Source organism: Ylistrum balloti, unplaced genomic scaffold, assembly GCF_031769215.1.
Source record: "Ylistrum balloti isolate Yb309-2 unplaced genomic scaffold, AGI_CSIRO_Ybal_v1 Utg369772, whole genome shotgun sequence".
In the NCBI taxonomy this organism is placed as follows: domain Eukaryota; kingdom Metazoa; phylum Mollusca; class Bivalvia; order Pectinida; family Pectinidae; genus Ylistrum; species Ylistrum balloti.
The window spans coordinates 1,317,399-1,461,577 of NW_026781965.1; the positions used below are offsets into that span (position 1 = coordinate 1,317,399).

General features: G+C 33.8%; 11 protein-coding genes and 1 pseudogene across 11 annotated transcripts in view; 5 read left to right on the top strand and 7 right to left on the bottom strand.

Annotated features, from left to right (window-relative positions):
* Positions 1–1,400: 1,400 nt before the first annotated feature.
* Positions 1,401–5,654, bottom strand: LOC132543963 (neurogenic locus notch homolog protein 1-like). Its single transcript, XM_060207521.1, has 7 exons — positions 5,640–5,654; positions 4,707–4,968; positions 3,469–3,645; positions 2,955–3,068; positions 2,390–2,635; positions 1,806–2,003; positions 1,401–1,585 (listed from the first exon to the last, which is right to left on the bottom strand). Exons 1-7 carry the CDS (start codon positions 5,652–5,654, stop codon positions 1,401–1,403), a joined length of 1,197 nt encoding a protein of 398 aa, XP_060063504.1.
* An 849-nt stretch (positions 5,655–6,503) lies between these two features.
* LOC132543964 (uncharacterized) lies at positions 6,504–26,343 on the top strand. Its single transcript, XM_060207522.1, has 23 exons — positions 6,504–6,711; positions 7,294–7,476; positions 7,786–7,930; positions 8,792–8,916; positions 9,007–9,189; positions 9,987–10,241; positions 11,124–11,330; positions 11,577–11,789; positions 12,123–12,623; positions 12,972–13,133; positions 13,338–13,499; positions 14,591–14,786; positions 14,915–15,120; positions 15,353–15,520; positions 16,509–16,739; positions 16,867–17,037; positions 17,369–17,554; positions 18,111–18,275; positions 18,996–19,115; positions 23,416–23,601; positions 24,522–24,680; positions 25,477–25,579; positions 26,253–26,343. Exons 1-23 carry the CDS (start codon positions 6,504–6,506, stop codon positions 26,341–26,343), a joined length of 4,326 nt encoding a protein of 1,441 aa, XP_060063505.1.
* A 3,337-nt stretch (positions 26,344–29,680) lies between these two features.
* Positions 29,681–42,895, top strand: LOC132543965 (prolyl 4-hydroxylase subunit alpha-1-like; annotated as a pseudogene).
* A 1,722-nt stretch (positions 42,896–44,617) lies between these two features.
* LOC132543869 (nucleolin-like) lies at positions 44,618–54,142 on the bottom strand. Its single transcript, XM_060207387.1, has 15 exons — positions 54,052–54,142; positions 53,043–53,159; positions 52,717–52,840; positions 51,896–52,012; positions 51,637–51,657; positions 50,944–50,994; positions 50,469–50,639; positions 49,928–50,039; positions 49,280–49,401; positions 48,663–48,792; positions 48,107–48,264; positions 46,993–47,125; positions 46,572–46,678; positions 46,179–46,334; positions 44,618–45,790 (listed from the first exon to the last, which is right to left on the bottom strand). The coding sequence occupies exons 1-15, from the start codon at positions 54,079–54,081 to the stop codon at positions 45,735–45,737; spliced, it is 1,605 nt and encodes a 534-aa protein (XP_060063370.1). The 5' UTR covers positions 54,082–54,142; the 3' UTR covers positions 44,618–45,734.
* Positions 54,143–55,160: 1,018 nt separating this feature from the next.
* LOC132543966 (nucleolin-like) lies at positions 55,161–70,006 on the top strand. Its single transcript, XM_060207523.1, has 14 exons — positions 55,161–55,229; positions 57,039–57,143; positions 57,380–57,421; positions 58,085–58,115; positions 59,063–59,728; positions 60,519–60,569; positions 61,186–61,341; positions 61,741–61,785; positions 62,184–62,228; positions 62,481–62,616; positions 65,469–65,611; positions 66,006–66,159; positions 67,852–68,015; positions 69,296–70,006. The coding sequence occupies exons 1-14, from the start codon at positions 55,200–55,202 to the stop codon at positions 69,592–69,594; spliced, it is 2,067 nt and encodes a 688-aa protein (XP_060063506.1). The 5' UTR covers positions 55,161–55,199; the 3' UTR covers positions 69,595–70,006.
* Positions 70,007–78,045: 8,039 nt separating this feature from the next.
* LOC132543944 (UPF0193 protein EVG1 homolog) lies at positions 78,046–82,620 on the top strand. The gene is made up of 7 exons (XM_060207499.1): positions 78,046–78,169; positions 78,494–78,556; positions 79,192–79,291; positions 80,908–80,993; positions 81,269–81,403; positions 82,037–82,137; positions 82,395–82,620. The coding sequence occupies exons 1-7, from the start codon at positions 78,076–78,078 to the stop codon at positions 82,491–82,493; spliced, it is 678 nt and encodes a 225-aa protein (XP_060063482.1). The 5' UTR covers positions 78,046–78,075; the 3' UTR covers positions 82,494–82,620.
* A 3,661-nt stretch (positions 82,621–86,281) lies between these two features.
* Positions 86,282–89,861, bottom strand: LOC132543967 (major facilitator superfamily domain-containing protein 1-like). The gene is made up of 8 exons (XM_060207524.1): positions 89,857–89,861; positions 89,658–89,751; positions 89,003–89,103; positions 88,663–88,771; positions 87,760–87,900; positions 87,464–87,603; positions 86,770–86,884; positions 86,282–86,446 (listed from the first exon to the last, which is right to left on the bottom strand). Exons 1-8 carry the CDS (start codon positions 89,859–89,861, stop codon positions 86,282–86,284), a joined length of 870 nt encoding a protein of 289 aa, XP_060063507.1.
* Positions 89,862–90,053: 192 nt separating this feature from the next.
* LOC132543972 (major facilitator superfamily domain-containing protein 1-like) lies at positions 90,054–91,824 on the bottom strand. Its single transcript, XM_060207527.1, has 6 exons — positions 91,809–91,824; positions 91,267–91,373; positions 90,902–91,005; positions 90,703–90,758; positions 90,464–90,613; positions 90,054–90,298 (listed from the first exon to the last, which is right to left on the bottom strand). Exons 1-6 carry the CDS (start codon positions 91,822–91,824, stop codon positions 90,054–90,056), a joined length of 678 nt encoding a protein of 225 aa, XP_060063510.1.
* A 4,042-nt stretch (positions 91,825–95,866) lies between these two features.
* Positions 95,867–104,252, bottom strand: LOC132543846 (major facilitator superfamily domain-containing protein 1-like). The gene is made up of 13 exons (XM_060207362.1): positions 104,237–104,252; positions 103,561–103,667; positions 102,638–102,738; positions 102,128–102,183; positions 101,566–101,715; positions 101,254–101,409; positions 100,859–100,974; positions 100,573–100,673; positions 98,970–99,078; positions 97,732–97,872; positions 97,239–97,378; positions 96,260–96,374; positions 95,867–96,022 (listed from the first exon to the last, which is right to left on the bottom strand). The coding sequence occupies exons 1-13, from the start codon at positions 104,250–104,252 to the stop codon at positions 95,867–95,869; spliced, it is 1,464 nt and encodes a 487-aa protein (XP_060063345.1).
* A 7,041-nt stretch (positions 104,253–111,293) lies between these two features.
* Positions 111,294–122,049, bottom strand: LOC132543913 (GTP-binding protein SAR1-like). Its single transcript, XM_060207464.1, has 7 exons — positions 121,945–122,049; positions 121,198–121,252; positions 118,531–118,650; positions 115,730–115,795; positions 115,070–115,173; positions 114,603–114,734; positions 111,294–113,731 (listed from the first exon to the last, which is right to left on the bottom strand). The coding sequence occupies exons 2-7, from the start codon at positions 121,238–121,240 to the stop codon at positions 113,615–113,617; spliced, it is 582 nt and encodes a 193-aa protein (XP_060063447.1). The 5' UTR covers positions 121,241–121,252; positions 121,945–122,049; the 3' UTR covers positions 111,294–113,614.
* A 105-nt stretch (positions 122,050–122,154) lies between these two features.
* LOC132543886 (small ribosomal subunit protein uS3m-like) lies at positions 122,155–130,296 on the top strand. Its single transcript, XM_060207423.1, has 3 exons — positions 122,155–122,217; positions 124,749–124,935; positions 129,964–130,296. Exons 1-3 carry the CDS (start codon positions 122,194–122,196, stop codon positions 130,251–130,253), a joined length of 501 nt encoding a protein of 166 aa, XP_060063406.1. The 5' UTR covers positions 122,155–122,193; the 3' UTR covers positions 130,254–130,296.
* Positions 130,297–137,507: 7,211 nt separating this feature from the next.
* The window catches only part of LOC132543854 (four-domain proteases inhibitor-like), a 7,035-nt gene continuing 363 nt past the window's right edge, over positions 137,508–144,179 (bottom strand). Inside the window, exons 3-7 of the mRNA XM_060207369.1 lie at positions 143,619–143,807; positions 142,297–142,461; positions 140,967–141,088; positions 137,913–138,084; positions 137,508–137,584 (exon numbers count right to left, since the gene is read on the bottom strand). Coding sequence (XP_060063352.1) covers positions 137,508–137,584; positions 137,913–138,084; positions 140,967–141,088; positions 142,297–142,461; positions 143,619–143,807 — 725 coding nt within the window. The remainder of the gene's footprint in view (positions 137,585–137,912; positions 138,085–140,966; positions 141,089–142,296; positions 142,462–143,618; positions 143,808–144,179) is intronic.

A 144,179-nucleotide genomic window follows, 5' to 3' on the forward strand; every position in this document is an offset into this window, starting at 1 on the left:
CTATGGACTACTATGATTGACAGCATTGCAGTCCTGTAGCTTATTTAATGCTCCATCTTTTTGTTAAAATTAAAATTTTGCTTATGTTGTAAATATGTTTGTCCTTATTATTCGTCAATAAATAAATGGCATTACCGGATATATTGCTTTCTTTGTCGTTATTGATATATTATATATCCTAAAACATAGCTCAAGTCGTGACTCAATTATCGAGATGGAAATTATAATATAAGTCATGGTGTATCAACTGATTTCAAGCAAGAAGCGCGGAACAATCCCAAGTTGTTATGATGTGATGTATTACTTTTGTTCTATCAGCGAACCAAAATGACGCAAAATATCAACTTGTTTATATATATATGTTTGTCTTTCTAAACTATCAGATTGTTTGGAAGGTAAGATCGACATCAAATGTAGTTTTTGGAGCCAAAACATATCTTTCATATTTTCATAATGGTAAAATTAAAATGGTCTATTATTTGAATGAACTTTAAAAATCTGAAAGTGTTTACAGCTTATTGAGGAAATGAACCAAACTTCTTTAGAATTTCTTGAAGCTGGAAAAGTAGACTTGCTGTTATCTAGTGAACTTTGTTGAAGTCGAATGGCGTAAAAACTCGTGACCTTCCTTTATGCTCACAAAAGTTACCAAAATTATAGATAAGCGGCAAGAATTTTGAGTGATGAACCAATGTTAACTTGAGTCTGTTTCACGCCAATCTTTTTCCTCCGTATCGGGTTACCTAACAATATTTCATTTTGTCATTAAGAATAGTGATCCGCTATTAGTAGCATCATTACAGGTTTTGTATTAAAACAAATCAAAACTGATTGCTCTTGCTTAAACTCTGTATAGGTTTCACCTCCCAATGTATTTGGAAGACTGTTTAGCCTGTTGTCCGTGTAATGTAATCATCAGTGATTGAATCTTCGAAATATTCAGTTTGATGTGTGCAAGATTAATCCTTTCATTCAGAAGAGAATGTTTATTTTCTCGTATGCTTGTGTACTTCAGATTATTATCTTGAATATTTTCAACATTTGACAGTTATTCAGTCAAGATATATTCCTCTAAAGCTAAAAAAAAAACGTTCCATATAAGCATGGCTTCATCGTTCGAAATCTGTTTGTGTTCCTGGTTTGAAAACTTATGTCAAAAAGGAAAAAACAACAAAACGTACTTGAAAACTCATTTATTAATCTTCCCGGCTTGGGTTGCCATCGATGTCCGCAGTTTACATTTTGAACATATGTATCATTTTGAAAAATAAAAACTGATGCTACAGTATAAAACTTGAAATGAATAAGCCATGCAGATGATATTTACTCAGCAATTGTAAATCATAGCCACTTTTATTAGTATCACATCAGTTTCCTGATCTTCCAAATCCATTGTATATTCATGAACAAATGACATCGACGTTTTGACCTGTACACAAGTCTTTGTAAACATTGCAGAAGTACGAATAATGCGAGTTCTTCAGTCTTTCAATGAATTTGTCCTGTAGTAAACCTATATCACTAGCACTACTACATGACCCGAAGTGAACGTTGGTGTCAGGTGGTCCGGACAGGGAAACTGAAGCTGTGAACAAACCATTCATTGCATGTAATACACGATATTTGTCAAAATTCTGAGCATTTAAATGTAACGCATACCATTCTAGTCGTATTTCAAAATTGAATTCACGAATTTATGACTGAAATGGTCTTGTTTTTAGGAATATTTAATATATTTCCCGTTTTATGTCATATATTTCAGTTATCACAAGACAAACCGATGTTGAGATTACTTTACATCTTACCTCCACAGCCTGGAAGTTTAGCACTCGGTTTCCATTCACCGCTTGCTCCGCAGACATACCATTGATTGGCATCAATACCTGGATAGACGTCATGGTTGATATCACAAAATACCATGCAGTATTGCCCAAAGTCGCTCTTCCAACCGTTACAAACCTTTGCACCACCAGATGGAACGTTCAGGGTCGGACATGGATGTGCTACAAAGTTAACATCGAGTGTATTTGTAAGATTAGGTCATTATACATGATAATTACATTTGCATTTTTCTATTGTTTCCTCTTCGTGTTTGTGTTGTGTGTGTGTGTAAGGGTGTGTGTGTGTGTGTGTGTGTGTGTGTGTGTGTGTGTGTGTGTGTGTGTGTGTGTGTGTGAGTGTGTGTGTGTGTGTATGTGTGTGTGTGTGTGTGTGTGTGTGTGTGTTTGTGTGTGTGTGTGTGTGTGAGGGTGTGTGTGTGTGTGTGTTAAATTCAAATTACTATTGTAAGTTGTTGATTATAAAAAAAAATGTATTGATTTTCATATCATTTACGAAACTTGTTATTCATATATTTGAGTGAAAAATGTTTTGTAACTAATTTACTTACGTCGGATTGTAATATTAAATATGCATTCTGTGCTCAGACCATTCGTTCTTTTGAGTGCTGAGTACTGCACCGTAAAGTCTCCCCAATGGAAACTCCAGTGGTTAATTGGGTAGTTATTCGTCACCTTTAGGTCTGTTCCCATGGGATCCGTAAATATTGGAATAGACCAGTTAATGCTGACAGTGGGTTTAGACACAAAAAGGTTCATGTTGGTAGGGCAGTCCGTCATGACTGGTGGTTGTATGTCTGAGGAAGGTACAAAAGTAAATTATTATCTACATCTACAACATAAAATACTAAAATGACATTAACAATCAAATTGTATACAGATTTGGAAATATGTAAATGAGGATCGAAATGGAGATTCCGTATGTACTATCTATGCTACTGAAGTGACAAATATATAGATGAAATAAATAACATACAGGAATTCCAATTTCAGAATGCAGTTAAAGGTAATTTGTATAATGAGATACGCATCGCTACGCACAGCACAAACGATATGCTTTGTCATATCCTTAGTAATTGAATATAGGATATAGATGTTTATTAGTTTGTTTTGTACCTTGTTCACAATTGATTCCGCTCCAGCCTGGTAAACACTGGCAGACATAGCTATCCAAACCATCCACACATGTTCCTCCATTTTGACAGGGGTTACTAAGACAGGTGTGAGCGTCTGTAAAATAGCTTGTGATATTATCCTATTATATATGTTCATCGAACAATAGACTTTTTCGTGGTATTTGGTATAACTTTGACAAATATCTAAAACCCAAAAAGGAATCATATCACCTGTACCTAAACTACCTTAACTATTCCAAATCGGTGATAATTCATACCGAAAATTGGCGAAATCTACCAAGGGTTCCTGGAGTCACTTGCCACACTCACACTCCATGGTCAAACTTGACTTTATTATATCTTGAAGTTACACCGCTTTTTTATACGTTGCCCATAGTCATCTGCCTAAGTGTGCAATTCAGAAGTAAAGTAATTAACATTATATTTTGTGATACTCGAATATTTTCGTAAACATTGTAAACAAATCAGTATCACTTTTCAACCTGTATACTTACAAATGCAGCGTGGCATGTACCCTGTCCATCTACCATACTTGTTGCATGTCCTCACGCTCGTCCCTTGTGTCATGTTGTACAAAGGTGAGCACGTGTAGGTAACAGTATCACTGTAGTCAAACGAGTCGCCGTGCCTTTGTCCATTTGTTAGACGTCCAGGGTCTCCACAAGTAACCTCTAGTATAGTAAAAAGTGTACACTTTACGGTTTGAATAGATACATGGACCGATGGTGAAAATGATTAAAAATAAAAATAATTAGGAAGGTGACAGAGTACCGCAAATGTATGAATCCTGAACAAACATACATGTATACGTGTTCGACCGTTATATGAACAGAAATGAAAATATATGATTTTTTTTAAAAAGTCACAAAAGACTTATTCATTTAATACATTGTACATTTTTAAACAAGTGAACCCCTTACCAACAGTGAAGTCAAGGATTGATAATCACTTGGGTGTAAAATGTACCACCTTCTTTTGTCAGTTTACCTATTTTAATTTCGTTAATATCAACTCGTTTACTCTTTGAACAGGTAGACACGCCAAACCATTAAAACCCTCGAGTCAGTTAAATGCTGATCAAACGCAAACTTTTCCGTCAATTATCAAACATTTTTATAGGAAGCCATGTTTCAATTTTGCATTGCCATATCCAAGACATGTCTTCCGTTTTTTAATGTCGTTGTAATAGTTCAATAAGTGAGACCGTTGACATATGCATAAAATGTAAGGTCGATGCTCACTTCCTGTTTTGGTTTATGTTTCTTATGAAGCTAATAAACTGGCCGGTATGTGCTGTTGTGGTTTTATTTGTGGTCACCCTGTATTTTTAGCTCCCACAAAGAAGGCAAGATCACCACGGCTATTTACGGCGCGATAAACCAAGCAAAAGGACTTTAAAATATATATATATATATCTTCAGGTGATACATTACATGTACACTGTACGTTACGAAAAATGAGTGTAATTGAAGATATATATATATATTGTTTGTCATGTTAAGTGATTAATTTTCTCTGTATATACGATACACAAAGTTTTTATCGTTTTAAATATATTTTAACAAAAAATGCATCACATCTGTGTTGAGAAATTTACTTTTTTGTCTACCTGCTTGTATCATGGGGTGCAGTCATGAATGAAGGCTTACTATTGTACTTATTAAAACGAACTACTTGCTTTCGCCACAGCATCTTCCTCTCCATCCATTCGGACACCTGCATGACCATGTACCCATCGTACCGCCGTTATAACAAATTGTGTTACAGTCTCGATAGTCGAACCCCATATCATTCGAAGCGCAATCTTCGAAGGTTTGACATTGCAGTGTTGTATGAAGGTACACCATTCGTTCCCGCCTTTGAGATCCGCCTCCACATTTTGCAGTACACTGACTCCAACTCTGCCAGGAATTAAAGCTACAATGACATAGACTCCACGTGGATGATCTTCCTCCTAGCACCAGCTCTATTGTCAAACATGACAGGATTAATATCTGTAAACAATCATAATGATTTTAATTTCATCCCACGTAAAAATGCCCTGTAAATTGATACTGTCATGTCTTCCTTCCAATCCTTCCAACAACGGGGCCGTGACTATTTATCACTGGTTAAGTTTACATGAGGTATGTTAACTTCTTTTAAATTATTTGTAAACAGTAATCTGTTCGAAAAGATATTTTTGTGTGTCGATGAAGAAGCACGACAAATGGACCGTCTGAGAATTGATTAAAAAAAAACAACAAAAAGCGAAATTCCAGCATGTGTTATCAATGAAGGATTTAATTGTTTATGCTGTTCATTTATCCTTTTCTAAATCTATTGAAGTGTTGATATGTTAAAGGGTTCATGAGATATATTGTACACAACTTGTTTAATTAAAAAAAGTGGTCAACAGTTAGTGACCTTTGACCTTTACTAATGACAACCGAAATTTAATTAGTCATAGGCCTTGATTGTTTTTTTTTTTTTTTTTTTGTATGGAAATGAAATCTTTTCATAGGTCAATGAGATAAAAATCCTTTCCGAAGCGGGGACATATGACAGATTAAGCCAGAAATCGGAGCGTAAATACTTTCTTGTTAATCTGTTTTACCAAACGTACCTACAATTTTGATATCACAATCTAACATTTTCCATTTCGTTACGATGAAATATGCCTTACCTGTGTGATCTTCATAGTACAAACATGTATACTCTTATTCGGAACTTGCTGACAACGAGTCTATTCACCTCTTATCGGTAACACTATTTTATTCCATACCGTCAACCAATGAAATTTACGGCTGATAATGAAGGCGTGGTTGTTTCGTGACTGAAAACATAAATAGGAACTTGTACAACGATTTTAACACACAGGACAGAGGTTGATACAGGTGAGTAGGATATATTCTTTACAAGAATACAATACATTTTATTTTTTCTTCTTATCGATTAACTAATAATTTCTTTGTTGAAAGAAAACCGATAAGATATTAAAATCAGACGCATGTTATTAAGAACAGGATTAAATATATGCCCCAAATCATATGTACGTGGTAAATAGTTTTCAAACATTTTCTTTCTTCATGCTTTTAAATTACAGACTAATTGTAAAGTACTGGAAAAGGAGGATGAAAGACAACGCACTACTTTGTGTTGTCCTTGCATTGATGTTGCCGGACCAGAGTATATGTTGGGGATCATCAAAAAAAACATCAAGTGAGACTCTGGTAAAGTTTAATCCTACTTTCTCTTTCACATCGTTCAATACATATAATTTGTTTATATTCTCCTCGTATTCATACTGTAACATATAATATTTACTTTTGAAGTATTACCTTAAAAACAAGCAGGAAATATAAATGTTTGTTGAAACAATTCAAACTTACAGTTAACATTTATCATTGCCTAGGAATATCAGTTTTTTCATAGACTGACGTATTTTGTGATGTACCAATGCGATATGAATATTACATATTACGTATGTTTGACAAAATTCAAATTCAATTGTATTTTTACTTTTCATATCTGATATACGCGAACAATTATGTCTATTTTTATGAAGAGCTTGAGAGATCTTCCTTCGCTGTCAAAACCCTGTAATACAGCTGATGTTACAGTCAGTAGGACAGACTGTTTGAATAGAGGACAGGCAGTAGTGAACCATGGTTACAACTGCAACTTGGTTGGTGAATATGGAAATGTGACTGGTGTTATTACATGTAGGAATGGCGCCTGGATTGCTCTTCCAAGTGGTACATTTTCATCTGTTGTATACCCTAGAATATGTATTTGTTTGTTAATTTATTGTATGTAATTATATGTTTATAATTACTAAAAGTGGAAATGAATTTTCGGTATAACATAATGTATCCCCTATACAACAAATGTGTTACTAAATTTCCTTGACCAAGGAGATAATCTTAAAAGTGTCTAATTCAAATATGAGAAATGAAAAATAAAGCAAATACGATGAGCTAAAATTTTACATTTTTAATGGTGTAAATGTAATTCATATACATTAAAAAAATTATTCAACAACTAACATTTCCATGACTGAAATACATGCAAATGCTATTTTAACTATCCACTCATATTTTTACAATTAAAATGTTAAACATTTAAGAGGCAAGCATTCTGAACTCCCAAATCTTTGGTTCTAGCATCTCCAATGAAGCTCAGAATAACGAAACAATTGTATGATGTATTTATTATTGGTCATATGCTACTAAATAGAATTACAAAATGCCTTTCCTATGAATGTCGTTTGTTAAACAAGGAAATGAAGTGAAATTGTCAAATAAATGTTAGGAAAATACATCTATTGACTTTTAAAGGATCTTTACGGTTAAAAAGACAAGCGGCAAATCCAAAAGGTCCTCGACAACCTGGTGACCTAATGTTACAAACAGCAGGTGTAGGTGCTTCAATCGGTGCTACATTCGGACCCGTTGGCATGGCTGTAGGGGCGGTGGTAGGGGCAGTAGGTGGATTAATTTGTGAGATATTCTGTCATCATTGTAAGTACTGATTATTTCTTGACTTTCAAAGAAACGGTTTAAGTTTGGTATCTACATGCATGGATTTTTTTCGCATTGAAATGTTTTTGATATTTCATATGAAGTGCCTGCTTTTGCATCAGCAAAATATCTATATGTTATTTTTAAAGGATTACGTATATCGCCTGAAATGGATTACAGCTTTGTTGCTAGTAGTATATATGCTACCAGATAATTTAGTTTTTATCTTGTTAAAATGAGTTAGTTAACAGTAATCAGAGGTTCAAAAATTCATTTTCTTAACTTCTTATTTTCTTGTTATCAATATAGCTGACCCACCGCCTCCGAACCAACCACCTACCATACATTGGGCAATTCCAAACAAAAAAATCTACCATGCGGAGTCAGGACATGTGTATGCTGTTGCCATATGGCCCAAACCTAGTGCTACAGATCCCGAGGATGGCACAGTGAGGTAAGATTACAAGACAGTATTTTTTTAAGAAAATGTTTCATGCTATAGAGAATCTAACTGATATGATTTCAATTTCGTGTGATTGAAATTGAATCACTGATTAAATAACAGGGAATAGATCGCAACGAGCTTCATGATTCTTGTATGAAATGAAAAGGTATGATACAGTTTATGTCTCACTGTTCAGTTGAACATAGGCACAGAATAGGATTAACATCCAAGAACGTATTCGTAAATATAATATGAAAAAATATACAAATGCCAAGGTTGTTATTTTCTCCAGATATTCTATTTTTATTCAGGCATAATTATCAAAACATGAAAAATAGCTGTCCTTTATCTGCGTTTTTTTCACTTTTGTCAGATTGATAAACTGATAAAGAATAATAAAGCTTTCCAATTTTTCCAAACAATTTATCGTAATTGATTGTAAAGCATAGTAATCAAAAGGATGATAATTAATACAGAAGTGCATTAAAAAAATCTAACCTCCCTTGATACAATTCAAGTGGACTATTATTTATTTAATACGAGTCTATCATTCAAAAGAAAATACGCATACTGAGAGTGAAGACAGTACCGTATTGTTCTCATTTGAGAACGTATCATTACTCACTTGAATTGACCGAGATATGCATGAAAAGTGTCTTTGATAAAGCAAGAGATATTAACTTTCTGGAACCTGCTCATCTTGCAAACCTTTCTTTTCTTCACGTTTTTGCCTTCGTTTCACAGAATGAGATCGGATCCTTATTTCTTATTTGTCGGTATTTGTATGTTTGGGTTTTTAAATATATCGCGCTTGTTTGTGTTAAATTAGATTTAATATATATAATTTATAAGATATGTTGGATTTCTTAGGGTTGAACTGGTGTTGGGCAGTGAATCTGGCAGTAGGTTTAGTCGTGGAAGTAATACCATCATATACCAAGCAAAAGATAGCGGAGGACTGATTGATTCCAAATACTACACTTTCAAAGTTGAAGGTATTACCAATTTATCCCCACAATTGAATATTCTTTTACTAGTTTCACCCATTACTCTAATAAACATTAAAATAATACGTATTATTTCAGTGACCACATGTAAAGCACCATTGGCAAGGCCAAGCCATGGTCTTGTGCAATGTGAAAATCCTGAGAGAATAGCAGGATCTAACTGCTCATATAGTTGTTTTGAGGGATTTCGATTGAATGGTGATGCAATAAGAAGATGTGAGGAAAATGGTTCTTTCTCTGGACACGATGCACAGTGCAAAGGTAAAGCCGTTGGATGGAATGATACCGTTTGACAATAATCTCACCATGCCAATATATCTCATAAATGAAATTACATGAATCAGTGCGTTTCTTTCTCTTTTTTCATTTCCTACATAGTATACCTAGTGTGTTTTATAAATGACCACATGTTTTCTGTAATTAATTAGCCGTAACCTGTTCAAGAACAGCTCCAAACATACACCCAGGTCATGGAAATGTCACATGTACAGACACAGTGTTTGAGTATAATACTGTTTGTGCCACCCGTTGTGACAAGGGATACAGTCTACCGTCCGACAGATTCCAAATGACAAAGTGTAATAGCCACGGCACTTGGTCAGCCGCATTACCATCTTGTCAAGGCAAGTATCCGTAACGTTTTAACCTTTCAGCTTCAGAAATTACGCCGTTATGGCACATCGTTTAAGAACATTTCATGTAAGAGCTATATTAATAATACGTCTATTTAAAGTCCAGATTATGTACAAAGCCACTGACAAGACGATTTAATTTTCTGTAAACAAACCATAAAAATGACTGCGGGAATGGAACAGTGCTCGCATTACTTTCTTTATATCATATACAAACATGTTTACATGTAATTGAATACTATCTATATATATAAAATTAAAAGACTGGAAAACACGATGAACTGTAAAACATAAGCGCTTTGATTTCTTCTTCAGATGTTTTACATATATGTATATATATATGTGTGTGTGTAGTTATGAATTGGTGGATATGGTGGTGCAACTATAACTGCTATCCTCTTAACTTTTAACACATTTCCATTATAGATGCCGAGCCCCCGGAAATAAAAGACTGTCCAACTAGTATCAATACCTATGCAGAAAGAGGACAAAGTTTTGCCATTGTAACGTGGAACACTCCAACTGGCATTGACAATTCTGGTGGAAACGTAACTATACAACAAACGGTCGGGGAGGTCGCCGGAAGTCGATTCGATGTCGGCTTTCACGAAATTCGATATCTAGCGACAGATTTGACGGGAAATAAATCTCCGGACTGTATATTTTTTGTCATCGTCGAAAGTACGTTATGTAAACAAATACGTTTTCTTAAATATAATTCCTAAAACCACTACTTTTCGATATTGTAGATGGGATGGTGCGACCTTCCTGGACTGACTCTATTTCACTGTGGTTATCAATGTCTCAAAGCCGAAATTAAGCTTAACACAAATTCATTTTACCTTAACTTTACATAGAATATTCTTTGATTCCCATCAAGATGTAATACGAAATATTCATCAATGAACAATTAACTTTATTTTTCTTACTTTCCATTAAGACTATTTTGAATCAGCTGTTGCGGCGATATATCATTACATTAAGACCCACATAAAAGAATACATTACATGTAATACTCACAACATCAGATCAGCATGGATCAATAAAATAAAGTAAACCCCTCTCCCCAGTCTGTTGAGCTTTATTTCACAATCTTTCCACACAGCTGTTGTTCTTCAAGGGAAGCGGAATAAATGCAAATAATGTTTTAAAAACTACGTAAGAAGATCAACGAAATCGACATATTTGTAACAATAGACGATATATGTTTCGTATCACCTTAAATATTAATTTGGTGAATTTAATCGATAAGCATATTTCACGACAAACTGTGTAAATTGGTTCCAAAGCTACTGCTACTTTATTTGGAAGACATAGCTCAATTACATTTTTATTCAAGTATATATATTATATTAGTTTTCTATATTAATAATATTTAACCAAACACGGCGTTCAGGAATCTGCCAAGAACTGTCAACAATCTTTTGTTTGACTTGTAGAGCAAAATATGTCATGTTGATAATAATACATTAAAAGACTATATGTTGTTTATGTGCATGTTTAAGTATGATACTGCTTTAAAAAACATTAAACATGAACTATAAAACGACTGGTGTATTACAGAGCTGCTTTGTGACCCCCCTGCCATAGTGGATCCATTCATGAAACTAACGTGTCCAGATGGATTTATATACGGGTCAAGCTGTAGCCTGTCATGTAAGGGGAGCTACCCTCTAATAGGAAATGACAAGATGTACTGTGACAGGAATTCTACCAACTCGAAGTTCACGTACTGGAACTGGGGAAGCGGCCCAAAACCTTACTGTAAACGTATGTTGGATCGAAAAATCTCTTTGCATATAATTGTTATATACTTGCGTAGCATTAAATGTAGTTGATATTGATACAAAATAAAGCCATTTTACTTTGAAACAAAAATGCGTTTGTAAAGAAAAGCCTGTGATATGCATGTACTAACATGTAAATTGTATTAAACTTTATTTACATTGCATATTTTTTTCTCTTCATTTATGTTATCAGAGACATTTTTAGATTTTGTTGCCTATGTGATTTTAGAAAACAATTGTCCATCGCTGGTCCCTCCCGTCCATGGAGCTCTAACCTGTGACAAGTGGGCTTACGGAACACAATGCATGCTCCACTGTAACGAGCATTACGATATTCCGGCGGCAGCAGGCGGAGGAAGTGTCGCTAGATTTACTGGGCAATTCACTTGCTCCACCAGTTCTGGAAAATGGAGTCCTGTGGAATCCGTTCCTGGGTGCTCAGGTATTTTCGTTTATCATTACATATTGTAGATAAAACTTCAATTGCAAATTTGTTTTGTTATGAGAAATAACAAGCACAACCGACATGTCATCATAAGCACAATCCAAACTCAAATCCAATAAACCTAGGGCAAAAGAAGGATTTACAAGAGGACTCCTGAAAAGTTACAATGAGAAGAAAATAAAAATAGCAATACATGTATTTTGGGTTTTAATTTTTCAACATAAAATCCACTTTAAGTTTTAATGTGAATGGACAAAGTAGTTTAATGGCGTAATTTTGAACAAATGGCCATTGTCATTAACATTCCTATGTATTTCATTAATTTTCTAGTGAAGCGGGATCCGGTGAATTTCGTCTTACCGTCTGAAATGTATTATTATTCTGGCACTTGTGATAACAAAACAACACAGGACACTATCAAGGCACACTTCATTAAAGAGATACAAGCATTACAATTAGATCCAGGATGGCAAGGAATTTGTCCTAATACGCAAGACTGTAATGTCCAGAATGTGGATATAAGTTGTGGTACCGTTCGCAGGCGGCGTGGTAGTCTATACATCAGACGAAGACGTCAGACCCAACAGGCGTCCATTCTTCTAACATTTGATATCAATCTTCAGTGGAGAGCACTCGGGAATTCGAGTTTGGACAACTATCAACGCTTTGACAATCTTTCAAAAATCCTTGGGTCTTTCATCGAGGAAAAAGCCAGACTTGGAAAATTGGATGTTCAAAATGTCTCCTTAGATACAGCATCCCTACAGTTCGGCCAACTCGGAATACAATGCGAGCCCGGAAGGTATCCACGTATTTCAACAGTTTCATGTGGTAAGCATTTATTAAAAGCCGCATCAGGAATATTTTTATTCTGAAATGTCACGATAAAATTAAGTTCTAATGATATTTCTCAACCGTTTCATCACAGTACTGGTGTGGAAAATTGTATGATATTTTGTTTATTCACATAAAAAACGTTCTCAGTGTACCAGTCGACGCATGGACAAAACGAAAGCTGGTCAAAATAATTTAGAAAGCAGGTATTGTATTATTGGAGTTTCATCTTCTAACTTGTATGAAGTGACACATATGATTAAACTGGTGGCAGTATCGGTCTAACGAAAGTACAGAACTGTCCTCATTTATATGTAAGACGTGTAAGTGTCTTATCTGTCGTAGCATCCTGTCCATTGGGATCCACATATGTCCCTGCAGCTAGAAAGTGTTCCCTCTGTCCTAAAGGCATGTACCGCGAAGACGACGCAGATGTGACTTGTTTGCCGTGCCCTACCGGAATGTCGACTCACGCAAACGGAACAGTCAACTCCACCGATTGTCGCCGTAAGTAACATCATCTTTATCTTTCATTTTTTGGACTATCCAGTCTATTTAATCCCCTTCATATCCGATCCATAATTAACTTATTAATCAAAATCTTTGATTTAACCGCGAACAATATTATCACTAACCGTATCTTTTGGTTACAACACAAATAGTTTGTTCTACCATGTAAGTAACTGGTGTTGTGTATGTTTTTAATTACAGCAATTTGCAAGAAAGGGCATTATTCTCTTGACGGAGTAGAACCATGTACCCCATGTTCTCGAATGGAATATGGGCCCATCACTATGGCAACTAAATGTGTAAAATGTGGAAAGGCCATGATGACAAATTCCTCTGCAAGTACGGAAGCTTCAGACTGCTTAGGTTTGTTTGACATTTCTTTGGTACAATTTAGGCAATCAATTTACATTCGACAAGGATAGATTCGGTGAAGCATGTCAATTTTTTTTATGAATTTGCATTTGTTATGTAAAAATAACATTTATTGGACTATGAAAACTATATGAATAAATATTACCTACAATAATGATACATAGAATGTATTTATCCTAGAAATTAAATATTGATTTAAATCAACTCAGTATGATGTTCATATAATTCTACAAATGTTAAAAGAGCAATTTTACCAGGAAAGGGCATTGGTAAGAATTATCAAATGATGATGACATCAAGAACCGAATGTGTATATTTGAAGTTGACAAATATTACATCTGAATATAATCGGGTCACATAATTGTAATACCATTGATTGATAAATATGTCATTAACTGGTGACAGAGCAGTTGATGCTGTGACAGAATTAAAACATAATCGTTGTTTGTTTATTGATGACGTATAAACTACCTACCAACCTGGTATGTGATCAATTGTATATCTGTACTGTAATTATGTCTCAAATTATCTACGGTTTAAAAGAGACGTTTTACCTTCCTAACTCATCTATTGCATCTTCCTTATTTCACTTCTGTTCAATCCTTTGTCCAAATAAAACATCGAGACATAAACTTTTGTAAATACTATGTTCGATATCATGACGGAACATTAATCAGTAGAAAGCTTCACACTATTAGCAATGTGGTAGCAAACTGAAATGCAGTTTTACTCCAGTATACAAAAATGCAATGAGATTATCACAAGGTGCTTGTATCACATAGATGAAACTAAATATCAAACTTCCGCTCCTGCATGGATATTTCTTTTAAACAATTCCTTTTGAAATCGTTCCAGTAATATCATATCAAACAAACTAATATAAGGTTCTATACTATTCATCACAATCGAAACTCTAGTTTGAACTAGAAATTGTTTATCAAATGTCATGGGCTAGGGACATTAATTTTTACTTTTTATAATAACAATCAAATGACTTCATAATGTCTGAAGTCTGTTATCGATGTGTATTTAGAAAACATAATTTGATTAATTTTAACAGAATTATTCTTTTTTTCTTTTAGCTTTTGATGTTGCTATCCATGGTGGAACTTCCTTAACAACAGTGGGTAGAGTTTCAAACAATATTGTGAGTTTCACATTAACATCATGGGTTAAAATATCAAAATTCGACGACACCATCTTACAGCTATCTGTGAAAAAAGGAGCACAAGAAATACTTATTGAAATTGGGCAACGAATCAACGTGTCCTTACACAGGTGACTTGAAATTTCATTATTTAATTTGAGGCGTTAGATAACACATTCGTTAATAGGATTTCTCTTTTACTCCACCGCCGTCAAAACTGGAATATCAAAACGTTAATACCTTTTTTTTCCAATGATAGTTCTCTACAATCCAGTGGTGATCTGTTAGAAAAGGGAACATGGCAGCATGTAGCTGTTGTATGGGATGCCACATCAACTACATTGAAGTTTTATGTTCAGGGTACTGAACAGTTCTCTGCACATGTAACGTCAGTAGCTACAGGGATGACAACAACACCGGCAGGATCAGATTTGTCTCTATCGTGTAAAGGTCCTTCGTCCTCAGGTTAGTTTTATAGTTCGTGTACATCTACTTACAGATAATTTCCTTTTCCGTTCTACTTTAACTGGGTTTTATTCTGACTCGTTTACGTGGACGATTAAGTATTAACATAATTAGATTAAACAATTGTTATCGAGTTATTTCAGTTTTAGATTTTGTGATGATGCATCATGAAGGAGGTTCTTCAGGAGAATTGACACTTTAAGTATATAAAAGATTAAACATTCCTTTACAGTTGCACACTTTTCCGGCCTTCTGCTGAAAGCGTCAGTTTTATCAAATACCAACATAAAGACACTAGCAACAACCTGCTACACCAATGAAAGTGGTGATTTCGACATGGCAAATGTCTTAGAGACACGGGTTGACGGACTGGACCTCGTTACACCGAGTACCTGTGACGGTAGGTATACTCATAGTTGGTATTCTGCATTTATGTACATACATTTGTAAATAGCAAGCGACCTTTATTGTCACTCAAACCAAAGTTACATAATTTATTGTGACAACGCAGGACTCCGTTTTTGCTGTAATCTCGTTTGCTGTTTAAACTTACATAGCGCACAAAATATAATTATCCTGTATAAAACTCCGTTTTACAGCATTTTCGTCAACGATATAGTTTCTTTAGTTAATTAAGAATCGTTCATTGTTTTACCAATTCTTTTGACAATGGTAGGTAATATCTTGTAATGTTTCTTTTATCTATAAGGGACAATTAATATATTCCACACTAACATACAGTTAATTTCTTTTTTTAAATATACAAAACCGCAAAACTTTGGGTATTAAATGAATATATTGAGTTGTTTCCCTAGATCGGTGACTTTCTTCGATTACCCAACACATTGCCTTGTCTTGGTGACGCATATTAGTTTAAAACAAAAAGGTGAACACAAATCGTGAGGAGTTGTTTTATATATGGGGTGATGTAGGTGTATTTTATATACAACCTCACTGTTTTCTGACATGATCAATTCGTTCTGTTCCACATTCAGAAGATGTATCTATTTAACAACTTTAAGGGAAATTTAAAGTGAAGGAGTTTTGTCTGCTGCTCCTTTTGATCTTCGTGAGCCTTTGATTATACCAGTAACTTTCTTTTGTTCCACAGGTTTAGGGCGTGACCCCTGTAACCTGATCTTTGCACAAGGTCTATTTATGACTGCGTATGACCAAGTGTTTATTTACGTTTATTATAAATGTTTTATTTCTTAACATGGTGATTGAATTTCTTCCTCTTTAACGTCACTCATCTACTTTTACGCATTAAGAGACCCCCTCCTGCGTTAATTTCCATGTTTAAAGAACTATCGTTATATTTATGTGCATAGGCTGTAATGTGTAATTTCAAATACTATATAATATTTTAAATCAATATCATTTTTCAGCAAAAGACAATTGCCGTCCAGATCCTTGCAATGGTCATAAGTGTGTCGATGGATCAAACACTTTCATCTGTCATTGTACCGGTGGATATACTGGAAGTACATGTCAAATTCCCCCAGACTTTTGTAAGAACCACAAGTGTGAACATGGCGCCACTTGCAACAACATGCAGACCAATTACACCTGTTCATGTATGACTGGGTTCAAGGGACAGTTCTGCGAATCAAAAATAGGTATTCACAATACGGTAATGATTAGTTGTACTTCAAAGCGACTTTGTTCCGACAGCTTGCATATTTTTGAAATGAAAAATAATTTTATTCCCTGTAATTAATAAGGTTAACAAATCAAATTTTCCAGTCGATGGCAGATTTGGTCATTGGGGAGAATGGTCGACATGTTCAAAGTCATGCGCAGGAGGTATGATGGTAAGAAAGCGTGAGTGTGATAGTCCTGCCCCGGATCCCGAAGGGAAACCATGCTCAGGCCAGGCAACGGAGACGGGATCATGTAAGCCAAATCCATGCCCAGGTAAGAATTAATTTAACCTTCTTCACAGTGATTCGAAAGTAAGGGCAATGCGTGTAAAGACGATTTTTAAAAAACAATTTCCATCACCATAAAGTAATATTCATTTGGTGTGTCCAAGATGGTATGTATTACTAAATTTAAGACGGAAAATAATTACTTAATGAAGTACCAAAAATCCATACACTATATGCAAAAATCTTGAATGATTATAAACACGACCACTTCAATGTTTTTATCATAATATGAATAGTACCATAAGGGGTAAATCAAAGGACAAATTAACTCAGCTGGGTGAAAATTGGTCAGAAATCATGAAAATGTACTTCCACAGTGTGTCCACACACGCCGCGCTCCTATGGAACTAAGATGTCATGCAATAGGTCAAGCGACATGATAACTTGTAGTGCGAGTTGTCGAGACGGTATGTGGTTTACTCCTGGATTTACACCCCTTGATGTGTACAAATGTGGAAAAGAGACAGCGTACCAGTGGAATGGCAAACCTCCTTCCTGTTCACGCAAGTAACAATAGTTTAATTCAAAAGACTGAGCGTTTCTTATCTAAGATATAGCCTATAGAAAATCGCACTATAATAAGATATTTACGTCTTTCAATAATGACATCGATATGTTGAAAACCCTAATTCGCATATTTCTTTTATGAGAATACATTATACAATTAAGTAATGTCCCCATCTGCTTTTTAGATTATTTCGGAAAGTACCATATCTTAAGTGTGATGCTATGGAATTTAGTCGTTTTTCATGTTTTTTTTTTTTTTTTTTTTAATTAAATGACCTTCATGACGGCGTAATAAAAATACTAATACAATGACACTAGATAAGAAAGAGTTCGGACTTTGAAATTGTATAAACGGAGATTTACATAACATCACATTACATTTAAGTACACAATTAGATTACTTATAGCGAGTTGAAGAAACAACACTTCCGGCAATTTTAATTTGTTTCTCGATATCACTTTTTCGGACAGCTGGCATCCATTCGTGAATAGAGAATATCCCTTTATATTCTATCAATTCAGTACAAGTAAATGTTGAATTGCTGTACATAGGTGTGTACAGTCCAGAGTTGTTGGAAACTTCCACTACAATACAATACAGTTCGTCTACGCCATGTCGGGAGCCAGAGAAGATCAAAGACGCACTTATACAGAAGACAAAGAGTAATCTTCAATGTTCTCAAAACCAGACATGTGAGATAAGTGTTAATATTGAAGGTAATTTTTGTGTTTTATATTAAGGTTTTAAGCCATACCTGCTTATTTAGTAATGAATTAAAAAATAAATTTCTTTGAGTAAGCCTCAATCTCTATATAAAATCGACACTTTTTGTCTTTTCGTACCATTAGGAGGAAATTCAATTGAATATTCCAGCAATCTTATTCATCATGAAATCGTAATTAGGAAAATTTGTTTTGATGTTTTTCTATAATATATCATTTTCATATGTCAGCACATTTGATTTATTCTTGTCATTTATTTGAAAGTACATGAAAATGGTCATTCCTATTCACAAAGAGCCGTTGTCATAGTGATCTCATTGAGAAATATTCTATTTCGTTTTGTGATATGAAGTTGGGCGTGTTTTGTACCACTCAGTCTGCTTGTTGGTTCAAATTTGTTGTATACATTGCTCACTTGAATCGATTAAGGTCTCTAGTAGTGTCGTCAATGAAGAAGAAGACGCTTATTCTTCCGGAACACATACTCTAATTCTCCTTGCAGTGTTTCATCAGTCTCCGTGCAAATACTTTTTGTTCATGTTTGTCCTAATTTATTTAATATTAGTTTGGATTATGATTATGATGACATGTTGGTATTTCCTTGTTCTTGTTGTTTTTTAATACATGTATATAATTCGAAAAAATAGCATTTGGATAATGTTTTATGACAGAAAAGATTAATAAAATGCGAGTTTTCTTTTTATAATTCATTAGGTTGTTCCGGTGATCGAACTAAGCGTTCTCTTAGTGGTGTGAAAGCAATCATTACCCTCCAGGTACCACTTGTAAAGGGAGATAATCTGAATATGGAAAACTTTGTACAGACAAATGCAGGTGAATTTTTATACAAATATGTATAACAGCAGTTGACATTCGAGTAATAACCTGCATGAATATCGGAGAGGTACAATCAAAGTGCAAATATGTGGAAATATTTTAAAAATATTTCTTAACTTACCCATAATATCGGCTTTAAGTTAGTTTAGTTATACTTAATCATAATTAAAACTACTTTAGACATATCTTTCGTCCTTCACAAACCCTTACATGTACTTAACTCGACCTTCGAACGAAATTTATGATTGGGAAGTCAGAAACAAAACAGTGTCCTCTTGTGAAGGGACACATCAGTATATTGGAGAATTTTATTGCATTGAATCTATAAACAACACTACATATCACTCTTATATTTATAAACTAGTACTGCTTCTTTGTAATGATACACAACTTAATCCAGGTCGTAATCTTGACATTGTAATATCTCACCTCAATGTCAGATCTCTTAGAAATAAACTTGATATTATTGAGGCTGAATTACATGATAGTGACATATTATGCCTAACAGAAACACATCTTACCCCTAATATTCTTGATTCAGAGATCACACTTAATTCATTCTCCCACAGTATACATAGACTTGATAGAAGTACAATACCAGGAGGAGGAGTCATTATTTACTGTAAAAATACTATACATAGTAAGAGAAGGTTAGATCTTGAAAGCAATGATGTAGAAATGATTTGGAATGAAATTTCATCTAATAACAAAAGAGTATTGTTAGGTTATAACTATAGGCCAGAATCTACTGTAGATTATTGGGATAAGTTAGACCACATTCTGGAATATACTTGTAATACAGGTCTTGATATTATAATTACAGGTGATATTAATGTAAATATGCTAAATATACCCGAGAATCACCACTTAAATAGACTCTTAGTAAAGTATAATTTTGTAAGTTTAATTAATGAACCAACACGGATTACTGAGACAACTGCCACTGCTATTGATATATTGTTCACTAACAACATCAGTCTAATTAGAAATACTTCGATGAATACTCCAATATGCAGTGATCATTGTATTGTTAACTTCTCTTGTTGTATTTCTGTATTCAAAAAGAAATCATATATGAAGAAAATACTAGTTTATGATAGAGCAGATTTTGATAAGATGAATAGAGCGATTGATAGTGTTGATTGAGTATTACTGATAGAAAATCATAATTGTGAGGAATTTAATAGTATTTTAACAGAAACCATTATCAAACAAACAAAAATTATGTGTACCATGTAAACTTATAACGGTCCGACCTAATGATAAACCCTGGATGAGAAATAATATCAAACTCGAGAAATAGAATACATGCAAAAGCTAAATCTAGTAATTTTGCTACAGACTGGGCTAACTTTAGACAAATTAGAAATGAGGTAGAGGATCTTGGTAGGGAAGCTAAAAATTTTTTTTATCAAATTAGATGAATCTCTTCAAGACAATTCTATTTCTGCTAACAAGTCGTGGAAAATTGCTAAGTCAATAATGAACTCTAATAATGTTTCTACCTCTTTACCACCTCTATATGTAAATGATCAGTATGTCCATCATCCATTTGATAAGGCCGAGAGTCTAAATAATTATTTCATTTCGATTTCAACAACATCTGAAAATCTGGATCCTCTACCTCAACCTGATAATAACTCCCCTTTTAAACTAGAAAATATTACCATTTCTGAGCAGGGCATCAAAGATCAACTTCTCTTACTTAACGACAAAAGAACTCCTGGTCCTGACAATATGATACCTAAAATAATAAAAAGATTAACCCCCTCATTAGTACGCCCTCTTACTCTTCTATGTAATAAAACTTTTGAAACAGGCACTATACCAGCATCTTGGAAATCAGCTGATGTTAATGCTACTTATAAAGGGAAAGGCTCTGAAAATGATGTATCTAATTATAGGCCCATATCTATCACATCTTGTTTTAGTAAAATTATTGAAAAAGTAGTTTTTAAATATATGTTTAATTACCTAAAAGATTGTGAAGTAATTACTAAGCATCAATCAGGCTTTTTACCAAAAGACTCTACTGTAAATCAAGTATTGGAAATATATATGGAACTATTATAAGTAATTTGGATAAAAATAATGAAATTAGATTTGTATTTTGTGATGTTAGCAAAGCGTTCGATAGAGTTTGGCATGAACGCCTAATTTTAAAATTAGAATCATATGGTATAAGTGGTAATGTTTTGAATTGGTTTAAAAACTATTTGTCTGATAGGAAGCAAAGGGTACTAACTGAGGGTTTTCATTCAACATTTAAACATGTTAAAGCTGGTGTCCCTCAAGGCTCAGTTCTCGGTCCATTTTTATTTTTGGTTTATATTAATGACATAACTGACTGCATCACAAGCAAGTTTAAGCTGTTTGCTGATGATACATCAATTTTTGAAGTGATTGAAAATAATTCTGGTGAAATTGCACAGAAATTAACCTATGACTTAAGCAATCTAAATAGTTTAATCCTCAGAAAACAGAATCTTTACTTTTCTCAAGAAAAAGGGAACAAATTAATCCTGATATACTGTTTGCAAGTGATTCAGTCAGCTCTGTCAAGATTCATAAACATTTAGGTTTAACTTTTAGTAGTGATGGTAAATGGTCTCACCATATCACTAATATATACAATAAAGTCCACAAGAGGATAAATATTCTTAGAATGCTTAAACACAAAGTAGACAGGAAAAGCCTAACAACTATATACACTGCCTTTATTAGACCAATTTTAGAGTATGGGGATGTCATCTGGGATAATTGTACAAATCAGGAAAAAAACTTATTAGAATCAGTTCAGTTAGAAGCACTTAGGATAATTACTGGGTTAAGAAGGGGGACATCTCATTATAAACTCTATGCAGAAACTGGAATTGAAACTCTTAGTAATAGGCGAAGCCAACATAAACTTCTTCTTATTTATGAAATTCTGGGAAATGAAACTCCAAGCTACTTACGTAATATTATTTACCCTTTTGTTTATACGGATGAGAATGTAAGATATCCTCTAAGAAATACTCGTTTATTCAATCATCCTGTTTGTAGAACAGAAAGTTACAGAAATAGTTATTTCCCATCAACTCTAAGTGATTTTAATATGCTCCAACCTGACTTAGTAAACATTAATTCAATACAGAAATTTAAGAAAGTTATAAAGCCCAATGTAAATAATCAAACAGATGCCATCAAAACTTTTAAATACACAGGACCTAGAAAATATAATATGTTATAATGCCAGCTTAGAAACAATGCTAGTAACTTAAACTCTGATTTATTTAATGACCATTTGCTTGACACTTCAACATGTATATGTAGTCATGAAACTGAAAATGCTCAGCACTACCTACTTGAATGCCCATTATACACTGACTATAGAAACCGGTTAATTCAAAATATAGCTGAAATAGACATACACCTAGATCATGACCACTTAAACATTGAAACTCTTTTGAATGGTTGTAAGGTATGTAATGCTGACATCAATTTAGCCTTACTTCATATAGTATTTGAGTATTTCCATCTTACTAATAGATTTAACGTATAATTTCTCCATTTAATCTTTCTCCATTTAATTTGTATCTACGGATTACTGAAATAATACCTGATGTATGTAAATCAGCAATATCAAGTGTTTTAATAGCATTTCTGGCTGAAATTAATGAGCATTTGAAAGTATTTTTTGAATATATTCTTTAAATTCATGATTACTACTTATACTTATGTAGCAGTAACTAATTTGTTAACTTATTATATACTTAACTATGTTAAGAGGACCAACTCCAATATAGATGAAAAAAACTGAAATACCATTTTATAAACCTCTCAAACTTAACCATGATCTTACCTATCAACATAGTAAATGCAGAATTGTTGATAAGTTATTATGCATATCCTTGGGTGGATGGTCGAGGTGTTTATACACATGGACTTTATGACCTGAATCCCTGGATTCTTGCATGGTAAATTATCAGTAAACCTGTATTATTTCAACTTATTTATAATCCTATGAAATATAATCTGACATAATGTACTACTTCACGTTCCACAATAAATTGGAGTTTCCTCCCTTTACCGGTTATATCCTAATTTAATATATACAATATTTTACTCACTGGATTTGCTTGCAGATAAATGTAATGTATTTACTTATTAATTCTGGAAAGGACTGATATAGGCTCAGCCTGTTGTCCAATCCGTTTAACATATGGAATGTTAATAAAATTTTGTTGAAATTGAAAAACAAAACAGTGTACCGTTATATTGATTCATTTGACGAACGTATTTTAATGGATTGTAGTGAGTCCCGCCATGTTAAAGTTACTGAAGTCCGTTGCCGACCTGGAGACCTCGGTCCAGCAGCTGAACACCACTAGTGATATTCTGAAGTTTAATGTTGATGGCAATGTGTATGATGTTCTTGCGGTTAGGTCCACAAGCAGTGTCACATGTGAAAAGGGCAAAGTCAGATTGGAGGCATTATGCGGTATGTAATTATAAATTAAGTAGGTCAGATTGGAGGCATTGTTTGGTATGTTATTATAAATTAAGTAGGTCAGATTGAAGGTATTATGTTGCATGTAATTATAAATTAAGTAGGCTAAATTTCAAGGAATATTCCACCTTATATGCAAGCAATACAGTTATGGTAAATATCATGGTAAATGTGGCCACAACACAATATTGTCGTTCATGTATGTGTTCATCAACTGCCGTGGGTAACTACACCATATCATTTCCCAATATAAAAATCTACTTACTTGTGTATATTGTTTAAATATCATACCTACAGTTATGTCATCTTTAATTCAAGCACTTTGCACATTGTATCTTTTGGTTTGGTTGACAGTATATCTAATCAACTTCTATTAGTGCTAAGATGCTCCGATAGGTGTTCTGCTTTTATCGTTTTGTGTCATCAATTATATCTTATGTTGGATATAACGAAACTGCTTTTTTATGTACTCAATTCATTTTGTTACAGATAGAAAACACTCAAAATAGTTTTGCATACGAGTTTCACATAGTCTATTGAGATAATTCATCATATTTGGGTGCCCAATTCCTATTGTAGAATACTGTACAATAAAATTATTCTGAAATGAAATAATTCATCATTTCCATATAATGTCTTAATTCATCGTTAAACATGTCAGTAGTGTAATACCAAACTTGAAATAAAATACCTCCTTTATCTACTTTAAGATACATACTTTTATGTAAGATGTGTACAGATAACCTTCTCTATCACATAGATTTTATCCAGAAACTTCAGTTTCGTCCCGTTTTAATACTCCTTTTATAAATGCATCCGTCAAACGAGTGTCACTTACAGAAACGTTTTTTTCCGAAAAGGTGTGAAATAGCATTTACACATTTTTATCTTAAGTTACGTATCGTTTGCAGTTGACTGCCCGCAGGGCACATACAGCGCAGGCCGAGAAAGTTGTCTCCCCTGTGCGTACGGTACATACCAGGATGAAACGGGTGCCCAATCATGCAAGAAATGTCCCAATGGGATATCAACGGCCTTCATAGGGTCGGTGGCGGAAGCTGATTGTTCAGGTTGCTACCTTGTTATTTTTGTATATGATTCAATAATATATTACTTATAGATATGCAAAGCACATGTTGATATTTACAAGAGAAACATATCATTTGATTATAACACAACTGAATTTACGAACCTACATTACAAGTAAGACATCCCAACAACCTCTTCATTCAGCTATGTATTAACGTAATAGATATTTTGTTGAATGCAGTGTGATCGTGTCTCCGTTACGTTTACACGTAACTCCAATAAAATTGGCAGTATTCAGTACATTCGTGTTAATAACCGGCGATGTGTGATTTGAAAACAACAAATTTGTATTTTAGTCACCGTTCCGATTGAAGACGAGGCAACTACCAACGGTATGTCACATTTAAGTGTTTATTTCATATCAATTATTTAATCAATTTTTAATCAATTTTGATGACGTCAGCTTTGTATACATAATACATTAGCACGGACATAGATTATACTTATATCAAAGCAGTAACATTTTTTCCCAAAAATACTTGTTGATGTATAGGAACACATTATAAAGCTGTACTTTGGAACGATATACAGACATATTTCGTCCAATACAAATGATATTGAATAGAAAATAATAGAACATTAACTAACATATTAGTTTCATACTATTTTATATAACAATGTACTCCAAAATTGGCAAAAATTAACTATTACGATAACAGATAGTTTACAACGCTGAAATGTATTTAATAGTATTCTATCCATGTCTCTTGTATATTGATGAGGATTGTTTTACCTACTTAGATGTTAACTAGAATGTAATGATTCTGTGTTCACCAGATGATGATGGTGATAACAGTTTAGGGATCATCATCGGCTGTTCAGTCGCCGCTGTTGTGCTTTGTGGAATTATTTTAGGAATCGGTATCCGTTATCACCTCAGGTAGGTTTTTCTGAGCGAAAATTACTATAAGCACGAGAGGAGGTTTATACATCTCTCATCGCGTCATATACACATTCAAAGATTGTGAATTAAAATATCAGCGTGTAATGAATTCTAATGTGACCTATTAATGTTTAGTCGTAATAATGACAAAAATGAAAATTAAAGCATGTAAATATTCATATAAAAAAGGAAAACCAATACAAAATTTCCTATAAATATACTATTAGAATACTATTACCACTAAACAAAAGCTTGAGGTTAGGTTCCAAGACTCCGCCACCAAAACGCAGATCTGAAATTTCGGTTTCATTCTTGCAACTGATTAAGTGTAATTAAACACAGGTAATTATACAATTAAATATATTTTTTTATACCCTGGATAAGTGTTGACAGCCTTCATATATGTGCCTCTAAAGATTTTTTTTAAATTAATAAACTTACAATTACATGTCTTAATGCATAAACGAAAACGTAAAACAGCCAAAGAATTTAATTCACTACTAAAACGTTATTAACAAAATTACGTCACTAGTACAACTGAGTGCTGGGGTTTTATTTTCTGACTATTTAATTATTGAAATCATTCTTCAGGTTATGATACTGAATATGAAATTTAATGCATTTAGTACCACATTTATATGCAATCATTTAACTTCCATTTAATTTACAGATCGAAGGCAAGGAATTCAAAAATGGGAAGCTTCGCCAGTATGAATATGGTGCAAAGTGCGAGGCCACCTCAAAATACGTTTCTGACCTGATGAAAAACCTGGAAGTTGAAATTACCGATAGACTGTTGATTGTGATATTTGTTTACAATACAGCTGTGATATCTAGTTTTGTTTGTACTTCTCTAGCATGTTATGTTGATTGAAAAATGCGAGAATTTAATGTGTGAGTAGAACCAATTTAAAAAATAATACGTTGTGTTTAATACTATGTGATTTATATATGTTTATGTATATATGATTGTGATTGTAGTGTATTTTGTTTAAATTTATGTATTGTTTGTATTTGTAGTTTACATACTACGCTTCTACATATTTCTTTTCTGCTGTGTCTGACGTGAAATGCTTGTAGACACATATCAATTTCTTAAATAGTGATTCATATTATGTAAATAATGTGTATTTCCGTCCAAGCGTTCTTCCTTAAATGTTTATAGATGTTGATCGAAGGTTTTACAATAAAAAATCGAAAGTAAACATATTAAACGTGAATTATTATATGGCATACTACACCGTGTCTCTACAGGATAATTACATTGGCTTGCTAGCCCGTTCTCTGCCTTTCCCTGTTTGGAAATGGGTTCCCAACAAGTTAATTAAGATACGTCACTATTCATACTTTTGACACATTGAAAGAAGTACTTATGTATATTTTATGGTAAACAGTAACGTGATAAACAGTAATATATGAAGTGGTAAACAGTCTAACTATCTAACTTTTTTTCGGTTACATTTAACATGGCAAACACTGATATCTAACTTGGTAAGCACTGATACATTACATGTTAAAGATACGTCAACATTGAAAACAAACATGATGAAATATTGATCACATTCATTGGAAGGAATATTGAATTCGATCGGTTTTCTTTTCAGTGTCAAGTTTAATACCAATGCACATGTATAAAAAAAATCTTTAAATATAATTAATATTTGATGTGGACCGCAAAAATGTTTGAATAAATATTGATGTTTGATTGTTTTCTCTTCTTTACTTTTAGTTTTTTACTGATAGGCTCATCAGAATTTTTTGATTTCATAGCTTTATTTGACCGTAGGATTAGCAGATAGTCATAGTGAAAAGGTTTTTTTTTTCATTTTCACATACCAATATCGACAAATGTAATTAATCAAATTAATATCTAAAGCTATAAACATTATTTGCTGATAACAACACCACGTCCAATGGGGAAATCAAATTCTAGGCGCCAAGACGAAAGACGAATGCGTTATCATTGCACCATCCAACCTCCCGATATAAAAGTTGAATACAAGCCACCCACAATATTCATTAAATACATGCATGTTACCTAATTGATATACATAAATTAATTGTATTCAATCATAGTATTTTTTCTTGCTATTTTCAAATTAAAGTTTATTGGTATTTTCTTGATAAAAGGTTATCATGTCTGAATCATTGCTTGTAAGGTGATTGCAACACAGTTGAGCGCCTCGGGGAACAGGAAGACATAACGATAAATAATGTCATAAATAGTATTGATGAATATCTGTCATACGAGGACTGCTGATATCGTTAGTGTACACAACAGCCTCGAAATTATTTCAGATATACTAAATGAAGAAAAGCTTTTATTGATAAATTCACATATAAGCAAAATTGATACAGATAAGTCGAACAGGGGTGCTTCTTGCTATATGAGTTTATATTACCATTCATCTGACGACTGTGTGTTATACGAGTTTGAATTATCCTTCAACAGGCGAATGTGACAGGTTGCTATATATATAGGAGTCTGCATTATCATTCAACTGATGAATGTGTGCTATATGGATTTGTTTGTTCTTTAAAAGAACGGCTGCTATACGTTGTTTGTATAATTACAACCAACTGCCGAGCAGTGCGAGTTTGTCTTATCCTTCAACAGATGCCTGGGTGTTTTATGAGTTTACATTTTCTCGCATCTCAGACCGGGATATCCCACGTAATACCACTTCCTAGATTTTTCTCTCTCGCACAATCTGTCTAGTACCCTTACTTGCGTTTCCGCGGATTTTTTTGCGCATCGGTGTATTCATCCACTTGTAGGAGTATATATATAGAATATCGGTTCAAAATTTACTACCTGCTTTATATTATCTGTTTTGGGTATTCTATAAATGTTGGTAATATATAGATAAAAAAAAAACTCACATTTTACAGTAAAGAACGTATTTTATCTAAAATTATCATCCCTATCAACAACTGATGACTAGGTGAAACATCTTTAAAATTGACAGCTGGATGTTATAACAGTTGACACAGTTACCATAAACTGACTGATTGACGATATAAGTGTTGCTGTCAACCTTTGATTGCCCGGCAATAAAACAAATGAGATACATTTATGTAACTATACTGCCAACACTGGGATTATTAAAAAGATACACAATGACTACGATAGCAGAGATTAATCCGAAAAACAACTGAGGTGAAAATTGAAATCGTCAGTGGATGTTTATATTGGCGGGCGCACTTTGAAGTTCGCCCAATAAAGGAATGATGACTTCAATATCTGCTGTTAAATATCACCTCACAACATTTTCATTTCAACCGTGATTGACAAAACGAGACTTAAAAACTTCATTTCAAAGATGCTTGATAGAAGTTTCGACTAGATTTTGAGTTTATTTTACTATATACTCCTATTTTGATTTGCATATGTTAAAGCTACTTTAATTCACTAATTCTTAAGAATTAGATAAATTTTAGATCCTTTCCAAATTAATCCAGTTTGTGATATCTTTATTCTGATTTACATACATAAAATGTTATCTCAATTGTCATAAATGCTGAAATGCGAATTTAAATTAAAAACTCACACGAAGAAGATATTAAATCAATTAATTTAATGGAATGATAAAAGGATTCATAAAAAACTAATAGATAAGTCATTTTATTATGATTGTTCCTTAACCTAATACCATGTAAAAAAAAGGATGCGACACGTGGAGGTATCATTTACATATTAATGTTATGTTGATTGGCATGTTCCGGATTAATATTTAACTCAGTCTATCCTATTTAGTTAACTTAAGTCTGATCTGACACTTGACGTTTTGCTTATCCGATAGTTTGAAAAATCAGATGTTGAAATATCATATGACTGTAGTTAATGTAAGTCTTACGTAAGAATAATAAATCAATATTTCTTATGGACAACACAGAGTGTATAATAAGACAGTATATGACGACAAGAGCCTCAGGGATTTTATATACACAAATAACACATGTCAATGATGCTTCATTGTCAGTTACCTGTACGCCACCTTTTTACCTGTAAGAATCGTCTTGATTGATGACAATGACTGTTCTTGCTCACAATCAACCGACCGTGGCAGTTTACTTTCACGTGGCTAGAGACACGGTATGGTCAGCTAAGACAATATGATTACTAGAGTATCATTATGTCTGTTTTGTACTCTAATACAAGTTACCTACTCGGAACTATTTACATCAATGGATTACATATATTCCGCTATTAGAGATGCTAGTCAAATTTCATTGAGACTGGATGATTATATTCAGAACGAAGAAAACAGATTGGCCGCACTGAAACAGTAAGTAAATATTAGATTCAATGGACTTTAACACATTTCTGGTTATAACTAATTAATATGTATTCGTGAATACCTTAAATTATTTCTAAAAGGTAATCTTTCCACAAAGCTCACTTGTGTGATAATTATTATAAATGCACGTGGTGCTGTTCGTTAATATCAAGATATCAAATAGATAAACCACGACAGGTACACCTAGCCCCGAAGCACCGATCTAATAGACATACTTATTGTCTATGTCACGTAATCAAGGTAGTTAACCAAATGCTTCAATATTGTCGACCAATCCATTGTTAATGTTAATGTTTCCTGCCTTCTCTCGTACACTCTCACCTACAACCACACTAGTGCATGTTTTAGATGTCAGAAACCTTTAAAGGATAATATTTTAGCTATGCATTAAAATTTCAATGTAAAATTATTACATCAAAACACGGAAAACTTTAAAATACTAGGGAATTACCATGTATATTTTAATAATATTAACGATGCAAAATTCCTTAAAGACACATGTCCTATTTCTTATAAATCTGAAAGCCTCCTAACTATGATAACTATTATAGAGGGTATGATACTATATTTTGATACCGTGACAAGTTATTCTACATTACCTCACAATGATAATTTTATAGAGAGTATGTTCTGTAACGTTATTACTTTTATAAAACACTCATTATTTAAATTTACTACGGTAACATTAATAAAGAGTTGGCTACTTCCCCACAGTATTGTATCATTAAGATACGATACTTTACGTAACTATGGTAACGTTTAGGTATGATTTATCACCTAAGTTTAGTATCAAATAGGTATGATCTTTCATTTAACTACAGGAACATTTACGTATGATACTTCACTTTAATATGGTAAAATTTACCTATGGTACTTCACCTTGATATAGTAACATTTACATATGATACTTCACCTTACTATGGTAACATTTCTGTATGATACTTAATCTTACTATGGCGATATCTGTATATGATACTTCACCTTACTATGATGCCATTTATGATACTTCACATGACTATGGTAATATCTATTTATGATACTTTACCCTTTAATGGTTACATTTGTGTAGATACTTCACATGACTGTTGTAACATTTATGTTTGATACTTCACCTTTTTATGGTAATGTCTATTTATGATACTTCACCCTTTAATGGTTACAGAATATGCTACCTCATCTCACTTTAATAACTTACATTACTATAGTAATGTTGCAAATTGGGTATTTTCTGGTAACGTTTATAGACAATATTCTATCTTATCATTGTAGCTTTTAAGCAAGTACGTTGATGTCAGGTATACTAGTATTACATCACCTTACCATTTCCCCATTACTACGGTATAATGAGAACAGAAAAAAATCATATTGCGAGAAGTGTTTTCTTTAAAGTAATAATGACTCAGTTTTATCAATCAGTAAACATGTATCTGAAAACAAAATCATCCTGCTACTATAAAATCCGACACCATGTCCAAATATTTGTTCCTTATATAGTGAAAGTGATTATACTGATATACCATTGCCTTTGGTTTTAAAACTTCGCACATATCGTTTGCTGTAGGCTTTTTTTTCTCGGAATATAAATTATACTGTATACAAAGTACATTTGTATCAAAATACTCCCTTGTGGAGCACGTAGTCCACTGTGGCTTCCAACAAGTAAGGGATCTTTCATATTTTATATACACCTCAACATATTTGTTAACCTTACGGGAACTTCAACAAAAACATTTAATGGTATTTTTTTCTTGGCAGGTAATTTACTATTTTCACTTAGGTTTCATATGAGTTAACTTTTATTTGTGTTAAATCTTGTTTGTTCTTTTTTCAAAACAGAACAGGTAAGCGGCCACCATTCAGTCAAATTTATTTTTAAAAACTACAGATGGGACGAAAGACACAGACACATCACCTCTTTATCTGATCAATCAAGTAATAACGGTAGTACGAACAAGCGAATTGTCAAATGTACGAGGCAACCTTCCCCTTTATCAAGACACAAATTACATATATTACATCACTTCATAGAACATGCCGAAGACCCCTTATAACGGACAAAAACACATCCCAAGTTGTTGGATGGAAGACATATAACTATATATATATATACTTATCATGTGTCTTGTAAAAATTCTTTAAACGGAAAAATAGCCATTAGAAATTATGCAGAATACTGAGACTATTAAGATATTCCGGGTTCCTGATAACAAAGTGTGTTCTGTACAAAATGTGTGATTTGCCATCATCTCTTCTATCCCAATAGATATCTGAAGGTATGCTGGTCGTCAGCTACATCATCCATCAATGCACAAGTCTTTATTTAAAATGATATATAAACACAATAAATTTTAGTCTTTTGCCAAATGTATGGTAGCTATCGAATGAAGGTATAGAACTCACCCTAAATAATACATAAGTTCTTAGCTTAAATGATAGGTACATTGTATACACGAAATGAAGGTCGCAAATAAATTACATCACAACTGTGGTTCGTTAATTTGTAGGGTAACACTAAATGTAGGCTCTTTGACTAGGATAGATACAGAGGAACTAATAGAATAGATATCAAAGTGATGTATGTTTACGTTCAAAGCTGACTGAAACAATTTTGGCAGATACCTTTTTACGCGACAAATCCTCCAGCCACCATCAATTTCAGAAATAACGAATAAATGATGGAAATACTACACATATCAGTGTAATAACACTCATTACATGTTTTTGGTCACATCTGACAGAGTTATAATTCACTGACAGATATCAATCGTGATCACATTGCTTCATTTACAAGATGGCGTCAACAAAGACATATGGAGTGATTATGACGGCAATTGAGGTTTTGTATCAATCTAATAAAATTATGCTTTCTTGAAAGTTTGCAAAAGTTATGTGATAAATAGAAACTAACATTCGTTTCCAATTCATATGAGATTTCTGGTGGTCGTCACGAATTTTTCATTTTACCCCGCTGGAGGCTCCGTAAAATGGATTTTTTGAAAGATTTTTCTATACAGTTGCTATGATATGGAAACTGATTTAATATCCTCTATGTGTCGCACGTCGTGTCAGTAACAGTCACGTTTCGTAATAAATTTCCAAAGGGACGTTGATTTCAAGACTGAATTTTCATTGACTGTATTTGCATGTCCCTTGACTGAATCTGAGATAGAAAACCAATGACACCCAGCAAAATTTACTGGTGCAGTTATCTATCACATTAATTAATACATTTATCTTCAGCAGTCTTTACTATTGATCATCTGCAGTGTTATGGTAATTGTAAAAATACACGTTTAAAGTATTTCTGCGATGTTTTTCTTTTTGTTTTTATTTAGTAAATTGTAGAATATATTTTCTTCACTTAATGTGCAGACTAGTGACTTATTTGTTACTTTACACGCAAATAATTGGCATTCATTTCGTGTTCCTTATAAAGGTTCAAACAAGACTGGATGCATTATGGTTGGACATTAGATTACCATATGCTACAAATTATACAAGCGTTTTAAAGAAAATTTGAATAACTTAAAATACATAAATGTATATTTGGCCACGCACGCCGTTTAGTAGGTCCAAACAAATTTACATCGAGTGTGTAAAAATGACACCAGTTGTCAACAAGTTATAAAATTTTAACAATATGTCAAATCTATTGTGTGAACAAAATGTGAATAAAGTAAATATAATTATATGATTAAACGATAAAGAAATGAGTAAATAAAATGTGATGAAGTTTTCTTTGAAGTACGAAGCTACATCGTATTGTGTTTAACCAGAATTGCTGAATTAAGAAATTGTGGAGACCAAGAACCAATTCGAAAGAAATATAAGGGGAAATCGGACGTGGCTTTGAATAATCATATCAGTTTGTAGGGTTTCACACAAAATATCATCATTTTTTGTAATCAAAACTTTTATATTTTTCCCATCGGTAAAAGTATGTTTTGTGATGGATGTGACATCTCTGTTAGCAAATTGACCTCAAATTTAATTTATTCGTGCCTTTGTGGTTTTTAAAAATTATAATTCATCTTCAAAATGAATCACTAAGTGAGATTGTCTTTCTTTTTAAATCTTAAAATAAGGTACAAACAATGAATCAAATTGTAACGCTGTTAAACGGCACTCTAGGAATCGTTCGTGATGCTAGGAGCCCGAAATGTTGGAAGGCGACAGAGAAAAATCAAATTAAACTGAAACCAATATCAAGATATAGATATATGAAGAACAACTGTTTTAAATGAGAGCAAGAATGGGCTCAGTAATTAATATAGCTAACTACTACTTTAATTAAATGTCACATTGTAAATAGGTGATACGGTTCCATTTAAACTTTTTTTTACACACAAACGACATCTTCTAATGTAACAGCATCAACTGACAATATTGTCTTGTATTTCAGTTGATATACATAATGGTTAATTCTACATTTCATGCTGTATGTGTTTGTTAGAATAATGGATAACAGGCAAAATGATCAATTATAATATTTTTGAAACGTTTAGGTAGGAACGACTGGGACAAAACAGTTGGAATGATATTGTCATGTCACACTTGAAAGATATTGCCATGTCGGTGATTTTTGATGTTCAAGCTTGTCTGTTTAATTAATGATAAACTAAATTCAAAGCAACAATACATTGATATACAGGGTAACAATGTCAATTCGGTAAAGTTAGATTTTCATTGACCTTATTTTCTTATCGTTCTCCTATTAAAATTATTTCTATAAAGAATATTCTTCCTTGTTTTATTATTCATCATGATAGACATCACCAAACTACATCCGAAGCAGTGGCTCGTCATTGATTCAAATCGGAACATCGGCCACATTCCACTAGCAAAGCAATACACAAAGTAACGCGAATACCTATATAACAAGGTGACATGTATTGGCTATACATGTTTATGTGTAGGAGCTGTCAAAGCTTACCTAAACATCCACAACCGCAATGCCTTCGTCGTTTAGAAGCGTTAGACACAAAACTGAAATAGCAATTTTCTACCAACACAAAATGTTGATGCCTCTTTGGATAGCAACATGTATAAAGCAGTATCCGCTGTAAACAGTTAACCAGACTTATGAGTGTTATGTGTTATGAGATATTTCTTTAACTTATAAAATAGTTTTAACTAGTTTTATACAAAAAGTAACTGCAGTTTCAAAAGTGATGAGTTGTTCCAGTAGAAAGCAGTAAAGACATCCGTTAAGAATGTTGAATGCAGTTGACGTGTTCATTGTTATATATGAGTTAATCCTCTGATGTGAGTAAGTAGGTAGAGACGTTGTATGACAGGACATATTTTAGTCTACAAGGTCAAATATGAAATGGGTCATATTGTAAGTAACATAGACTAAAACTGTATTCCTTACAACCTGAATAAATACATTCGTCCATACTTAATCATTTTGCTTACCTTTAAAGGTACATCTGACTAAGTTATAATATATGTTTTGTTATTACACTTAATAAACAAGTTCATGTAATGTTGTCAACAAACAATATTGATTATTACCCCAATACACTTCATATCTTGGCAGGATCAATTATAAAAACTATTCAAATATACACCCTTGTTGCCTTTTAAATCCTGTTTTCCTTTCAGTACAACCATTTTTCTTATATTGAATCCGTTCCTCTGACGCTTCGGACTGTCACTATATTACATACAATAACATTAATAATTCTGTCACCTTACTTGATCTTGTCATACGTCCACGATGTTTATGTACATGACTTACACACCTGATTTCTAGAAGGAACACAACCTTTATTTATTCTGAAGTGATAAAAACATGCAGGAACTCCCTGATTTAAATCAACTGAATACAAATGTCTTGTATGTGTTTTCCATTAATACATGTTTAATTGTTTACTGTGCAGATATGCTGATAAACTAACAAACCTGCAGAACGATTTACTGAATGATGATCATGGGTGGGCTGGAAATCCTATCAGTGTGTACAAGTTCACCAAAGTTTACACTGACGAGTGGGACGAGACTTTCGCTACCTATCAGCAGGATAGTCAACATGAAGGTTAGAAATGGAAAAGTACCATAGAAAGCATCATAAACATCAGTAATCAATACTAATGGAAATATTTATCTTCTTAAAGTACAATAAAAGTAAGTTCAACTTGTGAAAGCAATCTGATTATTTTCCGTTGTAGAACCTTTCAGGTTCATGAATATTTTCCCATTCTAATAAAGTTCTATTGAAAAGTTATTTAAATCATACATTTAAAAATGTGTTATGTTAATTTTTTTCAACTTATCCCTAAAAGTACTAGAGGAGATTTTGAGCATTAAGAAGATCTACATGCCAGGTCGAGAGGACATGAATGGGGTAACTGATGGCCTGGCTCGCCTACTCAATACATACCAAATATCGGCCAGTGAAATCGCCAATGGTACTATAAACGGTATTTACACAGGCGAGCTAACAGGTCAGTTGGAGAATATTTCAGAATACAAATATAGTAGTAATTGATGACTAATTGACAAAGCATGTTAGTTTTCAGAGGTTTGTGGCAATGTGCATGAAACGTTTCAATTAATTGGAATCGGGGTACGTGTCTTTTTCTCCACAAACGTGTTATTGACAAAGACATAACAATATACACATGGATGTTCTCACGTAGAAAGGGTCTCTTTTCACACACATCATTAACACCATTATTTTCATCGGCAAACAGACTTTTCAAAATTTGTGTCAACCGCCTTTTTCAATTTTTCTCAGTCTCCTCCTAGGTTTCAGCAACCTGGATTCATTTCATCACAGACGAGTCCATTTCTTGTTAATTTGTTATAATGATTTTTCTTCTCTTATAGATCAAATACTTGATAGATTTCTGGTGTATTTACACGGACGCTTCTTTTTTTTTATCTTTATTGATTATTCAAAGCTTACTGGTTAACTCTGTTGGCAAATTTACGAGCTGTCGGTAGCTATTATAGGCACAATCATTTAGGTTGCTCCATAAAAAGAAAGCGACATATTAATGTGTTTGAAATTGATTTAAATCAGGTGTTCGTATATGAAGGTTCATCTCTGTTAATGCAGCAGATTCGATTTTAGAAACAGTATAGAAGCTCATAACACTGAATAAAAAAAGTATAATTTTGTCGCTAGATCATCTCCCGTTTCTTCAATCTGTGTTATCATCGTACAATAAAGAATTGTCTAGTTTTTAAGGACATAGTTACTCGTTTTGAAATATTTTGAATTAAAGACATATTGAATGAGATAGAATTTCAGTGAATGTATAAACAGCACAGACAGGTGAATGGCACATTCAAAACAAAATTAGAATTAGATTTATTCGAGTCACAAGTAATGAATTAAATTTAATCATACAGATGCTTCATCTTACTAGGACTCGCAAGTAATGCTACATGTACACTGTTGAAAACCATGAGGCTACTGAGGAAAAACAAACCGAACAAATATAAAACACAACATGGGGAGGTGAACTATCATCTTAATTCGATAAATTTCATAAGTTCTGTCATTGAACAAGACCACTATTCAAATGAATGAAACGTGAAATACAACTTACTACAATCACCTGCAATGTCGATGATTGTATAAAAGGCACACAAGTGTAGTCTTTCGCCACAAATCCAATGCTTTATTGGTAATAATACATTCAATTTGATTTTTTGATATGTGTGATACTAAATTAATATTTCGTTTTTTCCTTGGGGCATCATTTACCGATATTTTTCTTATACTAAAACATATACAACTGCATTGTTTTATCTACTTAACAAGTATGAAGGAGATCGTTACAAACTTTTGTTAATTAAGCTTAAGATTTGTTCATGTTAACTAAATTGTATTCTTCAGCGTTCGAATGCAACAGCATAGCACAGGATTTTCACACAAGAGATTTCTCGCAGCTCGCATTGGAATGGTATGACGTGGCCCTTGCAAAGGTTCAGAAAGAAGTCAGTGACATGGTCCCTGTCTCCTGTCATAAAAAGACGTGTGAAGTGTGGACAGAAAATCATGCCGCAACATCAATAAAAAATATCAAAAGTTCAAGAGATCTAGCTGTTGAATTAGTAAGTACATTTCATAAATGTACATAGAATGCTAGAGGGTTTAGGATTACCTGTAAGTTATAGCCGTCAACTCCATGGGTGAGAGTCCATGCTGAGCATTGACTTTTGTGTTACTTTAACAAATTTTAATCGTTGATAGAAACAGTTATTTCGTTTATTGTAACTAACATTGATACATAATTGATGTATCTATATCCATATATGAGTGTTTGTTGCATGCATTCCATGCATTCTTGTTTCGTACAGCAACGAGAAAAAGCTCCGATGTGTCTGACTCGTTTTGCATGTCCATTACCACATAAAGTATATGAGTACTTTTCTAATCTGTTTTATTATTATTAATTTCAGCTTGAAAAACAAATGCGAAATTTTACAATAGACTTGGAAGCTCTTGCTGAAGAACGTAAGTCATCGATTGATCTTACACTAGAAACAATAACACTATTACAAGAACATTTTACCTTTAAGAAACGGTAAACGAGAAACTGATCGCTATGGCATTTGTTGATATTCAATTTAGTGGAAACCTGTATATCAAACCTAATCAAATGGTGATGCCTGTTTTGTTGCATATTTACAAAGAAATGGAAACGAGTCAAAATTTTCGTGATTTTCTTTCAAAATGATCCACTGAAATTTGAATTTCGCTATCTGGATGTAGAGGACATCTAACACACACGTTTCTCATTATTTTAAAACGAAAACGTTAATATAATGGACTATCCTCGCAAAAACAGCCGACTGTACGGTACTTTCCAAGAATCAACAGCAATAAGCATATAGAAAATGAATCTATTTAACAGACATTGTATATGTAGATCAGTAAAGAATGTGAGAATTTGAGATCCCGTTATGTGTTTATTTGACATCATTTTGTTTATTTTTGTATACATTTTTTAGCTTCTTCATCGATTAAATTATAATTTTACAGAGGGAGAAAATGAAGAACTTAAACAAGGTTTAAAGGATGAGATCATGGCTATGCATTATGATGGTAGCATAAAGTTTTATGGAAGGGAACTTATTCGAAACGTGCACACAAAACGATCATATGAACAACTGTGCCGAGGAGCTGTCAAGGTAGGTTAATGCGATAGTAATTTTAACTTGTGATGAATCTCTGTCATGTAATATACAGTACCGATCATGGTCAAATTTTTTTAGTATCTTAATAATGTGTCAATCGGTCATCTACTCTTAGCATTATTAACGTATTGCCTGATTGAGAAAATGATCTTCATAATTCTTTAAAAAAATATTTATGATGGCAAAATTGCTCTTGTTATTAAGTTGGGTTTCATTTTACAATGTCTTTCTTCAATGCAATCTTGTGTAATGTTCTGCAAAGTACATATGATCAAAAGGCCTATTTACCAGATCCTTTCTAGGTCATTGTGAAAAAAAATCGTGCCATATCAACCATTTATACCTGACTGATTTCCTTATACGGCATTCCAGGATAAACTGACAGATCCATCATTGGTATGTTCCTACTTCAACAACGACAACCATCCATTGCTGTTGATTCAGCCAGCTAAAATAGAGTTCCTGAGCTGGTCACCTTACATTGTAATGTACCACGATGTCATTACGGATTCGGAAGCCAAGACTCTGCAGAACCTTACCTTCAACTATGTAAGTGCTGCAACATGTGTAAACACTTTACATAGTATTATCAAAATGTAAATCATTCTTTATAGTTAGATAGTTCTAATCTATCGTTTTACTATACTTCTATTCAGCCAACAAATCATTAATAAGGGGGAAAAAGAGGGAGGGGGATCAAATATGAAAGAGTTAACGAATTCTTCATAAGGTATTCATTGACTGATTGAACTGCTGCATGTCTCTAGTCTTGGTAAATGAGAAGTTCTTTCTGTTTTAGCTTGAGCGCTCACAGGGAATTCCTAGCAAACCAAATTCTGATGATGACGGTATGGAAATGGATTCAAGAATAAGCCGATAGTAAGTACGGATCATCCTTGTACAAGAAGTTATTGTTGTAGTATAACACTCTGTCTCTAGAAAAACTACCAGGATATTCCACAATGCATTTTGATGCAACTTTGTAGTCGGAACAAATTTTAGTATTATGTTTTTTTTTAACTGGCAACTTATAAACAGTAGGTAGAACATATTTCAACGTGTGTTCAGTGACCAATAGAGTACGAAGGAAAATTTACCATTCGTATTGAAAGTGAGAACAGCTGTTCAGGTGTGAATATGGGAGAATAAGCAATACCGATTTTGTAGGTACAAGTACAATTTTATTAATAAAACCAAGTTCGTCTGTACAATCAAAGCATAACTCTGAATTAAGGAAGCATTAAGTTACAGGGTATAACATCTGCGTAGAAATGAGATAATTCAGCATTACTGGTCTAAGAGGACGAAACAGTCGTATGATGCAGTTTACTTCAGTGTTTAGTTCTAATTTATCTAACTCTGATATTGTGTTGAAACGTGCGATTCACTTGTACGTCTTTTGTACAATCTTACTGATTACACGAGATAACATCCACTGTTCTTGTCGTTGACAGCCATTACGTGGATGATGGTAACTCCATGGTGGAAAGGCTTAACGAACGGATAAAGGCAATTACGAGACTTAAACCTGTCTATCCTTCCGCCGAGGTCCTGCAGGTTAGAAAACCTCCACTCTGAAATATATCCTGTAACTGAGCTAGATGTCATGTTACTTTATCATGTTTAACCGAATTTGAAATATTATGCAGAGGATAGTTCGATTGTTCGAAGAAACTACGTTTGTTTGTTTGTTTGTTTTTATTTAATATTCCAAAATGACTGTCTTTTAAGTACTTTGTCATCCTCGATACTCCAATGGTTACAATTCCGTTCACTCTCTGCAACCCTGGAATAGTTCAGCGCAAAATTGAAGGCTCTGTGTGCGACACCTTGTGGATAAGACGAAAAACCTAATATGATCCTTTTTCATTTCGGAATATTTTATTGTCATGATTTTACTGACAAAAGGAATTGTAAAAGCAAACAGATCATTTGATGTACATCAAACGAACATCGAGGTTGCGTAACAGTATGTTGTACTTTCTTTGAAGTTGGGAATCGCTCAGTTGTTATTTTCAAAGGATCGTATCGTTCTTTGATCGGTTCGTTTTTTCCCACCTAAAACTCGCTCTAGACAATTCAATCGTCTTACTTGTAGCTTCAATTTTGCCATGAACTGTGCCAAGGTGGAAGAGAGTGGCACTGAGCGTAACCCCTGGAGTATCGATGATGATACTTTGCATGGAAATTATTGCCGTCGATGATTACAAAGGTTTTAAAGTATAAAGTTCATAATGTTGGAACACTGTATTGTATAAAGTTATAAGTTAAATTTGACTATTTTGCCCGGAAAACAGGTTGTCGGTGGATTTAGGAATATATCGTAGATCAGTAGATGTGTTATAGAACCTCTGTCTGGCATGAAATAATATCTCTTTTGTTTCATAGGTTGGAAATTATGGAATGGGAGGGCAGTACGAACCCCATTATGATTGGTTCGGTAAAGACGTAAGTAGAGTTAAAAAACACATTAAAGTCCAGTTATTTTAGCAATAGATGTATTGAAAATGAATGAGTAAATCACGTAATAAAGAAAAGATATTCTATGCTTTTTATTGAGTATTACGAGTTGAATTAATTAGATAATAACCAAACTGGGCTTTATCAGTGAAGAAAACAAATGGCAGGATTCGCGTTATATCGGAGCGATTTTATGTACTTCGTTGTTCACGCCTGCTAAAGCACTTATACTACATTGTAAATGAAATCATTGATACTTCTAATATTTCAGCAAGTACAAATTTTGACGGAACATAAAACCAACCGACTGGCTACGATGTTGTTTTATGTAAGTACAAACAAAGACATAAGTATAATGACGAATTCACGAGAACTACAGATATGTATTATAAAATGGTAAAACGTGGAAGATAAGTAAATAGACAAGAAGTTAGAGAGGTAGAATATCATCCTAAAATATCAGTATATCCTGAGGAATCATCAACAAGGTTTCATCTAAGAAATAAACATTTTTTCTCTCCGTCATGAGTCTTAAAATTATGTTATTATTTTGTTAAAATTGAGTATGCAACATCCGAAGTAAGAGTCGGTATGTAAAAGGTATGATATGCGTTCAATACATATATATATATGTGTGTGTGGGTGTGTGTGTGTGTGTGTGTGTGTGCAATAAAGTTTGATCAATAATTTACAGTGATTAATAAGCTAGATATCTAAAATCGACATTTCTTCAACTTTTGTGTTTCATCAATTTTAGTTAAGTGACGTACGAGCTGGAGGTGCCACAGTGTTTCCTCTAATCGATGTACATATACCTGTCCGGAAGGTAAGTTGTTGCCCGATGCGGTTTTTTAATTTATCTCTTTATTAGTTATTCACGTATCATGAACATCTGTTACCAATGAGATTAAGAGGTACTTTCTTGTAATTCTGTCAGAATTGCTATGCCATGTGAATTGAAAACTGACACAACACTTAGGCAATTGACACTATTGATTTTACTGTTTGAACCAAGATTTCATTCTAAGAAAATAAAAAGTTTTTATCATTAAATACGACCGTGTGTGTACGATTAGCATCTTTTTCTCGAACTCTTATTATGAATCATTAGTTTTAAACTTAAGATACATTTGACATGAGAAAAAGTAAGCTGCTTCGCTTCACTGGTATAAGATTCAATAAGACAACTAATGTTTCGAAAATATCATATTTTAAGGGATCTGCGGCATTCTGGCTCAACCTCGACCACGACTTAGAAGGAATAGAAAACACACTTCATGCTGGATGTCCGGTTCTGATTGGTTCAAAATGGATTGCCAACAAATGGATTCATACTCACGATCAGGATGTTCAATGTTTTAAAACAGACTCAAATGTAGAAAAAAATAAGTCGTGAGCAATATCAATATTTTTCTCCTGCATGACGACGAATACAGCTGTAATAGTTAGTACAATAGGTGTACTGCTTCCTACGTTTCGAGCATTACATATCGTTATCATTTTCCGAGGCAACACAATAACAATACATCTGGGACCGCTGCAGCCACATCATTACGTGATTAACATGTTGTATCTTGAAACCAGAAGCAACTGTTGTCACATCATACGTCTCATTTTAAAACTATCTCTTTCTGTAGCGCACCGTATTATAACAGATACTCGCAGCGTCAATAAATTGGCGCACACCATTTTTAACAGAATGTACGAAAGCAGTAATCAACACGATCATAACTGACACTGTTCTCGTTCAGCTATTAGATAATGGTTTAAAGAGAACAGGTAATTTGGTATGTATTTGTACTAGAATGCTAAATAAGATTAGGATATATTCACTGTAAAGTGTGCTTGTGTGAATGATTCCTAGAAGAAATTTGTGAAGATGTATGCATGCTTTTGTAAGAACCCGGCAATTAAATTGTTATTAAAAACTTTCGGTTTTCGGGATTTTTTTTTTAATGTGGTGCTGTGGAGTTTTCAATTCCTCCATTAACCTTGATGTAGATCTCTAACTTCTCTACAAAGTGAGATCAGTGGATAATTATCGGTCAATATGAATCAATCTTTCAACAGTCGATATGTGCTAACAAATGTTTTAACAAATATTTCAATCTTTATAAAAAGTAAACGATACACTGAAGCAATTGAAACAGAACGAATAAATTTACCTGTAAAAGATGAATGACTATAAGTTTGTAGCTGGTTTTACAACCCTCTTTATTCATCCGTATTTAGATCTGTACTGTGAAATTGATTGTAATGAATAGTCTTGTTTAAACATGAAAGATTTACAATTTGGCCTTGACCTCTCATTACTATTAGTCATTGTCGAATGATTTCTATTACCAGTTCGTTCTCTAATATTATAACAAGAAATCCCTAAAGAATATATTTTTCAGTTCACTAGAAGTTGGATTTTCAATAAATTCATCATTTCGTAGCATCCTCATAGAAAAGAATAAATCTCGGCTATTATAGTTTTGTGATCAGTTCCAAAATGTACAAAGCACAAATATACTAAGGCCCAAAGGGAAACGAAATATATCACATATAACATATGATATGTGAATTTTGTTAATGAGCCATCATGTACTTGTTAAAAATCCAGTTTTTCTTCTTGTCAGCCATTGTTTTAATACAATCAGTCCGAAAATGTACAAATATTTACCAAGGGATGCCTATTAATGAAATATCTGAATGACATACACAAATACTGTACTTCTCATGAAATAGAACTAGTAAAGGTGACTACATATCAGCCATTTTTTTCTTTGAATGGTCTCCAAATCAGAAATGGACAAAGGGAGATCAAAGGAAACCCATTATAAGGATTGAGATTTATCCAAAATAAAGTTTTCAAGAAATAACCATGACTACCTAAAGATGTTTAATCAAAGATGGCTGCCAGTTTTTTTTTTTTTGTTTATTTTTGTTTTTTTTAAGAAAAGCCCCAGAATTAACCATGCACAATTAATGAGAAACTTTGTTGTAAAAAAGTTTATGCAACTCTTTGAAAATACTACCATCATTTTTTTTTTGGTTGCATTTAGAAGCATGTCATAAAAAAAAACACAGAAACAACAAAATTTGGATAGATTTAATGGAGTACACGACAAATAATTTCATAGATTCCATGTATCTATATACAAATATCTATCAAATATGATGCTGCGTCATTCATATTCATAGTACATTATCAATTATGTCTTACTTGAGTAGCTTGATTTTATTTTCTGTTTTTTTTTTTTCTTTCTTTTTCAGTCCAACAATGATCAGTGCTAAAAAAACAACCTAAATATTACGCTTACTTGTCAACAGAAAAAACTAAAATGGAAAACAAAACAATAAATTTGAACACAATTATTTTTATAACAGCTAGGTTAACAGCTAGATTTATTGGTTTAAATGAAGCTGTTTAGGAAACTCACTCATCTTAATTGCTTTACCTTAAGTCTTGATACAGACTATTTAGTCTGTATAACAGATTTATGTCACGCCATGCCTTAAATCTTAAAAATAATGACAAACTGATCTGTCCATCTACAGAAATAGGACCCAGCAGTAGCAATAAAACCGTGACTGCTTCTGCTCCGTTTTGAAGGAAGAGTTATCTCCCATATACTTCACTCTTCTACATAATATTTGAAATCATCAAAAATAAGATAAAATGATATGAAAAATGATTTCATATATGTTGAATAGGTATCTAAAACAACATCTAAAAATATCTAAAATGTTCGATCCTATAACCATGACCATCATGTTGCACATTTTCACAATTCAATTTTGTTGTACATATAATAAATCAACAGACAAGTTGTCTTGATTTCCCCCCATTAATTAGCAATGCTGAAGATGGCTAACCTGTAATATTGGGAAAAATGCAAACATGTTTCCAGCATGATTAGAAATACAATTTATAAAATACTTCAAAAACATTGACACCGATTTGATAAAAACAGTGTTCTTAAAGTCACAAACATTTGTGGTATCTTTCTGCACGATACCCACAGATCCAATGAGAAATGCACGACATAATAATTCATCGAATCCAGTATAGGTAGACTGGTCCTCCCATAGAAAATGTTACCCAAGATATCAGGATTCATGAGTGAAAAAGATGTTCTAACTAAAAATATGGTCGTCATTTCAAATGCAAATGTCCATTGTTAAAATATACCTGCCAAGTGAAGCAGTGCATACATTTCAACACAATGTTCCGTCTTTTTCACTATATCTTAGTCACTGAAAGTTTTCTTTTTGCCTTCAAAATTCTGTATACTTCCTTTGGCAGCTGGAATGACAAATATAACAATCATTACAAGTAAAAAATTTTGACTAGAAAACTGATATGTTATTAAAAAGATCTGAGTAGTGGACCAATTGTATCCTCCATACTTCACTATACCTTATCATTTTCTGTCAGAAGATTGCTTCAATCATTGTGAGATCGTGAAATACACACTAAATATACAATGTGCACAATTTGACAGGATTGTTTAAAAGAAAACCAAATAGGAGGCTATTGTATGCTATCATAAAAAGTTGAAACAGTGTCAATATTAATAGTTAATTTACTGACAACATTTTCCTATTGATGATCTTCTTGTTTAACCAAAGATTCCAAGAAAATCATGTTGTCAGACTAATTTTTGGTTTAAACTTTCTGTCTTATAACTTACATGGACTTTTACCACGCCCACCACCTCCACGACCTCTACCCCTGAATCCACCCCGGTCTCCTCCTCGTCCTCTACCCCGGAAACCTCCACGGTCTCCACCTCTCCCACGGAAACCACCTCCTCGTCCACCACGTCCACCTCCACGTCCTCCTCTCTCTACAATATGGAATGAAAAACAAAATGATGTCAAAACTATTTAAAATACAAGCTGTAAAATAGATCACATTTTGTTACACTGAATATTTAATGAAAAAGATATAAGTATGAATATCAGATCTGCTTTGAAAACAGGTAATTCACTTAGTGGCATTCTCAAAATAATTTTCCAACAATGCTCTATATTTAGTTAACAAAAAAAATAAAAAAAGAAAGCAATTAATACAGAAATCTTACCTCCAGCAAAGTTCAAAAATATCTGCCTTCCGTCGATTTCCTGACCTGCCATTGCTTTGAAGGAGGCTTCGGCTGCTTCTACTGTATCAAAATCCACAAACCCAAATCTGAAATTCAAACACAGTCTGTAATTACAAATCATCATGTGCTTTCCATCTTCAATGATATGTTATCAAAGGAAATATGGATGAAGACCTGTTTCTATTAAATAGAATACTTCATTTCACGAGACCTTACCATTCCATAAGCGATGATTGTGCAATATCATGAAATATATTATAACTTATCTTAAAATAATATTTTTGCTGCAGAGCATTATTTGTCTACTTTTCAATGTTCAAAACATCATCTATATCCGTAATAGCACAGATAAAATCCAAAGTAAAAATGTATATCCTTAAACATCAGTAAATGTACAAACCCTCTAGATTTGTCAGTATCTGGAAATCTTGCAACTCTTGCTCCTGTGCATCCCTCAAATGCCTCTTGCAAAGTTTCACTGGTGCATGAATACGAAAGATTTTTTACAAATAAGACTTTCGACTTATCTCCTTCTGCAAAACAAGAAGAAAATACAAACTTTCAGAAATACATATATTTTGTATTATGTACTCTAGATCTCAACTTGGTATGCAACTTTCTAACTTCTCAAAACAAGTACATTGTGTAACAAGTTTGGCAATAGCTGATGAAATACGAAGGATGTTACATCCTACATAAACTATGATTTAAAAACTGAATACAAACATTCATCAATGTATGCCATCTGACAGGAAAACTGATTTTCAATTTAATGATGTCTTTCATTTCTAACAAGATAATGCTTCACTTCATTATTTTTTTTATAGAGAACTCCATTTAAAGACATCAGCATCCATTCCAATCTGCATATTTCAATCTAATATATACGATTCATTTTCAAAACAATATATCATAATGTAACCATCAACTGGTCAACTGAAATACTAGTTATTGAAACAAGTATAAACCTACTAAAACAACAAAAACCCTATTATGTAGCTTGCTCCAACTTAATTGAAAACACTTTAAATCAGAGTTCAAATTGCTAAAAGTTCCCTTTTTACTGGGTTTTACATCCTCACAACAGTCAAGGTCACAAGCTGGACGATGTTTAGAGTGACAAAAAGAGTGCATAAGAAAACAATGCAATAGCTGACAGAAAAGAATGGCAAAGGTGAACAATATGGGCAACAAATCTAGTTAGGTCTCCTCAGTGTCCACTTCGTAAAATGCACAAATTCAAAGGAGACTCACTTTTAGCCAACTCTAACGAGTATTTAGTGGTATAAAACATACCCTATTCTTGAGCTTTCCTATGACTCCTAAACAAAAAACATCAGGACACTCCCCCCCACCCCAACCCTTCCTCAAGGAGTGCCCCAAAATAAGTGATTTGTGAAAGGTCAAAAAATGTGAATGAGAGAAGGTGAAAATGAAGAAGAATCACTAATGATAGCATCAAGAGCTTCATAGCATATTTGTAATGCTTCCTTTTCACCAATGATAAAACATACCTGGACGTCGACCTCCTGGGGATCCAAAGCTATTATTTTGTTTTGGTTTGCCTCCTGCTTTGTCTAAAAACAAAGCATTTCCTTCTAATTCTGCTCCTTGCTTTTCGGAGAGCATGGTTTCAACTTCATCAGCACTTGAAAATACCACATATGCAAATCTAAAGAGAACAAATAAAAACACATTTTATCAATTTAATCACATAATCATTTGAAAAAGAAATTTTGTCAAATTAGCAAGAGTTTACCTCTACAAGAGCCATATCACACAGGATTTATGCATGGAATTAAATGCTTAAGAAAATGCCAATAATAAATTGCTTTATCCTTAAGCAAAAGTAGATCATTCTACTGAATGAGCCAGCAGCAGGAATAGTCATTTTTCTTTTAGATTTGTTTGGTGAATACGATTTTTATACAAGACATTGACTCATCTAAACTGATATATATATCCTTGCATGTTAAGAAGTCCTAGAAGAGTAAAAAGTCAGTGCAAGATTTACTCTGACTATATCTGTGCTATATTTCTTATGTATTACAAACAAAAACAAGTTCCTACCCTTTGGGAGTACCATCATGTCGCTTTGGCATGCGGACAGATGTGGAACCTGTAAAGAACTCTTGTATCACATCCTCTGTGACATTTTCTGCCAAATTCTTCACAAACAAGGTAGTTGCATCTGAATCCCCTGTTTAACAAAAATGTCATACTTAAGTGGATGAAAAAATTAATCAAATTGTATATTTACAAAGCTGGTGTAGATGTTTCAATACCAACAAATTATATTTGAACAAAATACTTGTTTGTAGTGGCAAGTAAATAAAAGCAATTAACCAATGCGAGAATTTTCATGACAAGGGCAAACAATGAAAAATGGATTTAGTCTTCACTTTAATTATGGTTAGCAGTTTTTTCAAAGTCATTAAACTCACAAAATTAAACAGTTTTATAATAGCATTGAAAGTTCTTATATAAAGTATGATTTAAGTCAGACTCGAGATAATGGATTTATTCCCTTCCCCCTCCCCATTCCTCCCAAACAAATAATATATTTAACTGCAAAGCATGGTTAATATCCCTTATACTGTGGCTGTATATAACACTATTTCAACATTCTTTGGCATATCATTATCAAGACAAGGTTAGCACCAACTAGAGATTCTGAACAAACTTACCAAAGTCTTTTTTCTGTTTGTTTGCATCTGATTTTGCCACTGCTACTTTCATGTCTTTCACACCATCTAACTTGAGAGCCTTATCCAGTTGTGATGGGTCAGCCAAATCCACATAAACATACCTGTGTACAATCAATATATTGATATAGGTTATCTGCTATTTAATCCAGAGTTAGAAATCATGTCAACATGTAATAGTTGTTAGCAGCATTTTGATATAATGTATTTCAAAAGTGTATCAGCAGATCTAATGGTTTTGAATTTGATTACAAGTTTTATAATGTGTCTCTTTTTAAGATGGTCTTCCAAACAGTAGTAATCTTTTGACAACTACAGATAAAAAAATGTTTTTTACTCAACTCAACTGAAATATCAGGTGTTCATCATTAATGTTCCTTTTAAAAAGACTTCCAACAATGCGACCAGTTGTCACTGAGAGATGAAGAGGCCATAATTCCTACTTTTGTAATGTTAGTTCACTTCAAAGAAATAAGTACATGTCAAGATATGAACTTATTGGTTTTGTTAACTTCAATTTGTAACACTACATGTTCTTTCTCTTTAAACAGAAAACTGACAAATTAGGACTGATTCAATGACATACTAATTCATAAAGGATTAACTCGATATTCATTCTTATGTGCTTACCGTCCACCCTGCCTTGGCCTCCTAATTTCTGCCACAGATATTCCTTTCTTTTCAAATATCTTTTTCACTTTATCATCTGCCATTTCAGCTACATTATTTACATGTAGAGTTGCTGTAAATCAAATTGATATAAACCATTAGTGATTTCACACAAAAATGCATGAATTTTTATATACTTGTCAATGCTTCAAGAGTTGTCTTTTACACAAAATCATTGTATATATTTTTTCACATTTGAGATATCAAAGCAAGTTCAATTAATTTCCAATGATATCCAATTCATTTAAAGCAAGCTATCAGTCTGACCTGAGCATTAAAGCTAATTGATCTGTTAATCTGACCCAAGCATTTGTGTTAAATGATCTGCTAATCTGACCCGAGCATTCGTGTTAACTGATCTGTTAATTTGATCTGAGTATTCAAGTTTTCATACATGATACTCTTGAAATGATAAAACTACTTATCTTGATTTTGAAATATTTAACAATGCCACAAATTAAATGACCACTGACAAACTCTAAAAATTGAAATGAAAACTTGCTTTTTTCTTCAGGCTCTGTTTTGGCTTTCTTTGCTGGCTTATTATTTTGCATCTTTTTCCTCTTCTTTGTGTCTTCTTCTTCCTCATCACTGTCGTCTTCGTCATCATCATCTTCATCATCATCGTCATCATCATCTTCATCATCATCGTCGTCATCATCTTCATCATCATCTAACAAAAGAAAAATATGTTCAATCCAAAATTTTACTATGCAAGTACCCAATCTGTTAATTTTAGCGCAAGAACTCACACTCTAGTGAATTTGACAAAGACTGCTATGAATCAATCTCAAACTGAAAAGTATTTGTGTGTTAACATGAAAATATATCAATTGAAACTGCGGGGTATTGACATGCAGGGAAGGCCAGAATTATAAACAGTGTTTTACCGAGTATCAAAAAACATTGAATTATACATAGGGAACTTCTTTTAACTTTTCTCATGTTTTTTATATTGATCAGTAATGAATACATACCAGCTGGAGTTACCATCTTTGCTATACCATTGGCCTTAACAGGAGTTTCTTCTGTAAAGAAATTACAAAATCACCAATGAATAACAAAATCTACAGAAAATAATCTTCTACATACATACAAATTGTACCAAAGGAAAGGTTCTAAAGACAAAAACAACTATGGCATACATTCTGACATTAATCTTGCTTGATTAAAATGGAAGCATTCAGAATAACTTGGAAATCATTGCTGTAAGAAAGAAATCTGACACTCGATTCTTTAATATAGACCTGACAGGACTTAAGGAGCAGTACTCTCAGTGAAAATATTATTTCTCACAATGAATGTATCAAATATCAGATGACAGGCCAAATGGTTTCCTCAGGCCTTTTGCTGACAATTATAAAAAAGCGAGAGGCCATCTACAGAAATCAGAAATATCAAGTGTTTTGTGAGTAGTAATTATAGAACAATATATTCTTAAATTGCAGCAAAAAAAACCCCAAAAAACACTATAAATCTACATATGTTGTATGGTAACATCCCTATACCCCTTCAGACTTTCAGTTGCATGGGAATAAAAGTTTAAAACAGAAGGAAATTTCTTGACTTTTTAAAAAAAAATTTGTCCAATTTAGAAATCTTGTAGCGATAAGAACATGTAAAGTTACTTAATTAAATTTGACAATTTGAAAGGAAAACATTGAACATACCTTCTTCTGAATCATCATCATCTGGAAAATGAGAAGAAAATCAATGTTTAAGCTATTGGTATGTGTATGAGAACTGGCATATTTTAACTTTGATTATATTCTAATTTGAAATATATATTAAATATCTTCGAAAAGTAATAAAATTAATTCATTCATAATTTTCTGTTTGTATCTTTACATTCAGCTCTAGTATTACTAATATACAAACTCTTCATCAGTTTTCAGATTGAAAAAAAAAATCTTCCATATAAATACTTACCTTCATCATCATCATCATCGTCATCATCATCATCGTCGTCATCATCATCATCATCACTTTCTTGTGCTTTTTTCATAATTTTCTTAGGAGGACTTTTCACAACTGGGACAGGTGTCTCTACAAAGATTGACATTGATATTAAGGACAGAAGAACACTCGGGGCTCTCACATCCCATTTTGGGACTGTGGCCCGGGCCCTTAGAACACTCAGGGCTCTCACATCCCATTTTGGGACTGTGGCCCGGGCCCTTAGAATTGGGAAAAATAGCGGCATTTTCCTAAGAATTGGGAAAACTTGGGGTGTAAATTGGGAAAAAAAGATACTATTTTGCATTGGGAATGGGTCCAAATATCGGCCCCAAAATCTGGCAGATCGAGAGCCCTGACATTGTTAGCATATATGTTTTTTCAATTCAAAGATTTTGACAATTACCCAACATTATGTTAGTCTCAGTCCGACTCAGGAATAAGTATAGATATTAATTGACGGGCAATGCAAGTAGTGGATTTGCATATAGTTACCATGCAAATAGTTAGCAGTAATGGCCATAAAACATTTGGTCAGTCCAAACATTATTATAGATATTTTTGAACCTGTTGAAACTTTGCCAAATTATGCATGTGATTAAAAAGTCAAGTTTGACAAATCATTATCAGTCAACAATAATTTCAGGAATTGTTAAATATATCAGCATTGCCAATAGACAAAATATGTCTCTTTCCAATTATTAAGGAAATGTTATGTTAGGTGATTTATTAATTTCAATCACAAGGAAAAAATGAGAAATTCTTAAGAATTTTTTAAAATCTTAACTTCTTACCATCATCATCATCAGAATCATCATCGTCGTCATCATCGTCGTCATCATCATCATCATCATCATCATCGGAATCACCAGCTTTTCTTTTGAGTGCTACTTTATTTTGTTTTGTTACTACAGGTACCTTGAAAAGTGATAAAACACAAATTTAAAATTGTCATTGAAACAATACAATAGGAACATAGACTGTTAACATTCAAAAATGTTATTCTAGGAATTTGGGTTTGGTTTAATTAAGTTTATGAAATCAGCATCATTTATCCACTTTATCAGCAAAATAAAAATTAATACTAAAATCTTTAAAAATGGTTACACATTATTTTTACCTCTTCTTCAGAATCATCTTCTTCTTCAGAATCATCTTCTTCACTTTCAGATTCTACTGGTGGTGGAGGAGCTACTGCCTTCCCTTTCTTTCCTTTGTTGTTTGGAGTCATTGCTCCCTTTACATCGGAAACAAAAATTGATACATGAACAAACGTATTGGCAGAGTTTACCATGGTAATTTGAATTTAACATCAAATCTATATTGTCACATAAAAGTGGGAACTTCTTTTTCATAAAGCATCAATAAAGAAAACTACATTTAAACAAAATCTTGTTCAAACTCAAATTTGATGAAACTACATGCAGAAAAAATAATGTGGAGACAGTCAGTGATGTCAAATTACCAAATGAGAATTACCATTCAATCCGTGTGCAGGATACATGTAAAACTGAATATTCTTTCCACAATTATCATTTCAATGCTGACCATGGAATGGGTAATTTATTTTACTAACTTAATATATCATATGTCGACACCACACTGAATATTAATTAAAAGTCGATAAAGCATCTAAATAGTTTGGACTAAATTATAGATCAAATAAAGATGAGTCACTTTTACTAGTCCGTTGACGATATGTATGAATATTTCATATTTTGGAATTTGCAATTCCGTTTTACAAGTCAAAAGCACAAGTATATGTTAGAGTGCCTTACTAATAAACGCTGCAGAGCAAAACTCGTTCGTATTCTGACCTAACTTTATAATCGGGATTGGCGATCACCTGGTTATATGCAAAGATTCTTTCAATTAATTTCAACATAAAGCTAAAGATACCTAACAACAGATAAAGTTTGTTTTATCTAACTTGTCTAACAAAAGTTAATAAAGATCATTTCAGTGAAACAATTGTGAAATCTTATTTTGTGCGACCACGTGGTTGCAGATTGGCGACAACATTGTGGAGCACGTGGAGAAAGCGTCAACATTCTCAATGCATCCGAAACCATTCTGTTATTTCATTACAATTCCTAACTCATACTAAATAGTTTAATAACTTAACTTACCTTTTTGCCTTTAACGTTTTTGGGTGCCATTTTTGTATATAACTGTAAGGAATGGCAGAATAAATTGGCACTAGATTTAGAGCGTGGCTGCAATATCGACCATGTGTTAATCAGAGAGAGTGGTTGATGTTTAGTTTCGTATTTTGAGATGCTATTTTCAAATTCATTTGATAAAGTTAACTTAATATAACTTATTTAAAATATCTATTACATCGATTTATAACTATTTAGCTGATATTTATCCGATAAATCACATCTTTTTAGCCAATAGCCATCTTTTCGTACTTTATTTTGTATGCTGCTATTCAAATCACACTAAAGTTCTGAGTTACATTTACACTACACGAACAACCCGGATCGATCTTCCACATGTTTTACCATACGTGTGTAAATTGAAAAGAGGAGTTGCAAGGCTGAATTGATAAAGAAAAATGAAAATCAAGAGAGAGAAGTGAGAGAGTATTACAGTAAATCCCATCACGATCAGAACAGACGATTCGATACTTCAGAATAAATGACATGCAAGAGAGAGTATTGCTGTAAATTTTATTTCAATCAGAGCTTCAGAATTGATGAATCGATACATCAGAATAAATGACACGCAAAACATTTTAATATTTTAAAAAAGAAAATGTTTAACATGCGTCATGATTTAATTTGAAGTAAACAAAAGGGGTGGAGTGCCACATAATTTATGGATAAATGCATTGCCAGTGGTGCCCTTTCCTCTGCACAATATTGGGATTTCCTATATACACATTTTTTAAAACTTCACTTTTCCCTGTCTTTCAAAGATGAAATGTGACCATCGACTGAATAACTTACACGTTTATCTAATTAAAGGGACACAACTCCAATACGCATCCGACCCGACATCTGTAAACTTTAGTATGTTCCCATAATTTCGGTTGCGTTGTTTTCGTATTACTAAATTGTATTTTCAATATCCAACCATATCAGTGTCGAGCAATGAAGTATATCGCTTAATACTTTAAAAAACTATCAGCTGTGCTTTTTAAACGACATTTTGATGTCTGACGAAGCTTTCAAATATTTTGTTTAACTATTTTGTTCGAAACTGTTTTTCTAGCTTTTAATTCAAAACCACGTGCAATATCCCTTAAAATTCTACAAACACGTGGAACAGAATGGTACCTAAAAAGAACAGTAGAGCCAAGGTAATCTGCTTACGACGACTTTTAGATGACATTTTTTTTTGTGAATCTTATATCCTAAGGTGATAATATCGTGAAATGTGATGTCGCTGTTACATCGCCAAAGATGCCTTTCAAGAAGTCCTCAGCTGAAATATTGCCATCATTATCATTTGGCAGAACATAAACTATCTGTTCATCTTTATAAATTATAGCGAAGAAAATCGAGCTAACTATCTTTGCTGCGTATTTAAACATCTCACGAAGTACATAATTCAACTTTTAAAATATGCAGTAGTAGGAAGTTGAAAATATTCAAATTGTAGCAAATATTTCTTTAATGTTTTGATATTTATAAACCAAAGTAAAATGCATTTTGAAATATTTACAACTGAAATATCTGTATTACCACCTCTATATTGTATACCACTGTCAGACCGAAATGTGAGCATCATCTTTAAATAGCTAGAAATAAAACGCTGAGTAATTTTCCGATTGACTTTTGTAAGTATATGTTACCTCACTTTGATGTAATACTTTTAGTAGTATTTTTGTTATGGAAGTGATATTCACTTCTTCACTGAGAGACAAAATGGCACTTGTCAGGCTGGTCAGTATTAAGTCCACACTAACTACCGTTGTGGTATCACACAACATGCCAAAAGGTTTGTGCAGACATCATACAATCATCTTCTGCATACCATCTGCACAATACAGTATCAATCACACAACTGTGTGATTGGATCGCACATTTTGTGTGATGAAGTAAAAATTGCTGATATTACAGATTGCAGATCAAACGAAAAAGCTGTGCAGTTATGACTAAATAATGATCATACACATATTAAATGTTGATCTGTAATGATAAAAGTTATTTTTTACCCATTCATGAAAATACAACTTGACCCTGCACTAATTCATCTATTTAGTGTATAGTTTCACAACTCCTAGAAAGACTTACGTTGTGTCTTGGACTAAAAAAATTCTTTCTGACGGTATAAGATGTCCGTATAATGTTTACATATATAATGTAATGAGTGTCTGTACATTAAGACTTGTCACATGTGGCACTTTGTAAACAAACTGTTAATTACAACTATTCAGCCTAACCTATGGATTTATGTTTCAATTAGGAAATATATTTAGATGTACTTATATATTTAGAAAGTAAATAAATCCTATCCCACACTTATTCAGTTTTCTTATGGTGCAGACGTGTGTATATCGCACATCATGTAACTTGCGATCCCACAACTGTACATATACAGCTTTGAAGATAATGGGTGCACAGATAGATAGCATCAGATAACAATAGTAATAAGGAGGGTTTTCATAGCTCAGTGAACATAGACAAAAGCTAAAGCCAGAGAAGTCTAACACTATAGACTTAGTTTCTTATCTCTATATTACATATAAATATATATACTTTATTTATTTTAAAACATTTGTGAAACAAGCTATACACTTAAATTAATCACTCTTGCTGGCATGCGAGCGGTCTTGTTTTTGGAGGAAAGTGGAGTACCCAGGGAAAACCCATGTAGTCGCATAAGTGATTCTATACCTTTAAACATCAGTGCCAGGAATTGAACCCAGGACACCTAGGTGAAAAGTGAATGTGTTACTGCTGCGCCTCTGGATCTCTCTACATTACTCGATGTATGTTCCAGAGATATAGGAAAGAAAAAATACTCTTTTCTTGTGCATTCGGTACAGTGTAGATTTTAACATTAATATATCTTATTTTAACAGTACTGGTCAGCTATTCAAGTAGTAAAGAGCAAATGTGTCCCAAGTTTGAAAGTCCTTTTTACAATTTAATGTTCATTTCAGACTCCTGTGGCACCTAAAGCTAAGAGTACCGCATTGTTACAGCCACCAAGGTCTGCTCCTGTATCACGGAAGGCAAAGTCATCAAATCAGAAAGATGATGAAGAGGTACTGTCTAAAATGTAAAAAATGAAAAGAGGGTATTTGAGATAGTGTCAAAAAATATCTATTTCTCTCCATTGTTTTCCTTAAAAGTAAATTATCAGTGAGTGAGTTCATTTGTAGATGTGCTATTTGTTTATAGTATAATTAACTTTTACAAACTTCTACCATAGCTGCAGTTGACAAATAATTTAATGTTAATTTTTTTATGTATATGTAAATGCAAAATCTTTTTCTTATAGGCAGATGCTCCTGTTGCCAAAAGACTCTTCTTGAATGGACAGGTATTGTGACCAATATATGTTGTTTTAGTTTTGATTCAACACCTCATGAAACTAAAGATAATTTGCTGAATAGATGCCACTTTAGTTCTATACTTTGGCTGTTCATGGGACAATAAACGAAAGAAACAAAACAAAACAGGTGGATTCAAAGGCATACAGGAATTGGTGTCCCTCTACCTTAGTTTGTCAACCCAAGTTTATCTGTTTTATTCTGCAACTCGTAAAAGACTTTAATTGCACACAAGGTATTACCATCAATAGTTTTTTGAACTGACAGATATTGCCCAAGTTCATGGTATGCTGTATTTGCTCTTTCTTTGAATGACTTTTCAAGCATTGAAGGATCAATGATCACTATAGAGATAGTCAGTAGCTGCCTCTCTGACTTTCAATTACAATTTAATGTGTGTAGTACATCTATAATTCTTGATTCATGGACACTGATACACTGTATCATTCAAGTATCATTTGAAGACGATAAGGAAGTCCCCCTCCATAGATTAAGTTCATTATACAGTGTTAAGTTGGTTCACTTTGAGCTACTATTTCAACCATTTCTCCAATTGAAGTTATGATGTAGGAAACATCCTATATTGACAATAATTGACCAATTGATTAAACAAAACCTTATTATAAATGAAAATCTCACACTTTTTTGTTAAGGATGCTGGAGATTCTGCAGGAGCATTGAAAGGTGAGTAGCATATAAAATAGGATTAACCCTATATATATGTGTGTAAACATATAAAATCTACAGTTATCACACAGTAAATAACTGGCATCACAGAGTAAATAAACCAGCTATCACACAGCAAATAACTGGTATCACACAATAAATAAACCAGTTATCACAGCAAATAAACCAGTTATCACACAGTAAATAAACCAGTTATCACAGTGCAAATGAACCACTTAAATTATCACACAGCAAATAAACCAGTTATCAAAGAGTAAATAAACCAGTTGTACAGCTAATAAACCACTTATCACACAACAAATAATCCAGTTATTATACAGTACTAGGTATCATACAGTACTAGGTATCACACAGCAAATAAACCATTCAAAGTGTTACAGCCCTTTTTAAACCTAACTGTTATGGACACACACAGTATTGTTGGACATTCATGTACAGATTTATTCAGTACCTATATGAATAGCAAAAACATACAAACATTGATGGTTCTGGGTTGCGTGATAACCACAGGTCGATAGAAATACTGATACCTGAACTGCCTTGCAATGATTTATCACTGAACAAAATTAGGAAGTATCTATCCAGAAATTAGTGAATGCTGGCAATTATATTGACCTACTGACCCAACTATATTGATTTTCAGTTGAAATATAAGCCAATGTTATTTCACCATTATATTGTGCTTTAATAAGCCCACCTCCTGAATTTGAGTAAGAATTGGTATATTTTGGTCCCATTTGATTATTGCGAAGAAAATATGGTATACAATTTGTTAGTATGCAATTGTTGAGTGATTTGATACCATTAGTAATAGGTTATGGTAAGCACATAGTTAATTAGTTCTTGCAGACATTAATGTCAAGTTTCAAGCCTGATATGGTGCTCCAACTAACATTTTGCATTTATTATGTAAACATTAGTTCTGGAAACATTTTTATTAATAGGTGGAAAGAAAACACCTCTGAAGAAAGCACAAACTCCAAATCCTAAGGCGAAAACACCCAAGATGGAAGCAGCCGACCTGAAGACAAAAACTCCAGTTCTTAATCAGAATGGAAAACCTACTACAAAGCAACAAACTCCACGTTCAAAAGTGAAAACTCCTGCTAAAGTAGAAACTTCATCCCTGAAGGCAAAAACTCCAAACCCAAACGTAAATACACCTACAGTGCAAACTCCAGCTCTGAAGACAAAAACACCAGCTAAAAAAACTCCTGCTAAAGTAGAAACTTCATCCCAGAAGGCAAAAACCCCAAACCCAAACGTAAATACACCTACAGTGCAAACTCCAGCTCTGAAGTCAAAAACACCAGCTAAAAAAACTCCTGCTAAAGTAGAAACTTCATCCCTGAAGGCAAAAACACCAGCTAAAAAAACTCCTGCTAAAGTGCAAACTCCAGTCCCTACCACAAATGCTCCTGCTAATGTAAAAACTCCAACATTGAAAGGCAAAACGAGTGCAAAAGTGCAAACCCCAATTTCAAAGACAAAAACACTGGCAACTAAAATGTCAACGAAAGGCAGGACCATGTCTTCAAAACAGAAAATGGAAGTGGAAGATTCTGATGAAAGTGAAGAAAGTGATGCAGATATCGATTTGGAAAATATAGGTAAGCTTTGAGGGACACATAAATACATTTTCTCTGATTTTTTTTCTTTGTGAAAGCCAAACTTTGTACAAAGAATATTTGGTAATTAGAAACAGCACTTCATTGAAATGAAATATTGTCTTTAAAAATCTACCAGAAGTAAAAAAATTGAAAAAATAAGAGACTTAACCTCCATGTTAAGACCAGTTTGATGGTGGTGTCCAGTAGATGAAGGTCTTCCTGAATTGTAGTTCCTCTTTATGAGCAATTGATAAAAAGAAAAAGATTACTGCTAGACAAAAAATATGTCCTCATTCAAAGTGAATTTAAAATATCCTTCAAATTTATGTTTTGATATGTGTACAGTATAATTCATGACAAGGACATGTAACAGTAAGTATTTCTCAAGTTTTTGTTGAAAAAAGGAACAAATTTTCAACGAATAATCTTTAAGGATTTTTAAAAGATTAAATTCAGAATTGAAAAAAAAAAACACACACACATTATGAGAGTTGTTTTTGCTGGATTTGTAGGATTTAAGTGATCTGTATGAATGAGTACTATGATACATTGACCTGAATGTAGAATGGTACTATTTACTTCCCAACAAGACGATAAGTTGATGCCAAATGAAATTGATGTTTCTGCTCTGAATCCTGACTTTGACTAGAGATACCACAATAATTTTATTTTATTACAGATTCTGAATGTGATAAGCAGAAGCATAACCTCAAAGTTTGAACTATTTAACAAAAGATTAAAAAGATAAAACATTCTAATTAGATGCATTCCTCCATTTACTTTTTTAAAGGCAAAGCAAGACTAGAAGAAGACAATAGTGAAGAAGAGGAAGATGATATAGGTATGTACCACAGATATTAAAACCCTCTTATCTGTTAGTTTATATTAGTGTCCAATTACTTACCTCAACTAAACCTGAGGACTAAGGTAATCTAAGCACTATCTGTTGGTTCACAAAGGTTTTTTACTTTTGACAACTCTTTCAATATACAATATCTACATACCTTCTGGTCTGACACTGGTATTCAACTCTCAGATGTGGGTCTAAAGGACTATTTGGCCTTATTTGGACAATGTTGAAAATTTTACCCTTGATCTCTATAGAATGAGATATACATCCAGATATTGAGTGCATGTGTCTTGAAGCTCTAATTGATTAGCTCTACTTTGATTATTGCTTTACAGTCTAATAAAACTGCAAGATATAAGAAATACTAGATATAAGTGTATCAATATTTTAATAGGAGTTTCTGAATATCTGCCTCAGCTTGAAAGTTCCACTTTGATAGTACTAAAATGAAATCGAAATGATAACCCACCTTTTATAGAGATTATATCCGTTCTGTCGGTATGAAGTAAACAGTATCGAGGTCCAATTGTTTCATTTTACAATATCGTTCTTTCAAATACAACATAATCAAGGATCAACTAATTTATAAAATTTCTCTTCAAATTAGACATGGAAGATGATGACTCCCTCGATGATGATGATGATGATGGTGATGATGATGAAGAGGAGGAAGATGATGATGACGATGATGAAGAGGAGGAGGAAGAAGAAGATGATGATGAAAAAGAGAAAGATGAAAAGGAAGAGGACAAAGAAAACACAGGTGAAATTAACAGCATCTGCTCATTAAAAAAAAAAGAGCTAGATTGCAGCATATTCCATGGAAATAGAATGGATACCCAAATCTATAGGGTATTTCCTGAACATATAATAGATATATCCTGACAACGAATTGTCTGTTTTCCCATTAATAAAGTTGCTTTGTTGTCCATCTTTTCAATAATGCAAACATTTCTGTTCTGTATTAAAGTGTAAATATATGCCCAAGACGAGAGCAGTTAGCATATATCAGCATCGTGATGTATCGTGATTAGAAAAGCAGGACAAGGATATTGCGGAAAATTTTAAGATTGGCGATATCGCCACAGACAAAAAGAAGTAAGGACGTGGCTTTTAGATGTATTAGATTTCTTAATATATTAAATATTATTTTGTCTTTCAGTGCAAGGAAATTCATCTATGAAAAAACAGGATGTGGAAGGGAATGGTAATGGTTTTTGTCAAATTGTGATATCACAAAAACAGAAGTCTAAGTGTAAGGTTGTTGATATGTTAGATTTCAAGTCAGTTTGATAGAATTTAGCTGTCACAAATGTCTTCAAGACTTAAATGTATCTTGATAGTGTGTTAAACAGAATCTTTTCTTCCCAGATTTCAACATTCTAAGACATGTTTTCTAAATCTCAGCAGAAAGTGAAACTTAAATGATATTATGATAATTATCAGCACATCGTGACACGCATATATATATATATATTTTTGTACATTAACTAAATTCACAGTTTGCATTTGATCTGGTGCAAACATTAGCTTTTGACCCCTCACTCCCAACAGTATAGATTGACAAGTCTAATTTGTAAGAAAATGTTTTAATTTGTTTTTCAGTTGGGACAAATATGTCTCTTAAGAAACAGGACATGGATTGGAAAGGTAAATTATTATAGATTGAAAATCTGCTGATACACTGTCATACGTTTTTCTACATGTAATGAATATTTCGCAAAGATATAAGTAAAAAGTAGAAAATAATCCAGCTCTGTCATAGGTTAAGAAATTGCTTTGTTACAAACTAGTTCTTGGAAATAACTTCTTTTTTTTTCATTTTCATTTCATTCGATATGTTAACTTTTCCATTACAGTATACTTTCTATGCAACTCATAATAAAATTTGGCTATTTTTAGAGGATCTTGACAATAGGTCATTGTTTGTGAGAGATTTCCCAACAAAAACAAAGGTGGAAGATCTAAAAATGTTGACAAAAGATGTTTTAGAAGTTTATCCTAAACCACATCTTGGCTGCAAAAAAGGAAGTTTAAAGTAAGTAAATTATGGTGTCACATATAAATATAACCCTATTACATCAGTGATATGATTGTGTGTGTGTGTGTGTGTGTGCGTGTGTGTTATGGTTTGCATGTAAATTGTTGTAGTCACAACCCGTCCCTTGCCATGCACTATTTTGAGCCTACAATGACCTCAAACTTGTTATTGTGGGTCAAGCAATAGTGCTACATCAATACCGACTCTGATTTTGTAGACATTTTCATGGTGTTTACAAATGAAAGTCAGGTGACAGATGAATTATCGAATGAATTTTCTGATCCATGGCTGATTCTAAATAGATCATTGACACACAACTGAAAAGTTTCAGAATAAAAGAAGACCTGGGATATTTTATCAACAACTTTAATAATGAATTAATACATGGTGATTCGATTCTGAAACATTTAGCATAAATCATAATTATAAATGTATTTGACATGAACACAATGCCATACAACACACCCTCCACACATACACAGTTGTATGGCACAGTTTTATTATAATGATATGATGAAATTACATCCTTGTACACACACATTGGATACGTATTATTTACAGAGATTGTATGGCACACAGACATATCTATATATGGATCAGTATTTACATATGTTTACCTCCAACATTTTCAGGAAACGAAAATTTTGTGTCAGCATGCCTATTGAAATTTATATAAGGTCATCAGAACATTTGTAAAAGAGAATTGCTTGAATCTGATGTCATGTGTCATGTTGTCAGTTTTGGTATAATAGAGATGCATCAGTATGTTGATGTGTGTGTGTGTTTGTGTGTGCGTGCGTGTGTGCGTGCGCGCGCGCACGTTGTAGTCACAGCCCGTCCCTTGCCATGCACTATTTTGAGCCTACAATGACCTCAAACTTGTTATTGTGGGTCAAGCAATAGTGCTACATCAATACCGACTCTGATTTTGTAGACATTTTCATAGTGTTTACAAATGAAAGTCAGGTGACATACATGTTATATGTATATTTCAATTAGGGACATTGAGTAACATATACTCTGTTTTGGTGAAAAATAAGAAAATCCATTTGTTTAACAAAAATATAGTTTCAGACTGTTATACAGATCATATGGTATAAAAGACGTGCACATTTTTATTAGGCAATTTAGATAGCTGATTATCTGAAAATGGTGCCTAGACTTATTAAATGGTTTGGATAAGCAGTTATCTGTATGATAATGTGATTGGATGAGGTGCAACTGATGAGCAGTTAGAATTTGAGTGGCTAATGCACAAAGGTGTGATGTATCTGGTCTCCTATCCTGTCAGATAGGTTTACCATAATAACTAGTCAGTGGTGTAATTGTCTTTCTATCAAGACAATATGCAAATGGTAATTTTTGATGTTTAGCTAATGTAAAGCTTTGTGCTGACATTTCCATTTAAAGTACTGTGTCTTTCCTGAAACGGATGCATCAGTATGTTAATATGATCAAAGTTGCACTATTTTGAGCCTACAGTGACCTCAAACTTGTTATTGTGGGTCAAGCAATAGTGCTACATCAATACCGACTCTGATTTTGTAGACATTTTCATAGTGTTTACAAATGAAAGTCCGGTAACAGATAGCTGGCATACTCCTTAGCGTACATACAAATTTTCAAGGAGGTACTAAATATTTTCTCTTCATCTGATGCTTCAGTACTTATTAAAATCGTTTTTCATGTTATGATGTTAATTAATCTTTGCTATTGTCACTTCATGATGTCAAGCAGATGAAAAGTAATAAAGGAAAAAATATGAATATATTTGAAACTTTTGCAAAACTGTCTGTAGAAAGATACCGCAATCTGTCTGTATTTTTGTGAATATTATTGTGGCATCATGTTGAGAACCAAAGTTAGTCATCTTACAAATATTTGGCGTTTACACTCTCTCACCACAGCTAAGTCTGTTCTGATAAAGAACAAGGTTTAGACATCTGGTCCTACAATCTTTTGCTTTAATGTATAGTTGTGTTGTAATGATGTATTGTGAAAGTTGACTGGTTTTCATTGTTAGTGATTGTACCCCACTGTTCCTCAGCTTAGGGGCAGTAAGGTGACAAATATAAGGGCAGTAAGGTGGCATATATAGGGGCAGTAAGGTGACAAATATAGGGGCAGTAAAGAGACACATATAGGGGCAGTAAGGTGACATATATAGGGACAGTATGGTGACATATGTAGGGGCAGTATGGTGACATATATAGGGGCAGTAAGGTGACACATATCGGGGCAGTAAGGTGACATATATAAGGACAGTATGGTGACACATATCGGGGCAGTAAGGTGACATATATAAAGACATTATGGTGACATATATAGGGGCAGTAAGGTGACACATATAGGGGCAGTAAGGTGATATATATAAGGACATTATGGTGACATATATAGGGGCAGTAAGGTGACATATATAGAGGCAGTATGGTGACATATTGTAGCAGTTCAAATCAGAAATGACCTTGGCCCTTATTTATAGTCACTAGACTAAATTGATTGAATAAAAATGTGGTAGAAACTGTTTCCATTTTGTTGATTATGTTTAGTCTGGAATATTGGCAAGATTATCAAACAATTTGTTTAAATGAATTTGAATTACCATAGCTCCACATTGAAAATCAGTTCAGTATAGGAGAAAGAAAATGAATGCCAAGTCAATGATACAGTCCTCTTTGGTCTCTTGTTTATGGTTAATTGTGTTGTAATGCACATGTACATGGAGGAAAATGCCTGTTTTGGTTGAATTTTCTTTTTCCAGATTCTATTAAAGTCACATTTCTTCTTTCAAACCTTAAATCAGCAGTGTGATTTCTGATCAAACTATTTCCATTTTTTTGAAATTACAGATGGGCCATTTTGCGGTTCAAGAATGAAGAAACTGCAATAAAAAACCATAAGTTGCTGAATGGAATGAAAATTGAGAATAACAAATTATATGCTGACTTTGTTGGCGCAAAGAGCAAGCATGCCACTAGAACATATAAAAATGGTAAATATTACATGTATGATTAAATTTCTTTCATATTATCAACATTGACTTGCTTCAAACTTGTAAACTATGTTTAAGTGAAAAAATGACATGAACTTGTACATAAATTTCTGCGTATGTGTATCCTTGAGGCAAAACTTTTATTTATTGTTTTATAATTTATCAACATTTAACATGATAACAGTATACCTGTAGTGTTTACTTATCATTAATTAAAAATCAAATTGTATCCTTGAGGCAAAACCTTTTTTTGATTCATCTTATACAAATTTGCTTTAGCCATGAAAACATTTCAATGAAGTGTAGATAATTTATGGAAATTTATTAGAGATATTCTACTTTGATATTAAGTATTCATAGTTATACATAGTTGTTGTGTGTTCTTCTATTCCAGATCCTGTGGATCCTTTATCGTTGTTTATAACTGGATTACCACTTACATGGAAAGAACTTGATCTCAGTAGATTATTTCCAAAAGCGAAATCTGTGCGTTTTCCTGCAACTAAAAAGCATAAGAAAGGAAAGCGAGATATAACAAATGCTGTAGGGTAAGTGGACATGTTAGTCCTGGAATTTCTATAAACACCATACAATTCATGTTTGTAAACTTTAAAAACTACTCTTTAATAAATGTGTTAACTCTCTATGCCATGTGATACATTACTATATAGAATACCTTAGGTATATCGTGCATGTCGAAAGTTCTTGTTCTGATGAGCACATTATAAGTAATTAGATGGTGGGCAGTTCACATTACCCAGCATTAGAAGGCACTGTGTCTATTCTGAAAAAAGTTATCACTATTTTTGAGAGATACTTAATGGAACTTTCCTAAATTTCTTGTGAAAGTTCCCGTTGGCCCCTTCTTGTATCCTTTTCATTTTGAGTGTGATCATAAAAACAAAATGGATGACAGGTGGCCATCTTGGATGTTGACTATGGAGATTGTTATTGCTGTATCTTGAGAAGCACAGAATGGATCATTCTCAAATTTTGATTTGTAGCCTCCTCTTGATCTCTAGTTTTACTCTCTTGATTTTGAGACCATCTGAAAACCAAAATGGCCAAGAGATTGCCTTCTTACATTTTTCACGATATTGATATCTTGAAGTATTGGAAGTATTTTTCTTTAATTTTTATTTTGTGGGTTTCACTTGGTCCCTAACGGAGGCGTATAAGGTCAATTTGGAAATTTGATCAGGAAAACAAAAAAAGGTCCTAGAGGCCACTATCTTGGCTTCGAGTGTTTAAGATTATTATTGCTATTTCTTCAGAGATATTCTTGAATTTCATATAAGGAGCGAAAAGTAGACAAGAACAGAAAAGAAATAACGAGTTTCAATTAATAAAGAAAAAATGGTGGATGCTGAGATCCCTCTGGGATCACTGTTTGTAAGACAAATCCATGATTACTGACTTAATGTTGGGATCACTGTTTGTAAGACAAATCCATGATTACTGACTAATTGTTGGGATCACTGTTTGTAAGACAAATCCATGATTACTGACTAATTGTTGGGGTCACTGTTTGTAAGACAAATCCATGATTACTGACTTAATGTTAGGATCACTGTTTGTAAGACAAATCCATGATTACTGACTTAATGTTGGGATCACTGTTTGTAAGACAAATCCATGATTACTGACTAATTGTTGGGGTCACTGTTTGTAAGACAAATCCATGATTACTGACTTAATGTTTGGATCACTGTTTGTAAGACAAATCCATGATTACTGACTTAATGTTAGGATCACTGTTTGTAAGACAAATCCATGATTACTGACTAATTGTTGGGGTCACTGTTTGTAAGACAAATCCATGATTACTGACTTTTTGTAAGACAAATAATTGTTGGGATCACTGTTTGTAAGACAAATCCATGATTACTGACTTAATGTTAGGATCACTGTTTGTAAGACAAATCCATGATTACTGACTAATTGTTGGGATCACTGTTTGTAAGACAAATCCATGATTACTGACTTAATGTTAGGATCACTGTTTGTAAGACAAATCCATGATTACTGACTTAATGTTAGGATCACTGTTTGTAAGACAAATCCATGATTACTGACTAATTGTTGGGATCACTGTTTGTAAGACAAATCCATGATTACTGACTTAATGTTGGGATCACTGTTTGTAAGACAAATCCATGATTACTGACTAATTGTTGGGGTCACTGTTTGTAAGACAAATCCATGATTACTGACTTAATGTTGGTGTGATTGTGTTCCAGGTATGGATTTGCTGACTTTGCAAGTGAAGCTGAAGCTAAAGCTGCACACGATAAAATGCAAGGAAAATCAGTAGAGGGTAAAACACTAGTGATTATGTATGCCTTCAAGAGAGATCCCAAGACTACCAATAAAAGGAACAAAGAGGTGGACAGCAGCTTGGATGGTGAGAACAATAATCGCATAATAGTCTAGGGCCACATAGCACACTGACTTACGTTTAGTCAAGGACACTTTCTATAAATAGAATATTGATATTGTTACTTTCGATAGAAGGTGACATGTAATGGAGTTACTGGGACCTCTATCAGGCCTTTTACTTTTGACGTCAAGTGCCGACTTCGAATGAAACACTGATTTCTGAACAGCATATTTATCATAAGATTTGTTTTCAGTCCTTAGACATGAGTATAATTGGTATAAGTAACTGTATTATGACTGGAGTAGAGGGAGCATTTAGGGGTTAAATCTATGATTATCATATAAACAAGTTTTAATCGCAATATTAGGTGTAATGGTAATACAATAATTTTACGAGATGTGATGCCTACTTACTACTTAGCCTTCAACTACTGAGTTGGAGTATAACTTTTAAATCACACCTGAGTGCTGTAGCTTAGATATTTGAATGTAAATGAAGGAAACTGATGAGATCAAACTTAGGTCGAATTTTTTAAGTTCAACTGGGTACTGCATTGATACAGGGTTAAATTATGTCTTCATATGTGGGATAGCAAGTGTGTTAAATGTTTATATGAGAGACTCATACTGTTTGAAGTAGGTCAAACTTTCTGTATATTGAGGATATGTAAGTTGAAAAGCTTATTGGAGGGAACAAGAGTAATGAACTTGTCTATATCATATGAAATAACCTACTAATTACGCTGCAAAGTATGAATTTACTGACTTATGATCTTGATCCTCTGAATAGAAATAGGAATAGGGGTAGGGAATAGGGAAAGGTCTCCAAATATACAAACATTGTTTAACATCCAAAAAAAAAAATCAAAATCCTGCTGATGGATTCAAAAATATGAATATCATAGTAATTCTGTAATACAGTCTGTAGCCTGCTTGCAAGTAAGTCAAATATCTCTTGTAATAAGCAACTTACAAAATCGTCAAGATTGAACTAAACACAATAAAATTGATGGTTTTTTGCATAACAGACTTGAGTATATTGGAACCAAACATCAGTAATGTGAATGCCATTTAGATTGGAGTGCAGTGACCAAATACAAGATATAAATTTACTGTCACATACCTGAATGTATTGTAAGTAAGTTATATGAATTTTTCACCAGTTGAGGACTTATTTTTAACAGAAGTACTTTCTTTATTCCTCATTGAAATTTCTCCTGAATAAATATTTTATGATTGATCCCAATTTATGAGTGTATGAATCTAGGTTATCATTCAAAGACGAGTTATTCTTGTTCTATACAGCTCCAGCTGCAAAGAAGGCTAAGTTATCAAAACAGGTAGAAAATGAAGATGATGATGACGACGACGACGATGATGATGATGATGATGATGGTCCAGCAGCCAAGAAAGCTAAGTTATCAACAAAGCAGGGAGAAAGCGATGAGGATGACGACGACGATGATGATGACGATGACGATGATGATGATGATGATGATGATGAAATGGAGGAGGATGACGACGATGATGATGACGATGATGATGATGATGATGATGATGATGATGATGATGATGATGATGATGATGATGATGATGATGACTGAATATGTTGTGAAAGAATTGAAAAAAACTGTGATATGGATAGAATGTTTCTATAGGAAGTCATAGATTGTTGACAGAGTACAGGAAGGATATATATATGTATGGTAGATCTGTTGACAGAGTACAGGAAGGATATATATATGTATGGTAGATCTGTTGTCAGAGTACAGGAAGGATATATGTATGTCTATTGGTAGATCTGTTGACAGAGTACAGGAAGGATATATATATGTCTATTGGTAGATCTGTTGACAGAGTACAGGAAGGATATATATATGTCTATTGGTAGATCTGTTGACAGAGTACAGGAAGGATATATATATGTCTATTGGTAGATCTGTTGACAGAGTACAGGAAGGATATATATATGTCTATTGGTAGATCTGTTGACAGAGTACAGGAAGGATATATATATGTCTATTGGTAGATTGGTAGATATATATATATTGGTAGACAGAGTACAGGAAGGATATATATATATATGTCAGGAAGGATATATATATTGGTAGATCTGTTGACAGAGTACAGGAAGGATATATATATGTCTATTGGTAGATCTGTTGACAGAGTACAGGAAGGATATATATATGTCAGGAAGGATATATATATTGGTAGATCTGTTGACAGAGTACAGGAAGGATATATGTATGTCTATTGGTAGATCTGTTGACAGAGTACAGGAAGGATATATATATGTCTATTGGTAGATCTGTTGACAGAGTACAGGAAGACAGAGTACAGGAAGGATATATATATGTCTATTGGTAGATCTGTTGTCAGAGTACAGGAAGGATATATATATGTCTATTGGTAGATCTGTTGACAGAGTACAGGAAGGATATATATATGTCTATTGGTAGATCTGTTGACAGAGTACAGGAAGGATATATATATGTATGGTAGATCTGTTGACAGAGTACAGGAAGGATATATATATGTCTATTGGTAGATCTGTTGTCAGAGTACAGGAAGGATATATATATGTATGGTAGATCTGTTGACAGAGTACAGGAAGGATATATATATGTCTATTGGTAGATCTGTTGACAGAGTACAGGAAGGATATATATATGTCTATTGGTAGATCTGTTGACAGAGTACAGGAAGGATATATATATGTCTATTGGTAGATCTGTTGACAGAGTACAGGAAGGATATATATATGTCTATTGGTAGATCTGTTGTCAGAGTACAGGAAGGATATATATATGTCTATTGGTAGATCTGTTGACAGAGTACAGGAAGGATATATATATGTCTATTGGTAGATCTGTTGACAGAGTACAGGAAGGATATATATATGTATGGTAGATCTGTTGTCAGGGTACAGGAAGGATATATATATGTATGGTAGATCTGTTGACAGAGTACAGGAAGGATATATATATGTATGGTAGATCTGTTGTCAGAGTACAGGAAGGATATATATATGTATGGTAGATCTGTTGTCAGAGTACAGGAAGGATATATATATGTATGGTAGATCTGTTGACAGAGTACAGGAAGGATATATATATGTATGGTAGATCTGTTGACAGAGTACAGGAAGGATATATATATGTATGGTAGATCTGTTGTCAGAGTACAGGAAGGATATATGTATGTCTATTGGTAGATCTGTTGACAGAGTACAGGAAGGATATATATATGTATGGTAGATCTGTTGACAGAGTACAGGAAGGATATATATATGTATGGTAGATCTGTTGTCAGAGTACAGGAAGGATATATGTATGTCTATTGGTAGATCTGTTGACAGAGTACAGGAAGGATATATATATGTCTATTGGTAGATCTGTTGTCAGAGTACAGGAAGGATATATATATGTCTATTGGTAGATCTGTTGACAGAGTACAGGAAGGATATATATATGTATGGTAGATCTGTTGACAGAGTACAGGAAGGATATATGTATGTCTATTGGTAGATCTGTTGACAGAGTACAGGAAGGATATATATATGTATGGTAGATCTGTTGTCAGAGTACAGGAAGGATATATGTATGTCTATTGGTAGATCTGTTGACAGAGTACAGGAAGGATATATATATGTATGGTAGATCTGTTGTCAGAGTACAGGAAGGATATATGTATGTCTATTGGTAGATCTGTTGACAGAGTACAGGAAGGATATATGTATGTCTATTGGTAGATCTGTTGTCAGAGTACAGGAAGGATATATATATGTCTATTGGTAGATCTGTTGACAGAGTACAGGAAGGATATATATATGTATGGTAGATCTGTTGTCAGAGTACAGGAAGGATATATATATGTCTATTGGTAGATCTGTTGACAGAGTACAGGAAGGATATATATATGTCTATTGGTAGATCTGTTGTCAGAGTACAGGAAGGATATATGTATGTCTATTGGTAGATCTGTTGACAGAGTACAGGAAGGATATATGTATGTCTATTGGTAGATCTGTTGACAGAGTACAGGAAGGATATATATATGTCTATTGGTAGATCTGTTGTCAGAGTACAGGAAGGATATATGTATATATGACAGAGTACAGGAAGGATATATATATGTATGGTAGATCTGTTGTCAGAGTACAGGAAGGATATATATATGTCTATTGGTAGATCTGTTGACAGAGTACAGGAAGGATATATATATGTCTATTGGTAGATCTGTTGTCAGAGTACAGGAAGGATATATATATGTCTATTGGTAGATCTGTTGACAGAGTACAGGAAGAATATATATATATGTCTATTGGTAGATCTGTTTCAGCTCACGATTTTATACTAATAACGATGCATTGTGTCATTATTCAGTTATTATGTAATAAAGTGAAGTGATATCTATGGTCTGATTTGAAGAGTGTCAGGTTGATACCTTTTGAAGAATTGAATGAAGTTTGAACAAAAATTACATACAAGATATTTACCACCATTATGTCCCATCTGAAGTGAATTGCCATCCTGCAGCTATCATTCTACATAAGCTATCATTTCTTATTGTTAACATTTGTATCATTCTAGTACATTTTCAGTTCTGATAATTTATAGATAAGAAAGAAAACTAATGAAATACTGATAATTGTCAGGAGATGAAGTACAGGTAATACATCACACACCATTAGACAGCAGCTAAGTGTTGTAATACTGAATAAGTGTCATTGTTTAGATTATGTGTTAATAATTGTCTTCATTTATTGATCAGGTGTCAGTTATTTAAAGCTCATTAACAATGGGTTATGCATATTAGAAAATAATGATGTAAAAGGGATGTGTGTAGAGCCCCGTCATACTCCCTGAATGAAATGAGTTTTGTCAGTCATACAACTTTTGCCCATTACTGTTTCTGGATATTAAGTGGGGAAACAAATTTGTATATCAGTCACCACTTTGTCATTTTTTTTGTAAACTGGTACATTATACACAAAATACTAAATGTGCCTCTGCTTTGTATAATATTTCATAAATTTCCTCTCTCTACTTGTTGTCTTTTTAGGTCAGAAAAAGGTTTTTTTTTATATAATTAAACTAAGAAGAGGAAACTCTTTGTTTGTTTATTATCAACAATTATATTTCATCGAGTGGGGTGGAAATACGCAAGTTTCCGTCCTACAATATGAAATATATACATTATTCATAGAGATACCAGGAATATTGTTTGTTTATTATCAACAATTATATTTCATCGAGTGGGGTGGAAATACGCAAGTTTCCGTCCTACAATATGAAATATATACATTATTCATAGAGATACCAGGAATATTGTTTGTTTATTATCAACAATTGTATTTCATCGAGTGGGGTGGAAATACGCAAGTTTCCGTCCTACAATATGAAATATATACATTATTCATAGAGATACCAGGAATATTGTTTGTTTATTATCAACAATTATATTTCATCATGTGGGGTGGAAATACGCAAGTTTCCGTCCTACAATATGAAATATATACATTATTCATAGAGATACCAGGAATATTGTTTGTTTATTATCAACAATTGTATTTCATCGAGTGGGGTGGAAATATGCAAGTTTCCGTCCTACAATATGAAATATATACATTATTTATAGAGATACCAAGAATATTCTATTTATTATACTTTCCTCACACATTTATGCTATTTTTGAATTCCTTAATTCCAACCAGTTGTTTCTAGTTGTAAAATTGGGAAAAAAATATACATTTTTACTGCAAATACTGTTAACTGATGTCAAAAATTAGTGAAAATATTAAAACTAATTTTTATTCAGTGAAAATATCAGTTGAAATATCATATTTTTACTGTGAAACTTTTAACACTGTTTCACAGCAAAACATTAAAATATATTTTTAAAATGTTTGTGATTAGCAAATACATGAAATCACAGACTTAAATATATCAAATTGTGTGATGAAATTGTTCTTTTACACAGCAAGTTTATGTTAATATGATAGTTAATACAGGTCTCGTTTTATGATGCTGTTCTTGATGGTTAAAGCAGTATCATTGCAGTTTTATTGGTTACTTGTTATCAGATGTTGTACATACAAATGTAATTGAAAATAAAGAGAATAAAACATCAACATGTAGTTTAATTAATTATAGGTATGCAGTGAACTATATATAGGTGTAATATCAAGAGCCCAGAGGTTTATTTTGGGGGAGAATTTTGATGTGTAAGATGATAATACTGTATTTCATTACTATTTTATCATGTTGCTTTTACACAAACTAGAAAAATTGTCAACTTTCAACGGCCATTTCAGCAACATAAGTTTTTCACTTGCGTTGATGGTAAGATACTTATTGACGTGATGTAGGACTCATTACATTTAAAAGTGTCTTAGAAACAGACATTTGGTTGTGTGTTTGGTTTGACTGAATGTCAGAAGTCACTTTACACCAGTAATTGCATATAGGTGCAATTTAGTTATAATATCTAAACCTAATGACAAGTGTCTTGACACGTGTGGCCTTGGGATCTCTCATGATCTTTGCTAAGTCTTCTTTGGGAAGGACCACAGCGACCTGTAATGACAATTTACATGCAACAATTATTTAATCCACATTAAGCCTTGATTGCTTACCTGACTCGACCATGTGAACGGCATGAGATTTCAAATGTCTCCCACGCCTGTATCCATTTGCATAGGCTTTAGTGTAAAGACCATGAGATCGAGAACTGGAAATACTCTCAGGTAAGATATAGCAGTATTTATAAGGAATGGTGATTGCGAACTTGCCAAAACGTTTGTAAAGTTTTGCTGTAAAGTGTTGTTACAAGGAGGTAATTTCTTTGTTTATTTTGTGTTCTGCATGAAATCAAACGGAACTCATATTCCAAGTCATGAATGATTGTTGAGAAGAAATCCTCGGTTGTGTGGTAAAAAAATATAAATACCAGTGATTATACACATACATACCTGGGCTGTTTTCACATACTTTCATCCTTAGAGCTCGCTGTGAATTTGCGCGGGTATGTAAAAATGAAAATAGTTCATAATCCTAAAACCATACACGACACCCACCCACAATCACAATCGCACACATATATTCAACAGCAAGTTATTTATAAATCTGTTCGACTTGCTTTCATTTACCTCCTGCAGTTTTATCCACTTTCAATGTAACTTTCTCTTTGTTGAACAAGATGACAAGCTAATTGTTTCACAGATTCTGAGATATTAACACGTTAATTTACTACCTTAGAAACACTGTGAATTCGAGATTTTGTTCAAGAGTCGATAGTCAAAAAGCTTGGTTTTAAGTTGCATATGGTAAACAATAGAACATCAACACTAGTGCTATTATTGCGACAACCCGACATAAGTATAAAACATTGCATTCTATACACAATAACGTTCACTCCGTATGTAATGAAAAAATATCACAGACACCCAAGAGTTATCTAAGATTAACACGATTAATAATGGGCATTTGTATGTCACAAAAGAAAAAGTTAAAATCACTATCAAAGTGTAATAAACATATATGCTAATATAGCAAATTATGAACATTGACAAAATGCACACTAATAAAGTGTGCATCAAAATTAGACCACGATGTAAGGAGAAATTAAAAAACAGAAAACAATCGGATGATTCATGATGAATATTATCAGTTGTGAAAATACTATAGGTGTAGACTTCCGAAGGGCAATAACTCGCACAGCATGGTGTGAGCAAATTACTCGAGAACAGACCTGGATATCCCAGGTACGGAGCAGTCGCCGGACAGACTCATCATTCTGAGCTAACATAATCTCGTTCGACAGACTGTTCCATACCTGGGATACCTAAAACGAAAAGATTTCTTCCCATAATTGGAGGTATTCACCTTAGGGACTCTAACAAGACTGTTTTGTCTAAAATTATAAAAAAAAAACCAACTTCTTTCCTATCAATAAGGCCTTGTAAAATAAACGGCGAAATACCATTTAAGATCTTGAAAAACCTCAGTGTCCATGTACTGAATATGGTTTACATGTAGAAAATCAAGTTTAAATCCACCTAAAATGTCGGTAACTGGGGAAACATGGTCATGTCCGATAAAACGAAGTGTCCGCTCTTGCACTTTTTCCATATTCCTAGTGTTTGTAAAGGTACAAAAAATGCCAGGCTAATTGACAATAATCAAAATTTGACAAAATAAAAGACATAAGAATTATTTTCTTCCCTTTCTTGGCAAGATTTTTCACCAGTCGTTTTAAAACAGCAAGTTGTTCCGAGGCATTTCTACAAAGGCGAGAAATGTGAAAATCAAATTTATGCAAAACGTCAATATCGACACCTAATAATTTCACTACACTTAATCTCTAAGCCTTCTATACTGAGATACTAGGAGATTTTTTACGAAAACAAATTGCCTGTTGTACCATATTTTATGTTTGTCGCTTGTATATTCTATTCTCCGAGTTCCAGAGGTTACGGTCACGACGACTCCAGAGAGATAGATCGTTAGTGATCGTAATATGGAATAGTCTTCCTTTTGTTTTTGTGTCTCATTGGTTGCCTGTCTTTCTTGTTATGTGGGTTTATGGCGTTTTATCTCATATATTGTCCGTATGTCCGTCTTTTCACAATTCTTGTTATCGTTATTTTTAGATAAGTACCAGATGGGCCATCTTGGTCCTTAGCTGTGCATTGGTAATTTTTATAGACAGATAAGAATATCAGTATGGCCGACAAGCGGCCATCTTGGATTTTGACAATTATACAAATATGGTTTGTTACTGTTATTTCTTGACAAGTAAATTTCATGCATATGTTCTTTTTGTCCTTTATTGTTTATTCAGTATTTTTGAAGCTGGCAGCAAATTAAATTGACCAACAGGCGGCCATCTTGGATTTAAACAGTTATAGATTGGTAATGCTATTTCGTGAAACATACCAGGTTGCCCTTGAACCTTTGTGCGTTCTCCGCTTTGAGAATGATCAGAAATTTGCCGACAGGCGTCCATCTTGAATAAAAGCATTTCTTAAGACGTACTGCAGCCGTTCATAATTTATCTGGTGGCCGCCCTTGGTTCACAGTTGTGCATTGTCCGTTTGGAAATTTATCGGAAAATATAATGGCCAACAGGAGGCTTTTGTGATCATTCTCAAAGTCTGATATCTAGGTTGACCTTCGTCCCTACTTGTGCATTGTCCAATTCATAGATAATAATACCAAAAACAAAAACAACAAAAAAATGGTTACGATTTTGACACATATTTTGTTATCGCTATTTCTGAGCAATACTAAATGAATAATACTCAAGTTTCATCATTAGACTGACCTTGTTTTGCATGTTCCTTCTGGTACTTATCATGAAAACAAAACTTATGTATATACATCCAGTTGTGATATCTGATTGTTTGTAAACCTGAGCAATGAAAGGCGTATTTTCTTTAGTTAACGCAAAAAAACCGACAAAAATATTGTGTTTTTGCTTGTTTAAGTCTACTTGAATTAGAACAGGGACAATCTTAATGTGGTACATTGTGGTTATATATATATATATATAACTACCTCCGCTAGGCGTTGCTATAGTAAATGTGAATTTGCAACAGCATATGCCTAATCACAACATACCGTCAAAAATTTCAAACAGCTACAAAATGTAGGGTACATTATCCCGTATATGATAATAGTAATAACTTAAGAAGTCTTTTAAACGCTCGTTTGATTTTATTTACACCTGGCAAAGCATTGAATTTGCCGACAAAACCATATATATATATATATATATATATATATATATATGCAACAGTATGGACAAGCGAATTTTCAAAGTTTTATATATATAATAAAGAGAGAGATGTTTAGTTATGTATAAAATATATCTTTGGTCATATAATTTTTTGCATACTTCTTGAAAAAATTTAACTTGTGGTTGCCTTCCCAAAACAATACAGGTATTTTTTCTCCGCAATTTAGACTTTAAAAACACTAATGTCGAATTCAGCTGCTTTATGTAGCAGGAAATGCATGCATGTGCTTTTATTCGAACGCACCGGAAATGACGTCCTTAGTTCCCGAAATTGTTTCAAAATGGCGGATGGCGTACAGTCTCGAGTGGCAGGAGGTGGCTTTTGGAGCCAGCCACAAGTTCAATACAGCAAACAAACTCACGATTTGCTGAAAGGTTAGTTCGGGCCATTTTGATGTTAACTCTCTCTGTAAAATTGTATTCGTATATTTAGTATTTGCGAGGTAATTACGACTTCAAAATTACGCTTCTAGCAGGCTGTGTACTGACACCATTTTAGGCAATTTCATGTGAAGGGCCGACCACAGGAATGCCTGAACCCTTTAAATACACTTGCTTTGAATTAAATTAGTGCTAATAGAAATATCACATTCGACTAATGATAAAATAACAGATTGGTGCGAGCAGGGACGTATATAGGTCCCTGGTGCGAGTTAAAATTAAGTAGGCAATATAACATATCGCTGTTTATTTTTTCAGGTATGATGAAAGAATCAAAACTTACAAATTTTCAACAAAGGCATCTAGAGAAAACATTGAGAGGTATGCATAAACTAATCATTTATATATATATATTTCTTTTAGTCTTCCAACAGACAATGACTTCCTATACAACATATATACATTACATCTTGTGTATAATATACATAGACTGTTTGAGACATCCTTTGCTTTTAAACTAAATGTTTTGTCACCACTCAGTTACACTGAAGTGATTATGATATAACATAAACTGTATCTGAAATATTTTTGACATTAAGTACATTTACTAATACAGCAGTTTTATCCTAACATTAGTGTCATCTGTCTTGTAACTTCAGACATACAGGAAAGATTTCAGCAATATACTACATTGCATGTTTATATTGTACAAAAATATATGTTCTTGTACATGTGTAATAAATCATGATATGTGCAGATATTATTTTACAAGATTGGCATTCCTAGTCTGGGATCTGGTATAAATTCACGATTGTCTTTCGGTTTTGAGAAGCCAATAAATTTTTATGTGTTTTTAGTGTTGACATGTTTATGATTCCTCATAGTGCTTTATCAACTCTGGAATGAATCATATCCTACATAATTCACTACCCCTAAGATTCATCTGAAATGTTTGTTGTGGTGATTGGATTATAGTATTCATGCACTTACTCAAATTTCATGCCGATTATTTACAGGTGGTGGGTCGCTTCCAGCTAATTGTCCTCCCACACACAGTGCCCAGAGGAAAAAAGCACCAGTTTCTGCTCCTGCTCCCAGTAAAGTGCTCAATCCAAGGTTAATAAAATATTGGCTTCTAGTTTTTGTTGACAGTGTTAAGTTTGCTTAGACCTATGAAGCAATTTGAAAATCAAGATGTATGTTTTAGACTGCATCATTTATGGTTTTTGATAGTTGTTGACATGAAGTTTTCAAAATTTTCTGAAATGTAGTTTGATTCCAGGTTTTTTTTATTTGGCAGTGTGTGATTAACCAGATCAATAACCTGGAGTGAAATTAAATTCAAAGATACATTTGCTGTCTTGCTGTTTACTTTTGTGCTAAGGATAACAAGCATATTTTAAATGAAACTTGTATTATTAGTAGAAGCTGAATCAAGATATACATACATTGTATATAAAATTTGAAAAACACATGTACCCCTAAATTTCATCTTTTTTTATTATTGGTTTATGATGCTTCCAAAGTGATATTTCTAGATTTTCTTATGCCCATGAAAAGATGGTTCTTATTACGTTATCATATGGTCTTTGTAAGATTGACGGAACAATAGCCTGATTATTTTTCACAGATCACCATTACACACCTTGCAATGTCTGTAGAGACCTTAATGTGTTGATTAGGCACTTAACATCACTTTCCTTCCCTTTGCTGCTGCAAAATGCTCATTTGGCCTATGATAAGCATATCATGTACCTCCTCACAGAACTCTTGTTGAAGATGTATTTATAATCTTCTATGTATTTATCAGATATATTGAGAATGATTTACATGGTAGTTCAAAAAGTTTAGGTAGGCAAGCACATGAGTAGGCCTGGTGTAGCCACTCATTACCTTCTGCTCTTGGATTCAGAGTGACCTTCTTTTGATACATGACAAAACCTCCTCACCTAGGTGAGCAGATGAACTAAGTATGAAATTAAAGAGAGGGTAGGAGATAGCTTGAAGCACACACAATCTTTTACTTTGATCTTAGTCATAGGTCAAAACATTTGATACATAACACACCACCTTACTATGGGAAACTTATACATAACACACCACCTTACTATGGGAAACTTATATGTGAAGTTTTTAGTTCCAGTGACATAGTGTAGGTTGAATATTTTATTTGATCTAGATCAAAGGTAAAAAAGAAGGTCAAAGTGACCTACTTTTGATGCATGACACACCATCTCACTGAGGTGAATTACCGATACCTAAAGTGTGAAGTTCCATTGACAAGAAGTGTAGGAGATAAAGCCCAGACAAGATACTGAAACTTATTACAGACAGAAGGAAGGAGGGTGGATGGACACAATACAACACTGCATTCCCCTCTCCCCTCCCCAACCCCCACCCCCTCTTTTTTATAACAATTTTCAATTTTTTAATGATGATATATCAGAAACAGATTTGTGTCAGTTGAAATGATATTTTCGCGTCATCTTAAGTAATGACTTTAAGATTTCAGGATTCAATCATAGGTGATACCTATCTATTCCTATCATGGTATATAAGTTAGAAACAATTCTTTTCAATGCCATTGTAATATTATTTGTATATGCAACGTGTATATTAGGTTCAAGGGAGTCATTTATGCAAATGACTATTTGAACACCCTATCTGGATCGCTGAAAATCAAACTAGTCTTTACTCTTATTGATATAGTTTACACAATTCTTTTACTGCAGAAATTACAAAACTACTATAAGAACAAAAGAACAAATGGAAAATATGGGAGCTTTTGAAAAACCAGACTACAGACCAGCATACAATAGTAAGTTTAATGACAATTGCAACAAGTTTAAATGGATCATAATGTGTTTTTGGAAATTTATCTTTTAATGAATCTAAAATAAATATTTCAAGAATGTATACATGGACTTTGAAATGGTTTTGTGGAATGCTGTGTATACCAATGGAAAATTGTAATATATTTTCTTGACCTGTAATTTTCTTTGAGCATTAAATTAATGGCAACATTCTATTTAATGTTGATGAGGAGCAGCTACAACAATTTTAATCAATGCAATGTGATTCTATCTTTAACAGAATATGTATCTAAAGCAAAGGAGAAGATCAGACTAGCCAATATTATGGAATTTGGTACAGATATCCCACCTGTTAATAAAAAGAAACAGGTTATAGTCAGAGAACCAGAACCAGAGGTGGACAGATTTGAGGAATGTGAGTTTCCATTTACATGTATAGTCAGTCTGAGTAATTTTCAGTCAGTCTTTACAACCTGTGGTCAGTTTGTACAGTCTATGATCAGTCAGTACAATTTATGGTCAGTTTGTACCGTCTATGATCAGTCAGTACAATTTGTGGTCAGTCTTTCCGTACAATCTGTGGTTATTCTGTATAATGTGTAATACAAGACTACTGGAATGCTTTCATTCGGGACTGATCCTGTATTAAACTGGCCCTGTACTGTAGATTAATCTTCATACATTAACCATAATCATAACATCTAATTAATGAATACTTGTCATAATTGATAATGTCATGAATACTACTTGCTTTTGGCATGCTATTTGAAACACTTCATGTAGCAAAATTCAGATTACGACTCATTCATATATTTTCTGATCCCAGGGCACTACAATAAAAGAATTGTTCTTTTTTTTACTTAAGTGGGCATGTAAAATTTTTATTCGCCTTGCATACATGTATTGCTGGATTACTATCCTGGTTATAATACACTTTTATTTTATTTTCTATTTTAGTAGCCCAAGTGGTATTTCAGTTTTATATAGGTACCAAGAATTCCCAATTTTTTGTTGTTTCAAGTTGTAAATGTGACTTGTTATTTTACAGTACAAAGTGAGATTGAAGAGAGAAGGTCTTTCCTCAGAGAAATGGAAGGTTTGGGCAAAGGTGCTCAGTTCAGGCCAATCATAGCAACTGAAATATCACAGGTAATTCTCTACTGATGTTTTCTAGATGTTACATCCAAATAAATAGCATTTTACCGAAATATTACAAAGATAATGATAAATATGTCTTACAATGGTATGTTTAGAGGTAATAATAATGCTATTTTGATGTTAAACCCTATATCGTCCTGTGAGCAAGATTTCTGGTTAGATATAAACATTTTGTTCTGGTTGAATTAAGTGTCAGTATATATTGTTTCTGTCAGTTTTCCTGAACCGTCCATTTTGTAATGTTGTAGCTTATTCGAGAAATGGAGGTGATAGACAATAAGAAATCAGCAGAACTGGAGAGACTGATAGAGGCAGAGAACAGACGAGCATCAAAGGAGACATCCTGATTAAGTGATGACCCTGAGATAAATATCTACTCTCATCTACTGCACAAGGACAATAGTCACATTTGGGAAGGTTATAAACATTCTACATTTGTGACTCAGAGATTCTGCAGAGCTTCAGATCATATATTGCAGCACAAAAAATATTTTTGTCATAAAGTAAAGTGTGGTGTAGACAGCTAGAAACTTTTTATGGCTGACTTGCATCCATGGTTTTTGAACAATGTATTTGATTTGGAAATGTTGTCTATTCTGAAGAGATTGATTGACTTGAATTTGGGGAAACAGATATCCATCAGTTTGTTTCTATCATAACTGAATTTTGACCAAATTTAGACAAAATCTTTATTTTCTATTTTGAAGTATAATTGGAATGTCTTATCAGGTAATATTTATATTTAAACATTAAAGCCATGATATAAATTAACTGGAAAGATTTGTAATATTGAGAACTTTAAGACATATAAAGAAACATCAGAAAGATTACACTGTATGTAATGAATAATCATTACAGTCAAAGTAAAATAAAGATCTACATATGACAGCAGAAAGAATAGATAAATAATTAAAGTCTGCTTGTGTTAGTGTAAGACATAACGCTACAGAAATGTGATAAATGTAATGAGATTGATAATTTTTTTCCTTTCATTTGGTTTGCTTGCACATACTAGTGTGGTAAAATTGGCCCGGTCAGTAAATATTTAGCCTGATACATTTATTTGTTCACTGAACCATTGTCACCAAGGTACCCTAAAGACAGTGTGGTCTCCTTACAGTGATATTTTGGTTATATGTAGGTCACATACAGTTCATACTTGAGTAGTTCTGTAAACAAGTTTCATAAAATAAGGAAATGTAACCTGGGCAAATTTTCAAAAATTAATCGCATTTGACTATGTTCACATTAAATCTCATTCCATGAAAAATGCTCAACATTCCTTTGCAAGTATAACATTCCATGTTTTAGATAGTTGATAATTTCATAAGAAGTTAAGCTGATAATTTTATGTTCAATAGCTGTATTCTTCTTGGAACATACATTCAAGGTATGACAACACATAAAATACTCCACATTAGATATATACAAAGGTGGTACTTATACTAGTCATTGGTTCTTGCATGTGTTATGAAATCAATGGATTCACCTTTCCTTGTTAGGAAGTGGTAGAATATATTACCTCTTCTCAATCTGCTGAAGAGTTACAGGAAGAATGAGCAAGTTAGTTGTAGAAATATCTTGTTTGATACAAGTTGATTTTTTTACACCATATTTATTATGTATCTTTCTCCGTCCATGTCATGAGTTAATCATTATTTGTTGTTAAAATCAATTTCACTGTATATTATATTTCTGTTATTTGAAGAGGGACTTTCAATCTTATGATGTTACAACCAAGTAACTGACAAGGAAGGACGTTATGATAATTATCATCTTTGTTCTAAAATATTGATCAATAGAATCATCATTTGCTTACATTTAACAGTATTTCAACCAGTGGATTTTTAATACTTAGAACTTAATTCCAGGTCTAGTGAATGATTTAGCATTGATGAACATAACATAATCAAAGTGTAAGAAAAAAGGTTAAAATCAGTTCTTTTTTCTTTATCACTTTAACATATTTCTAAAATGAGTTATCTAGATTAATCACCTCATACTTTAAATGCTGAAGGAACTGTTGACACTTTATTTCTCTTAGAGGTAGCAGTGTGTGTGACAGCAATTTTATCACTTATATGTCCTATATGGTTTAAAAATTTGATGTTTGCAAGTATGTATGTATTTTGATGTAAAATGTTTCTTGAATATGTCTATGTATTGGTATGTTTAATTTCTAGAATGCAAATTGCCTACATCTTGTTAAGTCCATACACAGATCAGACTTGGTATGGTGTATTGTCAATTATGTACATCAAGTGCATTGAGTTTAGGCATGAAGCTGTTGTTGTTAAATGTGACAGCCTGGATCAGTGGATCCAATAGTATTACATTGTTGACAAACGTGTTCACTACACAATTGCAGTTAATATTCTCTGCATATGTATCAGTATATGTGTGCTTGTAAATCATGTTTTGAAATTTCTTAAGGTAAATAAAATATTCATTTTTAGATTTCTTTTACTGATAGATAGACATGTGTTTATGTGTTTATTTTCTCTGAAAATAGACTCAGAGTAATTTAGTATTACCACAGACACTTTATATTCTATAGAAGTTATTCCATCAGACTTTTCTATCCTGGTACTGGAATTATCATCATTTTTGTTATAATATGTCTCTATTGTTTGAACGTAAATATTCATGAGTTCACCTTCCTAATGTTCATGAACGAAATAAAGCTTTATTTACAAGGTACACTTCCGGTATAGAATATTGTTTCTGTCCATACTCAAAAGTGATAATTCAGTAATTATGTCTACTCTGTGCAGTTAAGTAGACTCACAGTTTTGTATTTGAGTAGGAAGATTATGACAGGTTGGTTCTCTCTGAAATGGAAAGTTTGAAACAGACATCTAACCCATAATCTTCAGGTAATATTCTGTGGGAGTTGTTTTGTAAGATGTTAAAACACTAGTGAAAATGAATATCAACATTCTAAATGACTTTAAAGATCAGCAGAATATATAAAAATAAAATATTGTCGAAGTCTATACTGTGCATTTTGAACCTTTTCTCCCTTGAAAACACCATTTTACAACAAATTCGCATCATCACTTAATATGAATAATAACTATACTTATATGACCACATCATTCATTTTTGTAACAAATATTAAGTACAATATACCATTCTTTATAATGTAGTACACTGTGTTCACTGTCATAACATTGAGTCCTTTTTTTAGATAATAAATAAGGATCGAAAGTGATCACCCCCGAAAACCTTGTAATTAACTGATGTGGATGGTTGTGATTTCTCCGTCATTATATCTCCTATATATAACGGGAGTGGAGATTTGTATAAATTGTATTTTTATCCATAAGCACATAAGGAGCATCTTTATTTGCTTAAATGCAAACTTACATATATGTTGATAGTGTTGTGTCTTTTGGACAGCTCTTTAAAAATGAAGCTGGTTTTGTTTTACTTGCCATTGTAACATTGTAAAACATTAAGAAAATGTGATACTTTGCACAATAAATATATCAACATTAACGATGTGTTTTTTTATATCGCCCACAACAATCTTGGTAAGGGGTGGGAATGGGGTATACTAGAATCATTTAGGTGTATGTATTTTGTATACAAAGGTCAAAGGTACTCAGTGATAGAGTTCTGAGTGTCATTACAGTCAAAGGTCAAATGTCACAGAAATAGTACCAGGACAATGATTGACATTCTGAAGTCAGCTGGTCTGTTGGAAATGTAAACCGTCGCTGGTGTAATAAACAGGCTACAGTGTTCCTTCTTTTTATACTACTTGACAAATAAAATTAAAAGTGTAGGGTAGAAAGAGTAGAAGTTTTTGTTTATGTAAATTGATTTTCAAAATTCATATCCCATCAGATTTGTTTCTTAAATAGAATTGTAGAACACAGTTAAAATAGAGTTTATAACTTTTCAAAGATCAAGCTTGTTCCGATAGCAGTATTACATTGAAAATTATGTATATATATGTACATATATGAATTGCGAAAAGTCGGTTGGCACACGTTTGACATCAAGATACATTAGTACAATAATATCGAATAAACTTGCGATAACACGGGTTATTACGAGTATGATGTAAGTTTGAATGCAGAGTCCATTTTCGTGTGTCGAGAACCAGATTTACGTGTAATATAATGTGTCAGGGTGGCAACTCGTAACCGTGGGATATTTCGGAAACAGGACCGATCACGTTGGGAGTAATGTCAATGGACGCTGAATGTTGAATCAGGGAACTCCTTTCGTTTACACTGAGAATAAGCTTCTTGCTTCTGAATTGCGAGAGTCCTGGGTTTAGCAGATTACCCTAAAAAGGAAAAAAATGGTTGACTTATAATATAATACATTTGTTTTCTTCTTTGTATCTAAATAAAAACCTTAAATATCCGTGGTGGCATTTTGATACCTTCATAAAACCCGGTCGATTGATTGTAATACTTTTAAATCATTAGCACGAGAGATAATTCTATTTTCCTTGATGTACATATGTACGTAGATGGGGGAGGGGGAAGGGTAACAGAACCAGCAGTTTGAGGGAAATTACAAATTATATCTACCATAATAAAATCACAAAATTAAAGTCATTCCCCACTGCTCCTGGATTGTCAGCGGTAATGACTCAGTGGTTACCTGTTTCATATCGAGTATATTGACGACAATGCTGCATACTGCCGACATGATACAGAGACTTAACAGGACCCAGAACATGATACTGTAGTTGGCTAGTCGCTCTTCCTTGTCTAGACTGAATATATAGATGGTAGGAGAAAGTCAGCAAAAAGAAAAACTTGAGAAAGTAAGAAGTGATTGAACATTTTTGATGTAATATATGACGACCTTCCTTTTAATGTACATCCTACTGATATAAAGCTTTAAGAACGATGTACTGTGGACAATTATCGAATAAGTCTTTACAGTACAATAGAAGTAATACCGTTTCAGTACTTATAATAATCGCTACTTTCTATTTATGACAAACAAATTTATCACGATATAAAACCTTAAGAATGAACGAGTATAGCAATCAGTAGGTAGAACATTGGTTTACGCAACGTCAGAGGAACGATGTCATACGACGGTCCTCCCGTATGTTGTTGAGTAAAGTTACCACAAACTTCTAAAAGAAGACACCGCCTTGAAATAACATTGACTACTTACAGGGTGATTAAACCTAGAAAAACCGTCATGGTATGACAGGTATAATTGCCATTTAACATTAACGATGACAAGAATTGCGACTCTGGCAGTTTTGTATTGTTACTGGCAAATTTATTAATGAGAGAGTTGGCTAGGGAATTAAGTCGTCTTTATTATCAATGATTACCTTTCAGTAGTCCCAAGAATCTTTCCTATTCCCAGGTTTGTCAATCCCACTCCCAATCCCTGTGTAAAAATGGTAATTCCTTGAGCAGTTCCAAATATGTCCGCCGGCACGAGCACAGACACAGACGGCCACAGACAAATCTTTAAAAAGACGGAATAGTACACGATGTGTTGATCTATTAATTATAATATGGGTAGCGTTCATATTTTTTACTCATAATCTCGACTGGGTGATCAAGTGAAAAATAAGATTTGATAAGTTTATTAAGGCACTTTGAAGACAGATAATATACTTACTGCAAAAACAGTGTATGTGATTCCCAGAAACACTGTTAATATAAGTGGGTGTATCTGTGGACAGAAAGATAGTAGTGGAAACACTGGAATAGTCAGCGCCGCACAACACGACATCACGATCCCCGTCACGTTCATCTTTCTCTATAAATAACATTAATACATCAATATGTTTTCTTTTCCATGCATCTTTTAATGTTTATAAAATCAAGCATTGTCTGAATGTTAGAATGATAATGAAGGGTTTGTGAATGTACCTTACGTAGAAAGCAACATTCTATATATATGACCTCCAATTAAGTTTCCTTCACAACCTCTCCATGGGATTGTCAAAGTGCAGTAGATATTTAATGAACCGAAACGTATGATGAAGTTCCATCATCTTTAAGAAAGTGAAAGTATTTTGTGATTTTATTTTTTAAATTCCAAGCACAGACTCTTGAAGGCTCAACATGAATACTGGAAATATATCTTTCTATTAATGAAAATGTTCAGCTTGTGGATATTGTAACAATCTTTGAATACTGGTATATTGATTTTCTAGGTGCAACTTGTATCAGGCGGCAGAATGCATTCCTTTCTGTTCTTGAAATAAATTCGAGTTAACATATTCATCAATTATTTTTGTTTTGACCGTCTTAAGCTTTAGTTAAATCTGATGTCTTGAAACAAAACTGTTTGCTTCTCTACTTGAATTACATTAATTATACATTGTTTGTTTTATTAATATCAAAACAACAGAAAGACCCAATAATCCTAAGTTACCTTTGGCTGTCTGAAAAGCGGCTGTCCAATGAGAGAGCCTCTAATAAGACATCTACAGGCAACATATAGGTTAAATCACTGAAAGAACAGTGAATGACATCACAAGACTATTTTAATACTGGTAATATAGAAATCACTTACCAAGATGATCCCAGCCAATGGCGATATCAGAACGGATACATCATACACAGCCCCGTTATAGTAGGATGCCGTTGTTTTTGAGTAACCATACCGGTCTTGTATATATTTACTAGAAACGACAAAACGAGTACACAACAGGTATAACTCATTTTACACAGCCTTCATGAATTGTTTAACAGATACGTTTCATTTCACGATGATTTCCCGTCATGGAGTTAAGCTATACAACATTCGTGTTATGGCACTCAATTTATTATCAAGCTCTTTAAGTCAAATAATTTAACTGACTATGCAGCATAGTTTTAAATAAAAAGTCCAACAATGTCAAAATAGTACGCACCTACCGTTTCCAATTAAAGGTAGATAACACGCGTAGAATGACATGATGGCAAGGCAGTGAAGCCAGAATGATTTAGGGAGTAATCGGATTTCTCTGAACGTCTGAATCAATGAAAATAAGTCGTTTTTATCAGTTGTATAAATATGTTTGGTTTAAATTCGATACTGATACATGATGCGTTTGACTTTTTTTCATTTTAACGTATTGCTTAGATGAAGCAGCCAGTACAAGAAATCCATATACCTAAAATATCAGAATAAGCACAACTGCGCAAGCTCAATATTAACTTTTGATTTTGAAAAGTTTTGTTTTATTGTTTATATGAATTCATATTTAAGTTATTTTCAATTTTAGAAATAAAGAGACTCCACAGTAGCTTGCATAATGCGATCCGTACTGATATAACAAGGAATTTGGATTGCTGCTGAAAACTTGAAAACTTGTTAAATAATCTTTTAAACACTTACGAATGTGCACATTTCTAAAACAAAAATATAAGCAACATATACGCCAGATGAAGTATTTCTAGAGTCAGTGTAGAAGAAAATTTCAAAATCTTCATTCTAATACTATTCTTGAATAAAATTCAGATGTCGAATAGAAATGAACACGCATCCGAAGAATTTTAATGGTTTAACACGTGAGATATACTTACAACATATTTGGACCTCTGGGCCACTTTCACTTCAACTTTCACCCGAGTTTGTCCATAGTAATCCAACAATGATACGAATATCGCACAAACAATGCTTAAGCAGCATATACCTGCAACTAGATGGAAAATACCGACATTTCAATAAAATCATGCTCGATATCAAACAAGTACAATATGTTCACATAGTAAAGGTGAGTACGACATGGGGCGCCGGAATGGTAAGCGTCTTCTGCTTCCCTGACGACACCAATTCTGAGTATATTACCGAGTATAATCAATGAGTAGCTTGTGTGATCTACAAGAAAATAAATTATTTTTGTCTATGTTTTGTCTCCTATATACCGATTAAGCGAATTTTTTGGTAAATATACAACATTCATCAAATTTTCGCTACATTTATTCAATATTGAATACCATCATGAAAATAGTGAATACTACTCCAGATACAGTAAATGTGTATTTCAGGGACAAAAAGATAAATATACCTATCCATAGAGTTGTTGATAAGCCGATCCAGTTGGCAAGGTTGGCAGTAAGGAAAAAATTGGAAACATTACCAAGGCGCAGAACAACTACCATTAGGCTAAAGACTACCAATATGTTGTCTGGGAACCAGGAAGCAAGAATTCTGTTCTGAACAACTGAAAATTTAAACGATTGAAGTTCATTAATTTAATTGATAGAATAATCTCTTTTTTCAATCTACCGAAAGAAGATATATTTTAGAATTTCTATCTGCTATTCAGATCAGCAAAGGATTTTACCTTATGAAGAACATCTCATCACTAACTACCTTCTGTACGTACTGAGAGCAGGACTTGTTCCTGCCCCAAGGAGTAAACGCCCACAGAACATAATCGGAAACATAGCTGATGTGAACCTGATCGAATCAATGGTAGACACTGCGAACAAAAGTGTTCCTAAAGACGCTACTGTCGTTGTCAGGATGGCTGAACCTAAAAGAAAAAGCTCGTTTTTATTAAAGACATAAATTATGTTGATCATGGATTTTTTTTGATATGTTATTAGTAAAAAGTTTTCTTACCCCTGTTTCCAATTTTGTCGATGAAATATCCCCCAGGCAAAGCGTTTACTGCATTCCTACAAAAAATCCACATGGCATTTACGTTGTAAGGTATACAGTCATAAGAAAATACTTCACATAATACCTGTGTACCAGTATCTTAAGATTCAATCGAATTAAAAACAAATATTTTGTTTGGAGATATCGCTGGATTACTTACATCCACGAGTAGGCAGCGTAAAGCTGATTATAGCGATCTGGTCCTAGTCCTAGACAGTCAGGACAGCACGTCATGTTGGCCGTCAGGTTCCTACAATTTTCAGTCTGTCGGGGAAAAAACCGGATTTCATTGTGTGACGATTATATATTAATATGGTGGTATGTTTTGGTTTAACAAATCCACATCTTTCGTGATCATGGACGATTATTGTTATTTAATTAATATCTTTATTTGTAAATAATTATAAATGTTGATGTATCTGGGGAAACAATTATAATGTTTAGAACTTTTAACGGGTCTAAGGATTGGGTCTAAGGATTGGATAATATCAACTTTTATAAACTTTTACATATCATCTCACTTACGTGAACCCCTTGTAGGTCTTTCTGCAATGCACCTAGGACATCAATATTGAAGTAGCAGCCAAAGGGAAGAAAACAGGCGAAGACAAGCAGCAAATATCGTGTTTTCCCTACGGTAGGTCAAATCAAAAGTTATTGACTTTACTAACATATAAGATTTTATATTATATATTATTCATATTTCATGCCAAAAAACATATCATCTGATATCATTCACGAATTTCCTTCGTGTCAATGATATCAAACTTGTTTTCAAATATTCTAACTGGTTTGATAATTGAATGTTTAAAATGATAATAAAGGTGGAAATTAAAGACATTGTGTTAACACCAGGAACAAAACATGTGTTATTCTTTGGCATGGAGTCAAAAAGCATCAATTGGAGCACCGTACCTTTAGAAGAAATTTCCAAAAAATTAAACTGGACAAGTTGGACTTATTATTCGCACACGGAAGTTTTCACATAGAAAAAAAGTTAATTATAAGTTCATAGGTTTTTTCTTTAGAGGTAGGGTATGAAACACAAGAACTATTCAGATACTTACATTCTGTGACATCCATAGTTTAAAACTGGTCTGAAAGAAAACATGCAGGAAAAATGCAACGATTGGTTTTATCTTTATCGATTAACTTTTTCCGTGGTTGATGCAACAGCTAATGGAAACAATTTCCAACACTGGATGAGGTTCAAAAAAAAAAAAAAAAACAAAAAACAAAAACAAAAACAAAAAAAAGAAATTAAAAAAAAAATAATGATAAATATAAAAAAAACCAACACATGAATAGAAACATAATCCAACCTCAAATTCAATAAAACTAAGGCAAAATATTAACAAAAGAAAGATTTATGAGGGGACTCCTGAAAAAAGTACAAGAAGAACAAGACCAGGTGTTCCTGAAAATAAGCATCTTCCACTTTATCCACGACATCCGCCATGTTAAATTCTTGGTCAATCCAAGTAAGTTAAGTCAAGTTCTCAAACGAAAACAAAGTATACCACTTCAGGCAAACAAATGAGCAACAGACATATCACTTATAAATCTCTCCGTAATTTCCATCAATCTGCATCTCGGGAAACTATGTGTTGTGAACTCATCTATCAGTTGTCAAAATTTTGCAAGAAAATCGTGATATTAGGAACAGGCCCTCGAAGATCGAATCAATTGCGACGTGTAAACACCATAGATCAGGGATATAAAATTAATTGTTATTTTCGTTCTGATGAAAAAAATTAAAATGACAATAATAAATATATGGTAACTGTGCATGTGTATGGTTGACACTACACCGTCGTTGGTGTCGGTAATGTTTTAAATATTCGACAAACAATGGCGACAGTCCATTGAATTGTAGATTACACATGGACGTTAGATACTATACCTGATAGTGTTTTTTGAGTTCCCGATGGCCGGTATTATGACCTAATTGTGGATGTCATAACAATCGCTATCATAGCATGAAGAGACATATTTGTATTGTTGATCAGGAAGGAAATTCTTATAAAACATACCTTGTATGATATGGATGTCCTGGGATGTATGTGGTGTTTCATGTTGTGCATGACCTTGTTATATCTTTATACAGGTCATTTAAAAGTATGAGCATACCTATGTCGTTAAAAGAAACTATAAGCGGTTGTAATGTAAATAAGGTACTGATCTACTATGAATCAAAGGAAACAAAATTAACATTATATATTAAATAAGTATTAAATCTATAACTTTGTGATATTGCAATAACATTGATGCAACGAAAATAGTATTGCATAAAATACTGTCTTTCTATTCATGTGAGTGTTTTAAGGTGTATGCGTGTAGGTGTTTTCGAACCCGTTTATCAGATATTAAATCAGATGCGTTCTACTATCGTGTAAGTAGTGAAACCCGTGCATGATTTGCTTTTTGTAGAAGTCAACATGTTTGAATATAACAGGCACTTTCTAAATAAAGTAACAATGTTATCAGTCGCACAAGGTAACTGTAAAGCAACACCAGTGTAATCACATGTTTGCTCTGATATCTTTATATATCGAGCCATGGTGGTATTAATGACTCTTTAACCTCTTTTATCTGTTTCTGACCCACTTATTCCCTTGAGGTGTCATCTCAATTAACTTAATATTGTCATCCTTAATGGGATCAGTCACAATTTATTATTTATAATTTACCAATTTATTCAATACATTTAGATCTTGAAATTAGAAATCTTAGAAATTGTATAGTATATCTTTACGATATATCAGACATATGATATTTTCATGGTTGGTAAGATATATAAAGCTTATGGAATTGTTTAGTTACCTTCTAAAAGTCCTTTTTGTGAGCATCTTCTCTAATATGAAATTGCAGTGTTCATTAACATGATCATGACTATTTTACTTATTGTGCATAAGTAATCCTATATAAATGTGAGATTATGAAGAAAACACATATCCGACGTCAATAAGATAGCAACACTCAAGTACTTGTTGGCACATTTAAGAGAAGAAATTGCTTATCAGTTTTAACAGAGATAAGCCTAGATTCATGTCATTGTCTAAGCACCAATGATTCTTTTGAATATCGAAATATTAGTTTTGATAATTACATTGTGACATGCTTATCAAAGAATCCGGCTGCAATAGATTATCACTTTTTATTTGAGGGACGTCTTGAGAAGCTTTGATTGCACTCCTTGCAGGTGAGAATAGCAATTAAAAACAATCTAAATGCATTCATCTACATATAAGTAAACCAATTATTATTTTTTTATCAAACTGTACTTAATGTTTTAGCACTTTTCAAAAATATCGTGACGTTGCAACTTTACATTGAAGCTTACGAACTGTCCTTTATGCATTTTATTCAACACAGTCATATTTCTTTAATGCTATTTAAATCAAATTATATTTCAAGTCTAGTACTTGAACGCATGTGTTGACCATGTAGCTCGTTGTGATGTTCTCTGTAAGTATTCAAACAATATTTGTTGTCTTTGTTTATTTTTATGCCGACATTCTTACCTTGCGTTTAGGTCTGATACAGATGCACACAAATACAAAAAACACGTGATAACAATTAATAGATTATACTTCCTATAGCAAGGTGTAATACACAGATAAATTACATAACTACATAGAGTACAAGGTCACCTCTTGATCCTATCAGCTGGACAAGAATCACATGACAATGATAACACATACTGTTACTCAGAACCTTCCACTGATTCATATCTTAAATCACTTTATCTGAAATAGCTATTTCGCATTTGGATCTCATACACTTTCATAGAAACAACATCAAAACTTACATTTCAGATATAGCTCGTCGAATGGCCCCTTGTGCGTAAAAAAATCAACACATAAAATATTTATCTGTCTACCTATGATGACACACATATGAACTGTTATAATAAATTACTGTGCATACAACTATTTGTAAAAACAATAAACACATACAGTAATGTGCGTACACAGTCTGTTTTGATATACTTCACCAATTGTTCAGTTATATCAAATACGTTTGAAACCTTAAAAGTGAGTGACAATACCGACATCACCATGGACGTATCATACGCTCCTAACATCACTACGTTTACAATCTACCGGAACGTATTTTTAAAAGAATTTTATCTGAAATATATAAAAGTTTGATAGCTTGTTGCAGTTTTATGTACTGGCAGTTATATTATCTAAATATGGCTGATGTAAGGAATATATAATGTGGTATACTACGTATTTTGTTATTGTGAGAATTTCCGTGCATTGTCATTACGTTGGTGATATTGAAATATTGTATTAAACTATTAGAAGTGAGAAATAGTGGTATGTTGAAACTTGCATGAACTTAGCAATTCCACATAGGTACAGTCACCCGCACACTTCAAGAAACTCATTTCATACTTAGCATGACCGTACTATATAGAGTAAAATATATTGTACAAAGTTCATATTTGTTATATAAATTCAATTCAAATAGTTTGCTATGATTAAAACAATATAACATGCATTATCGCACAGGTTAAACTGAAATAGAATATCATTGAAATATAAACAAAAAATAGGATGTCCCACATATGAAAAATTCAAAACGCTTTTGAGTGCTAATCCAAGAGTGTGTCATTGGTATTTTGCAATTGTAAACATCTATATTCAGATCTTTACTGGACATCCGCTGCTGTGTGGAATATCCATCATGTTTTACAATCACACAACATATTATATATTTCAATCGTCGTTCAACATCGGTTTTTCTGTACATCTGGATTATAGAAGCGTGCTATGAAGTAAAATGGTTGATGTGTCATAATAGATTTACAACTGTATGTACCTGGAATCAGTACATCATCCGATACCCAATATCACACAAGGTAATCACAGTACTTTTGTAGTTAGTCGAAGTATGTGTGTATATGCAAGTGTCAAACATTACAATGTTAATATCACTTGTTTTCCTGGTTTGATTTCATTACTCTCGCGTAAAACATTAGCTCCAATATCACTCTATTCCTGAAGTGAGCTCCGTTTCAGTTTGGCTCGGTGCCAAACACTGGGTTAAAGTCATAGTTCCAGAGTTGGTTCCATTTTAATTGAGCTTGGTGCCCGTGTCAAATATTCAAGCCATATCATTGTATTCCTGGAGCGAGGTCCACATTACTAGCGTCTATGGATACATAACTCTGTATACTAGGAGCATCTGTCATAAGAGGAGATTTTTCATCAGCGAAGTTTTTCATTTCTTTGACACTCTTCTTTGCTAGTCGTCTGTTTAATTTTCTTTCCTGAAAGATATAATACAATAAAATAATTCATTCCATAGGCTCATTTTACAGTCACAACGTTCACATGTCAGAGCTAAAACTTTGGGATTATTCTTTTGACAGTTGCATTCTGACATTTCTTCCATAGTAGCTATAATAGTTCTATTCTTCAAAAGTTTCGATTCTCAATGATACGTGTATCAAGTTTGGAAACTCTTCATTATTTTTGTTTATGATATATATGTAAGACAACTGTACCTTTGTGAGGTCGAGAATGTTGAGGACTACAGAACAGAGTGTACAGAAAAGACACATGCTCAGTAACAACCAAAACATCTTTTGGTATTTGTGTATTAGGGACTCCTTATTGGGGCTGTAAAGATAAGAAAAAGTAATCCTGAAGTGATCTCATCGATTAATTCATATATTACATGCATTACATGTTCCTTAATATATAATCAATATTAATATACATCACTTTCATTTCAAGTGATATGATTGGATTGAATGATACATGACAATATATAATAATAAATAAGATATTTCACGGTAATTGGACTCCTCTGGGGGAAATAACCCCGGGGGAAATCATTCTCCCGAACCCCATAATTACCTAGTTTGAACGCAACCTGAAGTTAGAGTGTCATCTGCTGCAACAATAACATGACAAGATTTGACGGATCAACAGACAACGATGTTTCTAAAATTCTGATGACAACGATGCTGTCAATAAGAAAAAAGCAACTATATGTGCCATGCAATCGTTGATGACTTATATAATCTAATCGGAGAGAGATGTTGATGTCGGTAACTGTAGTGACCTACAGTGCAAAAGTCTTATTGGTGGTGGAGTTGTCAATGTCAAGGTGAATTTCTACGAAACGTTGGCAAAAGAAGACACGAGTGTTAACAAGCTTGATTATGATGTTCGTGTGCCTCAGAGAGTTTAGGGATTTACACAATTTATCACTGGATGTGTAGTAATAGTAAACTTCATGTGTTATTGTGCTTTGCACTGGGAAAATAACCCTCCCAAGACAGACGATTTCCCGAGGAAAAACAACCCTTCCCAGGAAGACAATTATGGATGTATCAATCCATGGAGAGCCATAATGATATATTATTTACATTTGAAGAACATTTAACTTTTACGCCCACAATTATTGAACAATAGTAGAGACATGTAGATGTAGAAGCACTGTTAAACGTTCACCACGATACAGATATTTACACTTACTCTTCCGTGAAGCCGAGGAGTTTGCCCGTTACCAGGTTTGTCAAGCCAATACCCATTCCCTGGATAAAGGTTGCAATTCCTATAGCAGTACCAATGGCCTTCTTAGGAACGACAATTATTATACATGGCCACAGGCACACCTGCAAGACGGTACATATAGCAAAACGCAAGAGTAAAAGTAGTGCTGGTAGACAAAAAGGACACCCGTGGGGATGGGATCCACAATTGTGCACTAGATGTTACGTAAAGTTAATCAGTATTCAACCTTGTAGCAATCTTGGACATCAAAATATATTCACAGGCAAATATTTACTAATATATACACATTTCTAAGGGTTAAACAATCATTTTTTAAAACAATCTGTTTTGTACAGTCCGACTTTTAAAGTATGCATATTTTGTTGCATTGAGTCCCCTCTAAAAACGGATTACTATATATGTTTGGTTTACAATTATTCGTTCTAAATTTAAAAACAATCTCTGTAATTCTTACCCCGGCGAATGTGTAGGAGATGCCAATCCAGATAGTGAGTACTAGTGGGTGTATTTCTGGACAGTAGGAAAGTAATGGGAAGATCGGAAGAGTGAATGCAAAGATTGAAGTAAGAACGATTCCGTGGCAGTCTATTGCGCCCTACAACAGAACATTATTACAACAAATGTAAAACTGAGATGAGATATGACAGATGCTCGAACGCCGATACTTCCCCCCGTTAATCCCTCAGTTTATCTGCCTCTAATATTTCTGTCTTTACCGCTGATTGACTTTCAGTGTTTTATTGCTATTGCACATCTTTCTTCTCTTCGGATATATAAGACGCAGGGAGGTAGGACACTGGATAAATAAATTGCATACCGAGGCAATATAACTGCGCTTGAACGCAAATTTATCAAACGCAATATTTTCGTATGTAAACATAGTGGTTCATTACCTCGAGCAGAGCAAACTCAGTGAATAGAACTTTTTTCTTTAATCAACTTTTAAAATGGAAATGTTTAGAGTGAAATAAGACAGTAGTACTAGCTATTTTTTTTTTTTAATTTTTGTTGCAAAATATTCTAATCACTTTATGGACAAATGTTGACGATGACGTCAATATTCAGTTCCTTCGCAATATTTTTTTTGTTCAAAAACAGAATGATATTGCGTTAAACGCTATATGAGGGCTCACGAAATGATATTCAACTGTGTTACCTCGCGTGACATTTTATAAATCAATTATCACTTGTCGGCCATTTATGAATTTAGATTTTAAAAAAAAACTAAAATCGGTTCAACAGTATATGACTGTTTTCACTATAACCAGTTTTTGTGTCATTGTTTCGTTTTCGTTAACTTTTCGGGACCAAAGGACGCTTGAACGGTAAAACTGCAGACTGCATCATCAACTATGTTGAATTAAGAAAAGTTGGAATACTTGCTGCAAGAGTAACACGCGCATCATGTGCAGATTATTTTCTGTCTACAAGGAATTATTTTAGCTGGCGATCAAAACGGAAATTGAAACGAAATACGAAGTACTAATTTGCATTGAGAAACCATACCATGAATCTTCGGATAACAAAATTGTCAACATTGACAGCAATAGGTTATGCACTTCCAAAATCACGTTATTACTATTTGATGTATATGTTTAAATAACAGAAAAAACACTCTGGCGTTCGTTTCTAAATATAGGTACAATAAGATCAACAAAAAAGTGTTCACTATTATCAATGTTATAAACTTACCAGTATGCTACCAACCAGTGGTGATATGACAACTGATGTGTCGTATATAGCTCCATTATAGTAAGAGGAAGTTGTTTTAGAGTATCCGTATCTATCCTGAATATACTTCCTGTAATAATGTGTTATAGTTATACTTCAATACAAGGTAAATGTTATACTTCCTGTAACATTGTGTTATAGTTATACTTCAATACAACATAAATGTTATACTTCCTGTAACATTGTGTTATAGTTATACTTCAATACAACATAAATGTCATACTTCCTGTAACATTGTGTTATAGTTATACTTCAATACAACATAAATGTTATACTTCCTGTAACATTGTGTTATAGTTATACTTCAATACAACATAAATGTTATACTTCCTGTAAATATTATACTTCCTGTAACATTGTGTTATAGTTATAAACTTCAATACTTCCTGTAACATTGTGTTATAGTTATACTTCAATACAACATAAATGTTATACTTCCTGTAACATTGTGTTATAGTTATACTTCAATACAACATAAATATTATACATCCTGTAACATTGTGTTATAGTTATACTTCAATACAAGGTAAATATTATACATCCTGTAACATTGTGTTATAGTTATACTTCAATACAACATAAATGTCATACTTCCTGTAACATTGTGTTAGAGTTATACTTCAATACAGCATAAATATTATACATCCTGTAACATTGTGTTATAGTTATACTTCAATACAAGGTAAATGTTATACTTCCTGTAACATTGTGTTATAGTTATACTTCAATACAACATAAATGTCATACTTCCTGTAACATTGTGTTATAGTTATACTTCAATACAACATAAATGTTATACGTCCTGTAACATTGTGTTATAGTTATACTTCAATACAACATAAATGTTATACTTTCTGTAACATTGTGTTATAGTTATACTTCAATACAACATAAATATTATACTTCCTGTAACATTGTGTTATAGTTATACTTCAATACAAGGTAAATATTATACTTTCTGTAACATTGTGTTATAGTTATACTTCAATACAACATAAATGTTATACTTTCTGTAACATTGTGTTATAGTTATACTTCAATACAACATAAATATTATACTTCCTGTAACATTGCGTTATAGTTATACTTCAATACAACATAAATGTTATACTTTCTGTAACATTGTGTTATAGTTATACTTCAATACAACATAAATGTTATACTTTCTGTAACATTGTGTTATAGTTATACTTCAATACAACATAAATGTTATACTTTCTGTAACATTGTGTTATAGTTATACTTCAATACAACATAAATGTTATACTTTCTGTAACATTGTGTTATAGTTATACTTCAATACAACATAAATGTTATACGTCCTGTAACATTGTGTTATAGTTATACTTCAATACAAGGTAAATGTTATACTTCCTGTAACATTGTGTTAGAGTTATACTTCAATACAACATAAATGTTATACGTTCTGTAACATTGTGTTATAGTTATACTTCAATACAGCATAATTGTTATACTTCCTGTAACTTTTTAATATCTCATAAAATATATGTTCTGCACTTAGCAAATTGATAATATATTTAATCGGTTATTTTTTAATACTTACGTTCCGTTTGAAACGAAAGGTAAATAACTGGCATAGTAGGACATGATCATCAGACAAATCATCCAGTAAATAGCAGGAAATTCTCTGATATCCTTACGGGACTATATGGGGAAGACAAAACAGTAAATGTATACACTAAAAATCACTGGTTAACCGATTAACACACGTATTAAATGTTCATTCAACGTTTTGAAAATCATCATTTTTCACATCATCTATGCAACGATTAGAATCGGTGGTTTGCGATTGAAATGTATTAATATTAGAAATGAAAACTGCAACTTACCACTGGCAGGGCTTTCATATTTATTTTACAGTCATCATCCAGCTGCAGAGTACCGTAATAGTCTACTATAGCGAGGCTGATAGCGGATAAAACTCCTATCACACAGGCTACAGTTCCTTTTAAAATTCAAATATTTAAAGCTTAGCGGCTGAAAAATCTGTTTTAAACATTTTTTCCTACACATTTCCCCTATTTTATTATATCTATAAGTCAAACAGCTATTGACAACGTCCTTTGACTACCGCTTTTGATTAATTAATTCAATTCAAGTATTACAAAGATATAATATGGCACTCTTTATTCATTTCAGGGGGTGGGGGTGGAAATGAGGCTTGGTAGTGACGAGGGTTATACATATAAAGACAAAACGTAGATGGTTGACTTGAATAACTCACCCATCCAAAATGCCCATTGGATTCCATAATGTTTTGCGATGTTAGCAGTAAGAAGAAAATTTGAAACGTTTCCCACACGTAATGCGAATATCACAAATCCATAAACAAAAGAGATTCTGTCCTTGAACCAAAACGCGACGACGCGATCTTGAACAACTACAAAAAAATAAGAAAAGAAAACTTAACGTTTGATCAAGTACATGCTACTCTGTGGTGTTAAATAGTGATGTCGTCTTGTTTGATTGAATTACATAAGTGATGAGCATAACGATCAATAGAAAAGGTGTCGATAAAACATGAAGGCAAACATACTGAGTGACGACCCAGTTCCCGCTCCTATTAGTACACGCCCACATATCATCAAAGGAAACATGGCGGTCGTCCCCTGTATCCCATCCATAGTGGCAACAGCAAACAGGATGGTACCGAAAGTAGCCATCGTTGTTACCATGATCGCAGATACTGAACAGACAATATTTGGGGCGAAAGTAAGTATACATTGTAGTTAAGAATGGCATATTTACAAAATAATAATGAAACCCAAACATATTTTGGAACAATAGGACAATTCATCATGCTGTTTGGTTCACATTCATAAGAATATTCAAATAAGTGGCAGAAATCATTGGTGATAATTTATCCCGAAGACACACCGAAAATGTTCCAAAGAAATGCCATGTCATAATATATATACATCCGTATCAGCTTTCCTTTGGAGATGAATATTCCCTCGAACTACTGAGGGCGCCAAATAATAAACATACGTCCTTTATAGAAAAAAAGTCGATAAAATGTTATATTTGCCTGTGTGTTCATTGTACCTACACTAGAAGTGAATGTTCCATGCAACTTTAATTAACAAAAATAGTTTTACCTCGATTTCCGATTCTGTCGATGAGATATCCTCCTGGTAAGGCAAAGAGTGCGTTCCTGTTTTAAATACAATTCAACATCATTCAATATAACATAAACTGTTACGTATATAGTATAAATAATCAGATATAACATAAACTGTTACCGTATATAGTATAAATAATCAGATATAACATAAACTGTTACCGTATATAGTATAAATAATCAGATATAACATAAACTGTTACCGTATATAGTATAAATTATCAGATATAACATAAACTGTTACGTATATAGTATAAATAATCAGATATAACATAAACTGTTACCGTATATAGTATAAATATCAAATTCTCTCTAATGACATGATCCCAAAGAAAAATAGCATTTTTGTATTTATTTGTTTATATTGATACAGTTTAATTCATTAATTGACTTTATCTATCTTACAATCCTTTTAAACATTTTGTTAGCATTAAGATGTTGTTGGGTGTGAGCACCAATATTTGTTCTATGACTCAGATATACTTACATCCAGGAGAAAGCGGTGTACAACTGGTTGTACCTATCGGGGCCCAGTCCAAGACACCCATCACAACACGTGGCATTCGTTATATTTGCGCAGGTTCCAGTCTGAAGATGACATATTTAATCACATCTTGTTATATTTTAAACTGTATGCCAACATGAAACAAAAATGTTAATGTTGGAATAAAAACAATCCTGGAATCATATAATAACGAAGAGTTTATCTAGAATACAGCTACAACTATTTCACTTAAGTTGGTGCTGCATATTCAATCGTGTACTTTGTACATGTGTATTTTGTGGATTTATCTTAAAAAGCCTAGATACCAATAAAAGTATTTAAAATAATACACAAAATAAACCACTAAATAAAACAAAACATCTCCCAAAAATAGATAAATACAAAGAAGAACAAAACAAAACAAAACAAACAAATAAATTAACTCAAAAATACAATATATATTATTTTTCTGTTTGTTTATTTCTGCGTAAACGTGCAGAATAGACATTCATATTACTATGTCTCTCGACTTTTCATGTTCCTTGTCACACATGGTTTTATTTGGGAGATTTGCATTGTAAATATCTAATTGTTATATATAGATAATTTTCATTGCTGTATTCTTTATTGAAGACATACAAGTACATATGTGTCATTGTATTCTACACATCCAGTTAAACTGTTATTTTACATTTTATTTTACAATATTTACTATATTTGTAGCAGGAGAGGCACTTTTATAGGAGGAAACTACAAAGAAGAAGTGTGGTAAGTGACTGACCTACTGTAAAAGGCGATCATTTAAGAGGTTTGAACGAATATGATTGTTTACATGCTTATAATAATTCTAAAAGAGATGAATGCTCTTTGGTGTACGGTTTGATCTGTGTCCAAGATGACTACAATAGAATGATTGTGTTACTCACGTCTTGACCCTGTATATCTGCCTGAACGGCGCTGATGATGTCGATGTTGAAGTAACACCCGAACGTCATAGAGCAGTCGAACACGAGGATCAGATATCGCCATTTCCCTATAGAATTACACAAAGGCCAATATGATATACTTACGTTAAACAACTCGGTTGTTCTGTGATATTACGTATGCATAACCAATTGAGCATAATTGAAAAAACCACAAGAAATAATAAAACAACATTTTGGGAAGGCTGCTTTTACAAAAATGGGTATTATTAATATTTTTAATGTAATTAAATACCGCACAAGCATATTCCTTGTGTGTATATATAGTATTGAAAAATCTGTAGCAAGTAATGATTAGTTGCCGCATAAGCTGAACGGAAAAAACTAGAAACAACCCATAAAAAGGTCACATCTCTACAAAGTCTAGGCAGACCAATAAAAGATACAGACAACGATTTGATACATTTAAAAACACCTAGAGCAAACAGTAATATTATAGTATTCACAGCGTTAGATATATCCAAATCATCTATAAACAATAACGCATGTTACGTAGTTTATATATGAAAGACTAAGATCAACCTCACAACATCGTTACAAAATCATTTTAGTTAACTCGCCGCGAAGTCAACTGACATCCCCATATAAAAAACAAAAACAAGATATTACCAATACTTACAATCTTCGACTTTCATTGCGGTCTACAAGAACACTACCAGGCACTGAAGACATTATCCTTGAAAAAAAAATATATATGTTTCTTTACAAAACGGAAAACGGGAACCAATATCCTTTACATTCTTTGTCACACACTTTATATGTCATAGGAATTTTCATTTTATATGCAAATCGTACTAAAATGCCGGTGGTGATTTTTGTTTCTCAGGAAGCAGAGAAATTGACCGGACTGTGCAGACATATTCGTTGACACGACACTTTACCCTAATTTTTCTGTGGATGGCATGCGACTGGCCTCACGATTATTGTTCAGTGAGATAGCCAGCAGCTGCTACAAGGAGATCCGCCTCAAAATGGCACCGGTTGTTCACAGGGCATTGAACTAACGAAGAAACAAGTTAGAGATATCAAAGATAGTACAAAGGATACACGTTGAATAATAACTTTAAATAATAACTTTTTATTTTTATGGCGTTGAAAGATACAGGATGATGGACACTGGTCTTCATAATAATCCCATTGGGAATTTCCTTGTGTGATAATGTCTCCTGATTCCGTTCTTATTTACCTTGCTCTCATTTGGGAACATGGTATTAGTTACAAGTTCAAGATTGACATGACGGGTGTCGGTGATGAGACAGAATATATTTATTTCTAGAACACCAACTTCTTTCCCTTGTATTTTTTCAGGAGTTTCCTTATACATGTTTCATTTGTTATACTCAGGAAGGGCGTGGTCTGTGTTGAAATTGAGGTATCCTTGGGCAAAGACATTTTACCCTTATTGCTAAAGATGGCATGTAACGGGTTTCCTGTATGTTTTTCAGCGAGGTAGCCACTAGCTACTACAAAGATCGTAGCTGTTCATTGGGCGATAAACCCAACAATAAAACTACTTGTACTTTCCCTAGTTTCATCAAATTTTAATTTGGGCTTTAATTTAGATTCTGTAACATGTCAGTTTTTTTCTATATAACTTTACACAAGATATAAGCGCATATATAGATTGTTTCTCCAAAACTCTCCAGGCTAGTTTTAATCTTTCTCCTTCTCAGTAATAAAGCGCAATATCAACTACAACAGTTATGCATGTATATTGTATGATAAATTAGAGTAAATAATCTGATAATATTCGATGCTTATGTATTTATATGCTAAAAATGGAGACAGCAACTGAACTTGAAGCGATACCAAAAGGGGGGAAATTTCAGGAACATGTGAGACATTTAAACAAAATAAAAGGGGGAAAACGAGAAAAAAAATAAAAATACAAACAAAACGTATATGATGATAATTAGGAGGAGGAGGAGGAGGAGGAGGAGGAGGAGGAATGTAGTGAAATTCGAAAATAGTGGCATAGATTGTTGCTAGTAGGTTTTTCAAACAGTTTTTCACTGCTCAATGTATTGATAAAGCTCGCTTCGAAATCTTCCTTGCAGAATCTCGATTTGAAATTTCACAAGAGTGAAAGTTTAAATTTAAACTCATGTATATTATGTACATTACTGAAGTAGGGTCACATTTAATAAATTTTGCGTTCAAGGTAAATGTTTTTCACGAGAGTTTATTGAAAATATCTTAGAATTATTTGCTTAAAACAAGAAATAAAAAATTGAAATAGAATAGAAATTTAAAAAATGGTTTGAATATAAGTGGTAATTTAAAGGTAGTTGGTGTCGTCAGAATAAGACACATTGTCTTAATCATTAGAATATAAACAAACATAGCACTATGAACAAATGTCTCACTTGTCAGTAATATAAACAGATCAGACCAAGTAAAATATTTTTGATGTCAAACATTTCTCTCGGCACTTTCATAGGAAGATGGCGGTCGCCAGGCCATCAAAAGTGAATGAAACGTTAGTTCAGTTGTGTCTGATTGTCTGATTCTACTTCTCCATAAATTAGGAAAGATATTTTCAACAATCAAGAAAGTCACATTTATATTGGCTGCCACTATAACAAATCTCTCTGGAGTTGTCCGTTTAAACCTGCCAAAAAATAGACTCTCGCGAAATTCGGGGAAACAGTAGGTTTACAATGACAAATCTAGAGAGAATCGATCTAGTGGCGTCGATTGCAATTATGCTTGAATGTAAAGATGTTGGTGAAATTAAGTTATGTGAAAAAATATCTTAGCTTTCCATCGACGTATCGTTCTTAACTATGGTTCTGTTGTAAACTATATAAAACATTACCTGACTGTCAATCTATACACTTCGTGTTTTATATATTCTGTCAATCGTGGATCGATATTCATAATCTGGAGGCCTAATCACGTTCTGTTTAAATTATTAAAACGGATTATCATCTCTAAATAAAGATACAATTAAGCCAGATTATACTTCATCATACAGCTATTTCGCCCTTTTAGAACTTGTCAGCGATGCTACATCATACAGCTATTTCGCCCTTCTAGACCTCGTCAGTGTTGCTACATCAGATAGCTATTTCGTCTCTCTAAAACTCGTCAGTGATTCTACATCATGCAGCTACTTCGTCCTTCTAGAACTCGACAGTGTTGCTACATTATACGGTTATTTCATCTCTCTAGAACTCGTCTGTGATGCTAAATCATGCAGCTATTTCTTCCTTCTAGAATTCGTCAGTGTTGCTACATCAAGCAGCTGTTTTTTTCCTCTAGAACTCGTCTGTGATATCATATCATGCAGCTATTTCGTCCTTCTAGTACTCGTTAGTGTTGTTTCATCACGTAGCTGTTTCTTTGCTCTAGAACATTTGTACATTTGTGCATCATGCAGCTCTTATGTCCCTCTAGAACTCGTCAATGTTTCTATTGTCATAACTTGATAAAACTTAGGAGGCGACCGAATTTGATCAAATAAATTGATCGAAATACATGTTAAAAAGCAGATGGGAAGGTAACTTTCAATACTGAATGATTTCAAAACAACGTCAAATAGACGTGTGAACCCACTCTACTTACCATTACTGTGAAGACAACTCCGTTAGAGATTTCAAGCATCTTCACTGAAAGTATACACATTATTTGTTTGCATTTCGTAGATGATTAACATGTATACTATCAGGCAGACAATAGCAGGATGTAGATCACATGCTTGATAAATAGCTATCTGCTGAACGACGTCTATCATGTAGATATGTCCACTCATCATATCGAGCCCAGACATGGCCGGACCACGGTTATCTACTCATATACACAAAGGCCTTACTAGACACAACATTTGCAATAACAACAAGAAAATACGAAGAAAACAAATTTTACACGGACACCCTGAAAGTTATTATGAGAGTATGACCACGTGCTCGGGAAGAGTAAGCGTCTTCTGCTTCACCGGTGACACCAGCAATGAAAGTCTTGGTAAATCCAAGTAACCAACGATAAGTTGTCAAATGAGAAACATATTTTTGATAAAGTCAACAAACAGTTAAGGAACGTCAAATAAATATAATTCATAAAGTACAAGGATATACTTCCTATTGATATCGTCAAGGCAACCATTAAACTAACTCCATTCTTCACTAATTTGCATCACTCGAAAACCTGGGAATTAAGTTTATCTAACAACTGTCGACATCTTTCCCGAAAATCGTTATATTTGGGACATTACCTTGAATATTTATCAACTACGACATGTAAACATCGCATATTTTCCCCGGAGACAACCTCATTTATCTGCATGGTCCTCATATCGAATTCGTGATCGCTTTCTCAAAGTGGCAGAAACAAAAGTTAAAAAAACGATAATTGAATCTAATTAACAGTTGTTTAATTCAATTTTACTGTTAAGATAATTCATATCTTAATACATATCTCGATTCGGAAACAAACCATATCTGCCTTTCAATCAATATGCTTATACATAGATTAGATAGAGTTAACTCGGTGACGTGGACTTCAGCCATGTACTCATTGATGAATGCATTGCAGACATGTAAAAGGTCACAGCTTTATCGCCTCGTAGGTAATATTATACTAGAGTCAGCTTCACAATGATACAAAGCTTACTTAGTGTTGTGGTTACTATACATCTGAATTAGACTACATTGCGTATGTATTTATAGTGTAGAGAAAAATCACAGTACATTTGTACCCTTTTTCAAGTTGTTGATGACTAGGTAGCTCCTTCCAGTGTCAGGTTGTACAGCTTATGCAAAAATATGGGCATTTGAATCAAACTTGGAAAACTTTCAAACTTATGTTGATGTGTATCAAATTATGGCACATGCTGATAGAATTTATATTTCAGTAAAAGTTTACATCACACACTATCGTTTGGTTCTATGAAAATTGAATCGACACAAAGGTAAAATGTGGAAAACAATAATTTACAATCTAGAAAAACCAAATTGTTATAGGATGCAGTTTAAGTCATTATTTTTCTCTACTGTGTCTAGTTTTAACTTTTTATCGAAATGAACTATTTACATCTGCCTTTTGTACAATGTTGTTGTAGTAACACAGCTAACATGAATTGAAGCAGGCAAAAACAGTGGGGTGTTGATGCAGACGATTCCATAATAAAGAGGATCAATGAGAGGGGTTGGGTTGTTGAGGCACATGATTCCATGATGATGAGGTTCAATGAGAGGGGTTGGGTTGTTGAGGCACATGATTCCATGATGATGAGGTTCAATGAGAGGGGTTGGGTTGTTGAGGCACATGATTCCATGATGATGAGGTTCAATGAGAGGGGTTGGGTTGTTGAGGCACATGATTTCATGATGAAGAGGTTCAATGAGAGGGGTTGGGTTGTTGAGGCACAGTTTCATGATGAAGAGGTTCAATGAGAGGGGTTGAGGTTTGATGAGTGGATTAGGGATGTTGAGGCAGATGATTTCATAATGAAGAGGATCAATGAGAGGGGTTTGGGTTGTTGAGGCAGAATAATTCATGTTGAAGAGGTTCGCTGAGAGGGGTTGGTGTGTTAAGGCAGATGATTTCATGATGCAGAGGTTCGATGAGAGGGGTTGGGGTGTTGAGGCAGATGAATTCATGTTGAAGAGGTTCAATAAGAGGGGTTGGGATGTTGAGTTACATGATGATGAGGATGTTGAAGGGTTGTTGAGGCAGTTGATTCCATGATGATGAGGTTTGATGAGGATGTTGAAGGTGGGTTGAGGTAGACGACTCCATGATGAAGATGTTTGATGAGGATGTTGAAGGGGTGTTAATGCAGACGATTTCATGATGATGAGGTTTGATGAGGATGTTGAAGGTGGGTTGAGGTAGACGACTCCATGATGAAGATGTTTGATGAGGATGTTGAAGGGGTGTTGAGGCACACGATTTTATGATGATGAGGTTTGACTTGGTCATGTTATTTCATTAATACTTTCAAGGTGCAATGCAAAATTTGAAGCTTGCATTGGTTTTAAGTACAATTACTACATTGCTGAAACTTTCATTTTGATGAATTCCTTAAAAATCATTTACTTACGATAATAATTCAATTCTAATTCTTTGTTTTCTGTTCAGCTCGAACAAATCATGTTAAAAATGCATGGTGTTATAACCTCGTGTTGCTGTACCACATATACAGTTCACGATAAAAATATCAGATTACTCCTGATAATGGCCAGAGGTTTTTCGAATGCCCCTTGCTTCGTTCAACCTCTGCTGTGACGAACTTCCACCTACATCTGTTATTACTTTGAGAAGCAATGTCGCGCCTTCATTCCTTAAAGTTTATGTCTGTAATCGTAGCTTCCTAGTATACATTATAAGTTATGTATATTGCCTAGTGACAAAATAATATATTACAACATCATCGATCTCAGGACTTCTATAAAAGATATTGTGTGCGATATAATTTTATTCAATACAGAATAGGACATTTTCTCTGGGAGTAAAAAGTGTTTTTTGTCAGAATTGTACAATCTTTTGTAATTGCATGTCTCCCATAGGTTTGCTTTCACGTGAATATTGGCACAGAATACACATATGTACTTGAAATTATTTCAATACCAACTAATATTTATAAAATATATGGAAATCATGATGAAATCATTGCACTATTCATTTCTCTAGCTCGCCTTTTAATTTCAACTTTTAAGTCCCAAAAATTTATTGACGAGTCCTAGCAGAAGTATATGTGCTGTATCTCTTGGCAAATTTGAATTTTAATATCCTATTTACTCGATTCCTAATGTTCAATATTTTCGAGTACGATCCGCATACTGGGAGTCATTACGTCCATCAGTAACCAGCTTGTTTTCTTTACCCCAAATATTAATTTGATAGCGATAACTGATGAAAGTTTATACCAAGATATCAATATGTATCAACACAATTATATCAGACTAAGACTATGACAGAGGTAAACATTAAAAAAAAAAAGACCCAAGAGGTCTCAGCATCGCAATCGTGTGATCTAAAAATCAGCCTCCTTATGGAGAATATCTCTTACCTTTATCTTTATATCCCTTACTCCAACCTTCTGCGTCAATTCAATGGTGTTTTTGACCAAATTTGGTCAAGAAAGCTCCTCTGCCCCCTCTCTCCCATTTTAACATCCATAACATATCCAAGTGATACAAATCCTCCCCCCTTTCACCCCATCCAATTCAACAATGAGTGATGTACAAAAGAGATGGGAGAAAATGGACAAGTATGTGAAGTTTGATCAAAGTCCCTGATGGAATGGCGCTGTCAGAGTGTTGATAAGTCATTTCTTGAATTAGTAATGATGATCTTTGCCTTGATCCTAGAAAGCCTAAATTTGAGATATAATAAGTCCTTTCAACAATATGAGAAGCTGCTCAGTGCTGACAAGGACGTGGACATTTGGCTACATCACGTGCCGCAACATCCCTATATCCGCTACTGACATTCATCGTGAGGGATAATATGGGCGGAAGGAATGAAACAATTACAACCCTCAGACTTCCTGCAGTATAGCAGTGTTATTGGGACAAAAATGTGTCTTGACAGCTGACTTCACACTTTCAATGAATCACTTAATAGTTATTTATCATCAAGACTCCATCAAGTGCTTGATAAAGATTTTATTCCCTGCTCTTTACATAATGACCTGCTCTCTTATCTGCTACAAACAAAACTATCAACAAATGTTAACTTTATTACAAATTACTTTATTCATGACTTGTCATTCCAAAATATTGTATGCAAACCAAATGATAATAATATAATACCTAAATTGCCAAATATTGTTTTATTTTCTCTTTAAATCCTGATAAGAAAATTTAATGAGGATACCAGGAAGGACTTCACCGATCATCAATATCACTGAAACCAAAACATTGCTCACAAAAGGGCTTTAACAATGATATGATGGAAACGACTGTTACGATGGGGACAAAAATCACTTAAATCTGTTCAACATAATATTTAGTAGTTGGTAAAATTTAACTGTTGGATGATGATCCATCTGAATACTGATATGAGTTCTTACTTCATACAAAATCATTTGGTATCTATGTGGTTTTAATTCTGATGCAGATCCGATATACATTATCTACTTAAAGGATTATATCATAGCTTTGTAATTGACATATAATTGATTTTCGATGGTGCTAGCAAATATTATACAGACAAAATTATTTTGATGAATTATTCTAAACAAGAGGCCCAAGGGGCTGACATAGCTCATCTGGTTTTCAATGGGGTTTTTTTCACAAATATATCTTTATGTCACATTAATGACATTCATCAAAGGAATCTACCATCCAAATATACTAATTCTAGTCTCTTTGTTAATCAGATGTGGTGTGAAGATTTTCAGAAATTTGACCTCTAGTACCTGGAATACTGATCAAGGTAATTCCACAAAATTTGTAGGGCTATATCCACAAAACCTACCAGCCATATTTCATAATTCTATGTCTTTAGCTTATTACGCAGAACTTGTCCGAAGGTTTTAACAAATATGACCCCTGTGACTATGAATATGGGTCAAGTTGTCTTTCTGAACGGAAAAGATGATGCCCAATAGAAGATTGGCAGGCAATAGGTGCTGCACCACAATATAATATAGCCCTTTGAGTCTGGTGAGCTAAAATGTATTGCTGGTTGGATTATTTTAAAAGAAGATAACTTCAAGATTATAAATACCAGATTTAGAAATGAAGTTACAGTATGTTATAAGTAAAACTATGAAAACAAGTATGACCAAATTTATCACAAAACTTGTGTACTAGTCTAGAATGATGAACATGTTTAAAAGGGAGATAACTAGGGTATACGAACCTAGTATCTACTGTAGATAAAAACAGATGGCTATCCTGACAGGAGATTTCAAGGGGAGTTCCTCATTTTATTCTTAGTAACCTGTATCTGAGAGGAATCCCTTTAATCTTATTCTTAGAGTATGTATCACAACATCAATTCTGCATCTGTAACATTGGAGAAAGAAAGCTCAACAAGTCTGCAAATCTCTTCTCATATCAATATATTTTCAAGTCTTTTAGAAGTTTATTTTTTCAAAGACTCTGCATCAATCAATACAGAGGATTCTGATGACGACAGACATGCATTCCTTCATTCAATATTACAGTAAACCATAGAAATGATATACTTAAAAGCTGGTTATGCTATCAAAACACTGATCTTATTAGATATACATAATATTGTTATAACAAAAGTTCATTGATATTGATGAGAAAATTCAGCTGAAAATGTTTAGAAGCAACACGATCACCTTCTGAGCAAAACAACTTTCAAGGCAAATAAAAATTGCTAGCCCTTTAGACATTAACAACTTAATAAAAATTATTCTTGAAGATAATCTAATATGTTATGATAACTTTTATGTACAAAAGTTCTTTCCTGATAAAGCATCCATCTGGTATTTTCATCACAAGGCAAAATGGCACTAGAGATAAACTGTTAAACACTCCTGATATTAAACCACAACCTAATATCAAGTTCTACAGGAAATGTTGAACCACCATATACATTCACCATTTTTTCCAACAGCCTCTTTTAAACATTTGTTTGATGTAAAGTTCTGCATTCTAAAATCTTGCTCTTCATCTACATACTTATTTTAATCAAATATAGTAAAAGGCAGTTAAGTACATTTCATGACTACCCATAATAATCAGAATATGTCTGGTCATATATGACATGGAAACTGTTTTTCAAACAAAAAAAGACACTCCAAATCTTTGTTATCTGAAAAAAAATGCAACTGCCATAGGAAAGAAACATTTTAGAAATAGCCATAGAGAAGAAATGAAAATTTGTCACCCTTCACATTAGTACAACATTCATACACACTCCACACCAAACCTCTACGTATTCCATACACATGTAATGCCATACAAGTGGTAGAAAACAATTCAGGTCCTTTTATCATCCGGGTTGGTTTCTACTCATACTTAACCATCCAAAACAATATAACTAAAAACATGTATCCTAAAGTGTGTCTGTCTTAATTGATATACTGCGCCAACCACCTGAATCCTTCACCGTACCCCTGTCGCTTCAGTACTGAACACATGAACAGCTCCATTGGACGGCCAGGAAGCTCTTTTCTTGCAACTGTCCCCTGAAAAATATAAAATCACTGATTTTCCAAAACATGTTCTGGCAATTAAAAAGATTATGGAGTATTTATTTTCCCTATACTATATCAATTTACATTGTAATATATACATATTTAATGAATTTATGACAAATATATGAAACTTTTTATGTCAAAGAGGCTTTATAAGGGTTGAATTGATTTACCTTATTACCAAGGACAAATCCCTCTTATATACAGTACTTGTTAAATATACATTTCCAAATGTTAATGGTAACTATTAAGTAGATGTAAAAATGTGGTTTTATTTTAACATAATCTTAAGGCATGAGTTTGTAATACTTTATCAAATCAAAATGATCATTGTAAGAATAACAGTAAAAAGCTGTCTGAATTTTGATTTTTAGTACACAAAACTTTTATCGACAAAAACTTACTGAGTATTTTCCTGACTGATATTAGTAGAGAATTCGATCAAAATCTTAATATCAGGAAAGTTTGTTGCTGCAGTGATGTCAATGAAATGGTTGTTAAATTACTAATATACTGACTCATCTGAAATGGGTCTTATGTGTCTCACCAGAATAGTGAGATAAGATTTACGATGAAGACAGATAAAATTTGATATTAGCCTTTCAGTAAATGACCATAATAATGTTGGACTGACAAAAATACATTAACATACATCAAGATCTTCACTCTGCAAAATATCAGTGATCCTGGCATTTTTGGTTCTGGAGGAAATCTCCAGAAGTACAACAAAATGATTATGCACAGATGACTGTACAGATATCAAATACTGAAGTCTTACCTCAGTCAGAAATAGCAGTTTATATTTCAAAAACATACATATTTATATGTGATATATGATAAAAATAAGTGTAATAGTACTTACCTTGCCTGTTGTCTGACCATGAAGACCAAACCAGTGTCTGATTTCATCCTCACTGGCTGCCCCTGCTTTGTCAATCTTGTTTCCCAGAACCAGGACAGGGGCATGAGCTACCTGTTCATCTGTTAATAAACTCTGCAAACACATAAACACAATATCCGATAACTATAGTCAAGAGACATAGTTATGATATCTCTTTTTTGACAATCACCACCCCCACTCCTTGTTTCAGGAAGATGTTTACACAGTTGTCAATTACCAAGTACATAAAAGACAATTCATTTGATGATTAATTAGTTTTCTATGTCAGCATGATTCTAGGCCTAATGGTTCTCTAGAAGTTGCTTAAATCAATAAGTCAATAAGAAAACATGCACTTTTGAAAAAGAAGTTTGAAAGTGTAATGCACAGATAAAGATATTTTCCAACAAGGATTTTCACTTCACAATCTTCCTGATCCCTATACTTACATCTAATTCCGCTTTTGCTTCTGCAAATCTTTCTTTGTCACAAACATCGACGAGAAATACAATGCCATCTACTGCTGGGAAATAGTCTTTCCATACCCGTCGAGCTTAAACAAACACATAATTTCATTGGCACAAACATTCAATTAACTTTTTACAAGATACCAATAACAACTTAATGGGGACCTGATCACTTAACTTTTGAATTTGTATAACCTTATAGTGCGCCTTTTGCTTCTTTCATTTTCAGTTTGGTTGGTTAAAAATATTGTCATAGTAACATAATAATAGTATAGTTACTTCATAGTAACAAGCGATAAGTAACAAGTGTGTATTGAATACAATCAAATTTGTCATCCAAACATGAAACATGAGAAAACACCTCTTGTTGACAAGAGTTGTAAAGAGGGCCCCTAAGGCGATAATTATGCTAGTAAAATAAAAAATGTTTTAAGTATGTACGCTGAATACACTTAGATAACATAATGAAATGGTCAAACCATTTGACAGACATTTGTTATAAGGGACAGGAGACAAACTCATTTTCTTTACCTATACAATTCTATAATACCAGTCCAAAGACATACATACATGCCCTGCCATATTAGTTCATGAGGCTGAACTTACCATTAAAGAATGCATGTAATTTCTTTTATTTATTACCTTGCTGATGACCTCCAAGGTCAAAGGTTGTGAACCTCATGCCTCCCATTGACAACTCTTCTGAAGCTGAAATGATAAAATTTTAGCAAAAAGAATTAGACAAACAAAAGTTAATGCATTTTAAAAGTACATGCATGAACTTTTAGATTTTAATCACTGTTATCAATAAGAAGAAAAACAATCATTCATTATTCAAAAGAGACTTTTACAAATTAGTATCTATTCAAGGTCCTATCGGTATTAAGAAAAATCCATTCAAAATAAATATGTGCAGTATTTATGTTTTTTGTTTAGTCTTTGTAATCTAATTGTCAAAAACATTTTTTGAGCTCAAGCACTGGCTAAGTACATTTGATCTTAAACCACAAGAAAGCCATAAAGAGTTAATCTTTTGATCATTTAGAAAAACCTCAAGTTTTAACAATATCTTAAGCAATTATTCTGTTTGAAACACATCGGTACATATTTTATATCAAACTCTTAAAAATTAAAATACAATTTCTGGTACTTTGTACAAATAAGGCCAGATTTTTTTTCAGTTTTTTGGGAATGAGATATTTTTTATCTCATTGCAGAGGATAAAAAGATCAATTGAGAATGAATTTTTTAGGACTAAACTATATATTTGAAGAATTTGACTTTATCATGAAAAAAATCCAATTTGGAATGAGGTAAATATTTCGCCCCACAGAATCCTGGAAATGGGCTGGAGGCATATTGTACTATTTGGTGGTGTTTTTTAAACAAAGATAGTTATTTGTAATTAGTGAAACAATTGAATTTAGTATGGATGATATTGAAGAAATATCATCTTTATGAAAAAAAAACTTTCATTTTGCAACAATTATAGACAATTGCCAGCTTGGTTTCTGAAATGAGGTACTGGAACTAGGATGGGATATCCCAATTCTTTGTTAATACTCCTTGTGCTTCAAAAATGCTTCATTTATACAATTACTCAAGCACATTGCACTCAGCTTTGCTGCTTGCACATATAAATAACAGAAATCATAAGTCCTGTCAATTTTTTTTTTTAAGACCTGGCACTCTTAACATCCAGTTACATGTACCTGGCAGGTAATGTACACACATCTATACACACATGCAAGCCTAATATACAATTCATTCAATGTAGAGTTGTTAATTCTAACACTAAAAATGCATTCTTGCTTGTTATTGTATTATGAATATGGATCAATGGCAATTTAGTCATGATACTTGTACAGTAGAAAACACACCTTTACATGCCATATACCTGTGCAACAGCTGTTCCTCTGTTGATATATTCAATCTAAATTTTCCAGCATAGTCATACGTTTATCTTCACGCACTTACCATGAAATAAGCATCCTAATTTTTATTATGCTTAACTTTGCAATTTAAATCACTTACCATACTTATCCTGCAATAAATGATGTGGGCTGGCATACTCGGAGTTTGGGGTGTGCTTATTGTAAGATATTATTGTTTGTTATTCTACTAAACAGAAATAGATATGGGCAAGTTTATCATGGGTTTACTGCTGGATAATTAAGATAAATCCTGAAGTTTACATGTAAATTCAATTTTGACCATTCCAATTTTCATTTATCATGAAGCTTTTCTACCCTTTATCAATACACTATATGTGTTCGACTTACAGAGCCTAGTTGCTGCCTTTACATTAACTGTTGTATAGACAGAAATTATTCCATCATGTTGTAGGTTGCTATAATGCTAACAGTATATAAACAAATAAATATAAACTAATTCCTATTTTTTCGACTCATTTCAGGCTGTTTACTTTTTACTTGAATCATTCTTACTATATAAATTATTCAACCACAAAATAAACAGCCTCACATGAGATTTACCTCTCTTACCAAATATTGTGTACTATGATGTCCTATTCTTTGTGATGTCATCCATGTATTGTAAGTGCTCATGCTTACAGCTTGTGTTTCTAATTTCTTTAAAATCTTTAATCCAGATGATGAGAACAATTCTAATTTTTGTATTACATACACACCTATCTGAAATCAGAACTATATACTTACACAAACTTTTGACATGGTCCTCATTTAAAGTTTTTTTTTATGTCATACACTCTTTCATAAAATCTGTAGTTTTCCTTATGATCTACACTGTATATACATACTGATAAATTGACACATCATGTTTTCCTTACATTTTTAGAACAGCAATAGGATAAATTTTTGTTTGCACAAACCAACTAAAGATGTTTACAAACAACTCTTTGAACTCTTCATTTGACCTATACGAGCATGCACAAGCCTGCCCTGTGGTTGCAAACAAAATAGTTTGAAAACCAAAGCAGTAAAGTGAAATGTGGTTGACAACAGATCATTAAATGATAAAAATTATGAAAAAAGAGAATGTTATATACCTCTTTTTGAATACTGAAGTTACCATTGTAGACCAGTTTACAACTTTCTATTAATAATGATAATTCACGCTAAAAAATCGAACTCTGAAGTTGTGATAGTTGGCCAAGGATTGAGGGGAAAATAATGGTACAGGGTTTTCCCTTGGCCAGTCAAACTGATGATGTTTAAAAGTCCAATGACTCAAAACATATATCAACAAAGAATCAGTGTACTTTTAAAAAGATTGGAAGTTCTATATCTCCAATTGCAAAATACTAACTAGTACGGAGAGCAGAAACTGACTGAATAACATAATAACCTGTACCAAGTTTGGGAGTATAGGTTAAGGCATTAAAATGCTAAATTTTGAGAGTCAGGGGACACCCTGATGACCGGTATTTACAGCTGGATTCATAAAGGCTCTGCCATGCTTACTTGGGTGCAATGTGGGAACGTGCTGAGCCATTCTGTCATCTTTGAGCATGTGTAGTAATGTTGTCTTTCCAGCATTATCAAGTCCCAGGAACACAAGCTTACCCGACTTTTTATATAAACCTACAACGACAAAAGACCATGCACTTTCTCATTATATAATATATAACAGTAGCAAATGCAACAGGGCAGTGAACCACAGCAATCGCATGCTGTTCTGGAGAACAACACATGTACTGTACAATGTCACGAACTATCACATCAACTTGATTAATTCATCACAGACAGGAACCAATCTTTTGGTAAATAGATAAAATCTAAGATAAAATAAAAATAAATCAGTATATTTCACACTTTTCAGTTTTTCATAAATTTACTAATTTATTTGTACAAGTACTGAGCAGTGGAGTAGAGCTATTACCTCTACACTTAATTTCATTACATACATGTAATGTGTTCTGTGATAGTGTGATCAGAATGTCAGTTTCAAAAATCAATGAAAAGAGGATTTCAGCATCCTTTATTTTTTTCATCAAATGACATTGTACAGTAAGTGTTAACCAAAATCTCCATGCACTGACACTGGACTTGTCAGACAATTGCTGAATACTTACTAGGGTGGAGAGTAGGAACTGGCTGAATTAAATGACCTTCTTTCAGCACGCTCAAAAGCGTGGTTTTCCCAGCATTATCCAGGCCAAGAAACAGCAATTTTCCTGACTTTCTTGTCAATCCTAGTTTTATATATATGTAACAGTATGTAATATGGAAAGTCCTATTTACTCCATTGTAATGGTTTATCTTCAGACAAATATAAGTTTAGCAAAACACAAGGTCCAATGGCCCTGCATCATTCGCCTGTTATTCAATGGGTTTTTTGTCACACATATATATTTAAATCATGTATCATGACATTCAAATTGTCTTTATCAAATCTTTTTAAACAAACTTTGAAGCTAGCATGCTTACACGGACAGGTAAATATTTGTCCTCAACTGGTGACCTCTATTGTGGATAACCTTAATTAATAAAATTCATGGACTGGTGAAGTCATTTAAATGGTGTTACAACAAATTTGATCTTAGATATGGATCCTAAAGTAATTCTCTTGAACATATTATTTGCCAGACATTATCCCAGGAAACTACATGTATAAAGCAAGTATTGTATCAGATTCTAGGTCTTCTGGTTTGTTAAAAGAAAATGTTGTATAAATATTTCAGCAAATGAGACTCCTGTGACTTTGAATATAGGTAGTGGTCATATCTTTTCCAGAACATCGTTGAGCTTCGTCCTTGAAATATATACCAAACCAAATATCATGGTTTTTGGCTTTTTGGTGAGTCAGAAGAAGTTGTTTGAGCGATTCAACAAGTCTGACCCTTGTGACATTCAATTATAAGTCATCCATGAATTCTATAGTACACCACATATCATGACTTTAGGCCTTTTGGTTAATCAGAAGCCATTTAAAGGAAAAAAACATATGCTAAACCAATGATTGATGCTGCACTACAGCATGGGACACGACGAGCTTGAACAATCTGTCAAAACCAATTAAAACTAAAAATATCAACCAGAGGATAACTAATACCCTTGCAGATGTAAAAACCTCTACATATCAAGTTTGGTCAAAAGCAATATCAAATTTTCATAAATGCCACTGCATGGTTGTCATGGCAATGAAACACAAACAGTAATATCTGGCACCCTCTTTTACCCCTTTGACATCCTCTTATACCCCTATATACCAAATTTGATCAAAATTGGATGATGTCTGAATTTTGACCAATTAGAGGTCAGGATATTGTTGCCATTGTTACTGTTCCTGAAACACCTAGTGTATCCTACTATTATCGTGGCAACCAAAATTTTTAAAATATATACATAAAAGTTGAATGCATATCTACATGCCTGTTTAGTTCCAGGTTGAGAAGGAGTTCTTAAGATAATATTTGCAGATGACTGAGAGACAGGCTGATAAGAGTATACATCCCCCACCCCAAACTTCATGGCGGGTATATAATAGTCAAGTAACTATTTTCTGCATACGGGTACACCCTATATATCCAGCACTTTCTGAAAAGACTGAAGGCTGAAAAAGGGAGATAATCAATTCATATCTCAATTGATTGAACTGATTACCAAAATGAAGCTGCATGTTCTAATTCATGAACTTGCATCAGTCATAACCAAACTCATGGTAAACAAAGATTTTTTTCAAAAACAAATCCTTCTTATTATCATTTTTCTAAATTTGGCCATTCAATAATTGAAGCTTTAACGACCAGACGGCACCTATACTGTTTCTTTTCAGTTAATTTTCAAACTTCCATTTTTTTTGTTATTCTCAATATTAAAACATTGTATTATCAGATAACCAAAATCCTTCATAAAAACATTATTTTGTCAATCTTGATTAGCTTTCTGCATTTCTCAGATTCTCAATTTCTGTTATCATTATTACCTGAAAATGTCCATTCATTAACGGATAGAATCACTATAATCAAGGAAATATATATCTATAACCACACAGCAAAGCTTTTGTAGCTACACTCCTTAACATTCTAAACATTTATATCATTGTTGTGTAACAGTCATTTCACTGGTGAAATAAACAGCATATGCATTCACTAGAAATGCAATTTTATAATTCAGAAGAATATTCACCTAAATAATTTAATATTCCAGCAAACCAGTCCCACAGAAACATTGTTTGAATTACCTGAAAAAGAAAAAAAAACAAATAAGTCACTCTGTTTTACCTTAAAGACTTCCTAATGCAAGGAATAGATCATTTGATGCAGACTGCTAAAAGTTTCATATTTAAGCATATGCTGAATGCCAGAAAATATTTATGTGCCAGGGCTAATGTCACCAATCACTGACAATCTGGAGAGATAGGTAAGTGTACTACACATTTGTTGTTTAAAGTCATTAAAGTTGGATATATGGATTGGTGTTGCAAAATTATTTTTATGTGCATTGTTACTTTACAGGATTTTCATATAATGCTAGTTTTCCCCCAAAAAAGTTAAATCTCATCATATGAATTGATGATCTGTAGAACTACAATTTGATGCAAAAATAAGTTAACATGTACGTTCATAAAGTGATATATTACATCATCAAGCATTTAAAAGTACTGATTCTTCACCAACGTTTCCTGTTTACAGAAGTATTATGCGAATATTGATATCATTTTACATACATTCAGCAATCACTGACATTTTTCTCACTTTCACAACTGAAAGATACATTGAAATACTAAACTTATTCTAAGAACAATCGTTCAAGCTGAAATGCAGTATTTCGCCAGTTACAAGGATTCTAGCAAGTTCAATGAATGTGTCATTTGTTTCCAATCTCGGAGTCACCGAATTCAATAAATTCGGAGACGTTTGTCAGAATACTTACAATCGTTGGTAATAGTTTATACTGAAGGACGGTAAAATCGCTAATGTTATTCCTACTGCTACTTATTCGTACAACTGTAACGACGAAACTGCACTTTGTACACGAAAGCAAGATGGAAGTAAAATTGTTTTGTAAGAACGATATCTATTGGATAAATGAAAAACTTTAGCCAATGAAAATGCTCCTAACAAAAAGGTTATTTATGTGTACTTCCGGTGAAATTTCGACGGCGACGATCCAGCGAAAAGGATGGCATCGTTGTTGGGACGACTGGTATGTATATTATTCATAACATGAATTTGTCATTTTATGTCGGGTACCATTTTTTTAAAAGTTAGACGCGAAAGTACAAGGCTAAGATCGTTTAAATGAACGCAACTTCTGACGGGCGCATTTAAAACAACAACCACACAAATCTAAGCCAGGTAAATACCCTCGATATATACTGAATGTCCTTATGTTTTCACCCTCACCAAATAAGTCGGTTCTCACCTTCGTCACTTGAATTAAAGTTTGTAATCTAACTGTGACAGATTGCCACATGTTCAACAGATAAGAAAGACAATCTTATAATATCTATATTTATTACAATTTACAAGAATGATTATGCAAAATATACAAATTGATATACATACATCATACATGTGATTGTCTCTCACACGACAGACTCATGCCCTGAATAATAATGTACCACACTGGCAATATCTTCAATATATCACAACAACTAAATCCTACTGTATTCTGAAGCATTTACAATATATCACTGTCACAAAGTCATTTGAGTCTACTGTTCTGTGGTGACGAACGTAGAAAACCAGTTCCACCTGACAGATATGTAAGTGCTGCATGGCACAGTTTTCATATATCAGAACAATGAGAGGCATCAAGTGTATCAGACTCACCAAAGTTACCTTGTGGATATGGTTGTTACTCAAGGTGTCAATAACTGAACATGACCATATATATGTATATTATAGCAACAGTCTGCAAAGACACACTCTAGACAATCATGTGTCCTTCCAGGTAAACAAACACCTGTTTATGAATATTTAAGGGATTCCATATTTGCTACTGTCGGTTCAGCTCTTAGCAATATTTATATATGGACATGGTAGGAACATGGAGTTACAATGTATAAATAATAATTCCTGTAAGAGTATGTCCTGAGCAACATATTTATTTATTCAATACAAATATTTTATACACCATAGTAATACACACCACTGCACTCAAGAGTATCTATGCATACCTGTTAGCTCAACACTGTTAACAACCTGCTATGTACAAGCTTACAGGCCTGTACATCCTCAATAGTTCATAAACACAACCTGATATAAATACATTCTAAATTAATGTTGCTGTATTTCATGGTCCTGAACTCCTTCTTGATAATGTAAACACACTAACCCATCAAGATGTCTGCCTGTTTACCTTTCTCCTTGCAATTGTACCATGTGCCAGTACCTTTTAAAAGTTTTGGGTGGGAAATGATGCATAATTTAAATAAGATAAAATAACAGAAAACATAATTACACACCTATATATTCACTTCCATGTAACAAAGTTTAATGGGTGATGTGTATTTTATTTAACAACCTTAGCCTTGTATTTGATCAGGATTTTAATTGATTTAAATAACGTAGACCTGGAACATACATGGATATGATCAGTGGAAATAGTTTCCTGAGTATTCATCTGAGGAAAATTTTCCTGCCTGCTTCGTAAAGAAAAAAAAATGTCCATTGTCCATGTAAATATGTCTTTGATGACATCCTGGATGGAATTTGATTTGTTTTGAATAACTTCCTTAAATGAAGTTAGAATTAGATATGTTAAGACTCAAAATACATGAATGTTTAGAGTTTTTCTGTCTCTGAGTTATCAAATCTATTGTCTCTGCTACTCAAATTAATTTAATAATAATCTTGGCAAGTTCATTTTACAAACAAGTTCATTATAAAAACAAATGATTAGTTAGATTATGATTACCATGAAATACTTATTCATTTCTATTTTTATCTTGATTATAATTTTATCCTAAAAGTGAGTGAAGATTGACTGAAATCCATATTAATGACATTAGATAAAACACTTCACTTTTTCAAATACTTTATATTTACAAATATCCTTTGACCAATACCTATGCTTATTATGGCTTAGTTTATATTGTTCATTCCATTTCACTTAGTATTTAAATTATGTCATAGATGCAAGTTTTAATTTAAATTTGAAATTGTTTCCTTTTCCTAATTTTCATATGTAAGGTTACCATGGTTCCAAGTCATGCAATTTAGATTTCAAGGCTGAGAAATAAAATGGATGACAGACGACCATCTTTTATTATATATTGTATGTTTTGCGAGTGTTATTTTACATTGATCAGATTACAACACTTTTTCAGGTATGTATGGTAAACCTCCAGTCAGTCTGAATAGGCGGGTTGTTTGAACACATGATTTTTTCTGCTTAGTGAAAGTTCAAAACCTTTCTAGTTTGTTTTACCAACATTGTTCGAGCATACTACGAGATCGCACACATTGCTATAGATAAAGGCGTTGGCATCGCAATAACCACTCCACGTGGTCATTGGTCACATTGATGTTAAACGCTGTTGGTAGATGGCTGTAAATGACCATTGTAAGTAATTGATAGCACCAAGTTATACACAAACATGTCACTTTGAACTGACTGAAGGTTTACTGTATACTTCCACCAGTGGATATACCATATGATATATACATGTTTAAATCAGCAGCTGAACTATGATGTTCTCCAACAGCTCAAGATCTTTTTTTTCATTTCAGTACCAGGCCCGGCCTGTACAACAATTCAGGCTTGTACAACACTGTTCTAACAGATTTGTTCATCAGAAAAATTTGAGATCTGGTGTTCCAAAAACAACTATAAAAAGAATGGTAAAGTTGTCTTATGAGACTGCACAGTTTCCCCACCAAATTGGAGTTACAAAATCATGGAATTCCTGGCATACAAGTAATGTATTTTTCATTGTATTGTGCATGCTTCTATCCCTCTTTTTAATTTAGTTTTTAGGTCATCTATATCACGTGACCCAAAGGTCAATATTAAACATTGGCCTGTAGCCATTGTGCTGTGTAAATTGTCTGCTTTTCATAAACTTTACAGTTTGCACTACCTGGGTATATTTTATTTGACCAGGTAACTTTAGCCATTGTGATTCTCTGATGATAAATAATTGATTTTTAACTTCTCAAAACCCTAATACTCTATTCAATTTTAATACGAATTGCTGCAGAAACATTTTGCTTTAAAACCATACTTTCTTTACTTTTCCTTAATGCCAAAGTAAATTTGACCAAATTTGATCCAAAACATTTTTGGGGATGGGCAATCATTTACAAAATTCAGAAAGTTGATTGAAAGCCTGGGGACTGGGTGATCGGGCCCCAGTGTAGAATTTGGCTAAAATTTTGCTTTAAAATCCTATTCTACCTTAACTGTTTTCACCTAATTTGGTGTGAAACATAATCATGGATGGGCTATCATTTCTTATTCAGGTGATTCAAAGACTTGGGACTGTGAGGCAGAGCCCAGAATGGGAACTAAAGCTGTAATTTTGCTTTGAAAGTCTACTTAAGTCTTCTTTACTACCGATGAAGGGAAGGTGTGAACGTTTCAAGTACTGTAGTACTGAACAAAGTATTGATAGTATTGTACCGAAGTACTTCACCAATCGAATTCCTTAAATTTATGCAACAAGCTCTCTGATTGGCAGAGCCAAGTCTAGATCGATTGTGGGTGGAGCCAGGTGAAAAAATACTGTGCAGACATCGGCATTTTACAAACACTCGACTGTCGCGAGAGGTTAATTGGAAGAGTCCAAGTCACAGGTGGCTTCAGATCAGACCTAATTGGGTTGTCCCATTTGTTTCGTTCTACACCCAATGATACCTTGCTTTTCCATCGATGGTACAACGAGAAAACGAAAGTTACTCAGTACTAAACTAATTTACGTACAAAATATATATCAACAGGTTAGATCACTGGGACCGGAGAATTCATAACATCTTAACAGTGAATATAGTCATATAGTCTTTCTGTACTAGTTTTATTTATTTATTTATTTTTTTGAAAGGGGGGGGTGGGAGGGTTGGCTCAAAATATTTTGGTTTAAGCCCAAGCTCTATTATATGTAACAAAGAATTATGAATTACCTGGGACCTCCTGATATATGCCGATAACTCATACTGCATTAAAAAATAAAGGAATTCTGTGGTCCCATATATTTTTTATTTTATTTTTTATCTTTCCATCGAAAATTAAACATATCCGCAACATGTGAAAAAACTTTGAAGTTGGTTGGGCGGAATATCTAGAGCATTTACTACTGCAAGTTCCAGAAATTCTGACACAAGTCGGGTATTTGCCTGAAGCCTCTGTCTCATGACATTGAATACATATTCAGTTACGTTGTATTCCGGGAATAAGGCGGCTGAAAAACCAGGGACACGCCATATTCTTTCAGCATATTTCTTAAAATGCGCTCTCCCTGTCTATGGTGATGGAATCCACAATTATCCATCACAACCACATCGCCTTGTACAAAAACAGGATTCCCCATATCGTTCGTATCGGACATAATTTCGTCAAAGAAAATTTTGCATACTGTTGCCGTCGACGGACATTTTTCCAGCGATTACTTAGTAATTGTTATGTAACTGATAGTGTACTCCGCCTACCGGAACAAATTGGGTGTCAGATCAACTATTCAGGTTGTCTAAACTCCGCCCCCGACCAATCACAGAGGTCGTTGTATACTTGACTCGATTATTTGAATACTTCAATACAATAGTAGCAATACTTTGTTCAATACTATAGTAAGTGTGTCGTTCACACCTTCCCTTCATCGGTAGTAATGCTTCAACATATTTCAACTAAATTTGGTCTAAATCGTCACTAAGGGACTTCTATCATTTCATAAATTCAGAAAGTTGAATAGACCCCAGGTTACAGAGGGATGGGGGAGCGGGATCTAAAATGGGGAATTTAGCTAAAATTCTTGCTTTCTAATTCTAGTATTCCTAAATTCTCTTGAGCATTTCAACCAAATTGTCTAAAATTGTAACTTTGTGACATATATTACTAGTGTAGTATACACTGCAGCGTTTTTTTCATTGGCTTTGCCAGTTAGATATCAGTCGTGATTTAATAACATGGACAATAATGTTATGCCATGGATTGAAAATGGAAAAACAAAAGACCTCCATTTGGTTTTGTCCTCAATACTTTGACATTGAAATAAAAACTCCAGTAAGATCCTATATATAACACACCCCTCCCTGTATGCTTCATGATTGTAAGTTAACACACTTTTCCATGTATGTTTATACGTGACTGTAACACGCTCCTCCCTGTAGGTTTATACGTGACTGTAACATACTCTTCCCTGTAGGTTTATACGTGACTGTAACATACTCTTCCCTGTAAGTTTCCTTTTTCTTTTTTTAATTGTAATTATTTATTTTCAGAAGATTTTGCATGGTATACACAATGACATAAAATCACATTGACACCCTCTCACACTCACTGATTTTATATTAAACACCCTCCATGTATAATTATAATATTGCAATACAACCGTCCCAGTATGATTGTATCTCACTGTTACACACCCCTCCCGGTATGATTATATCTGACTGTTACACACCCCTCCCGGTATGATTATATCTGACTGTTACACACCCCTCCCTGTATGATTATATCTGACTGTTACACACCCCTCCCAGTATGATTATATCTGACTGTAACACAACCCTCCCTGTATGATTATATCTAACAGTAACACACCCCTCCCTGTATGATTATATCTGACTGTAACACACCCCTCCCTGTATGATTATATCTAACAGTAACACACCCCTCCCTGTATGATTATATCTGACTGTTACACACCCTCCCTGTATGATTATATCTGACTGTAACACACCCCTCCTTGTATGATTATATCTAACAGTAACACACCCCTCCCTGTATGATTATATCTGACTGTTACACACCCCTCCCTGTATGATTATATCTGACTGTAACACACCCCTCCCTGTATGATTATATATGACAGTAACACACCCCTCCCTGTATGATTGTAGCACACCCCTCCTGGTATGATTATATCTGACTGTTACACACCCCTCCCTGTATGATTATATCAGATTGTAGCACATCCCTCCCTGTATGATTATATTTGACTGTTACACACCCCTCCCTGTATGATTATATCTGACAGTAACACACCCCTCCCTGTATGATTATATCTGACAGTAACACACCCCTCCCTGTATGATTATATCTGACTGTAACACACCCCTCCCTGTATGATTATATATGACAGTAACACACCCCTCCCTGTATGATTATATCTGACTGTAACACACCCCTCCCTGTATGATTGTAACACACCCCTCCTGGTATGATCATATCTGACTGTTACACACCCCTCCCTGTATGATTATATCTGATTGTAGCACATCCCTCCCTGTATGATTATATTTGACTGTTACACACCCCTCCCTGTATGATTATATCTGACAGTAACACACCCCTCCCTGTATAATTATATATGACAGTAACACACCCCTCCCTGTATGATTATATCTGACTGTTACACACCCCTCCCTGTATGATTATATCTGACTGTTACACACCCCTCCCAGTATGATTATATCTGACTGTAACACACCCCTCCCTGTATGATTATATCTAACAGTAACACACCCCTCCCTGTATGATTATATCTGACTGTAACACACCCCTCCCTGTATGATTATATCTAACAGTAACACACCCCTCCCTGTATGATTATATCTGACTGTTACACACCCTCCCTGTATGATTATATCTGACTGTAACACACCCCTCCTTGTATGATTATATCTAACAGTAACACACCCCTCCCTGTATGATTATATCTGACTGTTACACACCCCTCCCTGTATGATTATATCTGACTGTAACACACCCCTCCCTGTATGATTATATATGACAGTAACACACCCCTCCCTGTATGATTGTAACACACCCCTCCTGGTATGATTATATCTGACTGTTACACACCCCTCCCTGTATGATTATATCAGATTGTAGCACATCCCTCCGTGTATGATTATATTTGACTGTTACACACCCCTCCCTGTATGATTATATCTGACAGTAACACACCCCTCCCTGTATGATTATATCTGACAGTAACACACCCCTCCCTGTATGATTATATCTGACTGTAACACACCCCTCCCTGTATGATTATAAATGACAGTAACACACCCCTCCCTGTATGATTATATCTGACTGTAACACACCCCTCCCTGTATGATTGTAACACACCCCTCCTGGTATGATCATATCTGACTGTTACACACCCCTCCCTGTATGATTATATCTGATTGTAGCACATCCCTCCCTGTATGATTATATTTGACTGTTACACACCCCTCCCTGTATGATTATATCTGACAGTAACACACCCCTCCCTGTATAATTATATATGACAGTAACACACCCCTCCCTGTATGATTATATCTGACTGTAACACACCCCTCCCTGTATGATTATATCTGACTGTAACACACCCTCCCTGTATGATTGTAACACAACCCTCCCTAACCATAAAATAAAACTTTAATATTAATGTGATGTAACATAATTGTGAAATACTGTGATAAACTATCTTGAGTGTATTAGTAATTATAACCACACATATTACCAGCTGTGAAAGAAGAAAATTAACAAGTATCCTGCTAACAAGTAGAAACTTTCTGTAGAACTGCAAATGATAGAGTTTGTTTTGTATTTTATAGGACTAAAGTAATGTTCATATTAAAATTTCTGAAACTCCAGTTACAACAATAACTAGATGTATTTCAACATTCATCTAAGTTAGTAAGAATTCATCCCTGATGTCATTGAATAACAGCTAAATACAGATACCTGACACTCTTGTCTTTCTTTAGCTTTTGGGTATTAAACTTATTTTTTACTTGACAGGTAATTTACACGAAGAAGAAGGAGCATCAGCTGCAGCATTAGAGGACGAGATGATCAGGAGATTTCTCCAAGGGATCTGGGGCAACAAACTTTTATCTGAGTGTATTATCAAACGTCAGTTTAATGCAATAACATTAGTATTTACAGTACGGGAAATTGGAAAATTAAAAGAAGTAAATTTCCTTACTGGTTTTACAGAGGAACTTTTTAGTCATATATTTAAACGTCCAGTTAATATTGAAGTGCAAGTCTGCAGCTCAACCTTCCAAGAAGTTTTCAAGTGGATTTAACATCTCGCAGCATATTGATATTGAAATAAATTTTAATTCTGTATCATGTGGCTTAGAATTTTGTGTCTTATAAAACAAAAGACTTCTACAAATATTCATCAAAATAAGTGTTCTTAAAAGAATTTGATTCTGGTTATGGAGATATTTTCTTGAGATATACTGCAAAGATCTTTCTCAAATTTTATGTATAGGATCCTCTTGCTCCCTAGTTGTGCCTGTGTGAGTTTGGGGCTGATCAGAAAAGAACAAAAATGGCCAACAGGCAGCCATCTTGGATTTTGCATAGTAAAGATTGTTATCCCTATTTCTTAAGATTTACTGAATGGATCTTTGAAATTTCATAGATATGTTCCCTTTGGTCTCTACTCGTGCCCGTTTGATTTTGGGACTGATCAGGAGAAACAAAATGGCTTCCAGGCGACCATTTTGGATTTGGCAGGTAAAAAAGATGATCATCGCTATGTCTGCAAAGGAGTATTAAAATTTCTTATCATTAACAGCAAAAACACGGAAAAGAAGGGAAAATGTTTAACTTTCAAAGGGAAAATATAGATCAAACAACGGTTGGTGCCAAAATCCCACTGGGATCTCTTGTGGCGAGTGTTGTTGAACTTAATTATTCATATTCATAGCATTGCAGCAACTACTTGCAAAAACTTGATTGCAGCCGATGAGTTAAATGATGGTGTTAGTGACATGATAGTGTTAGTGACTTGATAGTGTTATTGACTTGTGTAAGTGACATGATAGTGTTAGTGACATGATAGTGTTAGTGACATGTGTAAGTGACATGATAGTGTTAGTGACATGATAGTGTTAGTGACATGTGTAAGTGACTTGATAGTGTTAGTGACATGTGTAAGTGACATGATAGTGTTAGTGACATGTGTAAGTGACTTGATAGTGTTAGTGACATGTGTAAGTGACATGATAGTGTTAGTGACTTGATAGTGTTAGTGACATGTGTAAGTGACATGATTGTGTTAGTGACATGATAGTGTTAGTGACATGTGTAAGTGACTTGATAGTGTTAGTGACATGTGTAAGTGACATGATAGTGTTAGTGACTTGATAGTGTTAGTGACATGTGTAAGTGACATGATTGTGTTAGTGACATGATAGTGTTAGTGACATGTGTAAGTGACATGATTGTGTTAGTGACATGTGTTAGTGACATGACTGTGTTAGTGACATGATAGTGTTAGTGACATGATAGTGTTAGTGACATGTGTAAGTGACATGATTGTGTTAGTGACATGATAGTGTTAGTGACATGTGTAAGTGACTTGATAGTGTTAGTGACATGATAGTGTTAGTGACATGTGTAAGTGACATGATTGTGTTAGTGACATGATAGTGTTAGTGACATGTGTAAGTGACTTGATAGTGTTAGTGACATGATAGTGTTAGTGACATGGGTAAGTGACATGATAGTGTTAGTGACTTGATAGTGTTAGTGACATGATAGTGTTAGTGATAGTGTTTGAGACAAGTTAGATTTTCATTTCAATGTAAATGCGTCAATTAAAAAGGTCACATATTTAGGAGTAATCTAGCCATTGACTCGATTCTTTGTGCCTTTTTTTTATATACAATTTTCAGCTTTAATTGAAATATTGCCAGCGACATACACGATGAACACATCACTTTCCGACAAGGTGACTCCGATCGACTAAGGCGATGAGCGGAAATAGGCGCCCTATTACGTTAAAGCACCACACCTCTTTGTGATACTGCTGTTTTTATTTCCCCCATTCGGTCTATATTTGTATACCGCCACGTTATGTGGTTAATATTAGCTAGGATTAGTGTCGCTTAGTTTGCACGGCCAAAATCCCGCTTATTTGCATTTCCTTATATGTAATATTTATTTATATGACAAAAAGTGTATCATACCGAATCTGGTATGTAGGATATTGGGATTTTTTTTGCAACAGAAACTTGGATAAATATTGATTCTAAAGTGATGGTAACTCTATCACTTGTGTTTGTCATACTGTTGTTCAAGATGATTTTAAGAGGGTCTACGGCCGAAAACGTCATGGGGCGGATGTGGAGTGCTGTTTTCTATCTCAGAATATCGTGTCTTCTCAATACCTACTAAACCAAAAAATGTCGGTAAATATGCCACGAATGGATACGGCATACATTTAGTCATCGGAACGATATTCATTAGTATCTGGAATTATAAATTCCTAATATATTAAAGTTTCTGTAAATATCGTTGGTTCTTGAATCGCCGTTTTGCGACCGCATATCTATCAATACTGCTTTGACCCTGTATTGGCTGGCATCAGATGCGAAATTCAGAACAATCGGTACTGTATTCGGTATTTCGAAGTCAACCATCTATATCTGGTCAATGATTTTGTGTTGGAAACTTTGGAGTTATTTTCCAGTCGATGAGAAACTTTAAAAAAAAAAACACCAAATGAAAGCTGGGTATTTCCTAATTGCAAAGGAGCATTGTATGACACTCGCAGTCACATACCTATGATTGCTCCGGAAGATTCTCATGGAGATTTGTCGAACAGGAAAGAGCATTATTTCCGTATTTGGAAGAAATGTCGGTCATATTTTTGCAAATATGTCTTCAGAAACACCAGTAATGGCTGACAAGAACGGGTAAAGATGCGCGTTTGCAAATTCATAGACTTTTAAAGGTTGAAAATAAAGAACTTCCCACAAAGTAGACCAGACAGCTAATCGTCAATGCCAAATGTCTTGCATGGTGACTCTGAATGTCCGTTGAAATCATGACTGATGAAGCCAAACTATGCAGATCTTCCTGTCGGTTTATGTAACGAAAGGAGGAGTGCCAATTTGGGCCTTCTGGCGGCCATGACCGATATTTTTTATTTCTTGTGTAGGAATTCCTTGGGGTTAGGCGGTCATGATATGACATAAAATTAAGGTCAGATCTGAGCCATTCATTAGTTATGGGGGGGTAAAGTGGGGGGTAAAATTCATAAACAGCTCCATTATGACAAACCTACATTATATTTTTGGATTTTTTCTTCTTAATTTTCATGTAATAATCCATTAACATTCATTAGTAAAATTGATTGAAAAAAATATTCCATTGTTGAAAAGTAGGTAATGGTAATTAAGCTCATTAATTGCTAATTATATTAAAGATGAACTTAATTTTCTGCCTTAATTCACATAAAACAATACCTTTATCATGTGTCATGCTTTAGTAAGATTTATTTTTGAATACTTTATAGAAAATGGAGAATTAATTAATGGGAGGGGGCGGGTTCACACTTTTGACAACTTTTGGTTGATATCAGAGTTGTCTTATGTAATTATATTAGATAATAAATATCTAATAAATAAATGTTAAATTGTACTGCATTAAGAACTGTTTAAAATAAATTGCTTGATAAATGTAGAGATATTTAAACCAGTTTGGTACGGCTGGTTGAGCTTTAAGCTAAAATGGCGGGATATAATGCCATCCCCTGACATATACCTTGTTACGGATCTTTGTGTCTACCGGTGAGTATACATGTGCACCTTGTCTCAGACAGTTCATATACCCTTATATATACAATTAATACGTGGCAACTACACTTCACAACCTCAGCGATTTTAGTATACTTTCTTGGTTTGACTGTCACTGATATTGTACATATAATTTAGACATATAATTGTAATTCAACTGTTGTTCATAATTTTGTTCATCCAAATTAAGGTTTTAATAAGGAGTGTTTTCTAAGTTTATGCCCTGTTTTCTTTTCTTTTATCAATATGCCAGTGCACAGGCAGTGCGCTTGTTGTAAAGCACAATATAAAGTAAGGCTCTGTTGTCTGAATAAAACAGACATTCTGTCTTACTTGAAAGCAAATATTAATGATGCCTTAAGGTTTGGTGACCCCGTATGTAAAAAATGCACTTAGGATGCACTGTAGCTCACTAAACGCACACTTATATTCTCGTAATCTTGTTAACAACTCTCTATGTTCATGTAACCAGTCCGACGAAACTACTGAACACTTCCTCCTCCAGTGCCCTAACTACCATCATATCAGAATGCAATGCTTCAGTAACATACCCCCCCCGACATTAATGTTAATACCTTATTATATGGTAACCCTGATATGCCAGATCAGTACAATGAAAATATTTTTGACTGTGTCCAAAACTTTATTAACCGTTCTAAACGTTTTAATTAAGCTCTAGCGTAACTAGTGAGTTTGTGTATACTACGAAGTAATCGCAATTACAGTACTGACCTGGTCGTGGTATATTGTACTTTGTTGAGTGAACCACAATCAAATATAGATCTATAGCAGTCCTAAACTCTTGCTTCTTCATCCTACAACGGTTTCCTCCTTTGAACCCATGCACCCTTTCTTTTCCCCTTCCCTGTACTTATGCACCTACTTAATTACATTATGTTGTCAGTGCTGTCCATTGCTCATGTAATTAGACACGGAGACAGATTAATATAAGTACATTGTACTTGTTTCTGAATCCAAAATGCATATTTGCTTTTGTACTGTACTCATTTCACAAAATAAAATACAGTTTAAACTAAATGCAGGGGAAGATACTACAATCACCGTTCATCTACTGAACATCCTAGTAGCGATGTAGAGCACCAGCTTGAGTCACCTGAAAACAAAAAAATCAAACTTGACATTCCACGGGCTACATTAGGTGAATCTCGATGTTTCATTTGTAAAATGTTAAGAGAGGAATGTAAAAGTAAAATGGTAATGCTCTCAACAGAAATGCGAGTAAAGATTTTTATTAAGACAGGTATCCTTGTCCCAAACACCTGCAGATGTTGTTCTTCCCACATAGTGAATGGTGATTTCCCATCTGATAGTCTATCTTCACTCGCATATTCCAGCAAAGACACTGAACTGGATTCTTCTGAAATATCAGAGATCCTTTTGACACTTAGGGCAGCTGCTTCAAAGAAATGTTGTTTAGACTTTGATTCCTCAGATGGATTAACTGATCAAGATTACTACCGTCTCACAGGTCTGTATAAAAATCAATTTTCTGACCTTTTACGATCAGTTAATCCCTCTCTTTACTCTACACTGAACAGAAGCGCAGGGACTGCATTAGCCATCCTGCTTGTAAAGTTGAGGACTGGCATGTCTTTATCAATATTAGCTTCTCTGTTCAACATGACAAAGAGAATATGTGGAAAATGTATTCATTCAGCTCGCCAAGCATTGATGACCCACTTCGTTCCTTCACACCTTGGCCTGCAACACATCACTAGAGAACAAGTAATTCAAAACCATACAACGGTATTTGCAAGGAAGATGTTTGCCTCTGGTGAAGATGTCGCTATAGCTGTTGCTGATGGCACATATATTTATGTTGAAAAGTCCAGCAACTATACTTTCCAACGACGCTCTTTTTCGATGCACAAAGGACGCCCTCTCCTGAAACCAATGCTTCTTGTGGCCTCAGATGGCTATATACTGTCTGTCCTAGGCCCATATTTAGCAGACGGTCGAAATAATGACGCCAACATTACAAAACACATGTTGAAAACTAACACTGAGAACATCAAGGATTGATTTCAAGATGATGATGTTCTTGTCGTTGACAGAGGCTTCAGAGATGTGACAGAACTGTTGAATGATGCTGGCATCAAAACAGAAATGCCATTTTTCTTGCCAAAGGGGCAGAAACAACACACACATACTGAGGCAAACGAATCTCGTCTTGTAACAAAGGTAAGGTGGGTTGTGGAGTCGGCAAATGGGCGGATTAAGCAGTGGAAGACCTTGGGACATGTTTTGCCCAACACTCTCATTCCAGTTGTAGGTGATTTTGTGAGAATTGTGTGTGCAATTTGTAATGCTTTTCGCCCCCCACTTGCCTCTGATTCTCCCAATGACCTCATCATTGCTGAGCGAATGTTGGCTCTGTCAAAATGTCCCAATAAATTGCAAATTCAAGTTGAAAAAGAAGGTTTGGCTAGGAAAAGAGCCATATGGGTCAAGCTTGATGAGGCCAGTTTGCCTGACTTTCCTCAGCTGACAGAACCGGAGTTGAGAGATCTTACCATGGGAGTATATCAGTTGAAGCAGGCAAAGTCATATACCATGGAGCACTTGTCTGAAGATGGCCAGTATGAATTAATGGCATGCAGGGAAAAGCCTGGCTTAATTAAAGTTCAGATTCGTTCCAGACATGTTGCTTCGAAACTGTACAACCTATGGATTGAGTATTCCCCTGGTTTGACTCCTATATCTGGTTGGTATTGCCAGTGTAAGGTTGGTGCCAGGGTAGTGGGCTGCTGTGCCCATATTGCATCTGTTCTCTGGTACCTTTCTTATGAGCGACACCAGCCTAGGATAGCACACCCAACTGCCTCATCAAGCTACCTCAGCTGTGCTGATGACGCAATGATGATTGAGGACTGGTCTGAGTCTGACAGTGACAATGAGTAACTAACTATGTGTACGACCATTGTATGTATAGTGGAGTGAAATGCAACACTAGAGGTTAAGATTGATATCTTTCATTAGCCATTTCTGTGTTAATACTTCGGTAAAACCACTAGATACAGACAAAGTTGTCGAACTAAAATTCAAAGCACTGCCTCTTCTTTGTTTTCTTTAAAGTATGCAAAAATATTTCTTATTAAAACATGGTACATGATAAAGGTATTGTTTTTATGTACATTAAGGCAGAAAATTAAGTTCATCTTTAATATAATTCGCAATTAATGAGCTTAATTACCATGACCTACTTTTCAACAATGGAATATTTTTTTCAATCAATTTTACTAATGAATGTTTTGATATGGATTATTACATGAAAATTAAGAAGAAAAAATCCAAAAATATAATGTAGGTTTGTCATAATGGAGCTGTTTATGAATTTTACCCCCCACTTTACCCCCCCATAACTAATGAATGGCTCAGATCTGACCTTAATTTTATGTCATATCATGACCGCCTAACCCCAAGGAATTCCTACACAAGAAATAAAAAATATCGGTCATGGCCGCCAGAAGGCCCAAATTGGCACTCCTCCTTTGCACAAAAACAATCTCCAAATACATTTGCATCTAGTCCGGACATGTACAAATTTGCTCGTGTATGCAAATGTATTTACATGACGAGATATGCGGACATGATGAAATATGCATGTAAATTTGCAAAAGATTTGCACAATTGGAAATGTAAACGGGACTTCAGAATCTCTTGGATATAAAATATAGAAAATCATAAAACAACAAGACTTCGTTTCAAAAGATATTTAATGGTTGTTTAACCAACAACTATGTGTGGTGAAAGGTAGGATGGACAAGCAGTCTCTGCAATAACTTCCACGGTTTGGTCGACACCTAATAAAAACAGAATGATAACGGTTTTTGTTTGGTTTTTTTTCCTTCTTCCTAACATAATATTTGAATCGCACTACGCAAATACTGCTTCTGTTTTTGACATCATGATTATGACTTACGTTACCGATATTCGTGATATTAATCTGAAGTCAGAAGTATTTATCATTGTCATATTTATACTAAAAATCTGGAGATACTAAGTATTTAGAGTCAAAATCAAAAAGTTTGACTTCGAGGCATTTCATAGAGTTTTGGCAACAGGCAGTTTCTTATTTCTATTTATTTTTAAAGATGGTTGCAGTGATGATGCCAATTTTGCTATACTGACCGAGTTTGTGGCTATGGGCCATGCTATGACAGTAGTAACACAAATTGAGGTGAGTTCGCAGGTCGGTGCCACAGATGGGGTTGTGCGTGTGGTCACAGTTCAACAGCAGGTTTTGTTGTTGATCACCTTCCACTGCGATCTGAGCGTTTGCATGGTAGGGGCTACAGTCCAGCTATTAAACAGAGAACAATACTGTCTTGTCAACACAACATGTTCATATTTATAGAGATATCAATTTATATTCGTTTGGTAGGACAGTGTTCGAATAGGAATAGGCCTACTCGTTTTCGACGTTTTCAAATATTAGCATTTGGTCGAGCGCTGTAAAAGTACTTGTACTCTGATAATTGTAATGATTTTGGAGGGATTTTTTTCTCTGAATAGAATGTTTCAGCTAAAACGTCAAGTTTGTGTGCAATAGTGCACATCTGGACCTTATGTCTGAGAACTAATTAATTATCGCCAGAGGGTATGAGGTCATCGCTGTCCAGGTTAAGTGCAGTCACACGTGTACATCATGCGCGCACAAAATCCAACTCGCGTTTCATATAATGTATTATGGATACTAAAATACATATAAATAGACCAAGGGTTGGAGTTGGTGCATAGTGTCTGTGAGATAGAACACACAGCTGCAGTTGCCATAATCTTGTTATTAAGCACTACAGCAATTACAACAACAAAAACATTCGTGTGTTAAAGAACATATGATAACAATGCAAGTTTTAAAATATATATGAAGATTACTTGTTATCATATCGTATACTCTCACGTAACATATCTTCATTTGAGATTACCATATATGCATAGAATTTGACATTTTTTCATTAAACTTATTTCCTACATTTTCAAAGGAACTAGTTAGGTGCTACTTACAATTTTGACATAAACAGAGGATATTAAATGAGTTTTCATTTCATACGAGATTTTATGAAGCAGGTCTAAAGTTTAATTATTTTCGAGTCTTGGCAAGCAAAAATTATAATTTAGAGTTTTATAAGATATGACGCTCCAAGGCGTATTCTAACGTGACGATACCCAAAATAGAACACATCTCAAATATTTGATGCAGAATTTTTATTTTACAATTCAGGAGATTTTCAATTATTCTAGACAAAAAATAACCAATGTATTTATCAATTAATAAGTCATTTTTAACAGGCCTATGTCTCCTATGTTCCTTATCATCTCTTTTTGAAATTAAAAACTGAAACTATGAAAAATAAAACCACAAATATTGTACCATGTTTTAAAACAATGGAAAGTATTGCTGCAATAAACACTTTTGATTAAAAAAATGACTGGGATTAATGGAATAATGAGTAAACTATTATGAAATGAAGAAAACAATTAAAGATTATGTCAGTTATTTCTATAAACGCACAGAATATGGGAGGCGTTCCATTTTGGGTAAAAAGCTTTGCTGAACCTGGCATGCCATACTGCGTTCAATTCATTGACACATGCGCTGCTGACTACATGACCAAAGCATGGAATGAAAGTTGAAAGAATCTATTTGTAAAATATTACGTCTTTACAACATTCCTAAAAAAAGTTTGGGAAAAATATGACACGGGCAAATAACAAAAATCGAATGTTCGAATAGTAATTGATACGAGTCTGAAGACGCAAGTAGAGTATTAATGAATGGAGGCGTTACTGAAAGGTTGGAATCATGGAGAATACATGGTACAGGAAAAATGGCAGTTACTTGAAAGTTGTGATCATTTTGTTAAGATTTCACTATGAATTTCTGTTGACGTTTGGAAGGGAATATGTAATTCCGAAGATAGTAATCTAAAAAAAAAAGCACCAGCTCAAGATTTTTAGGAGTAATAGCAGAGCAGTACACTCTGGAAAAAGCTATCCCAGATCTTTCAGTTTACACCCACAGAAAAGAGTGAAGTCGTGTTGCAAAAATCTGCTAAACTATCCAACGACAAGTAGCTTTCTCTTGTCGATTTCCGTGGATATTTGGAGCAAACCAAGCATGGTGTCGGCAATATCTGGCCGAGCACGGCGAGCAACGCCAAGTATTAGTTAAGCTGAAGAATGCTGGACACGACCTAATTTTGATGGAGCTTGGATCCATTCTATGATTCTAGGCGTATCCATCCACGATAAAACCATTTTCTTGTGGTCACTGGTTTTAACATTTTAATTGGGCTTATTGAACTTGAGGAGGGGATGGATTCCAATAAATCATTATACCATTTCAATTGTTAATAACTTTTACTCGAAATTAAACACGAAAACATTGATAGCATTGTTATGATTAGATTTATTATATTGTGAGTTTTACATGACAAATTTGCAGACATTTTCACGAACAAAAATCTAGCAAGCAACATTGTTGATGAAAATATGTTCCAAATAATGTATTTATTGTGTGTGTCTCGATAGAAATTTCACGATTAATGTCCAACTCTCGAGTTCAGCCACATGAATCGGGCGTTGTATATGTGAAAGTTAACTATTATACAAGTAAGATATACACGATTCCTGTTATTTTAGTCGCATAATAACTACATTTGTTATATAAAAACATCCGATTCCTGTGGATCAGCTAAAGAATTCAGCCGTGGCTTGTATAGAGTGTCTTCTAAATACGTCCATAAATAAAAAAAATCAAGAGGGTTTAAGTCTCTATGTATAATTATATAAATGAAGATTATCAATTTGATATATCATATACTTTGGAATACCCTGAGGAATTTTTTACGCGTTAATCTTCCATAATCAAATGCCAGTCGCTCGTGTTAGGCGTTTGGCATATATGTTCAGATAACGTCTTTTTATGGCATGTTTTTCTGCATAAAATAGCAGAACCCCTCGGCATTGGCGGGGGTTCTGCTATTGATGTATTTAACTGTCTATAAGAAACGGCAAACGGGAACCCTCGGCACATTCCGCAAACGAGAAAATTCTAGCTTGCGGAAAGTGCCGAGGGTTCCCGATTGTAAGAAACGGTGCGAGGTTCGCATGTGTTGAATAAATGTTAATCTAAGTATATCAATAAACTAACTCCATTATATTGTTAAGGATATCACCAACCTTGTAAGTTTTGGAAACATCCACGCCGTCACATGATCCGTTGTGTACGAACGCGTAACGCTCCGCTATAGATGGAATGTGGACATACCTACACTGGAGTTGCTTCAGGTAGCACATGTTTTCTGTCAACCAACAAGTCACGTGGAAGTGAGAGGTACGCAACAAATTTCTAAAGGAATATAAACATATGGCAGACAACGATGGGTAGTTAAATCCTGTTGTGGGAGGGACATTTAACCATAATACAGTTTCGCTTGATAGAAAGTGACAAATACGCTACAAAGGTCATACTTGAAACGATAATAGTGTCAAAGTGAAAGAAACGCAAAGGAAAATAATCGAGTATCATGACGTTGTCAACAAAATAGTGACTTGTCAACTAAAACCGTGTTTCGAAATCCAAATCGACAAAACGTGGGCAAATAATAACAAAATAATGTTACACGGAAGCTCTCGAAAACGTAAAATGATAATCAGGCCAGGTATTTCGGAAAGTCTTCTGCTTTAGATTAACAAGCATAATGCCGTGTTCTCAAATTGAGAACCGGATATATAATTTAAACAAACAAATATCCTAACGAGCTCAGAACCGCAAGAAAACAAGTGGAGCGCTTCCATTGAAATAGTGGTATTCAATCCCTTGAACATGTAGATCGACTAAGGAATGCCAATGCAATTGGCTGAGAGAGCAGGGACACTATTATCTGGAAATTGTGAGAAAAAAAAATTTAAAAATAGGGATATTGAATTCACCACACTTATCATATCACTATCGGTTGCTTTCGTTTGTTAAAAAGGATCGGGGAAACGACAGGTAGACGAGTGAATTTTTCGTGCCTTTGACTTCAAATTCAGGTATACGATAAATACACTTGTTCTTAGAATTTCTTGTTGTGGTTAAAGACAGCTAGCTACCATCAATATATCTAGGAATGGAATCGAAGGACTTGGCAAGGTCTTTCTTATCCGGTTTGGTAAGTTTACCATTAACGATATCATTCAATTGACGTTTGGTAAAAAAAAACATGCGGTATTAATAGTTTGGTTCTTAAATTGTATCACGTGGTACGTGTGGGTTTTTAACATCAATGCATTGCTGTTTCCATCCCTGGTATTGTTCTCTATTTTCTTAACCTGTCTCTGAATATCTACGTATACTTCCATATGTAGTTTATTGATAAGCTAAAGTTAGATTTATCACGCCTCATATTCGTCAAATGATATACAAACCCTAACAGCGATAAGATTTAAGGAGTGTCGTCAACCATGGATCGGTGCGGTAATGATGACGTCATTGTTATGAGATATTGTGAAATTTCGACACACTTACTATAGGTGTGGTTTCCCATAGCACAAACAGGACTAAGATCGTTAGGGTCACAATGGATTGGGCAGTCCAAATCAGTTTGAGTGCACTGACCAGTGTGACGTATGCTCAATGAACCATGCTGCTGCTGTGCCAGGCATCTTGCGTTGTCAAAGTCGCAATGACTGTCTGTATCAACAGAGTAAAAGTTGGTTCATTTCGGCCAAGTTCGCAAAATATCATTGATATACATATATCCTGTCCACATCCTACTTATACAATGGCCTTGTAACAAACAAACAAAAAAGGTTTACATTAATGTATATGTGTTCGTTCATGCCCACCTAATTGGTATTTGATTTATATATCTACATAAATATCGTGTAACTTCCCATTTTCATGTATCGACTTTCCAGAGATGTATGTTGTATCTTTCAAACGATTAAAGATATATTTTTAGAACAGTAAAAGAAAGTCTGTATAGCATGGATTGCATTATTTCACTGTTTCAATCGTGTCGACATTCTCTTTACAAAACGAGGTCGTTTTAATAAATGTATCATTACCGCATTTTTGAGAACTCGGTGACATTTTTTCCATTATTTTTCAGTCTCTGCAGTCTTTCATCTGATCCTGGGCTGATCAATTTGATCAATATGTTCTACTGACCTTCATGATTCCATTGTGTAGGATAGACATGGAAGCCCTACAGCATTTTCAATGTTGGTTTTTTTTTCAAGTTTAACGATAAATCCGGCCTAAGATTTACCAACATTTGGATTCTGATATTTTGTGTTGGTGACAGTAAATTTGACGTCACCGCTGAATTATTGGTAACCAATAACCACAGCCAATTACTGCTCCACTACACAACTAACGAGATGAATGTTATGATACTGATACGTGTAAAGGGACGGACAGGGAAAGCGCGTGATACATCTTACCCTCGAATTCCTTAGTAGGTAACTTTGTATATCAGGAATCTTGAAACATTTCAAAATAAAAATTGGTCATCAAGGTTTTTGTTTTTGTTTTTATATAAGACATGAACGAATTTTCTTCTTTCTTGCATGATTCTTTGAACTTACCTTAACTTTGCCCAAGTGTGACATTAACTTCAACAGCGATCTTTGAAAATGAAATGATAAACGATGCTTTTTTTCCATTTTACCATTTGCGTATGTCGTACATTTAACGACAGAAAGCATTTACAAAACAGAATACACCATCTACTGTTGATGCTGCAAAAATGATTTAACAAAATGTCTTGTTGCGAGCACAGCAAGGGAAGTCGGGCATTACGTTATTATTGATATTGATGTGTAACAACATTTCTGTGACATTACCGTAGGTGACGCCGTCAGTTCCACACACTTCTCCGTCGGTAACTTCATCGTCACAAATTGAATCGCACGCATAGTTGTAAGATGTATGGTGAGCCGATGAGGAACTGCAACTTCCAGAATGCGACAGGGTCATGTGATGGCCATTCAGTCGTGCGTAACACTCAGCAATTTGCAGGCGACACAAATTGCCTGCAATGACAATTAAACTAAATACTTGATAGCTAAAAACAAATACAGTAAGCATATATATATATATATATATTAGCGCTGATCTTATTCAAGCGCTTTTTCGCGCTAAAATATTGATATGCTAAATATAGTTTACATTTTAGGTTAATGATATAATAACATTTGATTAAGTTGATAATTGCCTTCATTTTTTTTATCAGAGATAGTGCACTTTAATTACATATGGCCCAAATTAAACATGTTACCAATACAAATATCGGAAAACATCGTTAAAGACACAACGACAGACATACCGGGAGCCTCTTGAAATACAATTATCAAAGAATGAAATGATACATGATATAATAGTTCGAATTTCTTGTTCCACATTAG

Excerpts from the sequence above, each read along its gene's own strand:
- LOC132543886 (XM_060207423.1), top strand. The coding sequence starts at position 122,194 with ATGGCATCGTTGTTGGGACGACTG. Across the intron at positions 122,218-124,748 it reads CATCGTTGTTGGGACGACTG|TACCAGGCCCGGCCTGTACA; the intron begins GTATGTATATTA and ends TTTTCATTTCAG. Across the intron at positions 124,936-129,963 it reads ATGGAATTCCTGGCATACAA|GTAATTTACACGAAGAAGAA; the intron begins GTAATGTATTTT and ends TTTACTTGACAG.
- LOC132543967 (XM_060207524.1), bottom strand. Across the intron at positions 88,772-89,002 it reads CCTTTAATTGGAAACGGTAG|TAAATATATACAAGACCGGT; the intron begins GTGCGTACTATT and ends TGTCGTTTCTAG. Across the intron at positions 86,447-86,769 it reads ATATACTCGATATGAAACAG|GGTAATCTGCTAAACCCAGG; the intron begins GTAACCACTGAG and ends TTTCCTTTTTAG.
- LOC132543964 (XM_060207522.1), top strand. The coding sequence starts at position 6,504 with ATGTCTATTTTTATGAAGAGCTTGAGAGATCTTCCTTCGCTGTCAAAA. Across the intron at positions 10,242-11,123 it reads ATTTTTTGTCATCGTCGAAA|AGCTGCTTTGTGACCCCCCT; the intron begins GTACGTTATGTA and ends GGTGTATTACAG. Across the intron at positions 15,521-16,508 it reads TACACCGAGTACCTGTGACG|CAAAAGACAATTGCCGTCCA; the intron begins GTAGGTATACTC and ends ATCATTTTTCAG.
- LOC132543869 (XM_060207387.1), bottom strand. The coding sequence starts at position 54,081 with ATGGCACCCAAAAACGTTAAAGGCAAAAAG. Across the intron at positions 52,013-52,716 it reads TGATTCTGATGATGATGATG|AGACACCTGTCCCAGTTGTG; the intron begins GTAAGAAGTTAA and ends CAATCTTTGTAG. Across the intron at positions 46,335-46,571 it reads ATTTTTGAACTTTGCTGGAG|AGAGAGGAGGACGTGGAGGT; the intron begins GTAAGATTTCTG and ends TCCATATTGTAG.
- LOC132543913 (XM_060207464.1), bottom strand. The coding sequence starts at position 121,240 with ATGTTTCTGTGGGACTGGTTTGCTGGAATATTAAATTATTTAG. Across the intron at positions 114,735-115,069 it reads AAGCAAAAGCGGAATTAGAT|AGTTTATTAACAGATGAACA; the intron begins GTAAGTATAGGG and ends ATGTGTTTGCAG. Across the intron at positions 113,732-114,602 it reads ATGGTCAGACAACAGGCAAG|GGGACAGTTGCAAGAAAAGA; the intron begins GTAAGTACTATT and ends TATATTTTTCAG.
- LOC132543972 (XM_060207527.1), bottom strand. Across the intron at positions 90,759-90,901 it reads TACGCTGCCTACTCGTGGAT|GAATGCAGTAAACGCTTTGC; the intron begins GTAAGTAATCCA and ends GATTTTTTGTAG. Across the intron at positions 90,299-90,463 it reads AGGAACAAGTCCTGCTCTCA|TTGTTCAGAACAGAATTCTT; the intron begins GTACGTACAGAA and ends TTAAATTTTCAG.
- LOC132543846 (XM_060207362.1), bottom strand. Across the intron at positions 97,379-97,731 it reads TCTCCTACACATTCGCCGGG|GTGTGCCTGTGGCCATGTAT; the intron begins GTAAGAATTACA and ends ACCGTCTTGCAG. Across the intron at positions 96,023-96,259 it reads ACATTCTCGACCTCACAAAG|GAAAGAAAATTAAACAGACG; the intron begins GTACAGTTGTCT and ends TATATCTTTCAG.
- LOC132543963 (XM_060207521.1), bottom strand. Across the intron at positions 3,069-3,468 it reads GTACATGCCACGCTGCATTT|ACGCTCACACCTGTCTTAGT; the intron begins GTAAGTATACAG and ends GCTATTTTACAG. Across the intron at positions 2,004-2,389 it reads ATTTAATATTACAATCCGAC|CACATCCATGTCCGACCCTG; the intron begins GTAAGTAAATTA and ends TTAACTTTGTAG.
- LOC132543966 (XM_060207523.1), top strand. The coding sequence starts at position 55,200 with ATGGTACCTAAAAAGAACAGTAGAGCCAAG. Across the intron at positions 59,729-60,518 it reads TATCGATTTGGAAAATATAG|GCAAAGCAAGACTAGAAGAA; the intron begins GTAAGCTTTGAG and ends ACTTTTTTAAAG. Across the intron at positions 62,617-65,468 it reads TGCAAAAAAGGAAGTTTAAA|ATGGGCCATTTTGCGGTTCA; the intron begins GTAAGTAAATTA and ends TTGAAATTACAG.
- LOC132543944 (XM_060207499.1), top strand. The coding sequence starts at position 78,076 with ATGGCGGATGGCGTACAGTCTCGAGTGGCAGGAGGTGGCTTTTGGAGC. Across the intron at positions 78,557-79,191 it reads TCTAGAGAAAACATTGAGAG|GTGGTGGGTCGCTTCCAGCT; the intron begins GTATGCATAAAC and ends GATTATTTACAG. Across the intron at positions 80,994-81,268 it reads CTACAGACCAGCATACAATA|AATATGTATCTAAAGCAAAG; the intron begins GTAAGTTTAATG and ends TATCTTTAACAG.